Source organism: Empidonax traillii, unplaced genomic scaffold, assembly GCF_003031625.1.
Source record: "Empidonax traillii isolate 1590-97213 ecotype Southwest subspecies unplaced genomic scaffold, ASM303162v1 scaffold142:size1213974, whole genome shotgun sequence".
In the NCBI taxonomy this organism is placed as follows: Eukaryota; Metazoa; Chordata; class Aves; order Passeriformes; family Tyrannidae; genus Empidonax; species Empidonax traillii.
Genome location: NW_020955335.1, coordinates 307,110 through 451,288, shown reverse-complemented (window position 1 = coordinate 451,288; position 144,179 = coordinate 307,110). Strand labels below are relative to the sequence as shown.

Sequence of the window (144,179 nt, the reverse complement as noted above, 5' to 3'; positions counted from 1 at the left end):
TCCCACAGGAGGACAGGCATGGTGGGAACCCACTCGCCATCCTCAGATCCTCTTCTCCAAAACATCATACTCCTAGTGGGTTCAGGAGGGAGATGATTTCTGAGAATGGAGGATGGGAGCAGGTACCTCAAGGCTTTGAAGAGGATGTGAGAACAGGATCTGGAACCTGAGGGTGCAGGGAGCAGTGGAGGAGAGATGATGTGACTTGGTAGCACAGATGGGAATGAAAGGGAAGGGGAAAGTGGCCCATGAGTACAGGGGAAGAAGAGTGGATTGCTGGAGGATGAGGACAGCAATAAGGGGAAGAAGAGGGATTCTGCTCCAACTCATCCCTGGCTGAGGGCTTTCCTCCCGGAAGGTATGGTGGAGAGTCCTGGACGGAAATTCTGGCTCCTGGGATGAGCAGACAGATGCACATCAAAGTTTTTGGCCCCTGCTGCAGGTGAAGGTAAGGCTTGATCATCCAGATACCCATGAGAGTGACAGGGATGCCACCAGCACCGTGGTGACAGCACTGCTGGTCTCTGCAGTGGCTCCCTCCTGGGGGCAGGGGCTGCAGGACCCATCATAATCGACAGACACTTGGCTTGGCCCAGCCAAAGCACAGACATTTTCATCAGAATTCAGCAAAGAACCCACACACACAGTGCTGCCCTGCAGGAGGGACCATCTTTTTGGCCTGCCTGTAGCAAGGCAAGGCTCCAAGGACTTTTAACTAAGCCCAGTTGCTCTGAGTTTATGACACTTGTATCCTTGACAGCTTCCCCAGTGCCACCTTTTCCTCTGTGCTCCGGGCTGTATTTTGTTCAATGATGTGTGAAAATGCAGATCGGGGCCATTCACTGCAACAATTAGTCAGGGTTTTCATTGGCTTCATCGACAGAAGAATTTGGATATTATCTGACTAGTCCATAAAGTAATAAAATGCAAAACTGAGTGAACCAGATGTATTGGCAGTCGATCAATAATCTATCACTTGTTTGATGTGAAGATATTTCACTAATTAAAATGTTTTAATATTTTTTAAAAATCACATATCAGAACGAGAGTTTTGTAATTGGCAGTGAATCCTCAAGTGAATTTTATAGATCAGTTAATGTCTGGATGAGTTAAGGGTGAAAGGTAAATTTGACATTAAATGCTTAGTTAAGAGTGCCAGAGGATTCATTATTGCTGCTAAAGGGATACTGAAATTAATCTACTTTATTCTTTTTACTTTTTGAAAAAATAAAGGTTTATAAGAACATTTACCATCTTTGGAGTCTGTAGAAAATAGTGCAAACTTTATGCAGGTAACACTCAGACCATTAAAATAGGTTAGTCAGAGAGAAAACCTAAAGATTTAGCTCCATATTTGAGCTGATTTACAATTTTAAACCTTGTTGACCGTGTTCCACACCATCTCCCTCCTATGCAAGACTTGGGTTTCTTACACCCTTGATTTAAAACAAAAAAAAAAAAAGAAAATACTATTAAAGTAAGATTATTTTACTCATAGAATGTTCCAGTTTTCCAAAACACACAATTGACATTTTGCCTTCAGCTACTTGGCACCCCCCTCCATCTTAGCAGAAGATGCCAAGTAAGGCAAACTGCACAAAGCAGGAAATCACGAGCCTCATGAACCATATCTTGTACCAAGCAAATTCCCTTGACCCCTGTGCACACCAGCAGCTAACAGGAGCTGGATCCATTTGCACTCAGACATCCTTCCTGCTTTCAATTCCCCAGCAAAGTCACTCCCGGCATTATTCCCCACAGCGCCGCTGCAGTAACAGGAGGCAGCACGCCCGAGTGACAAGCCAGGCTGTCCTTCACACCACAACTGACATTTCGGGGGGTTCTGTTTGCCTCCCTCACTCTCAGACTTTGCAGTTCGCTTTTTCACGTCTGTCCATAGAACTTCCACTGCAGGAATTCATCTCCTAAGCTTTGCCTTCCCGGAAGGAGTGTCACACTGGAAAAGCTGATCCGGGAGACTGCAATTAGTATGCAAGTCCTACCGATGCAACTAAATTAATTTGTTAATGAAGGGAGAGTGACACGATCAATACTGTCATAGACTGGGGAGAAATTCTGAGGCAAAGCAAAAAGGAGATGTTAACTGAAAGCAACAGCAATTTTAATGCTGATAGAAAATACAGAACATGCATAAATGCCTTACTACAGCCAAAGAACCTCACTGTCAGAGCATTAGCTGGAATTCACTTGTCTGTGAAATGTAGGATATGTAACAGCTCAAAAGTTATAAACATTATAAATAATTTTAGGCATCAGGATGCAAACCACACCTGTCCAGTGCATATTTAATTATACCCTGGATGTAAAAGATTGCACCCAAATGAATAAGATATCTAGTATGGCACCAGTATCAGAAATTAATAAAAATGTGACATTCAGAAAATGAAACATAACCCCATTATAATATAGAGCAACATCAATATTTGATTCAAAAGCATATGAGAGATGATCTATAGCCTACAGAACCAAATAGTCACTGTTTGAGCTTCATATTGAGAAACTTGTTATAAAATTTCCATACGTTCATGGAAATTTTAATAAGGCAATTACAGCACATATAAGAGAATCTGAGGAGCAGAAAGCAGCTGGTCAGCTTATGAAATCGAAGAGGTTATAGAGAAAAGGCAAAAAGCTCATTGATGGATTGTTTGTTAAGGGAACACGCAGTGCCAGACAGTGACACACACTCTTGCCATCGGGCTCCCTGCTGAGGGCACTCATTTGCTTTCTCCCCGTAAAAGACCATCTCTGTATTTGGCTCAAAAATGGACCAAATGAGCAAAAACTGGAATTGAGGTTCAGTGGGAGGAGCACTGCATAGGTCTGGGATAAATATTAAATAAGTACAGAAGCTGGGGCTGTTCCCTGCCTTGCTGTTCTGTACTGAGGAGCTCCCTGTGCATCCATCATTCCTGAGCTCCAAACAGTGACTCGTGGTTTGTGGGTGCTTGCCTTGACACAGCAGTGCCACTGCTCTCTGTAACCACCTGTCCAGCTCTCCTGTGGCACAGGAATGAGGATCTGGGTCCAGGAGGAGGTGCTGGGTGGAGAGAAACTCAGTTCCTCCTTTCTAAAATGGAAAGACGAAGCATCATTTTGTTTTCAACTAGTAGCCAGCCAAGATACTGATCAATGACCCCAGATCAGCTCCAGTGGTGCCATCAGTAGATCCTCCTGCCTCCCTCTCCTGTTCTCCAGCCCAAGAGAGCCCTTTATTAGCATTTGACCGTGCCTTTCTTACTCCCACTATTTGCCAGTTCTTGCTTTTGTGGTCATCAGCATCACTTCATCATTCCTTCCAGAGCTCTTTCCCTCCCCTCCTGCAGGCTTAAGCTCCTTCAGAAGACATATTTCTAATTAGCCCCTTACAGGAGGTAAAAGCCATCCTTAGGTAAGCCCTCCCAGGCCACTGCCTCGGGGTGTTCACAGCCTGCTGGTCCAGCTCACAGGCTCAATGGGAGTGAGTCCAAACCCGAGCTGTCCTTGCTTGGCTGCTCTCTTTGCTGCTGGAGTGGGATTGCCTCCACCCATGAACAGAGATGTTTAGGGGATTTTCTTCCTGCACTGGTAGTTAATAGTCTGTGCAGCAGTCCCTGCTTCACTGATCAACACAAACCATCATTTATGAGGCAGTTTCAGAACCCTCTGAAAGAGATGAAACAACTCCACCTGACCTTTCCCTACGGACATCAGAGCAGCATGACCAGTGTTATGCTGGCTCTTCCCTTATCAGCATAATAAACCTGAACTTCATTGTGACTTATATCCAAAACACCTCCCCCTCTGCAGTATTTCCTTGTCCTTCCCCTCAGTGAAAGCCAGAACACTGCGTGCAATCTTTAGTCAGCCATGTGAAGTTATGGCAAAATTAAGTATGCCTATTACAAAAAAAAAAGTGTTAAGAATTAGAATTAATACATGCAATTATTGTTCCCTTAATTTACAGTGAGAGGATTCATGACTTCCAGGACCTGGCAGGTTTTCAAAGCAGACCTGTGAGCCTTGATATGCAAACGGCTCCTGATCCGAGACTTTTTGCCAAAAGGCAAACTCGGAAGAGCAATAAATGGAACAAATCTAGACTGCCTTTGGAGATTAGCCAAGTCTTCATAAAAAATGGCACCTCTTGCAAAGACAGGCAAGTGAAGCATCAATAAACCAGTACACCAATAAACACTGAAATCTCTCTGCTGTGTTCATTATATATTCACAGCTCTTTCTAAACTTAGATAAGAACCAATAATAATCCATTCGATACCCTGAATCTGAGGCCTGGCAAAAAACCCCACCAAACAAACAAACAAATTTGTTTCTGTTCTTGCTGTATAAACTTTTCCCTCTAACATGATTTGAAAATCAAATCATTCCTGCTGTTTATTTCTTTCTGAATGTTTCTTAAACGACACGGCTCCCAGTTTCAAATCTCATCTTTGTCCCTGGGGTGCGCTTGGAGATTCTCGCTCCACAAAGAAAAACGATGTTAAAGCAACCACAGAAACACCCAGTTAGCACTTCCTAAGAATCCAAATGTGAACCCAAATGGGAAAGCTCTATGGAAATAAACCCCACAAGTTTAAGGTGTATCTGCACCGTAGGCAAAGCTGTGACAGCAGCCAGGGCAGGAGGACTCGTCAGCACACGGAGTGTGAGCAGCACCTTGCAGAGACAAGGAGAACGCCCAGGCAGCTCCCAGCATGGCTAAAAGGTTTTGTGAATACAAGAAAATCTAGATCAGACATGTCAAGCCAAGTTAGTCACACAGTCTGTAGCATAAAATAAGTCTTTAATGTGCGTGATTATGTCTGTCCCCAGTGACTGGATTAGATATCTTGCCCCAGAAGCCTGGGGGGTTGGGTCCATTTCCCATATCAGGCACACCCCATTTACAACTCCAGATGTCTCAAGAGACTCTGAAACTCCACTTGTAACTCTTTGCTTGCAGTTGCAGAGAAAAGCTTGGCTTACAGTCTCCTTCCTGGGAGAACTAGGGCTTTTTGTCAGGAGCCATGGGCTTGGCAGCCCAAAGCACAGCACATTCAGTACAGTCTTGTCACCATCACTGAAGGGGCAAAAGGTTTGGGGCTTCCTTTTGAAGGAGCAGAAAGGTTGGGGCTCCCATTTTTTTCCCCTTTTTTTTTTTTTTTAATGAATATCCAATTTCAGTTTGAGCAGATGAATATATAGACATCCATTAATATTTGAGATTAAAAACTTTATCTAAGGTATTTTCATTACCTTTAAATATTTCTCAGTCAGTACCTGATCAAAAAGCTGCCTTTTCTGTACTATTCCCATACCAAAAGGAATGCCTGGTTTTTTAAGCTTCATCATTACACATTTTAAAAATGCAGACATGAGAACATACATTGAGATTTTAAATTTTCCCTTGCACAACACCCAATAAAATCTTAAGCCCTGCAACAAAAAAAAATTTACTAGTTTTGCTCCCACCACAGCAACCTCACAAATCACCCTTTAATTCTGGCAAAATGCGACAAGATCAGCTCAGAGCTGAGTCTCCTGACAGTATTTCATCTAATAATGGCTATCCAAACCCTGATGCATTTCAACTCTGGGAAAACCTCACTTCAGCTATCAAAACTCTTACCAAGAAAGATATTTTTGTTTCCTTTTAGCAGCAGTTTCAGGTGGATTGATCAGCTACACTCCAAAAAATCTCACCTTAGTATCTCTAATGCCTTCTTTGGATAAGTCATCAGAACTTTCTCCAGCTCCTGTGAGCAGACACTGCCATGGCACAAGGCTGATGCCCACAGCAGTTAATAGAATATTTCATCCCCCTTACTGGCTTGGATTGCACTTTATAGGCTCGAGCAGCACTTTGCAAAGCATGTTCTGTCATTTCGGGTTACTCAGAATATTGCTTTTGACTTCTGCAGCGGTGTCTCTCTGAGCCATGCGAATGGCAGAAGTTAAGGTATTTTACATCCTGCCTCTGCTTTCATTTCCAGGGTTTTATGACCCGTTTGGAAGCTGTGCTGGCTACTGCCAGTGCAGATGTCCCGTGGGTGACTTGGTGCCAGGCAACTCTGCCCATTTGAAGCCCATGCTCTGCTCTTGCTGTTGAATTCCCTGTCTTGCAAAGTGCATGGACAAACTGAGTTCTGTGTGAACTTCCTCTTTATTTAAACCTGGCAGTTTTTTCTCATAAAAACCAATATTCTTATGAACAATGTTCACATTAATACAGAGTACTTTAAAGCGTCACCAAAACTGAATGTTTCAAACAGTATTTAATGCAGCCTTTGCTGTCCAGAGGTTGCATTTGTTAGTCCCCAGCCCTGTGAACACCTGAGGTCATTCCAACACATTTCATAAGAGCTCCGATTCTATTTGGTGGAAATGTGTAAAAAATATATAAGCAGAGATTGTATATGAAGAATAGATCTGTATGTACAACCATGCAAGCAAAAATTAATGCTGGGGGCATAATACCATGCTTGAAGAATTGAGTTCAGCATTACCTACAGCTTCTAGATCTACACTGCTGTTGCATGTTTTAAATTTTAATTCAGAAAACACGGGGAGAGATTCAATTTTCTTCCCTGGTATAGTCATATTGATATAAAAGCTTTGCTTCTGCATTATGATCACTATTAAGGGTCTACAAATTGTACTGCAGATTTACAACACCACAGACTGTTTGAGAAACCCTCCAGGTTTAAGGTGAGAAGTGAAAGTTATTTTTCAGTACAAGTTCTCCTGAAAGCACACAGGGGAAAAAGCCCAGCCCATTAATCCAGCGGCTCCAGCGACTCCTCAGTCTGCAGCACTTGGCGATCTGAATTCAACACGATGCACCTATTCCACCAGGCTCCACTGTGTGCCCACCCACTGCCCAAAAATGCCTAAACACAATCATCTGACAAATCAAGGGATGCTACAATGACAATGAATAGGAAGGCTTAGAAGTTTCTTTATTAAGAAACAAAAAACAAAACACTTCTCTCAATTTCAGTGTATTTGGAGGAAGACAAAGACAGCTGCTCAAGCAGTAAGGAAAAACAGACAACTGTCTTAAGGAAAGACTGTTCATTTCATGCTTTATTAGCACGATCCTATTAGATATATTTTCCCCCTTGGTTTTAATTAACAGAACTGCAGCATAATGGAGCCATCTCAAAGGTCTCATAGTTAAAAGCTGCAACTTCCATTACAAACTCTATTTTTAGTGGTATACAATTTTGGCTAGGGAATTAAACAACAGCTTAGACTGAAAACTGTCAGGTTTATCTTGAAAACGAACAGAGAAGAGATTGAGGTCTACAACTGGAAGACAATCTGGCAGTGCTGAGTTACAGGTCACTAACATTGCCTTAATCTGAAATATTTAACCCCCTCCCACAAAACTCGTATCTGAACCCTCCAGTACTGTGTTCCTTCACGTGCAGGGTGTGCACAGCTTGTGCACTGGCTGAAAGACACACATTTTGCATCTTGATGTATTTATAATTAGTATTTGTGTGCCTGTGCCCCACCAGCAGTGGCTTCTGCAAGGGGCAGTAATGGGGGACAACTCGGGGTAACTCACTGTGTGCCAGCCCGAGGAGAGGCCTCTCTGCAACCAAAGGGAAGAGGTCACCCAGCCCAGGACATGAGGAAGAGAAACTGCTGTCCTTGGCCATCAGCAGCCCTCAGCTTGGGTCTAGAGCATCCAAACATCCAAGAGACAGCCCCTCCAAAGCAGCTCTTATGTATCTCAGCTGTGCCTCCTCTCACTCCCGTCAGCTGTTCATCCTGCCCTGGGGTCAATCCTCGGCACATTTTCAACTCCCCACATCCTTAGGGACTCAAATACACACACAAATCCCATTTCCCAGCCAGTGAAGCCCTCGTTTGAGTTGAAATCAAAGAACCAGTGTTTTGTTCAGGAGCACCAGGGCTCTTGCCCCAGCCTAACAAAAAGGTGCTGCTCAAACACGTGTATGACCCTGCTGGCCCCACAGCCGAGCCAGGAGGTGACCAGAGTGTCACAACAGCACTGCAGGGTGAACAGCCCCCACACCTGGGCAGAGTGCAGCTGCTATTTCCAGCTCTGACCTTGGAAATAAAGCTCTTAGGATCATCACCTTGTCTGATGCTCAAGACAAGATTGTACTCCACGCTCCCCGGGTACCCACAAACCATTAAAGAAGTCCATAATGCCTCCTGGTCACTGCACCAATCTACCTCAGAGCTCCATCCATATTAAAGCACTGTGATTTCCATCCAAACTCTTTGGGACTAATGAGAAATTAAAACAAGAAACATTTATTTAACAGCAAATGCCTTAACTCCAGTCACATTACTCTTCATAAAAAAACCCAAATCCATAAGATGGTACAGAAGTTTCCAAAAGGTTATGAGCCTCATACACTGACTTTCTCTGAATGAAAATAAGAGTCTGCATTGGAAGGGCAGACTTTAATGCTCAGCAAAGCAAAACCTATTCTGCATGAACCCAGTATTTACTTTTTATGAAGGCAGTTAGCATGGATTGGATGGAGAAACGATCAGTGTTGCCTCAGGAAAGTGTGGCAAGATTCTGAATTGGATACGAGGAGATTATTAGATGAGCAGCTCCTGCTCTCTGCCTCATCACAGGCTCTTATATGGATGAAGCTGCATTTTCTAGAGTGTATAATGGAAAACAAAATTAAATAGATTTTCCCCTTTTCTGCAGGGGTATGTTTCATAAAGGCAAAGACAACCCTGGATTCTCTAGAGAGCAGAGGAGAGGTGAGATGTTACCTCTAGCCCATAAACCGTTATGCTGATTTGGGAGCCAGAAAAGATGGGAAGAGAGGTCTAAAAGAGCTTGTTTCATTTTCCAAAACAACCAACAGACAAGATGATATTAACAGCTTTTTTAAGCATTCAGCCTTCACTTATCAAAAGAGTATGGAATATTTTTTTAGTGCCATTGATTTCACTAGTGGAGGATTCATGTCTTCTGAAATGTAGTACTTTGGCCCCAACTTTTGTGGGAGTGAGATGAGTTGAAGGGCAGTTTGCCCTCCCCTTTGCCATTGATTTCACAATCCTAAACACTTTCATTTCTTGTAACTGTAACAGTCCCCTCATATGTTTCTATCTACATCCCACACTTATCCAACATCACCGTTTCACTTTACATTAGAAGGCTGCTCCTCACCACGCCATGTGTGTCTGACCACAAAGTGTCAACTCCTTGAACGTTCCTACTGTGAGCATGGGGGGATTTACTGGAGGAAATCACTCTGAGAAACACACCCCACAAGCCCAGCAAGACAAGCAAGTGGTGTGGTTCCTGTGTGACAGCAGAGCAGGGCTGTCCCTGTCCGGCTGTGTGTGCCAGCGCAGGGGATGGGATGTGAGGGGGACAGGCCAAGGCAAAGCAGTGCCTGGGCTGGTGGAATCATCTGTAGAGTCTGACTGGTTTGCTGAGGGCGCTGACAAGGCAGCCATTCCCCAGGTAACAGGCTGGGAACAGGGCAGTGACACAGTGACGCTGCAGCAGACGCCGAAGCAGGTCCATCAACATCGCATTCCTCACACACAATCCATTTTCCACTCGCAGGGGTTTGTTATCTCCCCATCAATGAATCAATGGCATTACAAGCTTATTATGCACAGTCAGGCTTGGATTATAGCACATATTAAGACAACATATGAGGTTTTTTTAATACTGAAACAATGTTTTGCTTGTTTAATTTTTAAACACCGACTACTACCAGAGCATAAATCCTATTATCGGCTTTTGAAGTTGTTACCTCAAGGTCATCTTCAACAGCATTTACCATTACGCTACCAATTTCAAGAAACTGTCTTTAGAAGGATTTTCTATATTTACCAATTGAGAGTTTGGACCTTAAATCAGTCAAGCTACCTGATTTTGATGCAAGATGGGGGGAAAACGTATGAATTAATTTCAGTAGAGATGAAAATGACTCACCAGTATCTCTATTCAGAGAAGCACTGCAATCCATTGTGGTGGTATTGGCAGCAGGACAAGACACATTACACTTGCAATGCATCAGAGGAGGGAAAGGAAGGAGGCTTGTCCATGAGGGATGGCAAAGCTGAGTCAAGTTGTCAGAGTTGTCCTCCATCCTGCAGGAGGCCGAGGGCGACACCGATACTTCTGTTTATTGTTCAGTCAGCTCCCCTTGGTGCCCGGTCCTGTCCTGGGGAGGAAGGACAAAGAGAGTGCTCAGTGAAAAGGAAAATGAAAGTGGCCACAGCAGATCTGATCCAGAGCTTCATGAAATGCAGAGGAAACGCTTCAGAAGTTGAGCATCTTCCATGGTGGCTTCAGACTGGTGTGTCCTGGTGCCTCCTAATCAATATTCAACAAGCCAGAGGTGACCTTCCTCTGAGGGACTAATGAGTGGTTATGACCCCAATCTGGTGTGCACCAGATTGTTAATAGTGGCACAGGAAAAGCCCTAGTGAGAACAGGAGGGGGAAAGAGTAATTTGGTTTAAGCTGGTCACAAGCTGCACCTCTCTCACAAAAGTTATGATAGCCATTTGTCATGCAGCTCTGCCTTACACAAGCAGAACAAAAATTAAAGGATTGTGATATCTTTAATATTACATTTATGAAGATGATTACCCAGCTGCTGTTTAATTTCCATCTGTGTTCTGCTGCATTTATACCATTAGTGCCACACTGTGGTTAGACAGACAGCCTCGTATTTTGGAGAAAAAAGTGTGGCTGACAATTACCATTTAACTGTGTGGAGTGGCAACAAATGGGCTTTTCTATGTACTGTTACCTCTAAATTATAACGACTCCTTTCTTTTTGATAACTTCTCAAAATCAGGCAAGAAAGACAAAGACTCCTGCAAGGCCCAGCAGTTCTCCGCAGCCTCCACGGCAAATTTGCAAAGCTTTAGTTTAAATAGATTAATAAAGTCCCTCCCAGCAGGCAGTACATAATAATTTTTATATTAAAAAAACAATTGCAATACATCTAATATCTACTCGCTTCCTTTTTTTTCCCTTAAACTTTATTTTTACATAATTCTATATTCACGCACCACGGAACTGTTCCTCATCTATCCGTTACCCTCTCCCAGTAATATACTAATGCTTCCTACACGGTAAATTAAATTCTGTTTTCCAGCCAGCCCTAAAACAGGGGTTTGCAGGCTGCTCTCCACGTGCTGTGGAAAGGATGAGGAACCTCGTGCAGCCTCCAACAGCTGCCTCACACTCTGAGTCCTGAACAGGGCAGCAATTCCGCCTTTTCAGAGAACACCAGTGCCATGAGCTCCCCCAGGGGTGTGCCCTGCGGGGCAGAGCCCACACAACAAGTCCTTGCACCCCCTCAAACCTTCTCCACGTGTCCCCGGGAGGCTCCTCATCCCACCTTCCCCCACCCCAAGCACAGCACAGCACCCACAGCTCCCGTTCCTGTTCATCACCCACTCTGACAGCTCCCACTATTTCCTCAGGCCAACACTCTGAAAGTTTTATATCCCTCATGATCCTGGGTATCGATTTGGAGGGACTGCAGGCGATTCAGGCTGTTTTGGCCCAGGCAGGAGGTACTTCCCTATTGATGCCCCTTTTTCCCGTTGCCTTCTCCTTGTGAAAACCTTTCTGCAGCTGCCTTTGATGTCACAGCGTTCCTGCTGCAGGGCAGTGCAGTGCAGGCAACCCCCAAGCACAGAACATTGCAGGGGGTTTGGGGTTTGGTTTTGTTATTTTTAATGCTACATATTATTACCTATTTTTGACAACAGGCCAGTCAGACTCCACCAAAGCTCTTTCTTGGAGAGGCACAGGAATCAACACAGTTGTTACTCCTTTCCTTTGCAAAGAAGTGCACCACACTAATTTTTTAGAATGAGTCTCAGCTGCTTTCAAACTCTCACTTAACCTCTACCTCTTCAGCCTGAAAACAAGCAGCTCTTTTTCTCCCACATATGACACCTTTGATTGGGAGTTTTCCTCTTCATAGCTGGTTCTTCACACTTAGAAGAGCTATAAATGTTAGAAGAGGTGCACAACCTTTATTTTCTGAAAAGTAGAGGAGAATTGAGGGCTTGTGGTGGTTTTTTCCCCTCTTTTTTCTGTGTTTTATTTCTTGATCTCAGTTTCTTGATTTCTCCTTTCATAAAAGGAAAACCACTTGCTTCTCTTCCTGGGCATTAGCTTGCAGAGATGCTGACCATTCGGATTTGTTATTGATTGCAGCATTAGTTTGGGGCATTCCTTAGCTATAAAAATCAGGCCTATTACCTGCATGCATAGGCTCTAAAAATACATTGTTCCAAGCACAAGCTTTGTGCTGTCTCAGGCAACTCCCCATAAATCTTTTAAAGCACTAAAACTCAAGGACTTGAGCTCATCAAGAAACAGTTATCTTAACCCATACATCAAGGCACTTTCCACATGTGACAAATATGCAATTATTTATACATCTAATAGAGACCTGCATTCTGTCCCAGCTCACTGTGGCAAACTCCTCATGATTTGAGGAGCTGCTGCAGAGGAACTGCCGCTTTCAAAGTGTGTGGTCAGACACCAAAGGGAACAGGATTGCTGGCTTGTTCCTATTCTGTTTGGGTGCTCTGGAATCCTCCTCCTATAGACAATTAGAGCACTAGAGATGAAAGAGTATTTATCTATTGTGGCACTGGTCAAAAAGTTGCAAAATCATACAAGTGAGAGGAGAGAAACCACAGGGATTACCAGAAACCTCACCTGCACTTTTACCTTTGCAAGTCCCCTCTTCAGTTAATTAAAGGCTGTAATTACCCTAAACTGAAAAATCAACTATTCTCGTGGGTTTCAAATGAACAGTATCTTCTTCCTTCCCGAGAAACAAAATCTTTCCTGAGATAACTTCCTTCTTCCCAAAGCCAGGAGGGGAAAAAAGTAACAGCAAATCTGTCCTAGAAGTAATAACTCACCCATTATGTTGGAATAGTATTTAAGTGACAACCAGGCAATCAACAAAAGAGCAACATTATTTGTTCAGTCAATCTCTTTTAGAGTGATGAAACAACTCAAAGCCCAGGCCATTAAAAGAAGGCTGATAAAAGAAGGGAGGAAGAAACCTGGGGGAAAAGAAGCCTGGCAATATGAAATATTCAGAGTACTTAACACATGATGTAGTTTCAGAGACAGTGGCCACTAAATAGGAAAACAATTGCAGTGTTTGAAAACTAGAGCTGGGCAAATCAATGACTGCCAGTCATCAGCCATGTCTCACACACATCATTTATTCAATCAGAATCCTTACCTCATCCTCCTTGACAGAAACAATAAAAAACTACTCTAGGCAGTTAAGCCTCAATCTGTGTATCTGAGGAAGACAGAAATCAGATAAATTCATTTTAAGGGAGAAATTCTTCTTCTAATTTTCCTCACAGGCAGTAGTTTTCCAGCTCTCTACAGCGTCCTGCCACATGATTCTGAATCAGTTATTGCAGAAGCACTCACATGGAAATAGTGGTGGTAATAGCCAGGGTCAGCAAACCCTTCTGCCAAATGAAGCCAAAAAGCTTTGAGTATTGATGATCTGGAGTCATCAACTGACTGGTACCACAACTATCTAGAAACTCATGACTAAAATACAAGAAAAAGCTGCTCTTTGATACACTTTTTTCATATATTTTTATCATTCATAGCACGATGTGTCAAAGCCCTTGTCCTGGGAGGTAATCACATTCTGCTAAAAACTTTATAAACAAGAGGAAAAAGGTGGATTAAGGCCCCAAATCGGAGGAGACAACACGGAGGAAGCCAGGGAAGGAATACAAGGGTGACAGGCCATGGTCTCCACACACCAGGAGCTGTACCAGCATGAGCCCTCAGGAGCACAGTGGGGCAACACAGGCCCTCCCAAGACGTGTCCTCGGGCTGTGAAGGCAGTTTGGGAGAAGACACTGTGTTGGTAAACACAGCAAACCAGGCTGGTGCTGTGGAATGATCTGTCCCTTCTCGGCGAGATGACCCACTGGAGGAGGCTGTGACCAAGGGGATGGGGGAAAAGTTCACACTTGGCACAGCTGCAGTTGTCAAGGTCAGACAAAAGGATGCTGTGGTAACTAAGGAACAAGTAATTAAAGTCTAGGCAAGATTATTAAGGACTTCTTGTTAGGTTTCTAATCAAAGACAGCTCTTTTGCTCTGGGGTGTGTCTGTCCCACAGTCACTGGTGGCAGTGCCCTTTCTCTCTTCTCCATCCAGCCCTCCCTTTTTCCTCCCTTGTGCCAACTCTTCCACTTCTTGGCCTCTCTTCCTTTGTTCTCAATTAAACCCAGGCTAAAAACAACAGACAAGGCAGCTTCCGTCACCACTGACATCACACAGTAAGGATCATGTTAGCTAATGCATTAAATAGACACTGAAAACCAGGGAAAGGGATAAATTATACCCTTGTCTGTTTGTTCAGCTGCTGTGCCCTGTCAGCTGCGAGTTGTGGTGTTTGTTTGTTAAACTGTCCTTGCAAAGAACAATATTCCGAGAGCTCCGGTGCTGACAGTGCCAAGGAAAACGACTCCCTGTCCCCTGACAGTGGCACGTTCTCCCCTTCCCATCCAAAGGGGCCATAACCTCCACCTTGTAGGACCCTCTTCTGATTTTTGTACTTCAGGGGTAAATTTTTGCAATCATGGAATTGGTGTGTTTATCAGGAGCAAGCACGGAATGAAGATGGTTGAACACCGGAGACATATGGAGGATGTCATGGAATTTGGAAATACATTAAAGAATCAGGCAATGCATCAAGAATTCTATCCCAAAGCTCTAGGAAAAGGAAAATGATGCTTCAGTTTTAGCTATTACCAGCCACAAAGTCATCTTTTGCCATTTTTTTGCATCCTCAGGATAGATTTTGGGAACGATGTAGGCTCTGAACTGGTATTGCAAGGGAAGATCCAGCCCTTGTGCAGCTTCTCATTCCAAGGGGTTGATGTGCTCGTGCAGGTGCTGCTGTTCACAGGGCACGGAGGAGAAGCACCAACCCACACTCTCACATCAAACCACCTGTAAAGCATTCTAGTTCATCCACTGTAAAGTCCTGAAGAGATCCCTGGACGTTGTGCCCCACTGTCCCATTTGTACCAGCTGACTTCTTGAATTCTGACAAGCCCAATAAGACAGATGTGCAAAAAGGGGGCAGAAAACAGAGGAGAAAAAAAGAGTTAAAAACCAAGCTGTGAATGTTCAGAAATGTCATTAGAGATTCTTAGGGAATTAAAATGTTTATTTTTCAAATACTAGATGCAGAGGCAATCCCAGCCATGCAAGGCTAGGGCCACACGAGCAAGAATAAATTCCAAAATGGATATTGGCCGTTCTGCTTAACTCCTGGAATTTATTCTTTTTGCTGGATGTAGCTGCAAAGTACACTTACTCAAGGAAACCTGCCAGGATACACTGAGTTTGAGGATTATACTGAGGATTAAGCTCATAAGCATTACACAGCACTCTTTATAACAGGACTTGGATATTCAAATTTTTCACAAATCACTTGCAAAAGGCAACCTGAGGTGAAGGATTCTCGTAGTAGGAGCTTTGCAAATACGAATCCAGAACCTCATCCAAACTTGCTTTCGCTCCCAAAATAGCAGAGATTTCCTGGGGTATAAAGCATCTGAAGGCATTTGGCCCAAGCTATTGGATGAAGGCACGAATAATGGGACTTAGGGGAATGAAGGGCAGCCATCGACCCTGCCTTCTGAGAGCTCCTGTTGTTGCAATGTAGCTCCTCTCTTTCTAAAGGCAAACAGCACAGCCTCCATAAATCACCATCTCTTCCAGGCTTCAAAGCCACCGGGATATCCCCATCAGTGCATCACTCATATCAGAGATCAGCTTTAACATGCTACATGATCAGTAAATAGCCAGGGTTAGCAGTCAGAGAGCAAGGGACTGTTGATAGTTCCAGCCCATTATTATTTTCCGATAAAACATCACCTGCAGGACATCTCTGCCTCGTGTTTCTGAAGATAATAATACAGAGCTGGGCTTCAAACCATGACCCTCAGATGCCATAAATTTCAAGGGTCTGCACCAGAAGGCTCACTCACTTCAGACACTTAAAACCTTCAAAAGGAGCTTCAAAGGAGGCAGAACAAACATTAAAGATGTCCAAAATAACATCTGCATCTGTCCCAGCCACACGTGGAGGCAAACAGCTTGAGCTGCTCTCTCCTGCTGGGCCAGTGACCTGAGCTCAAATTTTCCTGAGTTGCAACTAATGACCCAGAACATCCATTGCAACTATCAAAGCAAATAAACAAACACCCTGACATCTTCTGACAGCATCTGAATCTTCTCTTTCTCTCTGCCTGGTGTCTTCACAGATCATCTTGACACTACTCATGAAAAATGGTCTCCAGAATCTGTGAGAGGGCTCTTGAAATACAGAGCCATGAGCCATGGTTTGCCAGAGGGCCACCTGAGCTCCAGGGGGACGGTGATAGCTGGGCAGGAGGTCCACAACTAGAAAGAGTTACAGACATAGAGCCAGTCCAGCCAAACTGGGCAGGCTTTGCCCTTGGATGAAGGAAATGCAGCACGTTTCGGAAGATTTAAGCCTGTGAAGTGTGCAGGAAAAGGGAAAACAAAAGGCAGCTCTTCCCCTGACAGCACAGGTGAGGAGGCTCCAAACTCACCCCAAATGCTGGTACCCACAGGCTGCAGCTCCCAGACAGGGTCATGCTGCATCCCTGCTCCTGAAACTGGATCACTGTTCCACAAACACCCAGAGCCAGGCAGGGAACCTGCTTAGCATCCCAAAAGCAAGTGGATTCAAGCAGGAGAGCAACGTCCTGGGGTCTGATCCACACTTCCTGCTTCCATACAGAGGCCCATGCCTTCCCCTTAAGGGTGGATCATCACAATACACTCTACCCCTGGCAGCAGAAAATCATTGGGTAAAGTGAATAAAGAACACTAAGGGTCATCCCAGCCAGCACAGCAAGGACAGGACTCTGCCTGTGTCCTCACCACTTGTCCCACCCACTCAAGCTGCCCACGCCAGCTTTGTGTGCAGTTTGAATGTCTCTTCAGTGAAGCTCCGTTTCTGCCAAGTTCCTGCAAAACCTGTGTTTGGTTCTGAGGGAGATATTATAACCAAATTTACCAATGACTGGGCTGTGTGCAGGTGGTTTAGTTCATGTAAACACACATAGCCTTCAGCCAGAGTGTGAAATGCTGGTCTTTGCTGCTGCATCTCCAAATACTTATGTACTATAGCACAAGGACAATATAATCCAGCTTGTTTGAGGCAGGCTTCTCCTATGGAAGAGCATTCTTTAGAGCCACTGGAAGTGATCTCAGTTACATCTCAGTTGCAGCTGTATTTCAGAATCTTCCTGATTAAGCACACCTATAAACTGGGAAGATATTCCTCTTTCCAACCAAATCTCAGTCTTGCAAAGTCAGACCAGGAAAAGGAAGCCTGCTTTGGGTTGATTGCCGGTCCCCCTCCTGTCTCCCAGCCTCTTCTTTTCTGTGGTGGCTATGGTGACAAAACAGTCCCAAAATGTCTGCTTTCATTTACAAAGAAGTCTCTGGCCCCTTTGACCACAAAGAAAACCTTTGAAATGTGAAATGAGATTAGGCCAAGGCAGCAATGTGTGCTCAAGTCTTTAGGCACCTGTAACACCAGCGGAGTTGGATGTGGGAACTGCCCTGTGCACGTCAGCAGAGTGCAGATCCTAAAGCCAAGTTAAACAGAGGACACATGGTCCAGTGATGAGATCATTATTCTGGCATTTGGGATGCCCAGGTTTAGTTCCTCTGCTGAACCACAGAGCTATGGGAATTTGGACAAGTCATTTGGCAGGAGGTATAAACCACGTCTGCTTCCCATCAGGGACCTGGAGGTTGGCTGGTGCCAGGGTGGAAGGGCTCTGCCTCCTGCTCTCCCTTGTCCCGCTTGCCATCCACGCTACATGTGCATGGAAACACAGGATTTGGCCCCGAGACTGGAAAACCACCAAAAATATCTGCAAATTACCAGATTGTGCTGTTTGAACAGACCAGGGGCGCAGAGTTCATAAACTCCACGAATTGAGACAGAGGCAACATTGCCCTTCTAGTGAAAACACAAGACAAATCAAAAGCAGGGCAGCACCACTGCTGAGCACTGAGAGGAAAAGAGGCTCCTCCTGTAACTCCAGCCCTGTGACGTGGGCTCTGTCCTGATGACACCTTAAAAATTCAGGATGTCTAAACATTTCATTCTCTAACAGCAGATGAAGCAGCAAGATAATGGAGTAACTGCTGCCAAAAATTAGTGGGGAAAGGCCTGGCTCTGCCAAAAACCACAGCACAGGAGAGAGAAGGGTGTGTATGTGTGTGTATAAAATGCTATATTTGTGTGTATCATTTCCCAGTTAAATGTGGGTACATTCAGATCAGCAACCCTACAGAAACAAGCACAGCACAATTCAGGATTTTCTGTCACCACTGTTATGACAGATTCACAGCACCAATGATGCTCTGGTAGATTGCTCGCTGAAACAGCTCTGGCTGCAATTCATACTTTTTATTTTATCAAAGCCCCTGCCATGTTAAAGCCCAGAAAACCCACAGCTTTATGACCAGAGTATTGACTTCAAGAGGACTGGAAGGAGGAAAAGTCTGCACCCAGGCAGGCTGTTGAGAAATTCTGCCCGACACAATATTCTTTCTGGCCAAATAGAGTCATATCTATCTCTATGGAGCATCCATAATATAAAAATGTATAAAATGGTACCTCTAAGAGCCATCACAGTGATCAAATCTGGAGCAGAAAAAAAATGGTGTACAAGAATCAAATCTTCCCTCCCATTCTTCAGTCCACTGATGCAAGAAAGAAGGGGATTTTTCCCTTCAAGCCAGCCTTTCATGGACAGTGAGGCCATCCTATTTTCTGCCAAGCTCCAGGTAGCTTTACAAGGATAAGGTCATATCTTTTAAGATGTACCATTAGCTTCCTTACTGCTGGGGAAAATTAAAAAGGAAAATTGCCTGTCACACCCAGAGAGCTAAGCTGATGATGAAGGCTGAAGTCTGCTCAGGTTTTCATTCCTGGGCTTAGACTTTAAGGTTACCTTATTTATTTATTTTCATGCACCTCGAGTGCTGTTTAAAATACAAAACCTGCCAAGTATTTGCTTTCTTGAGAAGATGATAAATTGGGCTAGATTTCCAATGTGCTGCATATACACAACCCCAACTTTTAGGTGATCTGGAAGGGTCTCAGGTAATTTTATCTTTTTGATGGCATGTAATCTTCAGTGCTAGAATGAGACACATTTTGTCTCTGGTTTTCCCTCGCCATCTAACTCGTGGCTGGGCTGATGATGCCAGGATTGATGGGCCTGGGAAGAGATACTTGCTATTTTTATTGCTTATATGTTATCCTTTAGTTTTACTATTATTTTTCCCGCGCCCTGTTCGGGGAGCAGCAGATCTATCCCACTGCATCTCTCTCCAAGCGTCAGATCGCTCATCCAAGCAATGACCTTACTTTTTTGGAAGCCTAAAGATGTGTTTGTTAAAGCAGGCAATTGGACACTCTGAGACAGCCTGCCAGGCACGGGAACTTTGTCCATATGAAAGATGATGGCTGCAGAATCTGATGGATTCTGAACATCCCTTTGCTGGGACGGCTGATCCCTGACTCCTTCAGCACAGCTCCCGATTTACTGATGTGTCTCAGGGAAATGTTTTAAGCCTTCAAGATACAGAGAAAAAGGATACATTAAAGTGCCCATAAAAGTCTGGTTTAAACCAACAGAAGCAAACAAGCTGGTTTGTGTGCAGCACCTGCTCCTGCCTGGGCACAACAGGCCTTGAGGGCTGCAAGAGGGATGCTCAAGCTGTGGTTCTGTTAATAATATGGATGATGGTAATAATAATGATGATGATCACAATAATGATGATGAGAAGGAGAAGGAGATAAAAGACTGTAACTGCATGCTCAGGTTATCATCTGGCTTCATTCTGTGAGCCATACAAGAGCATTAAGTCCCCAGAGATGCTCTGCCTGCCAGATTACTCAGTGCCATAGCCCACACAGGGCAGAGCCCCACTGGAAAACAGCAGGAATGCCCCAGCAGAAGCCTGTGAGGGATGGAGCTGTCTCAGGAGGCACTCAGGGGTTGGGAGATCCTCAATGACAATGCTAGAACTGGAATTCTCCTAGGAAAAAAAAAAAAAAACACAAAGCCAGTACTGGCAAATTCCCTTCACAGCTTCAAGTGGTTTTATTACACCAGTTAGTGGTCCTGGAAAAACCAGACAAGTTGTGAAACAAAGGGGCCATACTCAGATGATATTTAAATATCACATGTGGTCAAATATAAACATCCTACTCCTCCCTGCCCCCTCCCACCTTTGACCTTGATAGGTGGGGGCCAGCACATAAGAGCAGTGTCTTCCTTCTGCAAGAGCTCACACAAAGCCCTTGGACTGCAATGGGATTCTGTCTCTAGGCACTGGCTGACCCTTTCTTCCCCCTCTCTGTGGGGAGGAAGAACATCCAGCACACCACAACGCTTAAAGTAGTGATGGCCCCACCCAGTGCCTGAGAGAGACAGAATTCATCAGATCGTGTGGTCCAAATTAGTCCAAACACACTACAGAGTAATTGCTGGGAGGAAAAAAAAAGATAATTTTCTTGCCCTTGGGCACCTGTTATTGCTGCCTTTCCTTTGAGCTCTGTGGACTCTCTCAGCACTCCACTCTGACCAGCCCTGCAGTCCCACTCAGGACACTGTCACTCCCCACTGGAGCACACCAGGCTGCTCCCTCCAAACCTGCTGCTCTCCAGCACTGCAGAAAGGAGCCACATCACAAACTGGGGCTGCCTCGCTGCACCAGCAACCAGCCACAGCTTTTAGGCCCGAATTTCAGTCAGTGCCTGAGCAAAGGCAGGCAGGGAAGGGCAATCTCCAGAGAACCAAGCAAGAACAGAACCATCACGGAGCCTGTTCCCTGATACCAAGGGAAGTGCCATTACCTTACACATACAAAGGTTCTGCGTGGCCAAATCATCTTCCAGGAGAGGACAGAGCAATGAACCCCATCCTGTGGCCAGTCTGTCACATAAACACACACTCTGCAAGACTGTAATGAAGTGACAGCTCAATGCAAAGCCACAAGCTCCAAAAAGAAAAGTAGAACTCCAGGTACACGCAGCAAACTGTGCACTTGAAACCAAGAAGATGCCAGGAAGTGAATGCTGTACATTTTTAGGCTATTTCCTCTCCTTCTTCTAGCATTCAATGCACCTTTTTTACACATTATGGACCAAAAAAATGCATTTTTCTCTAGATGTACAGTTTTTAATTTACAGACCAAAACAATCAACAATAAGGGAACGGTATTTACCAACAAATGCAGGTTTTATTCATATATGCAGAATACTGCTATGCATAAAACATGATGTCCAACATAGCTTTATGTATTTTTACTTGGCAAACTTAAACTTTGATTTACACCCGTTTCACTAAAACTTTATTGCTTCCTCGTCAGATAGGACAGATTCCTTTCTGTATCTTAGATGGTAAATATAGTTAATGTGCTGAGGCTGCAATGGATCAGCAGTGAAGCTGTTTAATAGTGACATAAATTATTTCAGTGACTTTTCCTGCAAGTGAGAGATGACTCCATGTGCTATAAACTAATACCAAAGGAATGATGCTCTTTCATGCCAGCAAAGTGCCTCAGCTATATTGTTTTTGTATCCTGTTGGGGATGCTACAAATGCAGCATGTATTACAACTATATGCACTTAGGCCATTTTTCTTGGCTGTTCTTAATGCTCTCCTGCACTGAAAATTGAGCTTCAGTGTCTGAACGAAGGCAAAGCCAATTACTTTCTTTGAAACCTCTCTTTAAAGCCTGCAAATCCCGGCAGATTTTTAAAAACCTTTCCATTAGCTTAAAAATATATTCTAAAATAACGACGTGGCTGTGGAAGCTGAGGAGTGTGAGGCGTGAATGAGGCTGGATGGCTGGAGGAGCCACGGGCACGTGCCCACACTGCAGAGGCTGCTCAGCAACTTTCCATCTCCATTAGCCCGGCCCTGCCTCCAGAGACCCAGGTATCCTTTCCAGAGCCTTCTGCTCAAATTGCAGTTCAGCTGCACTTCTGTCAGGAAACCAGCTTCTATTTGTCCCCTAATTGGTCACTTCTGAAAGACCTTCTGTGTGCGCTGTGGTCCCTCAACAGAAATCCTGGGAATAGGAACTTTGAACAGAAGTTTGTTACTGGGCAGTTTTCACTTATTGAGTGCAGCTGTATTGTCTGTTCACTTCTGTCCTTGCCTCCACAGGAATCCTCTTTCCTCCCCTGTTCACATTCCCTCAGACTTCATTGCAGTTTCCCTCTTTCTGTGCCTCCCATCACGGCCACTTTGGCAGTACCCCAGAGCACCCCCTGGCTGTTTGGTCCCTGCACTACCATGAGGGATCTCATACAGGAAATCAGGACCTCCCTTCCCACTTTTCCTCTCTTCCCAAAGCTCTACTTCCAGCTGTGTTTCTCCCTCCTCTCCATCTTTGCATGAACTTAAACTGGGCTCCTTCCTTACACCCTCCTTTATCTATTTCTCTGCAAACCAACGCTGACCTCCGTCACCTCTGTTTTCCCTGTACCTGTAAATGCCTCCAAATGCCCCCCCATATGATCTGTAACTGCCCCTTCAGTTTCTCTCTCCATCACCAGCCTTTCCATCCAGCTCCATCAGTCCTTGTCCCACAGTGCAGAAGCTCCACAGCCAAGTGGTTCTCTCCTAGAATCCCCCCTTTCCTCCCCACAAGCACTTGGCCCCTCACATTTCCTCATAAACTTCCTGTTAAACTTTTTAATTCTCACCTCTGCCATTTCCCAGTGCAGCTGCAGTTTGACCACCTCTTGAATGCTTTACACCCAGAGCTCTCAGTATTTTTCCACTCTGGAAAACTTTTCGATCATGAAAAGATTTTTTAAAATATTTCTTAAGTGTATAAGAAAAGTCTTCTTAAACCTGCTTACTTGTTTCCACACAGACTGTAAAGCAGGACCAAACTGAGCCTTTCCATTTTTTCCTGCTCTGCAGCCTCTGTCTCTCCCTTCATTCCCTCAGCCTTGCTTTCAAATTTTAGACAAAAAGTGCAGTCAGTTTGCATCACTTCTCCCCCAACCCCCGTGGAATGTTCCTTTTGAGGGAGGAATGGGACTGAGGGAGTGAGTCCCTTATGGCCAACTCCTCCCTGAATGCAGAGCCACTGAAAGCTCCAGTGTAACAGTTATTTCCCCCTTGCTCACCCTGCTTTCCAATCACAGAACACACCAGTGGGCAAGCACTGAACAAAACTGGCAGTATCACCACTGAAACGCAACCACAAAGAACCCAAATTGCATAAAATTTAGATCTGGTGATAAATAGGTTGCGCTTTGAAGTATTTCTTCCCAAGTTTTCCCAGGAAAGTCTTCAGTTATGTCTTAGAATGTAAACTGGCTCTCTTGGGAAGAGATTCTATGAGTTATCAGTCTTTTCTGGAGTGGCTGAAGAATACCTTAAGACACAACAGAGAGCACTTAATCTGAGGGATCTCCATCACTTTTAACATTATTTTATTTAAACCCATGATGAAAACTCAACTCATCTACACTGAAATCTCCAGGATGGCCTCAGGACAGCCCTTCATATTGTGGCTGGAGCAGGAACAGCTCCTGAGGGAACGTTCAAAATGCACCACCACAGAACCACATCAGAAAGTTCCTGTTTTACCCGTAGTTCTGAGGGATCTACCATACTGATTTCCACTGTTGATCATGGGCTTAAAGTTTTCCAGTTCCTTCAATGCAAGATTGAGATGCTCTTTGTCACATGCTTTAAGTCTTCCCTAGATTTTGAACCAACCCCTGGAGCAAATCCTGCTTTTCCAAACCAAAAACTGCAATTCTTTCTTGTCCCGCTGCCCAAGTCACATCCAGAAGAGCCTGCTGAGGTCCCAGTTTCAGGTGAGCTGCACTTTATTGCCAGAGCTTGGAGTATCATCACAACTCCAAGGCCGTGCTTGCAATTTTGGACAATTAATTCCTGTCCTCCTTTCCACAGCACGTGGATGGTCTTGGACCTACAGGAACCCCAGCCAGTGAAACACACCCAGGAAACACCTCAGTGCAGAGCATTTTCATTGCCAAGATTATTGCCATGGTTTCCTTTTCTCTTGAGCCACTCAAAGACTTGCACAGAAATCAGTGGGATTGCATCTCCTAGAGTGAAATTCCTACAGCTGAGACTGAAATTATCCCTGTGTTTCCAGGATTTGCAGGGAGAGAACACTCAGTTTAGGGGCTGATGTGAGTGAATGCAGGGCTTTGTATCCCCAGGCCAAAACAACAGCTAAAGAAAGTTTTCCCTCCCCTACCTTCTCCTCCCTTTCACTTTTTCTTGCTCCAGATGTGTTTCCAGTCCTACTGCTTCCCAAGTAAAAGCAATGTTAAGGTAGAGGAGGCAGCTGGAAACTCCACTTTAAACACTAATATGATTTTTCTGATTACTTCATGACATACTTTCCTGGTGTTCGTTTCTCCTGGAATGGCCTGGAAACCCAGAAGAAACCCAGAACCCACTAACCCAGTACAACTGGGGACTTCAGCAGGAGAATTCATTTGGGATGTTTGGATGCTCCTTTCATATTTTCTATATAAATTTGGGAGGAAAAAAAAAAAAAAAAACAACAAGGAATTTCTGAACTTCTGAATTAAGTTTTGTCATAAAAGTGCCAGTTCACATGAGGGAGGCTGAAGCTGACAGCCTCAATGACTGACAAAATCCAAGTGATTACCGAGGTCTAGACTCACAAAAATTTTGGTTTTCAACCCTTGCCCCTGATTGCTCGCTCTTCCCTTTTTGCCTGAGCACACATTCAGGGAATCCACACTTGTAAAAGCAGAGGAGAAGGACAGGAACAGATCCCTGGGATTTTTTTTCCTGTACAAACAAGCTGTAAGTAAGGGTAAAACTGAGAGGCTAGCCAGTCAGAGGTCTGGAGTTCATCTTGTCTCTTGTTTCCCCTGTGATTTCTTTCTCTTTTGATTACCAAGGAAATCAATAAGGTTATGTCCAGCGATGTCTGGTGCTTGTCTATCAACTCTGTATGCATGAAAAGTGATCGATTTCCATGATACTACAGAAAAAATCAGACTGCCACCATTTCACAGCCCAGGCTCTGTGTCTGAGCTGGATGGAGGTAATCAGCTGTAATTAAATCATGGCTATCTCTTCCAGGCTTTAAAACCAGCAGCCCCCATCCCAGTGATGTCACGTGTGCACCCCTGGAATGGAAGCACACAGACTTTCTCATTTTTTCACCTCCCAGTTGGTTTATCGGTTTTGAAGCAGCCATTGGATTAATTTCTGACTGAGCTCCATCTGAAGTGGGAATTCATTGCTTCCCCCACTCCCCTGACGTAAGGTGCCCTCAGACCACGACCAGACAGAAGAGAGGGGCTTTACAGCTCTTCAGTCTTGGCTTACCTCTGTTTCACTTAAGAAACGCATCTGTCAAGTTTTCAGAGGGAGCAGGAAAGAATTGATAAGACAACTTCATTTTCTTACAACTAGGCATTCATCCATATTTTTTTCACTATCCAAATTGCAGCTACCACTAGTACTGGAAGAGAACCTGAAAGGTGACTTAACTTGCACCACAGTTTTCTTTATCTCCCCAATATCAAGAGTTTGGTAGGAAAAAGCTACAATTCAACATTTATCATGAAAACACTTGTGTTATTTAATCTTCGCATTCCAGCATTATGATGTGGTAAGAAATTTGGTCCTCATTCCAAAGGCTATTCATACATGTCATGAGCTCTCCATGACCAAGTCGAGGGCAGAATACTCTGATTCCAACAACAAAAGCCCACACCTTTCTGCTAAATTCATCTGAAACATTTTACAGATTCATCTAGACTAATGTGGATTAAAGAAAAAAATTAAGCACTCTCTGTTGTGTCTTAAGGTGGTCTTCAGCCACTCCAGAAAAGACTGACAACTTACAGAGCAAGAAAAGAAAGTATTTCCTTAGACACGGAGCACGGGAGAAGATGGAATGCAGATCCAGACAAAGCTGTGCAGGGATTGCTCTAAATTGTGCCTGGACCATAACTCAGGGTTAACACAGCCAATCTCTCCAGTAAGAACACTTTCAAGAACAAACATGCTGAGATATTCCTTTACTGTTTCCACTAGAAATCAGCTTTGATTGGATTTTAGGAAATGGCTTATTTTTCCAATACTTTTATCTTTTTCTATCGGACATCGTATCTTCTGCCACCCCATACATCCTCCAGGTGCAGGTGGTGCAAAAGCCATCCATTTCATATGTTCAGAGAGTTAATGTAGAAAGGAAAGCGTGACATGTGTGCCAGAAATCCTGTGTACCTGCAGGAAATACAGCCCTGTATTCCTGCACAACCCATTTACATGAAGTTATTGGCACCCAGAATTTCCACGGTTCTGTACCCACCCAGCAAGCTGCTATAAGCTTCCTGTGGTCAGTCATTCCCTGCTTTGCACCTTATTTATGCATTGCACAGCTGATGTCAAATCAGCCCTGGCACTTTGTTTATGCTGCACTTATTTGGCACAGATATGAGTGACTGGCAGGACTGCAGTGCAGAAAGGAACTGTTTCCAGGACGTGTGTGCTCTTCTGAAAGTTTTAAGCTGTGTAAAAATAAAAATGCAAGTCTAAAGGCACATTAATTACTAGGAAAACAATTGCAGTAAAAAAAAAAAATAAAATAGTGATGCCACTTGAAGCTGTCTGTGCACAACCTAGAGAGTTTTGCTGATGAAGTGTTCCTGGGGTAGATGGTTTTTGAATGGGTGGGCAATATAACAGAAACATGAGACTACTCTGAGCTGGATGTAGGTGAAGTTCTTTCTCTGAAAGGATGGGGCAACAGTGAACAAAAGGGAAAAATTATTCAACTGAGAACATGATAGCCAAAAAGCCAGGCCTGCTTTGTCACTCCCCTCCTCTGCACCACTAACAGAAATAACAGCAAAAGCTGAATTGCACCTTTTCACACACAGAGAAGGTAAGAGGGTGAGCAAGGAAGTGCCAATGGAAACTTCAGCATTAAAGGGTACATAAAACTTCCCTGACTATAACTTTCATTAGAATATTAGTGCTGGACAAGCTAACAGGGCTCAGAGAAATAAAAGATTAGGTGAGTGGGAATTTTGCTGGGTCCAGAAAGGAAACCATGAGTGAACATTTTCCCCTCTTAAATAATCAATTCTCTGCATATGCACAGACAGTAATTTAGAGTATTGAACACTGTTTTCACTAAGAAGCATTGTAGGGTCTACTAAGGAAGCAGATTTTGTTTGATTCACCTGTGTAATGGACTTGCTCAGAAATTAGCATCCTGAATCCTACCTGGACTTGCATCTTAACAGTTCACTGAGCAAATGCATAAATAAGAAGTTTTCATCCATCATTTCTCTGACACGGAAGCTGAAGTCACTTTTAATCTCTGTATAATAGATGGGATTAAGCTTTCCCTGCATATGGCTTTATCATGCCAGTTTACAAGAGCCCAGTAGACAAAGTCTCCTCACTGAATCTCCCTTTTTCCACTCTTTTTGCTCGAGTCCTGGGTTTATCACCCCGGGATAAACCTTTCACTCCCCCCAGGAGGCAGCTGCTTGACAAACAGTCCACACTGCAAAGGTTCTCCCTGGTGGGTCCATGGGCTGCCAGGACTAGCAAAGCTTTTGATTTCTGGAAAATAGCAGAAGGGCAAACGATACAGAAAAGGGAAAGCAGGTTAAACATTCAGCTACAAAGAACTGAAAAGCACAAGTAAAAGGAGGGAGGAGAGTGTTTTTAGAGAGCACTGAATAAAAGTTCTTTTTCCCTGAACCTTGTTCAACTCCTGGTTCATCTGCAGGCTCTCTTTAATATCTCCATTTCCACTCAGTTCCTCATCTGTATAACACGGGGAATATTTCCTTACTGTGTGTGACACACTGTGACCGTGACAGGTGTGCAATCACTACCAACACATACTGGGAACAGCAAGTGCTAAAAACTTGGTTTGAAGGTTTCGTTTAGAGCCTCTCAACACGATGATTTCTTTTGTCTTCTCTCCTTCTGCTTCCTGGTTTTTGCCCACTAAATCTGTACTGTCAAAACTCCATGAGGTGAACATCCCAGTTTTGCACCAGAATTGAAGGAAGGGAAGAGCCCTCACCGTAGAAGGCCAGGAAACAATTTGGGACAGGTCAGGATCAAGACCAAACTAAGGAAATACAATCTCATGTTTAATACCAACACCCCTATTTCACTCAGAGAAACACTGAGTAAGGGTCCAAAGGATATTAGTATTTATTCTCCTATGTGTGGGGGGTGTTGGGGGTTTTTTTTGCCTTATTCTTAAAAGAAGATTAAATTGAGCCTGAATCATACACAATGAGATTTTCAGAATCTCCCAGATAATTCGGCAAAAGCAATCTCCTTCCCAACAGCCCACGTGCTTTTGCCCATGTAAAGTAGTCCCTATAATGTCTCAGGTAAACCTCAGTTAACAGTAACATTTTATTAATAGATTGGAGGGGAAAAAAAGAAACTTCCAAAGTTGTAACTGTGAATTCAAATTTATGTCAGATCATTGAAGACAGAGAAAAGATGTGAATTCATTTCCATGTTTCTTCTTCATTGGTAAAAGTAATTGAAGCCACGTGCACAACAGCATTGACATTTCCATACTTTAAAACTGTTCTCCACCAGTTCAGTATTGTTGTTTGAGGTCTGAAATAAGGCCACATTCAATAACATCATATAATTTACTTTTTTCTTTCCTTTCCCCCCTGCGATTTACTGCTCAAATTCCCAAACAAACATAAAATCTGAAAAGAGGGAGAAAGAGGCACATCTGGCACATTGTCCTCACCTGTGTAGCCACCTACAACACTCAGGACAGAGCTGGCCTTTTGGAAGTGATTAAAGCCTCCCTGCAGGCAACATGAGCCTCAAAGCTCAGCCCCTGAAAGCCTGTCCTAAAGCACAGAAGGGCTGGACACTGATCTCCTGCTGCACATGTGATCAGAAGGAACAGACTTTGCAAAAGTTCATCCCTTTCTCTCTCTTTTCTTTTTATTTTTTTTTTCTTTTAAATAGGAAGGGTGATGATTCTTACTTAACTCAGTAAAACATTTTGAGATCAATAGATGAAAAGGTTGATCCATGCATTTAGAAATATTACTGAGTGCTTTGCAGCAGATAGCAGTGTGCCTGAAAGCATGCCAAATGCCCCATTTCTTATTCCACAATTTGGAATGAGCCAGTGAATGCTGCAGGATCATGATTAAACTTTTAAATGTCACATCTCCTAAACAGCAATATCAGTCAGTCACTGAGACAGTGCTGGATGAACTTAGCTCACATCAGTGAGTGAATTATACAACTCTTTCCCCATAATTTGTTTCAATAGGATATGTACACCTCATAGCTACAGTCAATCACTGTGTTGCTCATTTAAGGAGTGTGAAAAATAAACAGTCTTTATTCAGCCCCACTTCAGGAAAAAAAAAAAGCAGACATATATTTTATCCACTGAACAGCACAGGGTATTATCTCTGCACTCATCAGCTCCTTGGAATGTCAGGCCTATACAAATCAATAACGAGGATGCCAGACTGAGTCTTGACCTATTTGCACGTGTATTGGGTTTGCATGGCAAGGGTTTGGGGGGGAGAGAGGGGGATACAGGGTTGGCTGCTGTGAGAAACTGCTGGAAGCTTCCCCATGTCCAACAGAGCCGGCTCCAGGATGGACCCGCTGCCAAGGCTGAGCCCACCAGTGACAGGGGTAGAAACTCTGGGATAATGTATTTAAAAAGGGGGGGCAAAAAGAGCAACTGCAGCTGCACAGAGGAGTGAGGATTTGTGAGAGCAACAACTCTGCCAACACCAAGGTTGGTGCAGAAGGAGGAGCAGGAGGTGCTCCAGGTGCTGGAGCTGAGGCCCTGCAGCCCATGGGGCAGCCACGGTGATGCAGCTGTGGCCCTGCAGCCCGTGGAGGACCATCGGGGTGCAGAGACCCCCCTGCAGCCCGTGGAGGATCATCAAGGGGCACAGACACACCTGCAGCCCATGGAGGAGCCCACACCACAGCAGGTGGATTCCCAAAAGATGGCTGTGATTCCATGGAGGACCCACACTGGAGCAGGGGAAGGGTGTGAGAAATCCTCCCCTGGAGGAGCAGCAGAGACAATCTGTGATGAACTGACTGCAGCTCCCATTCCCCATCCCCCTGAGCTGCTGAGGGGAGAGAAGGTGGAGAAAATCACAAGGGAAGAAGGGAGGAGTGAGGGGAAGGTGTTTTAAAGATTTGGTTTGGTTTCTCATTATCCTACTCTGATTTGATTGGTGATAAATTAAACTAATTTCCCCGAGTCTGTTTTGCCCGTGAAGGTAAGGGAGTGATCTCTCCCTGTGAGCCTTTCCTTGCATTGTCTCCTCCCCGGCCAGCTGAGGAGGGCAGTGGTGGAGCAGCTTGGGTGGGCTCCTGGCACCCAGCCAGGGCCAGCCCACCACAGCACCACAGGAACTGTCTCCTGCAGACTCTGCACAAGGTCAAGAAACCATGAGCTGCTAATTATGACACTGAGACAAGTGGTACAAGACAATCTTATTAGATCCTAACTTTGTATTACGGTGGGGTTTTTTACTTTGTTACAAATCTGTTTATCTAAGTTAAAGCCTTTCTTATTATACAGTCCTCGTGTTCAGAGTTGTAAAAACAAGCCCATAGGATACAGCTCATAACACACATCTGCAGCATTTGTAAATATCAAAAATCAATCAAAAGAGAGGCTGGCTGGCTTGATGTGCTCAGTCACAGATCAGAGCCTTTGTCTGATCTGTGGGAACAACCACAAAAAAATCTGTCTCAAAACACAGGACAAAGACGTTGTTTAACACTTACCCACGCTCACTGCCATGGCAGAGATGGACGTGTTTCTACACTTGTGCTCACGGCCAGTCAGGAGTAGTTGAGGCTAAATGGTCAGAAGGAAATCAGATTCAAACTACCCTAAATGGATTCACCTGTGTGGTAACCCAGCTCTGCCTCTCTCCACAGCTGGCCAGCAACAAGCCTTTCACCAGGACAACTGGTCTTTGCTCACACCACTACAGCCCCTCCAATGACAAATGAAGGAACATCCCACAGATAAATCACACACAACAAGGGTTTGTTCTCCTTACAGAAAGGTTGTACTCTAAATACCTGCTGACACTTTAAAGAAATGAAATTCCCTTTCAAATGGGAAAAAAAAAAAAAAAAAAAAAAAAAAAAAAAAAAAAAAAAAAAAAAAAAAAAAAAAAAAAAAAAAAAAAAAAAAAAAAAAAAAAAAAAAAAAAAAAAAAAAAAAAAAAAAAAAAAAAAAAAAAAAAAGGCAGAGGTACCTCGATGCTTTAAGCAACTTTTCCAAAGACTTAAATGTTGAATCAGAAAGTGATGAAACACATCAGGAAAGTTCCAGTCAGTTGGAACAGTACATGCCCCCTTCTGAACAGCCTTCAAGGAACAAAAATAAAATGTGTTAGTTTTGCCTGAAAACACAGCAAGTTGTTTTCTTTCTTTTAAACGCATTTGATGACAATAACAAAACTCCACAGGAGTCTTCTGAGATCTTCCTTGGGCAAAATCCACAAGCCAGTGTATTCAGAGCTCCTGCACAACAGAACAGCAACAAAAAGGCTCTCTCCTGATGTCTCCCAGAAGTCGAATTCAGACTTTGATTTGGGGCAGGTGCATTTACATGCCAGGAAGTTTCTATTTCTATACATAAGATTAGCAGCAAAGAAAACCTTAGAAGTCCAGACACAAAAACCTGCCCGAACTTGAGACGCAAAGGTCATTCAGACTCTGCAGGACTGCACAGCTTTCATCTTACGACAGGGAGAGCCACAAATGGAAGGCAATGCCAAAATCTGCTCCCAGCCATTGTAAGATTGGAGCAATTCCTTCTGCCTTTCAGTGTGAAAACAAGAGCTGGAGCAGTGACCTTCAGCCTTCTTCCCAGGCACACATCCCACCCCCTACCTGAGGGTGCCTCTGTGGAGCACTGTCAGCACTGCAGGAAGCAGAGGCTCCCTGGCTTTCACCATCTTCCCTCCCCTCCCGCTGCTCCCTAATTGTGCTTTTAAAGCAAGGACACGAGCGGGTAGGATGTCTCTCATTAAAGGCATAAACGCCTTCAAACTGCTGCTGGCTTTGTGTCTCCCTGCATTTTTAAAGCATGGCATGCAGGGTTAAAATGCTCCGACCTAACTAATAATTGGAGCTATGTGACTGAACTTCTGGGCTCGTTCTTAAGCAGTAATTTTTGTCTGACTGACAAGGTCCTTCTCTCTCTGAGTAGCAGGGTCACAGAAGCCATCAGTCAATTACCCTTTCCCAGCCCAGTGACTGCCTTTTCACCTCTCTGGCCAGGAGGACTTCCTGGTGTTATTCACACTTCCACGAGTGTACAGCTCTTCACGATCTTTATGGAGAAGAGATATTCTCCAGATAAAAGCTGAAATCCTCGGGATGTACTGCTCTTTTCTCAGCACACTTGCACTGCTCTGCCACAGCACAAGTGGAGTTACAAAGTCACCAGATGTCCATTTACCATTGTTTCTTCCTCAGCCACTTTTATTTCCCTTTTCTGCAGTGGCACCATAGACTTTAATAACAGGAAGTAGGAAAAAAAAAAACACTTAGCAGTACATGCATGCCTGGCTCCATTCTCCTTATTGGAATGACAGTAGGGATGAATTTAGCCACCAACTCTTTTCTTTAGTTGTACAGCAAGCAGAGATGCTCAGCAACACTAGTCCAGAGATCCTCAATTTACAAGCCCCAGCTCACCCCAGTAGCACTGCACTTGGCCGTGTTACATCTATAAAGAGTGGAAATGAGACAGCTGCATAAAGCCAGAGCCCTTAACCAAAGGGAGATGGTGCTCAGAGCTGAGTTACAAGTTACGGGTAATGAATTGCAGTCCTTATTCTAATGCTGTGCACTTTAGTAAGTGGGCACTTAGTAAGGTAAGTGCACAGCACTTACTGAACTAAATTCAGTATAACTTTTCCAAAGTTGTATCTTCAAAGCTTAACCACCAGGTCAGCTAATAAAATCCTCCCTCCCAGTCAGCTCCCTGTATAGTGGAAGACAATGGAGAGAATGGAGATAATTAGTTAATTACAGACCATTTTGGCTGGTGGAAAGGTTTGGATGTAGCAGATCCAAACTGCTCGCAAAGCTTGACATTTCTGCTAAGTGTCACAAAAGGAAAATATTCATGACTCGTTCATTTGAGAAGGTAACTCTTGCTTTGCATAATCACCTTCCTCTTTGTTGCCTGCACATTGTTCTGGCATGGCTGGTCCAGAGGTATCTAACATTTTAAGTTGCTCTGTGCACATGGTTTCAGTGGTGTGGAATGGCCATTCCATTTACACAAAGGTCAAAGGCAGAGCTGTGGGAAGTGCTGTAAGCACAGAGCCCACTGGGTGCTCTGCTTCTGTTTTCTTTGAAAGGCAAGACCCTCTCTGGGCAGAAGCAAGATTGAGCTCTTAACTGCCCCACGTGGAATCAACAATTTCTGCAGCAATAATGGACTAAGACTAAACACAGCTGCAGGTCTATCCTGTCATCATCAGAATATTTTGATGTTGTGGAGAGGTTTAGTGTTGTGACCATGACTAACTCTCATGCTGAAGCCAGCAGAGGCTGCAGAGAAGCTGAGCAGACTGGAGAGGTTTGCACTGTAGATTCTTGACATCTTTGAGGCTGCTCTGAAACCAAACCAACGTGCTGAGTGACCATCAGGAGCTGTGAAGAGAAGGGCATTGCCACCTCATGGGCATCTCTGTCAGAAAGGCAGTAACTACAGACTGGTAACATTTACTGCCTCGAAGGAAATGAATGTTCACTTCAAGTCATTTCCTAACTGTGTTGCACTGACCTCATTTTCAAAGCTTTTATTTTAACAGGTCATCATAATCCAGGTGCTTTTCTTCCCTCCATAAAGGAGTGTGTGCGTATGTAAAGATACTACCAGGTCTTGGGTCACTCCCAAACTGTGCTAGACATCCCCTGCCAACATGTCACACTGCCCCTTGAAACAGAGACACAGAACAAGGCAGGGAAGGACTAAAATGCGTGGCATTTACTCTCAGTTTTCTCCCCAGCATCACCACAAGAGCAGAATGAGAGAGGACAGGGCGTTCCTTGCTCCAGCTGAGGAGGACAGTGAGACTACCACTAAACAAAGCCACAGAGATGCTTCTAATTCCTGCCCAGTATTAGTCAGCCTGCAGATAATCCCATCAGCGAGCTGTGACTTCCTCCACATCAGTAGGAAAGTCATCCTTAAGCAGGAGAAGTAGATTAGCAGGGGAACTTTGCTCCTCCTCTTCTAAGCCTTGAGAGTTTATGCACATTGCAGGTGACCTATTCCTCATCACAGACATGCAAATGCCAGACATCAAAGAACACTTCTAACTGAATTCTCGGGGTAATTAATTTTCACCAGAAACTGGTTTAACCTTTTAATCCATCTGAGCTAATAGATAGTAATGGCCTTCATTATTGCAACATCAGCCCAGCTCCATGTCCTTTTACATACCGAGTCCTGTCACCACGTTTTTGTGAGGTGAGGAAGCACTGACCACCCTCCTGCACTGAGGTAAAGCACCAGGCAAATGCCAACTAAATAAACTTTTCAATCCTATGTATGAAACTGTGCTTGATAAGGCCACCATCTCTGTTCTCAAAACATTTTTTCCACAGGAATAGATTCTGGAAGTCTAAAACTGCCATTTCACACAAAACATTGCCTATCTTTTCACCACCATGCAGGACAGATGTTCACTTTGGCTCCAGGAAGCTGTCACAGCAGTTTGGCTGCATCCTCACAGCTCAAAACGGGCTTGAACCAAAACTCCGGGTCTAAAAAACCTGAATTCCCTACGGCCCGATGAGTCAGGGTCTGCAATTTGAAAATCGAGTCCCTAAGTTCAATAGGTGATACTAAACTGAAGCAAAGCAGCCTCTGACCCGAACTGCCTGCGATCCACAGCCCAGAGCTCCCCCCTGAGCTGGGCAGCTCAGCTACAGCACAGATGCTGCAGGCAGGCATCGATCCCCTTGGCCAGGAGGAGGCAAAAAACCTTTCCATAACACAAGGCAGCTCCCAGCAATAACCTGTCCCCTGCACATTTTACTTTGGGCAGGTGAAAAATTCACTGGAGTGCTTCAGAGTTAGAAGAAGTTGGAAAGGGTCAAATGCAAAAGCCCGCCCAGCATCACACCTCTAATTTCTTTAGTGAATCACAATGCATAAGGGGATTTCTGTTGTCTTCCAAGTCTGACAGCAGAGATTGGATTTATGCAAATTGTAAGGTTAAAATAATTAGAGATAGGTCAAAGGTATAAATCAAACAAGCGGAGCTGACATGTCTAAAATCCTGCATGCTAAACAATCAAGGTGTTTAAAGACAAAACATTTACCGCCTGCTTATTTCTACAGAACAAAATTTAAGGAAGGGTTTACTCGGCTACTGGGTTGCTGAAAACTTACAAACATTTTTTTTTTTCTGTACATTTTACAGGTCTCACAAGGGAAGACAAAGTCTCATCTCTGTTTCTGCAGCAGAATTAACATTTACGGCGTTGCAGGTGAAAATTTAAACAAAAATTAATTAAAAGATTACAACCCCGTTTTTCCAAAATTACAAGTGGTGTTTGTTTTCTGGGGAAAGGCCACTGCTGCCTGAAAGGAAGAAGGAAAAATACAAACAAATAAACCAACAAACAACAAAAAAACCCCACCTCCCTCAACATTTAGTCTTGAAAACTAAAATACTTTTATCCAAAGTGCCCCATCCAGGACTCTTCAGAACAGCTGGATCGGTCCTGCCTCAAACCAAGGATTTCAATGCACATTTTTCAGGTTTGGACTCAGACATTTCACGAAAGAAAAAGATCTATTTTGTAGGCAGCTGTAGCAAAAAATCATTTGCTGTGCAGTAAAGTTGGCGATGCCTTATTCATACCTGAGCCCCTTGTATTTTTTTCATAATCACTTTAGCAATGTCCTATGAATGGATAGAGTGGAAAGAAGAAGAGACTCACATTTCAGCTGTGCCTTTGTCATCTGAAATTATACACATTATGGCCAACAGGAGATAATTGATATCCCTCTTGGTTAGTTCATGAGCAGAGCAGAGCAGAGGTTCATATAACATTAAATATTCCATGAGAGAAAACAGATCCCTGCACGTTTCACGGTGAAATAAATTACCAAATATAACTGTACATCGACTTTTAACAGGTAACATAGGAAATAAGTACATGATAAATGCATCTTTTAGGAGTGAAGTTTTTGTCCCTGCACTTATCCAGTGAAGAGGGAAGGGGAAAACACAACCTGAGTTTACAGTTATTTTTTCCCCCAAGTTATGCTTGAAACACCAGTGGCTGATAAGGGCCTACACTGCCTGGCAGAGGAGGAGCGCCTTTCTCAAAGCTCTGATGGCACTGGCCCTCCTGAGGTTTGCTCTCTTCCTTCTCACAGCATGGCAGAATAATTTTGCTCATTCCTGATCCATTTTGTTTCCTCAGTTCCATCTCCCTTTTTACCCCCCATCCATCTCTGTCCTCTCCTTCTACTTAAAAACCCATTTATTGTTCTCTGCAGTTCATTAAAACGTTCCAAACATACTATCCATATTTACTGCTCCTGAAATGACTTTTAGTCACTGTTTGTCTTACAGTTTCCAAGAGCCCTCGTTTCACTCAGGTGATTGTCCCTGTGACCAAAGCCCATTTAGCACAATGTAGCAATTTAGGGAAAGTCCAGGCAAATTCTGGGAAAGGTGAAAGCAATCTGGGTGTGCCCCAAACATCCATGTCTGTCCACTCTCGGCACTGCAAGAATTTGGTTAGAACTGAGCTGGGCAAAGGGTTCACAACGAGTTATTTACTTCATTAATGCAATCCTTTTCGGTTTGAATTATTTGTGAACCATTTGCAATCTCCTCATTCATTATTTGAAATAATTTGATAAATAATTTCGTGGTCCACCCACGTGCACAAGCCAAGCTTTGTAATTACAAGCTTTCTGTTTGAAATAAACAACTCCAAGCACATTTGTGTCTTTTGGGGCCTTTATGTTGTAATTATAACCATTATTCTAAGGCAATAAAGGTCCACTTAAAAAAAAATTCGAAAATATTCAAATTAACACAGTTCAGATGGTTTATATTTAATTTATATTTAGTATAAAAATTAATTATTTATTTTAGATATATAAAATTCATATAATTAAATTTAATTATCTCCTGAAAAAGTTGTATACATAATTGATGAGGTAGAGGCACATGTGTCTTTAAGAACCACTTTGCCTTTTTTCAGCTAAAGAAAGGCAGTTGAGAAGAAATATCATGTAAGATACTTCAGGAATGCCATTCTAAAAATATTAATGGTACTTTATTTACTACAGCAACATCCTTAGCAGCAACTACAATAAAAACTCTCTGTGTGTTTCCATTCTTTACCCTGACTTCAAAATGTTTATGTATGGCACTCATAAAAAGGTGCTGTGCTTTAAAATTTAGCTCGGAAATGAAAAGTAAGAGAGACAGAAGATGCTCCAATTTTATTTTTTTGAAAATATTTTTTTTTTTACTATTTAAGTACTAAAAGTCAGTTATTCAGAAAATATTTACAGATGAAAAGAGACTGCTTGCACCTGGAGAGAAAGGAGAGAGAAAGGCCATCTCTGTTTTCTTGTTTCCTTCAATCAACAGTTGCTCACTGACTTCTAAAGCCTAAACTTTTAAGCATCTGACTCCAAAATATGTTTACTTTCTTTATTTTTACAGATTGTTGAGTCCTTGAAGATTTTCAGAACCTGACAGGACAAACTGCTGAGCACTCTTTGATCTGATGTTAGTCCTGTGTGGAGGAGGATGCTGGACCTCAGGGGTCCTTTCCAAACTGTTTTTCTCAGATGCTCCATGGGAAGGAGTTGCATTTGGAAAGGGCTGGAGCTTTCACTCCAGACTTAATCCACTATTATTTGTTTTTAATGGAGTTAGCCAGTATCTCTTCATTGAGAGTACCTACCTGCCACTTTTCTTCAAAAAGTGCAATTTTGCTGGCAAGGTTTAGGTGCTCTCATAATAAACTTCTAATAAAGACTCAGTGTGTTGGTTTGTTTGGTATGTTGGGGTGGGGGTTTTTTAACTTAAATAGGCTGTAGACTCCTAGTTTACACGAGAATAAAAGCTTTGAGTAGTTTGACTGAAAGAATTAATAACTGTTATTTCCTAAATGGAGATATTTGATTTTGAATGCTTGTGAAATACTTTGCTTTTCTGCAGCACCCAAAATCCAAGATTCTAAAGGCCTTTGCTGACATTTACTTCTCTCTTCAAATACCTCTGTGGGAAGGGTGAGAAGCGAGGTTAAGAGAGACTCAGAATACACCAGCGAGAGACTCCATGACATTTCCAAGCTCCCATTCTTCTGTTCCCGCCACTAGAATTATCCCCACACTCCAGTTCAACACCTGCACTGGTATGATAAACCTTTGGAGCTGCTGCAGTCAATCAAGTTAACGACATGCACTTCAGACAGCCCTTTAACTACGCCACCAATGCTATCAGGGAGCAGTTAGTCCACAGTTAGTCCACAGATGCAACAACTCAGGCAGTTTTATAAGGTCCCTAAATGTATATTTGCATGATAAATGATAATAGACTCATCACACCCCCATCCTGTGCACGCAGGGAGCAGCAGCCACGAGCCATCCCCGAGGCTGAGTGCGGCCCCCAACAACAGCACCGGTTGCAGATGGGCCGGTTTTGCCATTAAGCCAACCTTGGTGCCAGGTCTGTGCCACTAAATCAGATCACCCTGGATGTTGTTCTGCATTAGCATTGTACCTGAGCTGACTCTGCTTCCCAGGCAGATCAGATCACATCAGATCAGACCAGATCACTCCGGATGTCACTCTGCACTGTCACTGCTCCCCCAGCTCTGCAGTCAAGGTGCAGATAAAACCCAAGGCAAACATGTTAATAGACAAGATCGGGTGAAACAGCAGCCCAGGCACCCCCACAGTGCTGTTGTTCCAAAAGCCTCTTCTCCTGCAGGGCAGTTCTGCTTTGCTTGACTGTTTGTTTAATCTCCTGGCAGTTTTTAGTGAGACGTGAGCGTGAGTTCCTCAACTGCAGAGCACACAGAGCTGACACTAAAGGTCCTTTGCCAGGCCGTTTCCTGAGGACTTCCATGTGCCTGTACAATCTTCTGGAGGGAATTAACCAAGTCCACAGCCAACATGATAGATGAGAGCATTTTTTCACTTTCCTTTCAATAAGATCTTTAATTGGAAGAGCTGCCAGAATAGACTTGAGCCTCAAAGCGTTTTCATGCTGGAAGACAAATTGCAAACCACCAAACCAACCTGGAATTACCAACACACTGAATTTCAGCTCAAGCTTCCCTATTTTCTTTCTTCCTTGATTTACTACAGTGTGTTTGTCTTCCTAATGGCCTCAGATATTTCACACATTGAGGATCTTGGACATCCCAATTCCATTTGCAGTTCTCTCTTGCACAAGGGTTCACTTTTTATACATTTATTTCTTCTTTCTTCTGTATTTGGAAGCCACCTCAACCCTGTTTGCTCTGATGCCATCTCAGAGCTCTCTAGGGTGCTCAGGGCTAGTCAGGACCTCTGAGAAACAGATGTAGAGATTCTGGAGGTGACACAGAGCCATGTCAGTGTGTACAGTTGTTAGTACCAGCACTAGTTCATTCGAGGCCCCCATAAAAGTCCCTTACACCACCAAGGCACGTCCACGACTGACATTTTAAAAAGAGCATAGGGGGCAAAAATAGTATTTTTCATCTGCATAAATGATCATCTGAAGCAGAATGCATACACTGCACCTGAAATCTTCAAGGCAAAGATTGAAGCTAAATGTGATTTCCGGAACACCAACCTCTTATCTCACCTCAAAACTGGCAAGTATGGAAATAAAACAAAAGCAGGGATTCCCCCCTTGATATCAGCAGTGAAAGAGTGACTATTGAGCCACAACAGTCTTGAAGCAAAAAGAAACTGTGAAAGGCAGAAGGACTTTGGTTTCCTTCGAGGATGGTGCCCAGAAGAGTAAAAGGATCTCCACACAGCAGCTACAATTCTGCTGGACGAGCTACACCCAACCTAATGACTCAAAGACTAATTAGAACATTTACTTTACAGCCCATTTGCTGCAGTAACAATGAAGCATTATCTAGATACACTTCTTCCTGCAGGGGCCAGCAAGGACATACTGTTGACAGAATTTTAAATGAAAGGAAAAATGAAATTTCCATTAGAGCCTCTCCTAAGCAGATCGGCTGGCACGCACCCCTGTAAGGGCTCAGTACTCCAGCCCTGATCAGCAAAATACTGAGCACATCCTAGAGATTAAGTGTAAGCGGCTTCAGCATTTTCAGCTTTTACACTGTTCATGTCTGTAAGTTAAGCACATAGTTACATGATTTCAGAACACAGTCCTGTACCACTGCCTTTGATTCCAGCAGCTTGAGTGCTATCCATTAGCAGGGTATTCACAGAAGAGAGGAAAAAGAAGCTAATTGCACTGCAATTTATGTTCCTCCTTTCCTCTTGCATTGTAGACAGAATTTCTTATCATTTCTTATTACCTGTGAAAAAGGGAAAACTTGAAAGTTTAATCTGTCTGACGTAAACCTGTCAGTTCCTGCCGTAGCTGAATTTTGTAAATGCTACATTTATGCAAACAGGCTCACTCAAAATTCAGGAGATGCTGGAATATGTACAATTTAATACTGCTTTTTAAACTAGACAATCAGCTTTAATAGTCCTTTCTTGTTTAGACCACTGTATCACTAAAAGATTTACTGCACTAGAGGAGGGATCTGGCACTGGAAACCAGACCCTGCTTTGGTATCTGCCATGGCCCGACTGCCATCTGCCATGACTGCTTTTATTATCTCGGGATGAGGAGCACTCACTGAACTCCCTGGATCTCCTCTCCTGCATTGCCATTGTGGAAGGAGCTCAGGGTACTGGATGTGGGTTTTCCCCACATTTGGTTTGCCAAATGGCCCCACCAGCTCTTGTGCTGGCACAGCTGAGGAAGTCCCGTGGAAGGGGAATGAGGGGCTGGAGGGTGGAAGTCAGCATGTCCTTAAATCAGAGCTGCTGCTGCAGAAGGCAGGAAAGGAAATCTTAGTGCCAACCTTCAGAGAACAGGCAGGCTGCAAACAAGAGTAATTTTTATGGGCCAGACCCTGCTGGTTCTCCTCATGTTGGAAGTAGTCGTGTCATTAAATGTAACTGTATGTGTGAATTAGGAAAGCAGTGTTTGTATTTTTATTTATGTGGTCTCCTGTGCAATAGCCCTGAATGGAAACGCATTTGTTTAGTTTTAAATGCACTCCAAGTTTTATCACTACAAGAGAGGCACTGCCTTCACATGGCCTTTCTGCAAAATAAATATACTGTCTGCCATAAACACACTGTCTTTTCATTTTGGCTCCTCATTACTACATCTTCAGATTTTTTTAATCTGCAATGCAAATAGGCAGGTTGGTGGTCATTACACACTACGCTTCTCTATCTTCTTGAGCTTAATTTAAAACAGATACAATGCTGTCTTGTGATTACATTGGGGTTTGTTGTTGTAAATAGATTTTTAGTGTGGATGCTTATTCTGACTCCATTATTTTCCCTTTCACCCTAAATAAAGTTTTCCCAGATCAGTGTTGCTACTGCAGAGAAATAGATTTTCTATTTTGCCTTGAAAGAATTGTGAAAAAGGAAAATGCTGATGGCACAAGAAGCAATTTGAATCCCATGATAGAAAACATAGCCTTAGCAGAGAACGCACAGTAATAAATAATAGTATAGGAACGCCGGGGTGTTTTTGTTATCAGAAGAGAAATGCAAGGCAGACATTTTTAAACAAATAAATGTTTCCTTTTGCCCTTCTTTTGGTAGTAAGAGGAAGGTGGTCGGAGGCAAGAGAATAGATCTGAAAAATACCTGCCCTGTCCATCACTCAGGAGCGACAGAATGGGGTTTGTTTTTCAATAATGTGCATTGGTTCCACCGTTGTTCACAACACACAGAAAGGACGGGCGGCAGATAGAGGTCAGGCACGATTACAACAAGTCATTTTCCTCAAGGTGCCTCGGCACCCTTCGCTGTTATTTTCATTGTCATTACCCTGTGTGTGGAATGGCAGAGGAAAAGCCGTACATCTTGCTCCTGTGAATGTGTTGGGCTGTTTGTTTTAGGCTTTGCTACAAGTAAATCAGATTTAGTGGGAGTGATTCACCAGGTACATATTCTTCCTTAAGTATAATAGCACCATCCAAGACTGTGGACTTTCAGGGCTGACAAAGCATACATTAAGTGTTATCCAAGAGCACAGTTCGTGTCCTGGGTGACTAGCAGAGCTTATTACATTGCTCTTGATGTAACAGGATGAATTTAAAACTTTCTGAAGGGCTGCCTTGTGACTGGCAAACTACTTCTGACACGCAGCTGAAAGCTGCTGCTGCTTAATGGCTCTTTGGTGACCTTTCAGAAGAGAAAGGATGGCCCCGGTCCAAGTTCTAGCACACAGACATCCACATCGCTACCAGGAGCAGCTCCTGCTCTGAGGGAGAATGAGCTCAATCATTCTCATGGGCAGGGATTTCCCAACCAGACCCCGTCTCTCAGAACTGCTCAACTATATTTGCTCATTCCTTTTCTTGGTGTTACAACTCAGGCTCTAAGCTCACCCCTAGCGATGATGAGATGCACAGATGGTGATGATGATGATGAAGATGATGATGATGATGATGATGATGATGATGCACAGATCACTGGGCAATACCATTTTTCTCATCTAACTTCTTATGCAGATGATCACAGAGAAAAATCAGCTATTACTGCTTATGAGTATTATTGCCACCAAAGTACAACAGAAAGTGGACACGAACAAACGAGCAGACCCATCTGAAACACTCACAGTTTGCCATCATCAGGCCTTCTGGAAGGCTCCACATTACTGACGCAACACCATTAGGAGCTGATTTTTAAGTCACACCATTTCTGTGCTGCAGACAGGCCAGTGAAATGTCAACAGAGAGGAATATTAAAAGAAGTTTGCACTTGTGTCATAAAGAGCAGACAACTTCTTTGGCTGTCAGGGATTGCCATATGTGAAATTACCTCTGTGGGCCAGAATGCAGCCACTGAATCTGTACCCACGGAACCCTCAGACACAAAAGAACGTCCCCACACACCCCACACCCCCAACACAGCCAATGAACAGAAATATTTGCTCCATGTTTGGCTGTAAGGAAATTTCCCATTTCTTTTTCATTCCTCTGGGGGTTTTTCCAGACATTTGGCCAGCCTTGGCTGGCACACTCTGTGCTACTGGACTCTCACCTGCCCCAGGCTGGGGCTGCATTTCCACACTGCATTAGGTAGGGACTGTAAAACAGTCTGTCCTGTAGAATAGAAGTTGTTATTCCTATTATTATTTTTAATGGACAGTTAACTGTAGAACACTGGAACATGCTGACAGCTCATGTCTAATCACCATTGGGCAGCAAAATATGCTGGTTTTACAGTGAGTACACACACCAGCTCTTCTGTTTCTGGTCATCACCAACCATTTGCTGCATCAGAAAGAGAGGGAAATAGCAACCCAAACCAAAAAATATCATAACCATTGGAAATCAGCCCTCTTATTTCTTTGAGCATGAACAGGAAGGAATATACGGGAGTGACACACCAGGGAAGAGCTTACACAGTGTCTTTTTAATGGAGTCAGTCTCCAGTGTATATAGACTGGAAAATATGCAAAGGCACACAATGCAGGGAACTGTGAACAGCCTGCTTGGAAATCATAGCCCAGCAGTGACCATTAGGTCATGTTATTAAAGATGAAAAATGGCTTGGCTTTGAAATAAAAGCCAGTTGCGTCCTATTTAATGTCTTGGTGTGGTTGCAGGAACTTAGAGGCAAAATACAGAAGCTAAACCACAAATATAAACATACAAGGAAACAGCAACATGAGAAATACTTCCTAAGCATGTTAGTAATAAGTAGAAGGAGATAGTCTGGGGAAACAAATCCAGTAACAGGAAAGTACTGTGCTGTTTTGGTTCAAACCTAGGTGCATTAGTACTTTATCTTTGAAATCAGAGTGGCAGGTAAGTGTCTAACAACAGAAAAAGTCAAATAGTGCCAACTTCTAAAGGGCATTATGAGGAAAACCCAGGCTGTGTGGAGTTGGGCTGACTCCCTGCAATTATGAAAACAAGCAAAAAAAAAAAATAAAACCTCACCTATAAAACAGCAGTCTCCCAAAGAGTCACCCTGACTTGTTTCTAGGACAGGTTAATAGGCTTCTGAGCTCAGGATCACTTTTTAGATTAACTTCAGAAAAGCCTTTTACACAATCTCTTGTGACACTGTCAAAAACGAGCTAAGCTGGCACAATGTCGATGAAGTTACTGCACCAGAGCTGAAGCAGTGGCGGCAGCAGCGCTGGAGAGCCGAGAGGAGCCGGGCGGGGAGCAGAGCCCTGAGAGAGCCCCCCCCGGCTGAGCTCAGCGCTGCTGGGAACCACCGGAACCTCGGAACGAAACACAGCAAGGGAATGGGCACGTAATTCCAAACTGGAAGGAGGCACAGGGATTGTGGAGGACAGGATTACACTTCCAAACTTACCTAAACAAACTGCAGATACAAATAAGATACAGTTCAGGGGAAGCAAGTGCAATACACTGCACTTGGGTAGAAATAATCAGTCGTGCTTGCACAGCACGGGGGACACCTAATTACACAATTAATTGTGAGAGATGAAGATGTCACACACAGGATGTATGAAGCAACCTCCCTGAGCCTGGAGCTCTGTGGGGAGTTTAATTCACCAAACACAGGGAAAGAAGCAAGTCAGGCTGAGAGCAGCAAGGAGGGCCAAAGGTTTGGAAACACCCGAGGGGGAAGATGGAGGGAACTGGGTTTGTTTAATTCAGACAAGACTCAAGGAGTCATAACAGTCTTCAAATAACACAGGAGTTCTGCAAGGAGTTACTCTTACTGCCCACTCTGATGATATGTTTAAATTGCAGACAGGAGTATTTAAGGACAAATTAGACAAACATTAGTTAGGAATGACTTGAGTGGGCTGAGGGATCCCTCGGAGTACCTTCCAATCCTATCTGCTGCCCTTGTCTTCTCCACGTTGTTTTTCAACCCTCCAGTAAAGGCATGCTCATTCTGCCCACGAAAATGTAAGAAAGATAACAAAAATATTACTATGATTATTTTAAAATTTATATTAAGGTGTAAAATTTCCAGAGTTATTTGAGGTGAATTTCAGAAACCAGCAAGTCTCCCTTAAGTTACCAAAAATCAGCTGTTATTTGTAGGCTAAACAAAGGTACCCAGACCTAAAAAGGGAAATTATTGCAATTACTGCAGTTGTGCAATTGGAGCAATGACATGTTTGAGGGAGAGAATGTGAGATTCAAGATATTCTGATCATTTTATTGCCATCTATCTGCCCATTTTTAAAGTTTACACAAAACATCAAAGGTACATTACGGAGGGAACTTAGACCAGAGCTTGTCCAGATCAAGTATTCACTAAACAGATGGCAGTGATAATGAAGCTCTGCATGATGAAAGGTAATTAACCTGCCCAAGAGCTCCTGACAGGATCTGTGATACAACACACAAGGACCTGAGGGCAGAGAGGCAGAAATGAGCAGGAGTTTGAATTCCTGGGTGTAGGATGCCAGAAAGCTGGACAGCACCACGAGCTGTTGGGTCTGCACAGAGAGCGTTGCGTTCACAAGGACACCCAGGGCTCGCTCAGCCGCTCAGAAGATGGACAAGGTACAGTTTTAAGCCTGGTCCTGAAAAACAGGATCAGAAAGCATTGCTGGAGTGGCTCTTTGGTGCCCAGCTGCACCTTGGGGTGCCAAGAGCCCTGGGAAGCCCAGTTCGGCCATGCAGCAGCAGGAGCAGCAGTCAGCTCTGAGCATCTTATCTCAGGACCTTTCTCCCAGCAGGGTGTGAAGAATGAAAACACTCTGTTAGTTCAGTAGAGTGTCCAGTTTGCCCCACTCATTATTCTGAGTCTGCTGCCTTTTACCTGCACTCAACTGAAGCATCCTTTTCACGTCATTTTATGTAGATAAAGCAGGACTCACCTCACCATCATGCATTTATTATGTTTACCCACATTAACTTCCCCTTATGTTTACTTCTCCAGGAATTGTTTTTACATTTCTTCATCAGTTTAGTTGCTCTCTTTAGGACCTTTTCTATTATTCCATGTGCCTTCTGAGACAGAATGCTGAGACTGAACACTTCAATACAGGAAAAGCTGTACTACAAATTCCTGTAATGATACTTGTTTTGTCTTAATACAATCTAACATCTCAATTTCTTTCTAGACTGCACTGAAGCCCAGCCTTCCCAATGCTGTTCCCTGCAGTGACCAAGTATTTTTCTCGGAGTTGTTCCAGCTAATTTAGAATCTATCAGGCAGTATGATTAGTTCCAATTGTCCCTTCAGCATCAGTTACCATCAGCTGTCCTCCCTGAAGCTCACCTGTCATTTATTCCTGAGTGCTCAGTCACTGTTTGATCCCCCCTCATTCTTTGTATCTCCCATAGCTAACCAGCCCTCTGTAATTTCACCTTGCCAACAACAGGGAAAAAAAAAAAAAAAACCCAACAACCTATTTATTCCCTTTCCAGAGAGTTTTCACAAGTTCCAGTTTGGGTCCTTGCAATGCTCAACTATTAATCTTTTTCTCAAGTTCTTATTTCTCCCCTTCTTAGAGCTCCCTAATCCACAAGAGAACTTCCTTCTTATACTGAGATAATTTTTTTAGGGGGTGACTTTATCCACATAAACTGTATTTACTATTGTAGCTACAAGATTTCCCGTCTTAAAGTAATGAAAGAATTCTAATAGACTGCAAAGATAATGTTTTCCTTAACAGGAACCATTTTGATTCATTCCTCGATAACAGTTTTATCAAAATGATTCATAAAACCCCCTACCAGCAGGATCTCTGCATTTCTTGGCTTTAGCAGCCACAAGGCTCAGACTCACTCACTCGAACCATTTGTACTCCCTGCATTTTCTGCTCTTCCCTTTATCTATTTGCTTTATCTTTATGTTTGCCTTTCACTTAGATTTCCAACTATTTGAGGATGGCTTTTACTCTGTTTTATATTTGGACAATGTACAGCACAGTGAGACTGGAGCCCACACACACAAGAAGCACCTTACAAAGACAATAGTGACTTATTGCATGGAAAATGTTTCAAATAAAGTGATTTACTGCTTATCAAGTGCAAACAGACATTTCTATTTCTTCTGCTCATGTACTTCTCTGCTCAGTCCTGCTACTAATAAAAATAATTCTTTCCTCTCCCAGTGGTTTTCTAACATCAACACCTCACTGATCCAAGAGAATGCCATTCCTAAATTAACTCTACTGGATGTGCAAGAAATGAATCTGGAGACCTCTGCCTATGCAGTTACCATCCTTAGACTTAAGATGGTATCAATTCAGACAATGATTTTTCTTATCTCCACTTCAGAGTAAGTTTTCTCCTTTTCCCAAGAAGCAATTCAGTATAAAAACTTAGGAAATTCCCTCATCTTGGTACCTGCTTCTCCACTGACAATGAGGTAAACTGCTTGTCCGCAGAAGTAAAGGATGCTTTAATTATTTTTACTGAACAAAATGTTATTTACACAGTACTTAGTGCTAAACAACCATCTATGGCAGGTGAGACAATTCCCTGTGTGACTGTGTTGTGGTAGGAGGAAGAGTAGAGATGAGTTTGCAGCAGAGCAGATGTCCAGGGTGCACTTGGAACGTGACAGGCAGATGAGTCACAACCAAGGAGCCCATGCCCACTTCCACAACTTGATTTGTCAAGGCAGGAATACGAGATCAAAGACCTGCAAATGAAGAGGGATATCTCATAGGAAGAGAGGATGGAGGTCAGCTCATGGACAGAGGAGAGATTCCAGGGGAGTTTCAGGGAATGGCATGGCTACAGGACACCCCTAAGGCAAGTTACAGATGGCACTGCTTGTGGCCAAGAGGCTTTCACTGAAGTGAACATGATGCTTTAGAGAAACTGTACAGTCACTGCCCTTGGAGAAAGCAGAAGTACAAGATCTGGGATTAAGGCAGATTCACCTCTCTACACACCAGAAGAGAAAGAGAGAACTGTATGATCCCTCCTGGAGACAAATGGCAGGGAGAGGCTGCCTTGGAGAATGGCAGATTAGAGACAGGTTCTAGAACCTGGTGACTGTCACAGGTGAGCAGAGTCAGAGCAGAGTCACTGCACCAGGATCTGCCTTGCCAGGGAAGTGCAGGTCTGAGCCCTCTCACCAAAAACACATCTGCCCACCAATGACACAGCCTGTCAGTGACTTCACTGTCAAACTCAGCAACTCTTCAACAGAAGGAAACCCAAACACCTTCCCTGCCTTCCCAAGAGGCCTGAGCTCATCTGGTGTGAGCCACACAGGTCAGCCCTGGAAAGGGATGAACTCTGTGCAGAACCAAGCCAGCAGCTATCCCAGCTTTCCTCTTCTTAAACACTCTCTGGGTTAAGAATGTCCAGAAACATTCTTATCTCTGTGTAAAGACTACCCTGGAAATTGAAACAACAAATATGAAGCATAAAACAACTCAGTTTAAAATCCTTGGTTTGCTAGTAGAGACACAGCTTTAGATTCTGTTCTGTGGCTCTATCCAGAGCCAGAGCTTCCCTCGTGGGGCACTGGGGGCTGGCAGTGCAGCTCACTGACACCATGGCAGGAGCAGACAAGGAACTCTGCTCAGCACTGACAGGGATGAAATCTCTGGTTCAGTCCCCAGCCAGGATGAATTACCCTCCTTTTCGTCTGAGTGTCTGCAGACCTTTGAAGTTTTACACACCAGCTTATTGTGGAAGAAAAAACAGAATAGCACTGAAGAAGAAATTAAACAAGGCCTGATGAAATGGGACCATCTCAGGATAGTGAGAGGTTCCAGTAAGCACAACATTCAGCATAACCTTAAACTCTAAACCACTCTTGCCAACAGGCTTGTTACAAAATGTGGGAATAAGTGGGTTCACATAAAGGAAGACAGTGGGGTCACAGGTGATCAGTTCTATCAAAGACCCCTAAAAACTCTGAACTTTGGTTTCTTGTAAGAATGTCAGTATTAAATGAATTTAAGAAAATCAACCCAAATAAGCAAAAACAAAGATAAAACCACACACCATTACATCAATTGACATGACTGACTGACAGATTGTTTATGATCATACTGTAAACATTAGAATCCGGGTCTGGAAATGACCAGGAGAGATTGTCTAAGCACACCCTATTCCTACACAATACCAATGTGTAACACTTTGCATCAAGGGGTTCAGAAAAACTTGGCCATTGTTTATGAAAACACAGGTTTTCACACAAGTATTTCATATACTTTTCAGAATGTCTTGTACTTCAATATCTGATGAAATATCATATTATTCTCCTACACATAAAACTGGGAAATTGGCAATAACTGTTTCACAAGGTAAACGTTTAAAAAGTCTCCACTAGGTAAAGCTTACAACTCATAATTCACGTAAAACCAAATAGCTGTCTGAAATAATTTCAGCACAGTCTTCATTTTAAATGAAGGGTAAGTGTATGGCAGCTCTGCTCTTACATCTATTGTTTGTTTCACAAAAGAGTAAGTTAAAAGAGGTCTGGAAATGCTCATCACATACAGTCAAAACTGACTTGGCATTTTCTTTCTAAACCGTTGTTTTCAGAAACAGCAGCTTTGAACTTCACCTTCTGGGGAGAGTTGCTCATGCTTATTCTCAACATAAAAGCAAACGATTCTTGAGGGAAAATTTCAAGCCAAGCAGTGTTTTAGTGAGCACGTGCAGGAAGTGCATCAGGCACTCAACAGTGTGCTGCCGTCACCCGTCAGGTCAGGGATCCAGGCTCAGGCACCTGCCCTTGCTCTCCCACCTGTCCCTGTGCCCAGGGCAGGAAAGGAGCCGCAAACACAGCTTGCAATCCCTCCTCAGGACGTGCTCCTGGGTTTTCAAGCCAGTGATATGACCTTGAAATCATGTACCCAGTGTATTATAAATAAATCCGAGCCAGAGCTCAGGCTGCAGGCTGCAGGCTGCACTCGAGACACAGCAGGCACACACTTTGTCTCAGCTGGACACAGGAAGATCAAAGGGGATCTTACATTAAAGACACATCCACAGCTCACCTTATTCCTGGTGCCTCTTGATTTAAATAGCAATAATATTCACCTGTTATGCAGAGCTTCTCCAGGAGCTCTCAGGACATTCCATAAAGGCAGTCAACAATACTGTCACCATTTTACAGCTGGGAGATCTGAAGTGGAGGGAGGTATAGTGCTTGGTCAAGAGTCTCCCAAAAAACAACAGACTGAAGGAAAGTTGCATGAAATCTGGCACAAGGAGACTGTGTGAAGAGGAGGACAGAACAGTACTCATGCATTTTGTGAAAAAGACTTACTAAAGGAACACAAGACCCTGAAAAAACAAAGGAAAAGGAAATGTAGAGACAAGGAGCACACATAAGTAGAAGCCTAACAGGGAGATCTGGAAGAGAGCAGCAGATAAGAGAGGAGATGCAAAAGGAATTATCAGAGCCAGTGAAAAGGGGGGGAAAGAGGGGAGTGAGAAAGGAAAATGTCAAAAGGGACTCTTTGGTGTGGACCATAACAGGTCCTGAAAGGCCAGAAAAGAAGAGCCTGTAGCAGACAAAACCAATGACATGTGTTGGCAAAAGAGACTGAGGCTGTGCTCAGGTTTTTTCTGACCTGAGTGACTTAAGGTTGTGGGATTTTTTAACTTCAAGCTGACACTGATGCTGCAATCCCCACCGAGGGTTTGCTGAGTGTGAAACAAAGGACTCGATTTGCTTTTCATGTTTCTCCTCTGCTCTACTTGGATTTTTTTTCCAGGGTGGTTTTCTCTTTTCTGCTGATTTATTCTCTCCCATCACGTTTTTTCCCCTATGCTGATCTTCAGGATCAGTTCTCAGATTTTGTAAGTCCCTCTCTCCCTGGACAGTACAAGGGTTTTTTTCATTTAAATTGATTTAAGCTTTAGTTTTGCTGTAAGAAATTTTTCTTCCCTTCTGCATCACCGTGACCAACACCTCTGCCCTTTCCCTCAATCAACATGATAATGGCATTTGTGCTGCTGTGCACAAACCATCCGGCCTTTCTGTCAGAATGTTCTGTGGAGGAAAGCAGAGTGATGGACAATTCATCCATTTTAGATGCAAAAATATCGCGAAGTTTTCCCTGAGTGTCTCATAAACATGCCTGTGCATTTCATATCCCAATCCACACCAGTGTGGAAAAGAGCACAGAATTAGAGTAATGCCCTTGCATAGAAGCAGATTTATTCATATTTGGACATTTCCTCCCTGCTGGGCACCAACATGTGGGTGTAAGATCCTGTCACTGCAGCTGCAGTGGTGGAGTGCGGTGATTTACCTGTAGAAGCTTGTGTGCTTGCATGTATTGGTACACCCCTTTAATCACTACAAACCCACGTGAATTTTAGACCTGAACACTGTGGATAAACACAAGTCCAAATCTGTCTGCTCGGGACATTTCATGCACTGGGCCAGTTCATGTGTTGATTGTCCCAGGGCTGTGCTGAGTCTGGGGTTCTCTGTGTGTGACAATGTGTCTCAGTTTCAGCTGCTTTTAGAAACAGCTTTTCCAAGCTGCAGATCTCTGGGGTTTCTTCCTGCCTTTAGGAACCAGAAGCCCAAACTAGTAAAATGCTATATTTGTTTCAGAGCATTTAATATTTCTGAGCTATCCCACCTTTTGAAGCCTGACTGGAATTTAAGAATGCAATCATAAAAGTTAAGTATTACCAGTGTGTGTAAAACACTGTGTGTTCTTGAGAATATGATGCTTTTTCTGGCGTTTGTTAAGCACTGTTCATATTTTTCTGATTAATATCTCCTGAGATCTTCATGATTTCCCTAAAACTGCCTTCCATCCTGCACAAGTAGGAGCATCAGGCAACTCATCTCACTACTCACCTTTGGGAGCCATGGAGTATTTTTTCTAATGACCATCAACATATCCTACATTTAATAATTCGTTTTGGTCACACATGAATTAAAGCTGTAGTAAATTGATACTGATAGCCCTCTGCAAGGCAACTTTACAAGCAGCCTCTCTTCAGGCAAAGAGAAAAATAAAAGGAACATCTTTACACTCTACTGCAAGTTCAAAAGTCACTGAGAACTTATTTGAACATATCTGTCACCAGGCACAGGGGGAGTTGAGAAAAACAGTTTTCCACATAATTCCTTAAGTGCTTGAAGAACTGTGGCTCCCCACTTAAAACAACCAGCAGTCCTTCTAAAATGTAAAGTAGGAAATCAAATCAGAGGAATTACATTCTCAAACATGTAATATTGTAAAAATTATATCAACCTGGCTGACTAGTAAAAGAGGAATATAAACTAGTAAATTCCTATATATAAGTATTTTGATTTTCAAATAATCACAGCGTCAAAATGAGATCTTTTTTAACTTGACTGTTGAAATGGTTCATTGTGGGTTTTTATTCTTCTTGAAAGTCCTTGAGCTCCTTTCATTGTGGATCAAATAAAAAGATTAAGACTTAGACAAATGTTTTTACAATGCCTGGATCTTCTGAGCTCCCCAGATATAAAAAGAGATTAAGCAAGATACAGCACAATTTTGAACGTCAATAATTAAATAAAATCTTTGACTCATAATGTGAGGAAATTCCTCATTCTGGCAGGTTCATGTGACAAAATCAAGAGCCTTCTTTAAATTCATGTGAAGAAAATAATATCAAGGCATTGGCAGAAAACGTCACTTGCAATTTCTTATATCAAGTCCTCAAGAATGGGCGCCCAGGCAATGTGTGTACCTGAAGGTAATGAGCGGGAACGAATAACACAACTTCCAAAACACACTTTTGCCTTTACAGCTGTTGATGTGTTCTCTCCTCACCAGCACCACACGTTTCTGACACCCACATAAATAACCATTAAAGGAGCTTAATGAATAGTGCAGCGTGGACTGCTTTCCTCTGTGCAGATTTCACAACCGACCCACCAGAGGCACATCGGAAATTAAGCTTCACTTATATAATGATTTATTTTAAGAGCGACTTATGAAAGGTTGCCAGCTACATCTGCTCATTAACAGGCTGAAACACCCTCTGTTGGCTACCAGTGCCTTTTCTTTCAAGAAATCCCAGGAGGCAACTCTTAGTGTGTTTGTTTTCTGCTTTGTTTGTACGTCTCCCTCCACTGTAAAACCACTGGGCGGTAGGCAGGGATGTTTGCCACGTATTATTACCAGTATTTCCAGACTGAGGTAATCAGGGAATCTCAAAAGAATGCCCACAAGAACGTACCTCCTCAGTTGTACAGTTCTAAAAAGCAGGAAGACCCCGGACTTAACAGAGCTTGTCAATGAAGGCTTGCCTGCTTAAGGCGGTGAGGGTCAGGAAAAAAGCATTGTTTTAAGATCCAAACCAATATTTTTAATGGAAGACATTATATGCAGGTCTAAAAACGAAGCTATATGGAGGATTTACAGTAAGGATCAGTCTCACTGCATAACAAAGCATGAGGAGAATGACGTAGATTGTAATGCTGTGCACACCCAAGATATCCCAAATCACTCCCTTATTGAATCAGTTCAGCTGATACTCACAGCTGAAACAACTCATATCCTAAAATAACTCCCATTTTTTAAAAAGGGATTTTTTTTCATTCAAACTCTATCTTTAGACATTACAATTCCTCTTTAGACACTAAGATCACGTATTTACTGTCAAATAAATACATACACGACATCTCAAGAGAAAGAGAAAAGGTCTTTGGAATTATGCCTATGTTTCTCATTCAGGAAATCAAAGATAAAGGCTGAAGACACAACATTACTGTGAAATTTCTCTTTCATATATAAATCACCAAAAATAAAAGCAAGACATTCATTCAGCTGTATTATTAATACTTACCTCTAAGCCTAAAAGAACTCACATTAGATCTGTCAAAATTCTGAAAATTATTTTTTTTCAACACTTCAAATATTGTGCAATGGATTTAAAGCCATTAAAGGAAGATTTCGCTTCAGATCCATAGCATTATATTCACGTCATCTGGGGATATCTGAAAATTTAAGTCTGTAGTACTTTCACAACTGATTACTCTAATGGCATTTAAGATAATATACACCAACTGTTTGGAATTACCTGTCTGCATCAGTGTCACATCAAACCAATCTTTCTGCCTACATCAAGATTTTGTGGCTCTGTAAGGGAATCTCTCCTGTCATTCACACTTTTAGTGCTGTGCTGTTATTCATCGTTCAGGCTAATGAATAAATAATAGCTATTTTCCCTACTTTTGTCAAATTAAACTTTAGTTCAGCTGGTCCTTGGCTGTTTTTTGTCAGTTCCACCAGGAGGAAAGGCAAGGGATTCACAAGTAGGTGTGTTTTCTGAATTTAAGCACAGCAATAAATCTCTCTTCCTAAGCAATGAGTGCATTTTGCCAACCCCAGCACCACTTGCAAGCAAAAGCAGAGGCTGCTTGATCTCTCTATCCATCCCAGCCCCAGACTATTTGATGGCTTTGTGGTGTTCCTACATTTTCCTATACTGCACACAGAGGAGCTCCCTGTCCAGGGTATGTTTTTTCCAAAGGTTTCTCAGGATGACTCCTTCACACATCTAAGCTGGAGCTGCCAGTGTCTTCCATCTAAACTCAGCAATCAAATGTCTGGTAAATCTCTATCCTTCCTACAGAAAATAGAAACTGGGGAAAAAAATCTTCAAACTGGATGGGCAAAAGCAACCAGAATTAGCCAAAACCACCGACAGAGAGGGAACAGATGCCTGGAAGAAATCTGCACCCTGCAGCCTGTCAGAGGGAACCTCCTGTTCTGTTAATCATAGACCTGCTAGTGCTGCCATTTGTAGAGCTGTGCCTTTATCCAAGATAATTAATGCCATTTTGTGTTACATCCAGGTCCTAACATTAAAGTGAGTATTTTCAGGTGCTGCCTGGACTTATTCTTCCACGAGTTCCACTCCAAGCCTTGGTGCAGCTGGGAACTCCTGGTACAAGTGATCCCTTCGGAGAATCCCAGCGTAGCCTTTGGTGCTGTGCAGCCGTGTCCAGTCTTTCAGTTTGACAAAACACTGTGACAAGACAGTTTGTCATGCAGGATGCACAGACCTCCTCCTGCCTTTCCATCTGGCTTTTGGGTTGTCTTGTAGAATACCAGAAGTATCAGAAGTACAATCCCTTTGCCAAGTCCCTGTAGCCATGAACACGGGAAATTGCTGTTCATCTTCTCACCACCCCGTACTGGTGGTGACACTGAGCTATTCTGAGATGGAATTTTTTTAATTCATCTTGTTTACTGAACATCCTGTGGCTAAGTCTTATTATTTAAACTCTGTAGAGCACCTGCAAGTCACAGGAGAACTTGCAACACAAGTACCAACCACAAACTTCACTCACATACTCTAACAAAGCAATCTATAGAGACTAAAAACAGACAACAGGAAAAAATCTTTTATCTGTTCTTGGAAAAGAAAATAATTTAAACTACTGGGAAATTTAGCTTTTTAGGTGTCCTAGGAAATGTATGAGGTGTTATAATCCAAAAGACTACTAATAAATAACACGGGCACTTAGGAAACCCTAACAAATGTTAAGGGATTTTGCATCCAAATTGATAGTTGGAATTTAAGTGCTAGGTTGGATCCCAAATGGGGAGGATATTTTCCAGTATAAACAGAAGTATGTCCTTGGGAGGCCCTAGACTCCCAAAACTTGTAGCATTTATGACCAAAGTCTTGTGAGAACACCATGTTAGAACTACACTTCATTCATGTTAACCCACAGCCTTTATGTTCTTTCTCAAATCTTACTGCTCTGCTAACCCAGGTCTAAATTTTCACAGAAGATATTAAGGGATAGGCTGTTCTGCCCCTGTTGAATATCTTTGAATGCTTTATAGGATTTTATTTTAGCCTTCCAATTACAGACCCAGTGAAAGCATACACATTTGATAGCTACTTTTTAAAGCTGAATTCTCTGCAAAGTGTTACTCAATACAGCAAAGATCAGACAAAACACACCTAAGGGGTATTATAAAGCATTTCCATAGAAGGTCATCTTTGACACCCTCCTGAATTGCAATGACACCAGCTTCCCTTTGCTGTTCTCACTGAAGTTGCCACATAACTAGTTTTCTCCTAAAGCAACTCCCAGGTGGATTATTTGATCAGCTGCTGTTTCCATGCACTACAAAATGATTTTCCTCCTCTGTCTGTTCTGTGGCACAGCACAAGATGCACAAGTGGCACCTGTGCCACCTCTGACCTGCACCAGCATCTGCACCTGGACCAGAGGAATCCTGCAACCAATCCACAGATGTAGGTGGCATCACTTGCTGCCTGCAGAGCCTGGGACAACATCCTTCAGAAAGCTGCCTTTCTGCTCTGGCACTGGGCAGAGCAGGAAATGCTTCAAACAACAACATCTAAATAAGTGGTTTCCCTATTACAGGGTAGTAATTTTTTCTTAGAATAGATTTTTGCTCCTCTGAAAGGTTTATTTGCCTTCCTCTGCTTATTTTGTGAATTTCTTTCTTACATCTATAAATTACAGTTATACAGGGTAACAGCTGAAAGGCAATAGAGTGTCAGCGAATACACATTCGTGAATTTAGATGCTTTCATGGGGTTTTTGCTTTGACAGTTCCGTGTAATCTAGGGTTAATACATCTGCCATTACACCCAAATGTGTAACGCCAAACACTGGGGAGGGGTGAGTTTCTCTGTCACCCTTTTCCTTTCTGCTTTGTCATTAGAGCTGATTGTCTGTCCCAGCCTTTGAGTGGCAGCGCTCTGTCCTCACCTGGGGGAGCAGCCGCGTGTCCGCAGGGGCTGTTCCTGCAGGCAGCGCCCTAACAGAGCCCCGCCGCGATTCCCTGACACTCTAAGGGGAAAGGTAGGATTAAAGACACGCATTTTCGCTGAAGTGATCCCCACGAGCAGCTCGCCGGCAGGAATGACACCTGTAAATGCTCCGGTGCCACGGTGTGTGCGCCTGCCGCGGGTTCGTCTGCAAAACCACGGGCAGATTTAAAGGTTTGGAACAAGTATTTCCATGGAAGCATTTTCCGTGGAGCCCCTCGTCTCAGTAGGCTGGCCTGTCTCCTAACTCCAGGAGCAGGGGGGTTTGGATACACCAGGCTGCCCTCCGGCGGCCGGAGCGCCGCGCCCGCTCCCGGCTGTGCCCGAGCCCTTTCCCGGCCGCTCCTCCCGCTCCTCCAACACGCAAACCCTCCGCGCGGGGCTGTTCGGGAGCACAGCCAGCTGAGCGAGCCCCGGAGCCATCAGGAATGTTGCCTGTGAGCGGGACAGGCTCCCAAAGCCCTGTGCCTGAGCTCCCTCCCCGCGCTCGGGGGAGGGGGGAACCAGAGACATCTCTGATCCTCAGTTTACACCAGGTTGGAAATAAAAATCCAAACGGCAGAGAGATGCTCCCAGCGCCTGGGTCATTCCTGCCAGTGGCTGGTGCTCCATGTCCCCTGGGCCGCGGCCGTGGGAGGGACATCCTGCCGGTGCTCCGTGTCCCTGTGATCCCTGTCTGTGGGGACAGTGTCCTGCCGGTGCTCCGTGTCCCTGTGATCCCTGTCTGTGAGGACAGTGTCCTGCCGGTGCTCCGTGTCCCTGTGATCCCTGTCTGTGAGGACAGTGTCCTGCCGGTGTCCGTGTCCCCGTGAGCCATGTGTGTGGGAATGGTGTCTTCAGCCAACATCTTCAACCTGCCTGTGATTCTTCAGGGACAAATTCCAGGCTGCCGGGTCAGTATTAGGAAGGAAGCAATAACTGCATTTGGTTTCTACACACTATGAAAAAATGGCTTCCTTTAGTGATTACAGCAAGATGAATGGGAAATGCTGCACGTTTGCTTTCAGAGGAGGTGGTTACATCACCCTCAAGTCGGCTGTTGTTATCAGTATTCAGGGAAGAAATGGAAGTGCAGCTCTCAGGGGTTACTGGAGTGGTCTCACCTGCTCCTGTTTGGTTTTGAATGTCCCTCAGAAAGAGGGAGAACTGTCAGTGATTTGTCACTGCATATTCAGGAAGCTAAATCAGCTGCAGTGCAGAAAGGCCACACCTGGGAAAGTGGCTGGGGCCAGTGGGATGGAACAGGTTTGATCCTGTGTGTGCTCAACCTGCTGGGATCCCAGGCGTGGGGGTTGAGTCACCTGGAACCAAGGATCACTCCCTTGCAGCAATGATCTGAATTCCTGCATGAGCTGGTGCCTGTGTGTGTTCAAACACAGGGCAGTGTCACAGCCCTGGCTGCTGGCAGGGTACAGCTGTAGCCAAAGCCAGCAGGGAAAGTCACAAGAATTGGCATGAGGCCAACATGTCTTGTTTTCTATATTTGGTAAAGCTCTTATTGTCCTTCACACTAGATTCCTAGGACTGCTCTCCAACACAATTACGTGGAGGAACTCCTGAGCATCTCTAAGGGGATGTGGCTACAGGAGCTCCAAAGTGTTACATCATTATTTTGCAAGGCTGGTGTCCTGCAGGAGGTGACCCAATGCCACGTGGATTCCACAGATCCTGGTGCAGAAATGTTTCATAAGAATGCACTGGACATTGCTTCAACTCCTAGGAGATCAAAACATCACTGATATTTCCACCTTGGCTTAAACAGCTCCTCACAAACCCAATCTGAACAGGAACGTGGCTCTCACGCAGAGACTCCTGCACAGGTCACACCCAGCACCACAAACCTGGATGCGAAAGCAACTAAGCACAGGGATTTGACAGAATCATCAGCTGTTTAACAATTAGCTTATTAGATCAGATTTAATCTAACCAGGAATCTGGTTAGGGGTTAAAGCTCTACAATTAAAACCTTCTCTTGCTGGAGATTTTTTTTTAATAAAGAGCTTGTAGCTGAATGGTAAATAAGATTTAGACCTGTTAGAAGATTAAGTGTTCTGCTCTGTTCCTAAGCTTAATCTTGAGGCAATTAATAGTTCTCAAGGTCTGAACAGTAGGGATATGCATGAATTTTCTTAATTCCACCAGCTGAAAGAGATCTGAATGACTTTTGCCTTACATTGTCGCACAAACACTGCTGTGGCTTGCAGTGATCTAAGTCAGCAGTACTGCAAGATTATGCACCAGTGATCCATTAGAAGACTAATACATCATATTATATTACAGCAGATTAAAAATGTGTAAAAGAAAATCCTTTTTAAAAATCATAGTAAGAGAGGGAGCTGTTTGGATTTTCTTTTATGGTAATTTACCCTCTTATTTAACTTTCCAGTTAAGATGGATGAAGTTAATGAAGCAGTTTATATAAAATAAAATAGTCGTAAAACAGCATTTTGCTCCACATCTGCATTACATTTGTTTCTTTTCAGAAGCATGAGGCTTATTGTGCATGGTGTGAGCCATATTTCCATCCTGGAAGCACATGCAGGAGCACAGATACAACCTTGGTTTTCCCAGATCAGAATCCTGAGACGGGTTTTCCTGACTCCCTCTTCCCACTCTTTCCAAACGCGCACTGTGATCCTGTATTTTCCTTTTTAAAATGTTATATACTCGTTTTGTTTCCCTGCTGTCCCATCCTGAACAGGAAGCACCGTGTTTCTGGGGGATCAGAGGGTTACTTTGGTGCTCCTGGTCCCTGACTGCCCCCCTGCATGGCCCAGCAATGGGTCACAGAGCAGAGCAGAGCCAGCTTGGCAGCTTCTGCATCACATGGTGGTCAAATGACCATTTTTGCCTCCCAGATACGAACCATAAAGCAACAGCAACTACAGAAAGAGACGATTACGCAATGGCCCAACTGGGTTTGCCATCTACTCACTCACAGTGCTATGAATCACTTTATCATTGGGCATTATATCTTTATATGAAGTTCCCACTCTGTGCTGTAATTACAGTCTAAAAGCCCTGCACAGTCTATTCCCCTCAAGAAAGGTGAATTACACTGTTGGCTGTGCAGAACTGGAATCCTGAAGTTCTACCACACAGAGAACACACACGCTCTGGTGAGACACTGTCCCCAACCCAGACCCTCAAAGACCACAGGCAACAAACTACCTGCAGCCAGATTAATTGTTTTTCTTAATAATGGTTCACCTTCTTGGTTTTTTATAATAAGTCATGATTTAACTTCCTAATCACTTGAAATAGTCAAATTAATACCACTGGTGTCTGCAGATACAGAAATTCCTCCTGACAGGGTGCCATTCACTCTTCACTGAAAGGTCTACAAGTCATTCTGCCCTTATCTCTGAGTGACTAAACAAGGGGAATTGGGTTTTGGTTAAGTCATACTTAAATGTAAAACCCTGAAAATTTCTTGATAACTCTGTTCTGCAAGCACCTCGAATGAGCATGCAAGTCACTTCACTGGGAAGACATTTGCATTGCTCTTCAGAACACTTCTGCCTTCAGGAGCACGGATTTACCTGCTTAAATGCTCACAAATAAAAGCAAAACAAAAAAAAAGGATCTCTGCAAACTATCCAGCAGATTTTCTTCTCAATTACATGTTAGTGAACACCTCTCATTTGTAGCTTCAGAGCGTGCCCTGTATTGTCAGGGGATTCTGATTAAGTTCTCATTAATTTTTGCATCACAGAAAAGGAGTTTGAACATTTCAAGTGGGTGTCAAGTTGCATTAGGACGGGTGAATTCATTCTGCCCCAACTACTCCTCCCTGCACAGAGTGCTGGAGCTTCTCAAAAAAAGCTGCAGCCCCCGTGGTAGAACTTCCTGTGTGTACGTTTTGTTTTCTCCATGGTGTGAGTTCCATAAGGAAAACCATGGAATGTCATGCCAAGGCAGGTTTCTCGGTTTGTCAAAGGACTGATCCACAAATCCAGTCTGTCTGTCAGAAAGAGCTTGTGTGCTTTAAGACTCACTCTAAACATATTCTTCTCCTGGGCAAAGTTCTGTTCTGTGCCTGGAAGGAGGTTTTGCTATTAAGGATGTTTTCACTAGTCCAGGAACACAGACAATATGTGTGTATGTAGATTTCTTACTATTTTTTTTAATTGTGTAATTGCTAAACATTTTTTGGCTTGGTGTTCTATTTTGCTGTTTAGCTTAGGGTTTTGTTTGCTTCTGTCTTGTGCAAATTGTGTGTGTATTCCATAGGAAGTTGGAAAGGGGACTTCAGGATGTGGTTCCTGATGAGTTACTTGTTTCCTGTAACTCCTGTTGGAAAGGGTAGGAGGTAACAGCCCTCCTTTCCAAATGTCCAGTGCTGTCACCTCATGTTTTAGGGTACGTGAGCCATAACCAAAGAATCAAGAGGACAGACCCATAGTGTTATAAAATCTGCACTCACTGAACACAAGAGAATTAACCATTTAAGCAGTTTCACTGCCAGTTTCAGAATAAGACTGGAATGGGAGCACTTTTTCTCCTCAGTTTCCTGATGGTTGATAAGAACAAGCTTGTGAAGAACAGTGACAGTATAAATACAGACACTACTTTGCAAATACAACTATTCTTTTCCTAAATCACAGTAAAAACTGTGATTGCCAATTCACTTTCTGCACCTGAAAGTGCTGCACAGCTGTGGCAGAAATGTATCTGTCCCTGCAGTACTTGAATTTTGTGCTGGAGTTTGTTTCTCTAGGACAGCTTGGTAAGTTGATTGTGTCATGAAATACTTTGAACTTGTAACAAAACAACCTCTCTGCAACACAAAAATATGTAACCAAACCATTTCGAGGTTTAAATACTTCTACATGGCAGAAAAATCTGATTAACTTGTATTGTTCATATTATTTCCACATCTTAAAACTGACCCATACACACACTTCTCTTCTTTCATTGAACATGCCAAAAGAAAAGGCTGTGTATGAATTTTTCAAATCAATATTAACCTTATTTTCTTAAGCTATAAAAAATGTAACCTATTTCTGTTTCAGAATTATTACCAGGCAAGCTGATGTTCTGCTGGATGCTCTTAGAGTTTTTCTGTGCAGTAAATATTGTTGATATAATTTCACTGACAAGTGGATCAGAATAATATAGATAGTTCATAGCCAATTGCTTGAAATACGTTTGTGTAGGAGTGGGAAATAAAACACGAGCTTACAATAAAACTTGCTGCCAGCATCTAGATCAGTGGAAAAAAAAAAAAAGGAGGTGATTGAAAATATCCCAGTTTTGTAGCAGAGAAAGGATTTCTATCTTATACAAGGTCAAATAATAATAAGAAAAATTATCATCCCTTATTTGAATAAAGTATAAATATTGATTAGGTTTAACTCAGGAGCCTGGAAATACAATAATTTCTAAAATTATGTGATTATCTATGAAATATTCACCCAAGGATCAGAATAATAAGGTGACCAGGAGCCGGTGTAGTGGATAAACTGGAACAAACCGAGAATTACAAGCAGGCTCCTCGCAGTGCAATCGATCAAAGCCAGTTGCACTTAGAGCTGGGGGTGTGAATGGGAGCTGACAGGGCCCTTCACTGGCACCACCACAAAAATGAAATGGCCATTTCCCAGCAAACTGCCATCTTTGCTGCTGAGGGTGCCTTCTGGGAGGTGAGCTGGCTCATTCACTCTCACTGTAACCCTCCCAAACTTCAGGAAGGATGCTCTGAATGTGCACATTGCTGCTGTCACGGCCCACGAGTTATTTTTGCCCTCTGAACCATCACAGCGGGTAACTGCCCGTGTGTGACACGCTCTGCTCTCCTGGGAATGACAGAGACAACTCATCACCAGCAAAAACAAGAATCAAAAGCAAAGCTGTTTTTTTTTTTTCCCTTTCTTGAGGAAGTGAAAACAAGAATAACTTATTACCAGCCCTGATTAAACTTGTCAGTATATTTTTAAATTAAAGCATCTCCCAAACTGCACGGTGTGTCCCTGTGTGGGTCAGAAAAGCACAGGAGATATCCTCATTTGGAGGTGGAAAGTATGAGAAGAAATACCTATGTTACTCACAAATGCATCAATGACAGTTGAGACAATTTTCCCTGATTTCCAGCACCCTTTCTAGTTCAGCCACACCAACTCATCTACTTTCACTTGCACAAGAGAATCTCATTTCTGCCCTCATATTGTAGTTGGTGTCTCAGAACTCTCACAGAATGCAGACATAGCTACTCTACCTCCAAAATGTTTCTCTGACCTAAAGAGTGTTCTGAAAGAATCATCTGACATTCTGATGTATAGTGGAGAGAGCCATTGTCCACAGCTGCTGGCAATGCAGGAGGACATCCTCATGTGGAAAGGAAACCTGGAACGCAGGAGTTCCAAAGTTAACCCGCAGTTTCAGGCTGGCTGTCACGATAAGGGGTGGAGGTAACACCTTATCTACCCCTGGTTTGCTAACACCACTGTTTCAGTGGTGTCACGGTGTCCATACTGGCCACCTAAATATATGACAGACCAACAAGGCAGAAATGGAGTCCTGGACTTTCTAGTGACAAGTGGGAATCTGGAAGCCCATTCTTTAAACTGCTGCGCTGCTGCTGAAGTGGAAAGGGAGGGAAAAGGATTTTCACTGTAGCCCCACTGCACCTCTCACACACAGATTACAGCTGGGAAGAACAGACAGGCCATTTTTTCCCAAGCTTTACTAAACGTGTCCTTAGGCAGTAGTTTCAAACCCACTTACTTAGAATTCCAAGTCTCATGGAAGTGTTTCATTTTCTGCATGAATATTTGATCCTTACCTGGAGAAAGCAAGAAAATTGGGAGAGTTTTTCAGTTTTTCTTTCTTTCTCACTCACCTAACGAGGAATTTGGTAAGGATGATGTTACCAGACACGGAATCAACCAATTAGCAAGACTATTTATCTTGTGCTTCTACTGAGGAAGGAACACAGGAGACTTGAGGATATGGAAAGAGCAGCAGTGTATGCAAACCATCGGAGTGTTTTGTAGACTGCAGCCGCTTTTCACACAGAGAACAAGGATTAAAAAAAAAATCTCATTTAATTATTTCATCTCCCACTGTTGCTGTCACCTTCCATAAACGAGTAGAGAAAGATGAACTAGGAGAAGTAAACTAAAGCTTAATTAAGAAGGTATTTTCCTTTCTTTCCTACTCAGGCCCATGCATGTATCATATCCCTGGGAAACAGCAGACTGTGCCATTTCCTTACTCTGCTAATGAGAGACACCACATTCCCTGCACAGAGCGTTGGGGGGATATTCTCAACCATTTGTTTTTAAACAGAGTGAGAGTCAGGTCTCTAACTTAGAAGCAACAAGTATTTATGTAAACACAGCCTGTTTGCTCAAAGCTGCTTTAATCAGATTGGCATTTCACACCTTTTCAAAACTAGAACTGTTCTTAAAGGGGTCAACACTGAAAGCCTTGAATGTGACACCAAAAAAGTTGTAGCAGGTGGAGCGGACACAGGAGCACTTTTTAGGCTCCCACTGAAAGCCTGTGGAGCCCTGAAAGACATGAGCTCTAATGATTATACCTGATTATAACTGAAATGGTGCAGTGAGTGATTAGCAGGCAGAAAATCATCCACCAAGCAGAATATCTGTAAACTATCAAAGGACTAAGGGAAATCCACCCAACATATCTATGACATGTACTGATGAGGAAAGACCTAACCTGAGTATTTAAAGATGCCTATCAGCAACTGAATAAATAGTGCTGCCAATAAGAGTAATTTCCTGCGTGTTTATGGATGGATAAATAACCAATTTAAAGTTGCATTATAGAAGATAATAACCAGGAGGGGAATGCATAATATGATGTACTGGCATACAAAGGGGATGCAGAGCTTTCCTCCCTTGGATTCAGGCTGTTAAAGCTCAGTGTGCATCATTTAATCAGCACAAGTGTCTTATGTTTATCCCTCATCCTGCTCTCCCAAGGAAGCCACCAGGACAAATGTATTGTGAGGAATTGTCACGGCTTTCTGAGGTTGAGTCAGACTTGGAGGAGGCAGCAGGTGCCAGAAGGTGAGAACCTGCCTGTTGGAATAGCATGAGTGGGCTGACTCCAGGACTTGGAGAACCCCCAGCTCCACAGGGACAAATGTGCCTGAGATCCTGATCAAATCCACATTATTCCCAGCATCACAGAAAAAGGTAATTTAACATTTCAAGTGGGTGTTGAGTTGCTTCCACCTGATGGCCCCAGTGCCTCTGGTATCCTCCCATGCCCACACTTGCAAGGGCTTTGCTGCCATCCCCTGCCTGTTCTTTCCTGCAATGTGTTTTATTGTAGGGTGGTGGATGATTCCCTCTAAGGCCGACCAGCTGTTAGTACCTATTAGCTACAGAGACACATATCAGCATTGGCACCCCACTGCACAAAGATCTCTGAACAGCATTTTAATGCTTTTGCCCCTTTAAACTTTCCCAGCAGAGCCAACCTCTCCATCCTGAAAGGGAAGGACAAACTCAATGTCTCTCAAAAATCAGTAATAGCATTGCTGGACATTCTAAACAGAGAGTGGCTGTAAACACACTGAATAGCAGAGCTGAGGATCACCCCTCACACAGCAAAGCTGCTCAGGGAGGGCACTGCCATCTCAGAATAAGTGCCCGGTATCTTGCAAAGTATAATTTGCATAACCAAGAGATGGCAGCACTCCATCAACCGTTTGCTTGAGCAGTTGTTTGGAAATGACTGAACAGCACCGGGAGACTAAAAACAGTGGAATAACGGCGGAGCGAGACCAGTGATTATTATTCCATTGCTTTACAAAGGTCAGTAAAGATGGAATTCATTCACCAGTGGCTGGAATAATTTTTTACCCACCTTTTACTAAGAATAGGACATAGCAAGTATTTGTTTTAATTTGGTTGTCTCATGGATGTGTATTCTCAGAGCATATTTCATAAGATTAAAAAAATGACCTTTCACAAAAACTTAAAAAGCATATATATATTTATCTCAAATATAGACTTTCCTTTAAAGCACTTTCCCAGCTTTTTCTCAACAGCTGGAAAAGTTCCTTGGAAATAATCTTAGGGATGAAGGCATGAATAAAAAATTTAAAATTTATCGAGATATATATATGTCCATATAGTGGTGACTGTCTCCTGCAGACTGATGCTGACAGAAATTGGAGGAGTTTGGGATGTCCCAAAGGCCCAAAGGCCTCCAGTGTCCCATATCTTCAGGCTCACGTGTCCCCAGGAGCTTTGGCAGCAGTGATAATTAAACTCTTTTCCCACATTCAGTCCGATCTCTGAGGTGGGTGTGGATTCAGTACCAGCCGTCAGACTGCGCTGCAGGGGAATGAGCAGCACAGCTCCGTGGGCACCACGGCTGATGAGGAAACTGGGTAAAAGGCTGATGGCAATGAACTTGAACTGAAAAGGAAATTGTTGAACTGAGCTGTTGCTGTTGGATGAGTTTTGAGAGCAGCATTATTTAAATTAATGAGATATACAGCTGACTAATGTTAACACTGCTTTCCACCTCTGTTCCTGACTGCTGAAACTCATTTTTTCTAAGGAAAAGGGCCAGGTTCAAACAGCATCGACTGTATTCCAGAAGAACACATCACAAATAAGTTGCATAATATCACAAAGGATTTTAACACTTTTTTTTTTTTTGTATTTAAATATTATTCCTGCTTTAAAATATCTGGATTGATTTTCTCCTGTTGCTACCCATTTTACTTCAGTCTTTCTCTTAACTCCACAGATGCTACACTTCATTTAATCCAGCACACAAGGAGAATCAGATTGTTCTCACAGAAAATACCACATATAAGTTTTTGTGGCTTTTGTTCTTTTCTTGTTTGTTTGTTTGGTTTGGTTTGTTTTTAATGTGACCTTGTTCTTCCAAGATAACTCTGCCTCTACAGGAAAACCTCTACCACTATTGGATTCACCCCTGATATTTCTAATTATACAAAATATTATCTTTCTTAGAAGACAAGCAGGTGGATTCAGTTCTGTTTAACAGCCAAATAGGAGTGGGAGCAGCATAGCAGCAGGAGTATCACTTAAAAACAATTCAGTTTTTCATCAAAAGATCCCAAGTGTAGGCAGTGAGTAGAAACTGGAATAGCAAATGTGTTTTTATTTTGTCTTTTATTCTGACACAGTGTGTACATCCTGAATTACGTCAATCAGACCAGAAGAGACTAAAGTTATCATGAGAACAAGCCCCTAACTGATCATCTCTTCTTGTTTTTATCTAAAGCATAAGGCTGCAGCATCAGCTTTCTCCTCTTTCTCACACAAATTACCCACGCTGGCTGCGATGGGCTCCAGTGCCACTGGAAGGACATCCATGACACTGGACAGACCAGCTGGATCAAATCACTCCATGAACACGGACTGGAAGCTAAGTTGTTCTGACTATTTCCATTTATGGGCCTGGAGTCCCCATTCATTATTGGTTCAGTGAATTTTCAGAGGGTGAAAAATGAAATCTTGAGAACATGTATCGCAAAGAATTTGTAACAGCATATTTCTTGGATTATGATGAACTCAACAGAAATCCTGTCTCATATAAATAAGGTTTAAAAGCCCAAGCAAAAATAAATATAATTCCTAGGGGGCAAAATAGTGTGGGTTTTTTTCCTCTCTGAGATGATCCATTCTTCTGGAGCTCCGCTTCCCCCCACTCTATGACATGTTTGTATCAGAATCAATAATCTGTTTATAGATAAAAGGAAAAATTTTTTACTCAGCATTTAGCAGATTGATACTGCTTTCTGTTGTATTTAGTATTCCTTTTAAGTTGTTTTGTTGGGTTTTTTTCTCCAGACAGAAAATTTGAGATAACTGCTTTGAAGATAAGTCCCGTATCAAGAGGAAACCAAAAAAAAAGATAACTAAAGTTCAAAACTCCTGGAGTTCTGACTTAGGGAAGATAGGAGAGCTCACTTCTTCCATCTGTTCCCAACACAGGGGTCTGGAGTTCTGCTGAGACACTGCTGTTTGGCTCGTTTTCTTCCTCTAGTTCCATACTTCTCACCCTGGAACTTTGCTTGGGATTCTGCTCTGCTGCTCAGCCAAGAGCAGGTTGTGATTTTATTTTTTTTTCATTTCTGTGGCAAAGGCTTTATTTTAAGGTACCCACTGTGTGTTCCTATGTGTTTTAAATGCTCTTTTTCCTAGATGACTTAAGGATTGCTTTCCTAAATTTTTTAAAGATTTTTAATAAAGAAAATACATAAAAACATGCCACAGTGAAATTTAACCTTTTACAAATGGATGGATGGCACCTTGTAAGTTGTTTATTCAGATGAGCCAAATCTCTCAATCCAGAAATGCTTGGAGGGCGATGGCCAGGACCACCACAAAGTTTAAATACAGAAGTTCCAGCGCTGGATGTAAATTTTGGGCTGAACCCTCCAAGGTGCTTTTGTCACAAGGTCATTATTTGCCATCAATTGGGCCCTTAAAATGCACATCACGCTTTGATTTCTCTGGAATTATGGCTGCTTCCTGACAATTTAAAGACCACCATTAGTTTCAGAGCATTATTTGATGAAATTGAAGACCAGTTTGAACTCAAATCAGAAGGAACACACACGTTCTTACTGCTGGGCACGTTTGTCAGCTGAAGGACTCAGGGAAAGTTCTTGTGAAGGACCTAGGAAAGATGTTGGGATTGGGTTTCATGTAGAAAAACGTTTGCATGATTCTTATCCATCCTAAGGGAACAGTTTGCTGAAAGAGATTCAAGTATAAATTCCACATTTTTAACTAAATCACCAAAAGGCAAAAGTAGAGAATATGTCTAGAGTAAAATTGGACACCTTAAGTGAATGCAAGATGATAAATAGCATAATATTGGAATTCTAAGATCAGTGGTTTTGGTGACAGTTCGAGGGGGCACAACTCGGCTGTGGTAGCCTGACCCACATCAGAACTAAGCTGAGGGAAACTTAGGCAAGCTCAAATAACTTTTGTCAAAGTGTCTTGAACAAGAAGTCCTGCTTTTACAGTAATAAAAGCTGGTGCTGAGCCAGGGGAAGAGCCACGGCTCATTCAGTTCCCAAAGTAAGGCAGATTAGAAAGGCGTCTGACTATCCAACCCTGGGAAGTTCCTCTGATCACCTGCAAAGTGAGCCCTCAGTTCCGTGAAGATAACTACGTTTGGAATGAAATGCTTCGGCATTAACACCCCGGTCTCGGCTCCTCTTTCTTACTTGGAATACAATTGACCAGGAATTGTACGTTTGCACTGCTATCGACCACTTCAACTCTGCATTTGTTACCCGGCAGGGCCAAGTTCACGCTGCCTTTCTCAGGCAGGAGGGTCCCTGCTGGCGAGTCCCGTGCCAGAGGCGCTGATTAAAGCGGTGTGCGCTCTCGTTCCTACCCCACCCCAGCCCAGCCCGAGGGCAGCACTTTCGGTGTCCCTGCACAGGAAGCCGCTGCCCACAAGCCCTCACAGCGCATCTTCTGTGTCCGACCCCGCGCCTGTTCCAGGGCGCTGGGACCTGCCGTGTCCGTGGGAAAGCGCCCGCTGGGATCCATCTCCGCCGGCAGCCCCGCAGTGTTGGTGCTGATGGCGATAAACACACCCCTCCTGCTCCACAAAGCACCCCCGGGTACCCGCGCTCCCCGATTTAACACCTCACTGATAGCCCCACCAGCCCGCTCTGCCCCCAGGAATGACTCACATCTTCCTAAACACGCCGCTGAAGTTTGTTTACAGCGCTCTCGTTGCTACATCAGGGAGAGGAGGGCTCTGGGTTTCCTTTCTTAATGGTTTGGGGTTTTTTTTAAGCAAACACAACTGACAAAACTGTCAACTCTTTTTATTGTTTTCAAGTTGTATAAACAGAATTAAGCTGCAGGGAGTCTATTAATAAAGTCCCACGCAACAAAACCATTCACAATCTTCAAGGAAGGTTTTAATCTCCCAGGAAAAAATCAATTTTATTTAGAATAAGCTAGTAAAGAATGGAGATTACTCCAGGGAATTAGCCTTTAAAGTATGATGGAGAAATATAGATTTTCTTCTCTACAGGAGTATGATGTTGCATTGCATATAAAATGTGCCATAACAATTACACAAAGACTTCTTTTAAATTTCCAAGCTCATTAACCCTATAGCTTTCTAGAAATAAGTACTTCTGATAAAAACAAGAAGAAGCATAATTAGAGAGACAAATACCTGGCAGAAACAGCTTAGAGCCTTGAATAAGTTCCACTGCACTAATGAACCACTCCACCAAATCCCAGGAGGTCAAAAAACATGATGTGTGTGGACTCCAGTGCAGAAGAAGTAACCTTGTGCCCTTGCTTTCCATATCTATGGCATCTCCAAACTGTCACAAAGGGAAGATCGTGGAGGGTGAAGTTATAGGAACACAAGTTAAAGGAGCCAAGAGCTTCCCTCACAGATGGTGACACTTTGCCTTGGAGGCTGAATCCGGACAAACAACCCAAGCAACACAAACCCAGCTTTTGGTTGTACCTGCTCTGCTCTGCAGCCGAGCGTGTCTTCATCAGCTCCGGCACAGGGGATGAAGCTGCTTTCCCTGAGCACAGAATTCCAGGCATTTTCACTCCAGGATAGGCACTACTGGGTTTTTAACATTTATAGCTCGGAGAAATCAGAATGGCTTCAAGTCCTGACACTCTACATTTACTTGTTAACGGGGTCAGCATTTCACTTTTACTCTGGTTTACGTTTCTCTGAGCCAGATAAGTGAGAACTGAACTCTGTGCTTATTATTCCCACTGCAAAAATCTAAAGAACCTTTCGAGTCAACGAGAAACAAACAGCACAAGGCCAAAACACTTCCCAGCTCTTCACACTCTTTGACTGTTGATGCTCCAAGACCTTCAGCAGGAATCCACTAAAGCCTTCTTCTAGTACTTAATTAGGGGAAATTATGGTTTGTGTTCTGCAGAGACTACAGAGCCACAAGTGCAGCGACAGCTGTGTGGTTAGAAAGAAGGTTTGTTTAGTGGCTGTTGGAGTTCACTTACACTTTCTAAAGACATTTAGCTTGCTTTTTTCAGACAAAAAAGCAAGCTAAAAACCGAAGCCTGAATACTTCATGACTCTCAGAAATTGCTTTTTAGCAGTCACAGCCACTTTAGACAGAAGGCAATCTTGTATCTGAGCAAGGAGAAAAGCTCTGATCCAGAGCTGAGCTGAATTTTGTAACTTTCTTGTCTTTATTAAATTCAGATATATTCATGAATATTTAACAGTTAAAATGTTATTACTGCACAGTCTTCCTGCCTACAAATTGTTATATCTGCCTCTGTTTATACTTTAATTTCATTTTGCTCCAAAGCAGGTACTTTCTATTTTTGCAGAGAATTCAGTTTTCTAGTGGGACCAACCTCTCCTCCACCCGTCAAAACCACTTGCTGGCCTTAGTGATGAGGGAGCTTTTGCATCAGCGTTACACTGGTGCTAATTCAGCTCATCTTGGTGTAAATGGCCTGCACTAAAATAAAATGAAGCTAACACAGATGTGGCTGGCATGGTTGGAAACCCATCTGACGCAGGTGTCACCAGGGGGTTCGATCTGGGGCGGGGGGGAGGTGGCACATATCTCATCAGAGGATGGTGCAGCGTTGTGCCTGTGGGTTTGGGTGCAAGCACAGTCGGGTGGCAGCAGCTGTCACTCCTCCCACACACCTCCAGTCCTGAATGAAGTCGATAGCTATGCAACAGCTCTGCTCCCACCTCACATCAGGGGCTCTGCTTACACTGTCGCCTGTAGCGCTTCAACACCGGCTGCCTTCCGTCCTCCTCCTCCATCCCAGCTCCCCTATTCTTTGTCGTAGGAAATAACAACCCAGACAACGGCAATGTCTCTTTTCCTTATTGGTAAACATTCTCTGGGCACATCTGCTGTGATGATGATAAGGCACAGGTCTGCTCTCCAATGGGAAAAACAGAATGTCAGTTTACATAATGGCCAGAAAACAAGCAAAAGAGTCTACGCTGGAGCAGCAGAGCCTGTTTCTGTCCTGCCTCATTGTCTTAACAGGATTCTTATTGTGTTTATATTTAGAGACATGGGAAACTGTGCTGGCCGTGCTCCCCATTGTTACTTAACCTCAAACAACCTATATAATACGCTGTCCATTAAGGAACCTGAATATAGACTCTAATCAAGGTGGCTAAACAAGATATAGGAAAATAAAGCTCAGTGCTTCCTCCTTGTTTGGGAAAAAACAAACAGGAAGGCTCCCTCTTACCCTCACCTCAGCAGAAAGGAGGGAGGGGGGTTGTTTTTACAGGCTCACAGAAGGGTTTAGCTCTCCTTTGTGCACCTGTTTGGCTTTTTCATCATTCACGCTGACAATAAACGGATAGAAGCACTTCAGCAACTTATTTCCCAACTAGGAAACTTTTTTCTTTACTTTACTTTTTAGGAACAGTGTTTATTAGAAATCCACGTTTAAAATTGACGGTGGAAACCTGACGTAACTAAGATAGCCCTGACTCTGACTGGGTGATCATCAGCAAGTTGCTTTTGATAACGTGTTATTGGGTATGTTTGCCTGAATGCTGCAGAACAAATGAAACATTACAAAAAAACTTGTATCTACATAACCAATATTAAATTGAATATTACAGTGTATAGCCAACAGAGCCTTGATTGCTAAGAGTTCACAGTTCCAACTCACACACACCGGTGTTGAAGAGGACTAAAAGTGGTAACTGAGCCTGAAATTATGAATGCAAAACCATTTCACATGTAGAAAATATTTACAATGACTCCTGGTTAAAAATTTTAATTATTTAAATAGCACGTTTCAGTCTAAATTTGTCTTCAGGAGGCTTTCAAATCAGCCAAGGATGACAGTGTTAAAAAATCAACCAAGGAAGACAAATCATTTAAAACTGTAAATTGATGAACTTATATAGACAGCTTTCACCTATTTCTGTGATGTTCTGTCTTGTCATAATCATAGCATTCAAAACTCCTCCATAAGTACTGGGGTTTCTTATTGAAATATTCCAACTTGGACACTAATTTGACATCAAGTCATAACAGTCCTTGGCATCCAGCAGAGAGAGGCTGCCATCAGCCATCAGAAAGAAGTACAAATAATTTCTTTTGAATGGCCTGGCCTGGAGTGTGTCAGGCTGTGGGGATGCACTATCAGGTGTGTCACACCAGAGCAGTTCCTCTCTCAGCAGATAGGGTTGCTCAGTGCTATCCTTAGCAAACACATTTCCTTGGTGAGCACACTTTGTGCTATCTTGGCTTGTCACCCAGCCATCAAACACGAGATTGATGTAAGATACGGAGAGTGAAAAGGCTGCGGTTCTTTCTTACTTCTCCTTTCACCTCCCAGTACCTCTGGAATCCTCCTGTGCAAAGATCAGCGGAAAATTGGAAAGGAATATCAGTCTCCGAGAGGAGCTCAGGCACGAGAGATCCTCCATGGCCCCTTCCTGCTCCCCATGCAAGGAGAAAGCCTTTCCTGTCACAGTTTTCTGTCTCTCCTGCTCAGTCACACCCGTATCACACCCAGCACAGTCTGGGCTTAGTGCTGGAGATGAAAACAAACTGATTTCCAGGCTCGAGGCCTCACTGGGAATGGCTGCAGAGGGATTTCAGGGAGATTTCAAAATCAGGCCTTTCCCGCGGTTTCATTTCTATTAATTGTCCTCTCTGCCTTGTCCCCCACCCTCAGAGTCTCCCTTTCTTTCAGGTGGTGGCACTGCTGCACCGTTTGTGGTGCTCAGACAGCCTCCTCTGCCAGGTTTGAGAGTGTATCTTAACAAGTAATTAGAGCAATTTTCACTGGCTCATGCTGTCGGCTCTCCAGCTCCTGCATGATCCAAATGGCTCTCAGGGGATGTTACATTATGGTTGGTTTGTTATTGTTTGTTCCAGGCCAGTGCCACTAGACAAAAGCCTTATAAAGCTGGTGAGTGGTATTAATCACAATTTCTTAGATGTCTATGTCTGCCATGTCCCTGTTCTCACTTTCCCATTTTTTTTTTGCTGAGCTTTCATTTCGTTCTGGGAGAACAATAAAGATGTGATGTACAGTGTCCTTTGCCATATAAAAGCTCAACAATAGGCTGAGATATTTGTAAGGTTAAAAAAAAAAAAAAAAAAAAAAAAAAAAAAAAAAAAAAAAAAGGCAGGAGAGAAAAATAAGCATTTCAGCGACTCCATGTCTTTGTTAGGAATGACTGGATTAGTGTCCAAGAGCTTCCTTGTAAACAGCCAAAATCCCAGCAGCTTTGAGTGTTTCAAGCCCCTAAATTCAACTGGAGCTTAACGACTTACCCATTGTGTGTCTCCATATCTAACTTGACTCCAGCATACAATGCAGAACGTCCCCTGCTGTGCATCCCCAAAACAAGCCCCTTTGAAAACAGTGGGTACTTCAATTCATTAATCCTTATCATTTCAAAACTCCCGGAGTTTTGAAAAGCACAGAGATGTGCCCCTGTCCCTGTGTTAAGGGAGAGATATTCAGCCATATAGGGGGAGGAAAATAAACACAGTAAATGGAACTAATTTATTCCATTTCTGATTTTATTGATTCCGGGTCTGGGGGGCTTTAAAACCCGTTAATTGAGGCAATAAGAAGTAATCATAGGTAATAATAATTTTTGCCTCTCTCTCTCCTGGGTCTTTTCACTACAGTGAGGGAGCTATTCAGTCTTATAAAAAAGAAACCTTCCAAGTTGTGTTGGAAAACCCACCAACACAACTGAAAGTCCTCTAAAAATATGGAAAAGAAAGAAGAGGCAACTGGACAGTTGTTAAATATGTTTTACAAAGAGGACTATGAGCCTGGTAGATTACTGACTGATGAAGCAATAACAACAAGCCTGCACTTACATGGTGCTTTACATCTTCAAAGTGCTTTGTAAACATTAACTAATTGATGTAGTCAGAAAAACAACTGCTTCCAGTGTAATACCAAGTATGTAGCCACAAGAGAACAAGTTATTAACTAAAGGAAGCAATTTATTTGAAAATCTATTATCATAAATTACACTCGTCTTCTTTTCCTCCTTTTTTAAGTTATTCCCTCTGCAGTCTGATTAATGCCTGGATTAATTTGCTTAGAATTTCTGCAAATTTAGTAAGTGCAAACTTAATAGGAGGCTGATAGAAACGTCAGAGGTAATTGATGCTTTAATGGGCATGAAATCTGGAAAAGCACCCCATCAGAATAGATTCACAAAGGCCTTTGTTAAAGCACTTGGGTAAAGGTTCACCACAACAGGCTCACATTTCTTCAGATGAGTTTAGTTATTTGTGTGCTGTGAATGTTCTCTGCTTCCCAAACTTGGAGGTGCAAAAGATGTATCAGATCAATACAGCCCTTCTCCCGTTAACTGCAGGCACTGGATTATTTCCTACCTTTTTTTTATCAACATTGTTAAATGATGGCATTTTCAACCGAACGGTTGCACAGAAGATTCTATTTTTTATAATGATAATAAGTAGTGTGTTTTGTGCCACACCAGCCCAAAGGTACGATAGAAGTTACAGCCATTCTATTTATTTATTTTTCCTTACTTGTATTGACACAAAAAGTTTCTGTTCCCATTCTTGGTTTGTCTGTTCCTTTAAACAAGGCCTGATCCCATCTCTGAATCAGGTAAATCCTATTAGTCCATTTCAGCCATGAATACAAAGGAAACATTCCATAATCTGTCCACAAGAATCTAATCCACGTCTGTTTCTGAATGGAATACACACAAAACGATAACACACATATTGTGTGTTATCGAGAGGCAGGAATATCTTCATCTGTGCACGCTGCTGGGTGCAAACGCTGCTGGGTGCAAACGCTGTGTTTATCACTCCAGCCCTTTCTTTAGAGGAGAAATAAGTTGAAAAAACACCAGTGAGCCTCAGTGTCCCATGACAGACTGCAGCACTCCTGCCTGCAGAGCCTCTGCCATGTATTTAAAGTCAGCTCCCGAGCTCCTTTCCCTCTGATCGTACCACGGAGTTCTGGCTGCACTCGCACTCCCCAGCCCCACATGAGCTCTTGCAGTAGCCAATAAGTAAAAACCATTGTAAGGCTGTCTGGCTTGTAAATGAGAAGAACAATAAGGAAAGTCTGAGCCTGACAGCTAGCAGTCCATGGTGATTACAGAGAAAAGGGACCGCATTTTTTACTCTCTTTTTGTTATTGTTATTAAGGTCAGTGTCATCCATCAAGATGTGGAGTTATTTCTGACACAGTTTCAAAGGTCAATTGGTCATGTGCAACGACAAAAGAGACTCATGGAATAATGTACCCAAAAACTCAGGAATGTGCCTTTTCACTTTCTATTGTCATACCCCTACTCATATTTCAATGCCAAAAATCGACAAAGAGAGACATTTGAAAATACCAGTTAAGCAAACAACGAGAAGAAACCGCAAGTAACTCGTTGATGTATGGTTTGAAAGCCATGGAATGTCTCCTTCTAAGCTACCGTTCTCTGCATTCCAAATATCCAGTCAGTTTTTAGTCAGGAGAAATATTTCATTGGCCTCCCTGTGGTACAAAGCAACAGATTTGTTAAAAAGGCTCCTGGTCGTACTCCAGTGAGGGTTTAACAGCACAACTCTGAGTATAACCTGTCACGCTACGACTCCCTCAGCTGGCACACAACCATCTTTGTCCTGCCTTCTAGGAGGAACCTCATCCTGAGTTTTAATTCAGGGGAAATCTTGTATAAAGTTTGCCAAGGTTTCATCACCATAACCTGCCACATTTCCACACGAAGAACTGCTGAAATCGGTAATAAATGTGTGAACACTGAATCCAACAACCTGCAGGACACTGAGGGAGAAATTCCACTTTTACCCTCTACTGGCTGCACAAACACAAAGCTGTAATACCTTCTGCACTCTCATCCATCTCTCCTTGATGGGAGAGCAGGAATATCAGTGCTTCTCATGTTCTAGAGCCAGGCAGAGGAGGATTCTCTACCAGGCACATGAAGCCTGGACAAGAGGCCCCTGACTCCCACACCCCACTCTGTTGTGACAAATACACTGACTGGTTATTTGTTTTTCAGTGAACAACTCTGGAAACAAGGACTGCTTCTCCTAATGAGTTACAAAGCCGAATTCCCTGGGAATATAAACAGCAGGATCCAGAGCTCCAGGCTGTTCTGCTCTAAACTGATCTCTCTGTGACACACGTTATATGGGCCTCTCACTACAGACATAGCACTCCTGGTGAGTGAGGCAGCAGCATTATCTTCGTGCATTTACAGACAGGACTCAGCACACAGCCAGGCACAAGGTCTGCCTCATCCACCTGTGGCACAGGTACCTCCAGCATCTCCTGTGCACTTCAGCTCATTGCATTTGGTAGGAGCTTATTTGCAGGCCACTGATGTAATGTGAGTGGTCCTGGCACTCATAATCACTGCTAACCACTACAGCTGCCATGTAGGACCATAGAATGCCATGGCAATTATATGGTAAATAATTACCAAGTAAACAGTTGCATTTGTTTCATTTCTTTTCACAGCGTTGCAAAATTCGTTCGTCATTGCTCACAAATCAGGATTAAAGAGGTCCCATGAGTGGTAACAAAGTGTTTAGTGTAAAAAAACTGCAGTGAGTTTCTTCTCACTTGTAAAAACATAAAGCATGTGGTGGAGGATGCATTACATTGTTAAATTTAGAGAACAACGACCAAGAGCAGAAATAAGTTTATATGGAAGGGTATGGCTGGAAGTCAATCTGTGAGGCACAAGACAGTTGTAATTTCCCCATTGGTGCTAAAGCTCTTAGATCATACCCAGCCCTGGTTTACAAAACTATAAAAAATACAGAAGTAATATTTTGCATTGATAACATTCACTTTTACAGGAATCAGGATTTACGCATTAGGTCAATTGTTAGCAGCCTGTTTAGACCCACTTTAGACACACTGACAGGCATATGTATTGACAAAACAGCCTCCAAAAGTAAAAAACATTCATTATTTAACTGTAGAATCAAATCAGTCCTTAAAAAAATGAGATTGTGAAAAGCTGGAGACTTTCCTCGTCTATCTTTGTCAAAGGCTCACTCCAGGGTGGGCAGACCTTGCTTTTTCAAACATTGCACACCTCAGCCTGTCTCCCCCAGCAACTCACTGACCTCTCTTTTGAGGAAGAATCCCATTTAAACACCAGTCACAAGGGCGTTATTCTTCTGTACTCTCAGGGTTTGCCCTTCCTAGATAAAACCAGTACTGTAAACTCAGCAGGAGATTAAGACAAAGTTCTCAAAACCAATGGCTCAACCATTGTCCCTCAATAGCTCTCAAGTGTGGGATCGAGATAAGGCACCTCTCAGAAATAATTTCTTTTTTCCTGCTTCTTCCTCCCCACTGCCTTTTAGACAAACACTGGGTTCATGCATTCAATGGCCCGCTAAAAGTCAAAAATTACTGTAGAGTAGCTTCAGATTCTGTCATCTATTTTCAAAGCTTTGCTATTGATCACATACTGAAGGCACAATATTTTAAAACAGTTATAGGCTCCCCAGTTCTTCTCTCAATTCCTTGTCTCAAAACTGTGATTCCTTGAAACACTTTAAAATTATGAAAAACATTTAAAATCTCAGTTAAATGATCATTTTGCCTCTGCAAAGACAGAGAACATGCTGCTAAGACACGTGGAGAAGCTGAGTTTCCCAATTTCTGATCTCTGTGTGTTGTGTATTGTCCCCGGCAGACAAAGCTGGCAGTGAAAGGATCTCTGTTCTGCAGTGTCGGGATCTGGGAGCACTGATCGCTCCTAATGGCCCTGTCCCTCACCTGGCCCCACTCCCTCGCCCCTGGGCTCAGGGGCTCCATTCCATTCCAGGCTTTCAGCCCTTGCCTGAGCTGTTTTGTCCCAATGTTTGCCTCCAGGATTGCCTCCTGGACGCCTCCTGCACCCACATGCTTGGCTGCAGACATGCTCAGATGTGTGTTCCGATTGTCTCCAAATCCTGGCTTGGGTCTCATCCTCTGGCTGGAATTTGGACCCCCTCTGGAGCTTTGTCTCCCATCCTGGCCCTGGCCTGTCTCCTTTTATCCATGGCTGGGCTCCCTGGAAGGACCCTGGACCTGGATCATCGTTTGCCTTGTCTGGGGCAGTGGATGGACCCTGTGACACCATGGTCAGCCCCCAAAGGATGTGCCAGGGCACTGCCACCACAGGGATCACCCTTCCCTGAAGGGGTAGCAGGCCCTGCTGTTCCCTCACATAAAGCAATAACCTGTAAATGTGCTCTAATAGCAACAATAGTGATTTAGTTTCCAATCTTGGAGAAAAAAAACAAACCAGAAACCTGTGGAAGTTCCTTGGTTTTCCCCTTTAAACAACTGAAGGTGACACCAGTTGTTTTGAAGCCCTGCTCAATCCTCCCAACAAAGCGCCTTCTGTTACAAGTGATTAAGACAGATGAGGTCCCATAAATATAATTTCATATGATGTGCTGTAATTACCATAAGCCATAAGTTAAACTAATTTATTTTCAAAGAAAGGACACTAGCCAGTTAACAGCCTTGAAGGTTCCATCTACTAATTGTTAAAATTCCTTCAGGTGAAAACAAAGCCCTGGAAATCTTCAAGCCCTTCAAATGTAGAAACTCACAGAAAAAATCTGTGTAAACCAACCAGGAATTCAGGATGAAATGTTTTATGTCTCCTGTTACTTTCTTCTCTGGTCTCACAAGTTGAGGATGGCTGGCAGCCATACCCAAGGGATCTTAGAAAATAAAACTCATTTAACTCGGGTACAAACATGACCACCTAAGGAGCTGACTCTACTGATGCATACAGAAAAGCACAGAAGTTATTAAGGGCAGAAGCAAATTTCATGATTGAAAAAGGAGCTAATATTACCTGCTTAAAATATGCCAACCATTACATGTCAGCACAGTGCTTACAGAAGATGGAAATTTATCCCAAGATTTGTGCTGCACAGAGCACCCTGGTGGGTGTATGAGGGTTTGCACTGGCATATATAACTTGAGGGGAGTGTCCCTGGTGGTGCAGTGGCTAAACCACAGCGTTGTCAACGCTGAGATCTGGGTTCGAATCCCAGTTAGGACACTCCCCGGGCAGATGGAGCTCGCTAGCCCTGTAAGGCAATCCATCTACGTCCTGAGGACCTCGCTGCCACCGTCCAAGCTCGCTTGGCCCTGGCAGATGAACCTCAGGATTAAAGGGTGGGCTTAGTTCCGCGCACACTGTGTCTCACCTAAAAAATCCAATGCGCAGGCTGGAAGGTGGAAAGACCTTCCCCGGTTCTTCGTTCGCGAAGAGACTGGCCATCATAACTTGAGGAGACAAAAGAAAGTCAGGGGTTGAATTTTCGGTAAGCAGCGCTGTATAGAACATAATTTTAATAATTTATTAGAAGAATGAATACTCCTGAACTAACATATAACCAATATATGTGTGTTGACCTATGGATATGCTGGTTAGACATTTTTGTGAGCAAATATGTAGGCCCGACCCACGAGTGACAGTCTGAACTCCACTCATGTCACTTGTCTGCATGTTCAGCTCCAGAGGGAAGAGGCTCTTCTCATAAAAGTCACATCCTGCCCCAGCGCATGCTGTTGTAAACTTACTCACCCCTCTGATATTAATGGTGTTATTTGTTCCCTCCATGACCCCCCAGGAGCAGAATGGGCTGTTGTGTGACCTCGGTGTGTCCCTCCTATCGACAGAGCTACATGGACTGTTTGCCAAACACAAAATCAGATTTTAATGTTGTTTTAAAGACCTACGAGGTTGTGCATAATTTCATACATTGTCTGTTAAATTGAATTGCTGACTCTCAGCTACTGATATCATTCAATTCTGATCTATTGATCACACAAAAAATGCAGGCTGAAAGTGTGTGCAACACTTGCTATAAATTTCGATATAGCAGACACAAAATGCACTGCTGGCCAAGGTATGAAAGCCAAATGAACACAATCCTTTCAGCCTAAAGATCTCTATTCCCGATAACTTCAGCCTCCAGGCAAAACACAATGTGGTACCACAGAAACAAAATTTTATTTTATTTTTATTTTATTCTATTAGAAAATACTTTGGAATGTATTTGTATATGGGATCTCTTGTACCTCTGAAGGCTGAATTATGATGAATTGTGTCACACTGATAAACTGCTTCCTTTGCAAGATGTAGCACAGCTTTTACAGACTAATACCAATTTAAATAAAAAAGCACTTAGCTTTCAACTTAAAAGAGAAAATAGAGATATCCTGAGAGATAATCAGATAACCCCTGTAGTATTTTGCTGTCATTTTGTTAATGACATATGGATGATAGAGATGACCATACACTCACATTCATAAATACTACCCTTTTACAGTGACTGCCGTTGCATTGTGACCCGAAAATCACCAATAGTATTAAAGGGTTCCCTGCAAGTAAAGAAATCACTGGGAATGCAGGGAAGATTAACAGAATAAACACTTCCAGACATTCCAGGCTCTTTTACTGAGTTTGCTTAAATAAGAACGAAGGACAGAGATGCTGAAAACAACTGGAGAAGTCACAAGCCTTGACTGGACCCTCCCTTCCTCGATGTCATTCCAATTGGCCTAAGCATCAGTGGGCTGTTGTTTGGTCGATCTTTTGGACTCCAGGTTCTCAGTTTACCATCCCTTATCAGCAAGAGGCCCAGGAATCACAAGCCTGTTTGTTACAAGTCAGTCTGTTCTTCCCCAGAGCAACTGATGTTTGCAGTTCTAGGCCAAGGAACACATTAGCACTCGTTCTGTTTTCACCTCTCTTGAATTTTCCTTAGTGTTCACTCTGAATCTTCAAGGGACCCTGATCTCTTCCCTGTAAAACACCTGCCCTCTTGTCTATCTTACCTACTTGCTGGGTATGGTCCTTGGAGCACTTAAATCATGGTCAGGAGCATAATTATATCAACAAAACCATAAAAATAATAAAAGAGATATCTTAATTGCTTATGATAAAGTATCATTCCAGCAGACTGAATGAAATGTTACCACCCTATGGTTGTGTTTCACTCCTAAAGAAGAGCAGAGCGTGGATAATGTGGATAGATGCAGGGACAGTTTGTAATTAGGAGAAGAGCTGTCAATAACACTCCAGCACTGTCACTTTTATTACCTGCCCCCCTCTCCCCTAACACCACCTCATTTGCAGCCGTGGTAAGATGCCAAATTGCTTTATTTCCAGAGTGTCTGACTATTTAAAGAAAGCCTTTGTGTGCAATATATTCCCCAGTGCTCAGTCTCATTAGTATTGCCTCAACATGCATGGATTCACGACCAGCATCCTTATTTCATATGGAGACATCCTTTAAAGAAATTGGATGCTGGAGGGCCTATACATCAATGTTATGATGCTGTATTTTTCATGGAATCTGTAAATAAGGTCAGCTTGATAGGGATATTCCAGATGACAGAATCTCTAATAGTTTTTGAGGAGCAGGCTGTCTCCCTCTAAAATGTCAATTTGCTTTCGACCCGTGCCTATTAAAAAGTCTACTTTGTCTAGCTGGGGCAAAGCACAATTCCAGCAGTTTTCATGGCTCTGGGTAAATATTGCTGGGCTGATGTATGCAAGACTAGCTGCCCAGAGCTGATGAAGATGGTAATGAGGACTCTGGACCATTTCAAGTGGCTGTGTTTGACTCTATTTTAGGGTCTCCAACATGATGAATTCTCAACTGAGTGTGGCAAGAAAGAATGAACAGCAGGATTGGCCTTGGGAAGGCTGTGCTTTAGAGAGCCAGGAATGCCATTTTTGTTGCTACACATGAAAATTTAAAGAGCTTAAGCTTCTTTCGAGACTTTGGACTCAATCCTGATTCCCTGGAAATCACTGAGTTCAGCAAAAGGAAGGTCAGGCTCTGTTTCCCAATGGAAGGATTTGTAGTTTCAGCAGCTCATCTGAGCCCACTACAGAAGAGGGATGAGCTCAGGGCAGAGGGACTGATGGGATCCAGGTCACCAGGTCACCCCCCAAACAAGGGGACAAACAAAAAACTAACTGGAAAAGAATGCAAGGTGGGAAATGGAGAAGCAGATATAGAGGGAATCAAATGAGGCAGGGAAAACCAGAGAATAAAGCCCAATGCAATATATTCAGTGTATTATATAGCCCTGTTCATCCATTATAATTCATGGCACAGTGGAGTTCTCGTTCATCTCTAATTCCAACATCCAGAGGCAAGCAGCCCAGATATTCAGGCTGATATCATTCTTTGTCTTAGCCAGAATACAGAAAATGAAAAGAGGAAAACTAAATTAACATGAACGAAAGTGAACGGAATTGAAGTGACCAGAAAAAGACAAAATGAATGAGATTATTTATAACAAGAGGGATGTAGGTCCTCAGTGCATCCCACACCTGCTTTCTGTGCCATTCTTATGATGGACTTAGATCCTGTAACTGTTCCCAGAGCACAGGACATTGGAAGAACAGGATAACAAAAACGGGTTAGCAATAATAATAATAGGAAAGGCTTGTGTTTCTGTTAATGAATTCTCATTGTACTGATCAGTTAGTCCACAGCAACTTGGGAAGTGTTTTCTTTCAAGAGACAAACAACCAACCAGCAGACACTGAATCTTTAAATTATCCTAATCTACTTTTACTTACAGTTCCTTCTGACAATTCTCAGCTTTCCATTTTTTCATCCTAGTCCAAAACATCTTCCTCCTTTAAACTGAAAGTGAATTCAAGTCTTGTCTCTTTCTTTAAAGATTTTATCTCATGGCTCAGGCTCTGCCTGTGAGATCATCCAAACTGTTTATGTTCCTTTTGTTCTGAGGTGCAGCCACATGTTCCAGGGACCATTCAGGTGGGGAACCCACCTGCTGGGTCCCGGAGCCATCGTGACTGGCATTTCCCTTCCACACCAAAGAAGCCACACAATCACTTTGTCACTTCCATGGCACCTATTTTACTGCAAAGGACTTTCCCTTTCAGAGAACCCCCCTAATTCCTTAATTGCTGTCTGCTAAAGACCACTTGTTTTTGCAGTTCTGATCGGCTTTGGAGTTTATATAACCCTTGGGCAGAGGAAGGGTTTCGTATGAAATGAGCAGAATTTGTTTCACAGGATAAATCTCTGCCCTATATCTTTGGCAGCAATATCCAACCCTGTCAGTGCAGTCAGCTGGGTCCATTGCCACCGGCACCACAAAGGAATTTGGGAACTGAGTTCCGTGGTCAGTGCAGAGAGGAGGAGAAAGGCACTGAGAGAATCCTTGGCCTGCAGAGAAACCATTAGTGGCATTAGCAGAAATTAGCCACATTAGTGGCACCATGAAATCCCTCCGTGTTCAGTGGATTTCAGGATCCCTGCTGTGACTATTCACTCATCCCCTGCTCCTAAGGAAGTGTCTCAGGTTTCCATCCATACCTACATAATTTTACAGAGTCAGCAACTCCAGGCAGGCTCTGAAGATACCATTCTGTCATTCTGGTATGATCATTGCTTCTGGTTCACCAAAATCAAGTAAACTTCCTGCATAACTCTTTTCCTATCTTATCTTTCCATTTTGTGGGATATAACGAAGCTTCAAATGCAAGAAGGCCATAAAAGTGCCCATTCCATGAGTGAGACTTGAGCTGACCTGCCTGGACACTGTAGTGCATTTTGGCACTGCATGCACTATCTCATTCACCACACTGCAGTTTGCCTTTTTTAGAGGCATACAGGAATTTTTCCTACATAGGATACCACTTCCTGCACAGTCAGACAAGTGCCAGGCTGTTATCTGTCAGTCCTTCCACCTTTCATCATCTCCTGGGGGAGATTAACTGCAGAGACAGTGAGGAAGGGCAGTCTGTAACTTGCTAATGCTTTTATTCATTTGTATCAATAGCAAAGGAATGTTGAAAAATACAAGTTTACTCTTGCACAGGTTTTTGCTGAAGTTGATATTGCCATGGAGGGCAGGGATAATGGAGCAATGTCTTCCAAAGTTAGGGTGCTGAGCAGAGTCAGGAGTCCTGAATTCTACTATCAGTTCATCTCACATGTTTTGGGTAATTGTCTCAAATTGTGTTGAACAATCCCTCACCACCTTTTAAAGTTCATGGGCATCTGCAGTCAACAAGCACTAAGCACTTCTGTTATAAACTGATTGGAATGAACATGTCTTGATGTCAAACTCCCAGGCTTTATTTTAAACAAAGCTTTGGGGAAAAAGCTGTCACACAATTATTAAAGGCAAATGGAATTCTCTCAGAAGGTTTCATGTCTGATTGAGACGACTGGGTGTTCAGCATTTCATCTGTAATCCTGTGAAATAAAATTACTTTGCATACCCTTTTTATGTTTTAACAGAAACATATTTTAAAATCTTATCCTGATACTTGTTCAGACTTTGTTGGCATTTGGCATTAGATTTCCTAATGTATCTCTTGGAGCCCTTCCAAAGAAGAAAAGAAGGGGAGAGAGAAGAAATAAAGCGAGAAATTTTGATTTATGTTATTTTTTTGTTTTAATCACTTCTCTCTAAAATAACATGCAACGAACTGCAGGGTTTCAGTGGTCAATGTTGAAATATTATAAGCAGTTCAAATGGCTGTGGATTCTTCCCATCTGTCATGGGCTGCAACTGAGCACTAGAACAGAAAAGTGATATTACTTTCAAACCAAAAGTAAATCATCAAGCCAAGTCTGTGTGTCTAATCCTACCTACACTGCCCTACCAGTGACCTTCTCATGGCCAGGACAAATCATATTCTGTGGGGAATTCATAAATTCATTCTTCATGCTGGCTCTTTTTGGCTCTCTTTGTGGGGAAAAAGAAAGTCTCAGCTCCCTTGTACTGACCCCACCACGTGAGGGTCTCACTCTGGCACTGTGGAGCTTCTCTCCAGCGCACTCTGCCCAGGCTGCTTTCATCTCTGAGAGCTCTGAACTCCTCCACCAGGAGATGGTAAGGGCTGAGACATGAGGAGCTGCCGCCTGTCCCTGCAGGACTCATGTAAACAGAGGGGAAAATAATGGCCTCTCACTGCAGACAGGGCTAACAAAGGGAGCTGTCCTTTCTCAGGTAAGGGATCCAGTGCAGAGATAACCTGGGCTATGTTCAGTATCCTCTTCCAAGGCCTAAGGAGGTGCATTTACAGGAACAGCAAAATCCACTGAATTCTGTCACACAGCCCAAGATCAAACCTGCCTCTCCACACAGTTGATTCAGGCCAAACCAGATTAATTGTTGGAGTCAGACCCATCCTGCCACAGCCCTTCTGTCAAATGACATCCATTATGTATAATCTTCATTCATACATGAAAATGGTCTGATTGCTTCGTGTGTTGCTTGTTTGAGAAAGCGGCACCAGACAAACCCAGCGATTGGAACTGATGGGTAGAAGAAAACAACAACATCCTTCTTATTTTAGGAAAATCTCATCAATAGCCCAGAAAAGGGAAGTGAAAAGATGTTCTGCACAGTGGGCTACTACTTGAAAACAAAGTGTTTCTGCTGTATTGCCTTGCTTTAAGACATATATTTTAGAGTGGGAAACAAGCAAAGTTTCTCAAAGATAACAACTAAAATCATGGATGTACAGAATATCTGAATAAAATACCAGAATATCTGAAATAAAACAGGCTTAAGGTACCTTTTGTGCCTGAAAACACAAGTGCCCAAGAGTACAGGCCTTTAAAAAAAATTCTTTATGTGGCAAGGTCCAAGGCCAGACAAGATGTTTGTGTTTGAATCTGGGAAAGGACTCAGGCTTCCCAGATCCACATCTGAAACAAATGATTCGCCTTTGTTTGCTCCTGAAAATGCTAATTTGCACATACAAATTACTGGTGTGCACCTATGTCCCTGCGTGTTTGTGGGAGCCAATTCAGAGACTGCTTTCCCAAAGCTAACTCAGGGATCCAAACTTGTAAGAAAGTCTCCACACAAAAGATGAGTTTCTGCATCTAAAGAATCCCAATTCCTAATCAGGTTCATTGATGTTCAGTGTTTCTGGTTCCCATGGCAACCGGCACACACAATAAATGGTGTTTTGTTTAATCAGTCACGAGAAAGGAGTCTGGGCATGGTGAATCAGACTGAATCAGAAACAGTTTCCTTTACTGCCCTCATCAACATAACTGCAGTGGAACTATAGGGCAGTTCCAATCAGCAGGGCAGGATCAGGCCGTGAAATTCAGGGCTCAGGCCTGTTTTCAGACATCCCCTCAGAAGCTCAGATGAAAGTTTGACTTCCATTTCAAAGGCAGGAGCCTCTGTAGGCCGGGATTAGTTCAAGGCTCAGATTCTGTCTCGCTGTGCTGTAGGTGGTTTGTGTCAAGTCCACCAGAGGCAAGAGATGTTCAAGCCAGAAAACTCAGAATAGTTCCAGGTTCACATACAAACTGGAAAAAACATGTGAGAAAATGATTCTTAAATAGGGAAAATGTCCCAGACCTAAGAACAATGGAAATAAGATTTCCTTCTTCCCAGTTAATGCCTTCAGGCATCAAAGGCTAGAGTTTGCTTTGCACCAGAGGAAAAGAGATATAATTATATATAGTTACACATTTTTAAATAGAAAAATAAAAAAATCGTGTAAGCTAAAAAGCATTGAGGAAAAGGGGGTTTTCTGACATTCTCAGAAAACAAGTATAAAAGTGGCACTCACATGGCTGGCCCTAAACCGGTTGTAGAGTGGAAAAGAATTACCTTTGATGTATAAAGATCAAAAAAGCCAATTTCTTTCAGGTAATAAGATCTCTCTCAGATGGATTTCAGTAATATGAACATGTTTTCCACAGCATGGTAATAAAAATAAAACAATGCAATAAAACTACATCTAGGACTAAGTCAGTCACTCTTGAATTCTTAGTGGAAGGTCAAAGCAACTTACAGTTGGTGCTCACAGTTTCTAATGTAACATTGATGTGTAAAGAAAAATTATAAAAGCAATGGGAGAAACAAGATTTTAAATAATTTTTCAGCTTTGTTGACATCATAACCATCTTGAGCAAGTGCCCTGTGATGTAACATCAACTGGAACAATTTTTTCCACGATGTCACTTTTTAAAGGGGCTTTGGGAACGTGGGTGGAGAAGGAATATAATGTGAAACTTTTCTTTTTATCTGTTTCCAGTTCCTGCTCAAGCTATCCCATGTCCTTTATTCCCTTGCCTTGCTGACTGTTCCATGCCTTTCTCTGACCTTCCGTCCTGAAGCACCAAAACCCAACCTCAGCGCTATCACAGCCGTTGCTTTCATCACACTTTCACAAGTAACTGATTTTGTTTTTTCAAAACAAACAAACAAACCAACCTTTTTTTACTTGGGTATTTGATCCTAGAATTTCTGAGTACTGCTAATTTCAACATATTAGAGAAGATCTCAGTGCAAACACTTCATGGACAGGTAAGATAAAAACAGAGGCCCCCTATGAGGGGGTGGTGGAGGCAGGACCAAGACCCTGTGATTCTGGCAGTGAGAACCCTTTCTACCCATACAGTAGAATCTTTCACAGTGATTTGGAACTGCTGGGGCCCTTCTGTTCCAGGCAGGACAAGTGGAAGTGAGTGCTGTTGAATGCTGTGCCAAAGCCAAGGAGAAATACAGGAGCAGAAAAAGTTATTATGGCTATCAAATTCCCATTCCCTGGGGATGGCACCTTGGCAATAACAGCATGCTGGACTGCCTTATTTTAACATATTTGTAATGGCTCGTTTCCAGCGAGATGCCACAAACTGTGAAAGCCTCTGCTCAGTCAGGGAAAATGCCAAACAGTTGCTATTTTGTGTCTTTTGTTTCAATCCCACTGTGGGCTCTGGTTGGTATCGGGCGTGCAAACGCAGGGAAACACCTGTAGGTTTACTCATTTCATCTATTCAGTTCAGTTACAGGACTAAGTTTCCACTGCAGGCTTTGCTTTTTACCTAATTTTCCATCTGAGCTGGCAGAAGATCAAGGAGGTCAAATGATTTGCTCGGGGTCACATAATGAGTCAGGATCTTGAGCCCAGATTAAGTGTGGGATAGTCTCTGGCTCCAGCACACGGGACTCGTCTACTCAGTAAACCACACGAGTCCCAGCTGTTTTCCCTGCCCACAGGAGCTGAAAATGAGGAAGTTTGTAGAGACTGTGTCTGAGGCAGAAATTCAGCCAGCAGCAGGCTCTCTGTAGTAAATGCTGATTTAAAGTGGGGTTAAATCAATGTCCAGAACTGTGTGCTACCTGGGACTGTTCTCATTTCTTTTCCCCTTCGAATATCTGTCCATTTTCTTTCTTGTGGTTATCCAAGAAACAAGGAAAAGGGTTTTTTAAAATCTTTGTTATCACATGTAATCTCTGAAGGCAGAAACAAACAAACAAACCCAAACCATTTAACCACAGAACATTTCCTGCAGCCACTGGAGCTCATGCTCTTACTCCTTTGGTACACAGAGAAGTTGCAACACTATCAGGTAAAATCACAGCATAGGAGAAGCCTAACCTAGAGGAATTAGAAGCAAAACTCGGTGTTTCAAATGTTCACCACAGACACAAATGAAACTTTGTGGCAGAGCTAGAGAGCTCTTACAGTCACTGAGGATTCCTGAAGGGAAAGGTAGGAGCACATGTAATTTCTGCTGGAGTGGGGTCAGAGCATTAGGAATAATCACTGCAGCTGGAAGGTCTTGACTTTTTGAACATCTTGTCTGAGATAATAAATTTGAGCTTTAACTAAGTAAGAGCTGAAACTTAACTTTCATGGGAGACCACTGTAACACCAAAATAAAAGGAAGATTGGGGGGTCCAGTGCTACTTTACCATCTACACGAGTTCTGCAGCAGCCCAGAGAACTAAGGTATGCCTTCTGTAATCAATCAATCACAGGGATAACTGAAATCAGACACTATTGCTAGTACAAATGCTGGTGAATACCTTTGAAGACATGTGTTACAATAGAATAGATGACTAGACTAGACTCTTGATTTCTTCATCAGTGGTGATGATTTGGTAATCATCCAGCCCAGGTAAGCATGTGGATGCTGCACTGGTGCTGTCTGACGTGGCAGTAGTGCCAGGTGACCACAGAGAGGGTACAGACTTCCCACCCAGAACAATTTCTGTTACTGGGATGCAACAGTCACGTGTTACAGATTGGACTTGATGGTCTCAGAGATGTTTTCCAACTTAATTGATTCTGGGATTCTGTTTTCCATAACAGTCTCACCAAGTCCTGTTCACTAAAAACAGACGTTTCAAGCAGTCCAGCTCTTACCACCTTGGCTCTGTCAGACCCTCACCTTTGACAAGCCTTTAGTAAATTCTCCTTAAAAAGCTACCCAAAGGTAAAGTCCCAGGAACACTTTGACATGTCCATGTAAGCTGGACTGTAGTTGTCCCTGAATGCCTCAGTCCTGTCACCAATGTAATGCTCCCATTACTAACAAAATCCCACATGCAGAAAGCAAACTGGTGGGAGATCACCTCCAAGAAGATCCACATTCCTCTTGAGGAGGCACCTTCCATGCCCATCCCAAGCCTTGCTCTCTGCACAGTGCTCGGTTGTGCAACTCAACCTTGGTTTCCACCAGTGGCAAAACTGCTTCCTGCACACCGGTGGAGCAGAGGCTGCACCTCTGAAGAGCAGAGACAGAAAACCCACAGCTGAAGAGAAAGCCTCCAGTGCCCTAAATATAGACACAGCCCATGTGATCCTGCCCTAGGATGCTCACAGCCCAGAGGCTCCTCTTTGTCACCTGCCACCTCAATCACAACAATGCAGCACGTGAGTGTGCAGGTGCTGACCTCAGGAAACGCCAGCAATTCAATTTACAGCAACACAGGGTCTCTGAAACACAGACTGTCATGGATGGATCACACGTCCTGCCCTGACATCCTCCAGAACGATGAATAAAGTACAAGTTCATTTCTTTTAATCATATGGGGCTCCCCAGTTTGCCCGCAAGGTGTACAAATTATTTTATACACCTTTAGGGCGAAGGCTGTGGTTGACAGCTTCACGGCTTAGGAACCTCAGAACTGGATCATCACAGTGACACCTCTTCATCTGTCCCAGGCAGGAATACTCTGCATTGCTGACACTGTGAGTGAATTCCCTGGAGAAGGAGAATGTGCTGTCTTCTCCCTGCTTGTGTGGCACTTGTCTGACCTTATTTTCCCTAAGACAAAGGCAGATCCCCGTGCACACCTCTCTTTGTGTTTCTGTGTGTGTGGATACATGTATCTATTTGCATATTAAAAGCCTGGCAGATTAACTCTCTGTGTACCCCCTTTCTCCCAAGGAGCACGCCCAGCATCTGGCTGAGTGTGCGGTGGGAAGGATCCCCAGGGATGAGCACAATACCTGGCTCTGTCTACGACAAACCACCAGCTCTGCCACGCCTGGAGGACACCGGCAGGGCCACAGCCTGAATCTGCCTCCAACACACCCTCCTTTCAAAGTCACGAGGTAAAGTTCAGCTTTATCATTTCTTCTGAGTTCACACAAGCAAAATAAACTCACAGGGGAACTGCTGGAGTTTAGAAGTTGCAAATATAAAAATATGGAACTCAGATGTCAGGCTGACAATAGCCAGCTCAAATATGCACGAGGCTCTCAATCATATATTATGAATGTGAAGCAAAAGAAAATGTTAATTTTCTGATTCCCCTCACGGTCCTCTGTGACCCAGTTATTTCCATTAGTGCCACTCACACTCCCAGTGCAACATTTGCTTTGACAATCTGAATTTGTCTGAGTTGCAACTCACATCATGTTATTACCTTATTACCTACCCGATAAATTCATTTTTAAAACACACACGAGAGACCAGCACACCGACTGGAAGATACTTTCTGCTGGCAACGAATATGTCAGATGTGAAGGAGGTACACACATCTAGCTCAGGTGAAACAGCTGTCCTGCTGGCCAAGCACAGACAGCTCCTTAGCTGTGATCACAAACCCTAAATGGGCAGGAAAATCACTGGAAATTATTCTTATTACCTTGTTGTAGCTTAAATGCAATTTCAATGCACTTAAGGGCCATTTTACCCTGTTAGAGCTCTGCAGATTCCTTAACTGTAAATAAAAGCAACACCTCCATGTTCCAATTGCTTTTTCTTTTTAAATTAGCAATCACCTCTTTTGGGGACCTCATTAATCAAGCAACACAAACCAGATGAAAATGTACTTTCTTTTGCTCCAGAATAAACGCTCTTCAGATTTAATATAAGCTGTTCTGAGTTTGTGCTGAACCAGAAAAGGAAGAGCAAGGCAGTGGTGATTGCACTCCATGAGAGTGTCCCTGTCTCTCAGGATCTTCTTGCACGTAACATCTTCGTGTTTTGGTTCGGGCCCGGGCTGATGTAACTCTGGGCCAGCATGTGACCTTTTTGGAGGAACACTTGTCAGTGTGACTTGGGTGGATCCTGAAGACACAAAACCAAGAAGTCAAATAAAGAGAACTTGGCACGTATGGCAGCTTCAAAATTCTCATGACTTCAGCACATCTCATGATGCTTTGAAGGCTGACTGGTGGGAGAGGGAGGAGAAGCTCAAACTTGTGGCTGGCAGTGCTGCTGATATTTTAGAAACAACAGCATCAGAAAGCCACTTTGAGAAAATCTAGCACTGCCAGCTGAGAGAGAGGGAGAGTGCCTTGCCTTCCAGAACCCCCAGAACAGCCCCAAGGGAACAAATCTCCAGATGACCCCTGTGGGGACCCTTTCTCTAAAGGGCCATCTGACCTGGCCCTTCCACTCTCCTAGGGATGGGCCTGGGGAGCTCACACTGACCCACCAGACTCATCCTCACACAAACTGGGGAGTTTCTTTTTACAGTCAGGACACAGCATTTCCTATTTCCTAATAAAATCTCTCTTGGAAGCCCTGGATTCAGGAACATGCAGACCCAGGGGTGTCCCTCCACTCTCCCTTCCTCTCCTGGATGGAGGGGATAATACCCATACACAGATGGACATCCCTACTTGCAGATACAGAGTGTGCACTTCAACTCAAATGACTGCTATTTCATCCAAGATTTTACACACAGAAAATTCTTAACTTTCATTATTAACCACTTTTTTGTATCAGGCTGACAAAATTCAGTGAGAATTTTGTCTGAAGGAAGTTTTCAGTTGTCCTCTAAGTGAAATAACGTACTTTTGAGTGGCTGAGTTGCGCATCAAGAAACAAGAATTGTAAATAAGGAAGTACTTTGACTAGTGCAGAAGATTGATACAGCACCTGACAGCTTTCATTACGTAAATCTAATTTATTTCAGCAAACAAGTGACTGGAATCATGCATCATTTCTGAACGAGCTGACCCTCAGGTTTACATGGTTGGCTGATATGGGTTTGAAAACAGGAAGCTCCAGCTGTAACATGAGTGACCCAGACAGCAAAAAGCTAGACACCAAACCAAATTGGAAGGCAGGAAGTCAAAGTTCGTGCTCATACCACAAACAATACAAAAATAATAAAGTTCCTCTGAGATACGTTTGGCAAAGCCAAATGTCATTGTGAGGAATCAAATATAAAAGAACGCATAATATAAATGTTTATAGAGAAACAGAGCAAAGAATTGTTGATAAATTCCCAACAGTGTTCCAAGGAGCCAATCCATCTGCATACATTTCCATAAACACTATATGTCCACTACAAACTGAACACTGACTCTGACAGGATGTCTGACTCCCCGAGGTTCTCTTAACTAGGCCATTCCAAAGGTTTTGATATCTTTATTCTTCAGTTTCCTGAGCCTTGATTTCAGTTCCCTCTCAGCTCCCAGAGTGCTGCTGGAGTCCCTGCACTTTCTTCTGCTCCTCTGACACTCCATTGTAAAGCACTTTTTACCTCTCTGGGGGCCTGCCTCTTGGCACTTTTGAGCTCTAGAGCCTTCCACAGGCTCAGACAAAACCTTCACAGCCACATCCAGAAACCTCTCACATCCTGTTTGCATCAGAGTCCCCAACGATTTCCCCAGCAACTGCACCGGGCTGTTGCTGTCACCTCCTGGGGACCACACGGTGCACAAACACTGCAGAGACAGCTCTGTGCCCACCCAGAGCAGCGCTTCACTCAGGGACAGAGCCAGCCAGTGCAGGAGGTGCCTGGCACGGGGGCAGCTCTGTAAGTCAGGATAACCTCCTGAAGCAAAGGCAGAGATTTACATCCCAGCAGCTGCTGGTTGCCAGAGCCCTGATCTGGATCTGCACAGAACCCTGGGAGCACCTTGGTTCTGCACCAGAGACACTCAAATCATCCTAATTCCACTCTGCAGGAAACGATGGAAGTTTTAAATTCAATTTCATGTACACTTCATTTATCTGGGACTATAATTCATCCCTCTATTCCTGACAATTTGATAAGTCTAACCACCATCTATGTGTTTCAGCTTCATTTTAGGACTCCTCTGCATCCTTGTGTTCCAAAACCAACCTCCCTTTGCTGTGAACTGTTCCATAGCCTTGTGCTCAAGAACCTGAAAGGTCATTTCAGCCTCTGTCTCTCCAAGAATAACTCTCATTCCCATTATGCCTGTAGAGAAAGAAGGGTTGATACCAACTGCAGCCTACATAAAATATTTCTACTGTTTTATCCTCCATAAAACACTTCCTCTGTGCAGGGCTCTGGGCTCTGGAGCTGCAGACACAGAAGGTGAACCCTGCACTGTCAAACATCCGCAATAGCTCACAGCTGATCTGACACTTCACCACACAAACAACACGGGTGTTTTCCACAGATCTCGCTCACAGGACTTTTTCTCTGAAGTTCCTTTTTAATTTTGTTTGCTTTTTTTTTTTTTTTTTCCTGCTTTCCAACTTCTGCTGTTTATTCCCTTGCCTTCTTTATTACAGTGAATCCCCAAAAATATTATAGCATGTTAAAAGAATGGCAATCAACCAAGTCAGTGTTCACCTTAGGTGTGCCCTGATGGCCTCCTGGAGCCAGGGGAGCTTCAGCACATCCACACACTGGATGGATGGTTGGTTGGACTCATTTCTATTGAAACATGTGGACGAATTCTTTTCAATTGCAACATATGGGAAAAGGAAGACTGAAACAGGAAAGGCAGAAATTAAAGACAAGAAATTTAAAAAACTTATTGAATACCTCTTGTCATCCTGGGTTTGGCAATTTCTGTATAAAACTGGTTTTAACACTTGAAAGCCTAGAAAAATGCTGTTAATTCGCCTGCCAGCCATCAATACTGCAAACCACATGAATTCAGCAGCTTTCCAAAAGCTTTATTTCTGTGAAGAGTTACTGGTTCCACAGAGTTCATTATCCCATGCCACCATCATTACTAACAATTTTATTCACAGCAGATGTCAAAGCTCCTCAAGGAAACACAGAAAGTGCAACAGAAATGAGTGGAGTTCCATTTGCCATCAATATTTGGGAACTGCAGAGGCCCACAGGCTTGGTCTGCACTTTGAGGATAGTGCAGCATTTTGCACTCTGAGAATTTGTGTGCTAATCTTAGGATGATGGACCCTTTCTTCAAAAGCCACTTTACTGCCACTATTTGCTAATAATTTTGTTATGACAACACTGAACTGCACTGTTTGGTGATGCAATGGCACGGAGAGAAACACAAGGCAGGGGTGGGAGAGTTTAAAGTGTGGGATAAACTGGTACCTGCACATGCCTTGACCAGTAGTGAAAATACAGATGTGCAAATCTTGAAAACCAAACACTGCATTCTTAAGTTGGATATTCAAGGATTAGCAATCATTTTAAAGCTGCAAAGGCTCAGACTCAGCTCAAAATGTGAAACAAAGTAAAGATCATATTAAGGCAAATGAATATGCTGGAAAATCTCTCAGCAAATGTGCAGTGAAATTCAGTTTATCCCAGTGAAATGCTAGCTTTGTCTTTTTCAATAAATGCAATTAGCAGAGTTTCTGTGGTTTCTGTAAAACTTTTCTGATATATTTACAGTGCTTTAAGCCCTTCTTCTGCACAATTCCCCTTAAGATTAAAAAAGACTACGATCTCAGGGGAAAAAAAATGAACAGCATTGTCACGGTGGATAAATGGATTTAATGACAGGTTTAGTTTTACTTATGCTCGGTGTTTTTACATTTTGCAACCTAAATTGTGACACAGCTTCAATTTGTTTCCTCACTCAAGTAATTGAAGTTGCAATACTGCTTCCTGAATTTGCAATTTCAATTTGTTCATTCTTCTCCTGAGACTCATCTTTCCTCTTCCTAGGGAAGGTTAAGAGAACCAGTCAAATGAGCCTTATCTGTGTCCCAGATTAGCTCAGGGAGAATTAACAGGGAATGTTCTGTATCTCACCTGGTCTGGCATAAAGGGGTTGGAAGTGCTTAGGAAGGGAAAATAATAATAATTATCCTCTGTGTTTAATTGTGACTGTAAGTTACTAACAATCGCTTTAGGGAACAAGAAAAGCTTTTTGCTGGGTAAATCAGGCATTCTGATTCTATTCTAGAATTTGCAGCATTTTCTACTCATGGTTTTTTAATTCTAAAGATCTGGATGCATCAGGTGCACAGAACACGGAACTCAGAGGTGAATGTTGAATCAGCTTTCCACTGCAGGGAGTGTTGGTGCAGCACTGGTGGGGCACAGAGAGCTGATTCCAGACCTGTCTGTTAGTGAAGGGATCTCAGGTCAGTGCATGGAGTGTTCTGTGTGAGCTCAAATGTTTGATTTCTAAGCAGGGTGGCTTAGACATAATTCATTGTTATTGCATAGCTAAGGGCAGGCTTTTGCACACACTGAGACAAAGTTCCATCATACACTGGGATTCATCATCCACCCTCAAGCACAAACAGTTTGGTTTGCTCTTTACCCCTCCCCATGCACATGTATTCACATACACTGACCTCAGACCACTGGGGGCTGCCAGGCCTGGTGGGATTCTTAAGGAAAATCATGGTTTTTCCCACAAGCCACCTTGATTTGAACCCAGCATCTTCAAACTATGAAAACGTGCCTGTCCATCACCTGAACAATGGAGTTACTTACTGACCAATAGCTGGCAGATGTGCAAACAAGCTCTCAGTGCATTTACTGTGTCCCCCAGTCTCTCCAAACGCTGCTTTCCATGGACTGCTACCTGGAGAACAATGCCAGGCAAACTGCACATCTTTAGAGCAGAAAAAGTAATCTGCAAGAGGCCAGCTACAGACTTGCCAGCTCAAGACAAGGGGAACAGGTAATTTTCCATGCAGTGAACAACAGCAGTGCAAGTTGTAGGTGTGCATCTATATCAGTCCTACTGAAGGTAAACTCTGATGGCATTTTCCACGAGTTGAGCAGCTTTGTGCAACTTTCTCCCTTAGAGAAAATGAATAAATATCCAATATATGCACTGCTGGATTTTTTGAGGGTTTTGATCTCAAACGCTCCTCCTTATTTTATTTCTCTCTCTATCTTTCCAGATAATGAAGTTGGGTATAAATTAAAAATTGGTAGCTGTTAACTACAGAAAACAGGTCTTGCTTGTGCTGTGGTACCTGAAATGGAACAGACAGCACAAAGCCCAATCCTCAGCTTTTCAAATCCCAGCAAAGACCACTCAGAAAACAAAGAGTGAGTGGAAATGTGAAGTAATAAGTATTTAACAGTGTTTAGACACCAGCAGCATTTTGCTCTGATTTGAGACTGGAATGCTTTCAGCAGGCAGAGTTTGGAGCTGTTCTTTTTCAAGGGCAGGGAGAAGAGTTTTTCTAAGCTATTAAATCAGAAAACTGAGCTCCCCAGGCACAGAGAACGAGATCAGATGTGTCCAACAACCCTTCCTCACATGTGCTGTCCCCATCAAAGGAAGAGGAGGCCCAACCTGCCAAGCAAATGTTTTATATTGAGCTGGAGGGTTCCAAATGTCTCACAACAGTGTCAGATAAACAAAAGGAGACACGAGAAGGTGACAGGGAAGCTCTCACTCAAGTGTTGCCCCTGTTTCGAAGATGAGTGACAGACAAAGAATCTTCCCCCACTTAACAACAACAAGAAAGCTCAGACTGCTCCAGGCAGAGAGTTGTGTGAAATATCAATGTTGTGTAAAATCTTTTCGAGGATAAAGTACAGATTTGTGTCTGAAGAAAAAACCCAATCAAAACAGCACAAATTATGCTTCCAATTGTAACTTTTGATAAGAAAATCAATCCCACAGTAATAACATTTCAATAATTTAATTAAATATTAGGCTTCACTGACCACAGAGATTGCCCACTGATCAGTTTAATTTCTTTTCTGCTAGAAACAGTTGTATCAGATAACTATTGATTGGCCAGTTGTAATTCCTGTAATGAATGTGACAAATATGCATTTCCCTTAATGCAAAGTGACTATAAAACAAATCTCCCCAGGAGAACCATGAGATGGCAGAACCAGAAGAAAGAGGGAAAACCACCAGAATACCCTTTTTTTTTCTGTTTTGGAGATTGATTTGTGATACAGCTGAACAGTTGAAATGGGGTTCTGTGCCATGGGTGGGCTGGTGGAGGTCCCTTGGAGGCTGGGAAGGACCACCAGGGGCTGTTGTTGCCCCTCTGCCCTGACAGCAGGTCAGTAAGACCCATCCACTGAAATCAGAAATACAGTGGTGTTCACTCCAACAAGTTTCCAAGGCCAAGAGGCATCAGCAGAGCACAGACATGAGCACTAAGAGAATATCTATTTTGATGGATCTACAGCCTGACATTGGGAAAGTTGCTGCACACATTTCCATGGGGGTCTTTTTTTGATTTTTTTAAGTAATCGGGTTATGGAGAAGTCAGCCAGGGCAGATCCCACAGCCCCATCAGAACCTGGGCCTAAACAGGAAGCCTGTAAAGGTGGACTTGAATCAAACCCCTTTTTTATGTATCACTGAACAAATGGACTTGTTTCTTTGGATGGCTGTAACAATTTTCCTAACTTTAAAAGTATTCCTAGCACTTCCCTATTATTTTAAGCCCACTCACTTCAATAAGGTTCCTGCTAAACCCACTGAAGACAGAATTCAGACATCAGTGCCACTGTCCTTGCTCTGTAAATCAGCAAATTTCCCTCTCTACTAAAAGTGAGATTTCACAGTCAATTTAAGCTGATCTAAGACTGCTCTGCTCCTGAACAGGGCAATCCAACTTCCTTTTATCTCCAGCTGCGTGTTCCCACCACTTCCCTTGTGTGGGCTCTAGAGATCATCCAGCCACAGGATAAACAAGATCAGCTCACTGATCCTGCTGAAAACTAACACTGAAAATACCTCGTTTGCAGCCAGTTTCTGAAGAGTTGCAAACACCCCTCTCTCTGACAATCTGCAGTTGACCCTCACATAATTTGTTTGTGAAACCTCAGCATTAGAGAGAAGGGGGGGAAAAATAATAAAAAACTGGCAGTGTGTTACAGGCAACTGCAATGTTTTAAAAGACCAATTTTTATTCCACTTTAGAAAACACCCCAGTCCACACATATCTTCATGTACAAGAAGGAACAGCTAAAATAAAACAAATTTCAGCAAAACACCCATTTTGCAAAATGTATTTCAAACCTACAAATATTTAGTTCATGTGAGAAAAATGATCTAAAGAAAAACTCATCGTAAAAATATTGTCATTCTCCTTTCAATTTTTCTTCAGCATTTTTCTTACCTGATTGTTTTAAGTGTTTGTACATTTTTAACTTGGCATTGGAGCTCCTAATTAGTACATTTTTTTATCAGGTATTCTTTGCTAACTCTGCTTTTAAAGCAATTAGGAAGAGCCTCATTCCCCTGTTCCATATTTTGGTGTTAGATTTTATCTGTGCAGTATTGTGATGATAAGAATAATGTTCCTTTCTGAGGTTTATTTCTTGCTGCTTCTGTTTTTATCTGTGTTCTAACGTATGTTGTAAGATGAGAAAGTGTATCTTTCATGGCAGCCAAAGATACAGCAATAAAATAATGGGGGATGAATACGTTTCTCTAATTAACTTACTTATTATCAAGTGCTTTAATGTTTACGTTACACAGGTGATGTGGATAAGTAACACCATCCTAGATGAAAACATATTCATCAATAATACCAAAAGAGTTAAGCTCTGAATTCTCAGAACCACCAAGCTCAGAAGTGGTTCTGGCCTTGTTCTGATGCTTGAAGTTTATAAACATACATTTTTTTTTCACCTAAATATAGTGCTTGTAGGAATGATAATCCACCTGATGAAGTTCTATATGCAGGTGGAATTTCCCAAAAAGACTTATTACGAGTTCCCCAGTGTCCACAGGCAGTCAAAAGTAAATTAAGGGCATCTATGAAGTCTGCTAAAACAAGATTTTTACTGCAGTCCTAATTTTCATGCTGTAGGCAGACAAACAAAGCCAGGTAAATGCCTTTATTAGAGGTCTTGTGATAAACAATCAAACAGGAACATTTGGTAGATACAGACCTGAATCTGATTTGAATTGAGGACCTAAAATCCTTCTTGGACAATCTGTCCCATTACCAATCTCTGAAGCATTTGACTCCTTAATGTGTTATTCCTTTGCAGTTTTACTGTGAACTGGATTATCACCAATCACTGGTATGTGCAGCCTCACCCTGTGCACTGACCTGTATTTTCAATACATCATCACACATCCACACAATAAATATCCCCCAGTATGTGCAGACTGTAGAAGTTCTGTAGGGGGTGACTCACCTTCAGCAGCAGCTCCGTGTTTAAACCCTGTTTAAACATTAGGGTTTGCATGGTGCCCTCCCAAACCAACAGCTGGGGCAAAAAAGATGGTTTTCTTAAGAATGAGCAACAGTTATCTGTACACAGACAGTTAAATTATTAAACATGGGATGAGCCTTCTTTTAGGTGGCCTATGGCCAGCCAGGGATTCTCAGAGATCACTCAGTGACTCAGTAAAGCCACTAAAAGTGACAAGATGCTAAAACACTAATGGTTTATATTCTGACCTTTTCTACTCTTTATCTTTTTGTCTGTTTTTTTAATCATGTAACCTCTTAGGGAAGGAAATATTGCTTTCTTTTATGTTGGGAAATTGCCCAGAACGTTGCAGACACTACCCAAACAAGGAGTAACTATAATAATAACAAAAAGAGGAGGAGGAGGAGGTTTATTTGACCCCACACCAGTCCCCTAAAGGTTCCTGTCAAACTCGATGGAATTGTAACCTGGCTTGTTGCTTCAGCAAAATTGCCTGTAGCTAATTGCAGCAATATAATTATTGCTATCAGAATTTCCAGCAGAAAGGAGCATTGCTGTGCAATCAAGAGATAACTGAACTGGGTTTTGGAGAGTGTCAGATATGATAGTGAATGCAGCCACTTAAAAATATGTAAATGCATACCTGTTGTGTGGTCCTGAGATGGAGTTAAAGAGATCTCGAGTCTCCTGTCAGCTCTGCTCCTGACTTCATAATCTCCACTGTGGCCCTGGCAGATCAATCTCACCCTCTGTAAGGCAGAGATAATGGTTTTGCTGTTGGAGCATTTGGGTACAAACAAATCAAATGCTACACAAGAGTTCAGTGCCATTAACACACTTTTTCTGCACTGAGCAAGGTCTCAGAGCAAAACCTCTCCCTGGGGTAGTTTTCCCTGCAGTGTGCCCTCTGCCAGTCCCCACCAACACATCCTAAGCACGGTGTGATAAAAAGGCCAATGTAATGAAATCAACTCTGCAAACACCTCATTTCCCTCAGATTTAATTATGATGAATCTTCTCTACTGTGATAACATTTTTTAACCTTTATAATTTCACAAAGTGCTCGTACCAGATTCTGTTGGTCCCTCATATTTCATGACATGGAGTCCCATTTATCTCCCATCTCTGAAATACGGCCTGAGCATGACATTTCAATTTTAGAAACTTGCAGTACCACACCAGGAACGTTGCCTTCCTGTGTCATTAATACCAACATTATGATTCAGACCCACGGCTCCTAAATATTTCTTTTAGGTTAATTTATTGCAGCAATAAACCAATTTCTCTGCTCCTCTCTGCTGTTTTGTACAGAAGTGCAAAGATTTGAAAAGCATATCAAAACTTCTGCTATCCTTAAAATTCCTGGAATATTTCCACGATCTCACACAAGTGATTTTGACCTCGGCCTTGTGACTACTGGTGGGGCAACCCACTGGGGTTTGTTTGGTCTTTGGTGGGTATTTGGTGTATCAGATGGTAAAATGATCATTTCTACAGTTGCTAGAATCTCTCTTCCTTAATTAATTCCTTAATTCTATGTTACATAGAAAATGTGTACTATAAAAGAACATGGTGTCTGCCAAAAAAAGTAGCTGTAGATAGACAGATAGATAGATAGATAGATAGATAGATAGATAGATAGATAGATAAAGAAATAATGTGTATTAAATAAGCAACTCCTGTTTACAAAAATCGCCATAAAAGAACAAATGGATGCAAAGGTGTCCTTGCCCAAGGCTGTATTTGCAGCTCTGTCTGTGGATCTGTGGATCTTTGTCCCCTCCTGCTCCCCACAGAACTTTTCCTGGGCAAACTGTCTGCAGTTCCCTGCTCTGGTGTGGTTTCAGTTCAGGCCCTGGGAAAAGGAGCTCTGACTCCACAGGACTGTCACTCCCACCACCCAGCTTTCGGTTTCATTTCTGAGTCTGGACGGTGATGACAACAAACATTTTAAAATTCACAGAAACTGAGGGAAACTTCATTTGTTGTATTTGATAGTTTTCTCAGTGAAAAATGCTCAAATTTCAAGAACGTCTCAGACACTGCATTATTAATGTCAACAATTCCAAACGCCCATATGCAGAAAATTTGAGAACAAGTTTCTTATATCAGATCAAAATCACTCAAAACTTCTCCAGTTGGTGCTGATTCAGACCATATCCATATGCATGGACTTGAGCTTTTGAAATACCGCTTTTTATTACAGATTGTGAACTTATAAGACAATCAAGATTAGTACAATAATAATAATAATAATAATAATAATAATAATAATAATAATAATAATTTTTTTAAATTCTGAAACCTTTAGTTAAGAAAATGTAGTTGAATCCAGAATTAATCCCTTTGTATTGAGCATGTCAGTGGGAATTTACTCTTAGTAAAGTTGTTATCAAAAGGAGCTGGAAAAACTGGTTTTAAAACTGGGGGAAACCAGTGGGTTTTTATTTCCCTAAAGACTCTCTAAATAGAAGGTTTGATGAAGCGGAGGTTAGTTAATGACTGCAAAAAACATCTTTCAAGAAAATACTGAGTCTATGATGAAATTCCAGGGAATTTTGCTGCTTTTCTTGGGAGCCTGTTTGGTTATTCCACACATACAAGTAGAAAAAGCTGCATTTCCAGGGATTTCAGAGCCTGTCCCCTCGGCACACTCTCTTTAAGCACAGTTAATGCATGAAAGAACATAGCTCTTTGCATTGCCTTCATATTTAAGGCTGTTGCAAACAACCAAATTAAATACATTTGCAACAAAAATACGTTAAGAATTATTTTAAGTCTGTAAATACAAGCACTCAAAAAGTACAGAATGCCAGAAAATGGGAGAAATCTAGAAAACAAAGATTGCTCTTCATGCTGGATTTGTTTCTAATCCCATCTATTGTATCCACTCCTACCCATAAAAAAAAAAAAATGTATAATTTATGGGAACATCTCTAACCTTAAGGTCATCCTACAGGAATGCCATTATGTGGAACCCTGTACCAGTGTTGCCAGCAGTGCCTCTCTGTGCTCTCAGCCTGCCTCCTGCAACCAAGAGTCCCAGGAACAAGATTTGGAAGCTGAAATCTCTTTACAGGAGAAAAGCTGCTTTTCCAGCCCTTTCTCCGAACGTTCAATGTAACTGGCAGAGCATCAGCAATAAGAAGACAACTGCTTGACGCAAACCCCCAGAGGAACAGAGCGGCTTTTGTTCCCAGAGCTCATCAAAATCTTGGAAATCTGGCAATGGGAAAGGTTGCTGGAATGCAGGTTCTCATTCAGAGCCCTGCCATGTCAGGCCTGTGAGATCTGCAGTCTCTTACCTGCTGCAGGAATTATTGCACAGCACCCCGTGTGCTGCCTGCAGCTGAAACAGGGCTACAGACAACTACTGGAAATTTCCTTGATACAGAAACAATATATTTGATCCTCTATTAATGCATCATTTTCAAAAAAAAAAAAAAAAAGAAAGATTTGACTGTGAAGTTTGCTTTAGTTGCATGCTTATCCTCTCCCAGATCTGTTTCTGAGGGTGCATTGTCAGGTAACTCGAGCTCTCCAGACCTGAGTTACTCCCTCCTGATCAGAGTGGTGGCTCAGAGCAGACACCCCTCCATAAACCCCCTGAGCTGCTGTGCTCCTGCTCACCCTGCAGCCACTCACACGTCATGCCAAGACTTCTGGGGATGGATCTCACAGACAGATGTGTTCCCCAAGGAAGCAGGTTGGTTTTTACCAGATGCCTCTTATGCCTTTGAAAAACAGAGGTAAAAAAAAATCACACAGCTTTTTGGAGAGAGAAAACATTATTTTAACAAAGATTTCTCTGACAGAGAATTGATTGTGTTATATTTGGTTCTACTTTTGTTCAAGAGGAAAAAAAAATCTCTAATATAGATTACACCAAGAAATACTCAGCTCAAGGGATAAGTCCACATCAGTTTTCATTTAAAGTTGAAAGGAAACACAGAAAAGCCTTGAGGTAAGAACCAGAAAAGCACCAGAGCGCAGGAAGTTTCGGATCAACTGGTGGGACCAACTGCTTTTTGATTGTGTCAGTGAACAGAAGACACTCACCAGGAACCACAGAAACTGGGGTGCCATCTGTGGCAGGGTGATGGCATTTTCTCCTCTCCTCTGACACCACATTAAGGCTTTATTTTCAGAGATGAGCCAGGCCTGTGGGTCTGTAATTGTCAAGTGAAGGGAAGTAGAACCTGTTCACAGCAGCTTTCTTTCCCTTTCAAACCTCTGCTGTCAGAATGCACCTCCTTTTAGGAAGACAGTAGGTTTAAGTTTTGCTAAAAATGACAATTATTAGTTTGTATGTTTATAAAATCCAGTGTATCACCTATGTCCTTGCAAGATGTTGCTCATCTCTTTTCCATTTAACTTTGCTCTCTCATTTTTAATGAGAGTTACAACCCCTTAAGTTAGAAATGTCAGACCTGAGCCCTCCCTCCTGAGGGGTGGTTTGCTGTGTTCTCGTTCCAGAGTGTTCCTAAAACAGTCACTGGCCACATGTGGGGTGGGCTTCCCAAAAAGGTAACACGAGCTGTTTATGAACATCACACTCCAGCGTGTTCTTATGGACCTCTCAGGGACACCAACAGGGGGACACCACAAACAAAAGGAAACGTTGGTGGGTCTCAGTTCTACCCAGAAATTCCTCTGACAACAGAGATGTATTTAGGAATTACTGGACGCCCAGAAAACATGTTGGTCTAACGTGCAGCTCCTTCTGCTTTCAGAATGAAATGGTAATTTGGAGGGGACTTTTCAGGATGGAGGGGGAGGAGCAGGGGGTGGTTATTGTGGAGCTGCAGTTGAGTAGTCATTGGCAGTGGTTATTGCTGCTTTACAAAGAAATCACGGCAACTGCAGCGAGAGGAGAAGGAAAACTACTCAAAAACTCGATTTCACTTTCTGTTCACCACACTCGTACCTACAACACTGATTCACCGATTTCAGCTTCATTGTTGTTTCAGAAGCACTCCAGTGATGCCAACTGGTGTAAGCACGAGCTTTCAGTCAAACCCGGAGAGAGGAACATTGTATAACCAAAAGTCAGTTAAACAGTCCCCAAATTAACCGGTGCTGTGCAGCCCGAGGCTATAAAAAGTCTCGACTGGGCCAGCAAACTTCCCAACATCCTGCCCATCTCCCTGCGGCAGGGAGCCCTTGTGTGAGGCTCATTGTTACACAAAGCAGCTACTTCAGCAAAGGGATCACTGCGGGAATTTAAGCTTTATTTGAGAGGATTATCAGAAGTCGTTTTTTTGATGTTTCTTAATTTTCAGGGTTTAAGAGAAGAGATACTCCCCCACGGTCCAGTTCATGGAGCTATATTCTGAATTCATTGCTTGGCATGTCAGCCCTGCTCTGTTTGTTGCTCCTCATTATTTTTTAATTCATTTCTGGTTTTGAGGGAATGTCCATGTTTCTGTTTAATGAGAAACCTCAGCATTTTCCCCTAACCCACTGATGGGTGATTCCCTTTGCAAGCAACAACAGATGGGCACTGTTAACTCCAAACTCCCTCAGTTTGGACATATACAGTAAAAAAAAAGGGGGGGGGGGGTTCTACCCAAGTTACAAATTTATTCCCTCTTAGCTCGAGGACTTATTCCAAGTAAATATTTCTTCTGACCTCAGACACAGGTATTTCTATTTGGATTGCAGACATTCTATACTAAAACCATAATCAAAGCTCAAGTGAAAGGTATGTATGTCCTGTCAATGAATTCATGGTTATAAAACCTTTTCTACCTCGATCAGTAAAGAACCATTCCCCACCAATTCACTGGAACTTTACTATAGAAATTCATAGGCTAATGATCTGAGGAGTCCAGTTTTTTTGTGTCTACATGAATAATCATTGTTCAGAAGCATATTTCATTAAAGCTTCAAACCAGTGCAAACCACTGGAAGTCCCTTATCCCCTGCTTGTTCAGTCCTCTCCATTCCTCTCCTCAGGGCATTCACTTTGGTTAAATTATTTGTTCTCCGTGTCCAAAACTCTCCTTCAGTGCCGTTTAAACGAGGGACCATTTCATGCTGTATGATCTCAGCTTCCTTCGATGACAGCTCTATCCTACTGGAACTATGAAACTGTCAACATCCAGAGCAAAATTGAGGTGTGCAGAAGACAAAAAGGGCTCAGCATCCATCCCACAAACTCCTTCAAGAGAGGTCAGCAACCTCGGCATCGATGGGCTACGCTGCAGAGCTCAATATTTCCAACAAACAGCCCAAAATACGGCTGAAAGTTCCTTGCTGTCTGGAAGTAAAAGAAAACCATTTTGTACACTCTGCAGCTTCAGAAAATGAGAAGACAGCACCAGGGCAGACGTGGGATGAGCCAACAGCTCACCCTGATTTAGTGGGGCTGGAAGGTGTGCTGGGTCAGCCTTCGGGCAGTTGTGCCTGGCAGCAAACCCAGGTGACAGGAGGGGACTCTGCAGCTGGGACAGAAGGTCAGCCAGGCCACACCAGAGGCTTCTCTTCTTGGGCACTGCATTGTCACAGTCTAGGTAAGGTAATCTGAGGTCACCTTTATCAACAGATCAAACCCAAAGTTGGTTGTTGTTTTGTTGTTGTTGTTGGTTTTGGTTTTGTTTCTTTGAAAACCACCAACCTGACTTAAGAAACTTTAACTTATCATGCATATCTGCTAACCCAGCCCAAACGACATGAGACCCTGTAGTATTTAAGGTTTTCCTGGAGTCAGGCACACCCTGTGTTCCCCCCTTTTCAAGGAGCATTAAGCTGCTGCAGTGCTGGGGAAATGCTTTGCCTGGAGTCACCCAGCAGATGAAAAGTGGAGCCATTATCAAAACCCTGGGGTCTCAGCTGACAGGTTCTGTGTAGCAAGGATTGCAGTGGAGTTTCTCTCTAGGTAAATTAAAATGTTGTGGTTTATGGCAATAGAAATATGGGAATTTCTACACCACATTAGGCCCTAGTATATATTACTTTCATTTGTCAGTGGCCAGCAGGAGGAAACACAACCACCCCATGCTCCCAGCTGATAAATGTTGTGCTTTTTCCCCTCATGCCAGCCATTCTATTTGCCATGGATCTCTCAAAATGCATTTTCACATTACCGGTAAGAAGATCTAATGGCTTGTCCCTCTAATGTCAGTCTTGATCCTAACAATATAATCCCACCACTGCATGGGCTCCAAATTCCACAATGAAGTAACTTTGGGAACTGCAATGTCAGAGATTAACCCTACCAGGACAAAAAAGTGAATACTCATCTATCCCTTCTGTGCCTGAAACTTATGACTGTGAGCAGGGCTTACTGACTGCAGCAGCTCTGGATATACACATTATTCAAATAAGCATCTCCTCCTTGCTGTCCATTTGAAGGTCCAGGGATCTGAAGGCCAGAGCAGCACACACAGCACAGGGCAGTGACCTCCCCCTGCACCATCCTCAGCCACACCAGCTGTGTGACTTCCTCAGCCAAAGGAGCAGGAGGTCACTGCTATATTGAGTTCACTGAGTCCCCCTGTTTTAGTCTGGTAAAATTAGAGGACAATAAGCTCCTCCTCTGTTTTCTCTAGGCCATTCATTATTTTATAATTTAGCCCTGTGTTGTTCATGTTTGTTCAGAGCCCAGTGTCAGCCTTTTTGGCCAGGCCCTTGCCCTGAACAGTCTCATTACTCACTCCTGGGCATCTCTCCTGACAGGGACAACCAAAGAAGTGTTTTACTGATCTCTAAATGCACTGCATTCACTCGTAGCATTTTCACTCATTTTCAGAAATGCAAATCTGCCCTCCAAGAGTTTGATTCTGTATTACATTCCTGTTCATGAGTTAATTTAATTTCATGTAAAATTGATACAAAACATAACTATTCTTGGGAAATAATATTTCACATCCATTCTTTACTGATATAAATGACAGTGTCAAGTAAACTGGAAAAGAAAAGCCAACCTAGGAAAATACAAGCAAATTAATTAAAACCTACTGTCTGTCCCTTACTAAATTATACATTTCTAAATCTTTCAGAGGCATGCCTTTTCAAATAACTCAAGGGATTTGCAGTTGCCTACCCAGCTTTTCATTTCTAGGTCGCTTGTTAAATCTACCCCAGGTCAGCGGTGACTGAAAATTATTGCTGTCTGGCAGCTGGTTTGTAGTCCCCAGAAAATGAATTAGTGGTGTCATTCCACTTCCTAATGGACAAATGGCCCCATCTTACACTTCGACCTGAGTGACACCGCACTGACCACGGCAGGGACAGAGCTAAAGGAACCCTTTTCATTCTGGAGGTGGCTCCTCGTGGCTGGGAACGAGCCTGGTGGGACTCTCAGGGCCGTTACAGCCCTGCCCTACAAAAATAGAGCCCTCCATGTCTGGAATTCCTGCGCTCAGAGCAACTCAAACCCCACTCTGGGGAGCTGCTGTGGGGGTGTTTCGGTCCTCGAGGATCTTTGTCATGTGGGTCAGGAGGGAACACGTCACAGGTTGTGCACTGGTACACTGGAGAGCAGTCCCTCCACACCATCTCCCAGCTCCAAGGGCAGACACTCTGTGTGTCTGTGTTTGTTTGAGATGGAAATGATAAAATCATCCATATTTGACTTCTACTCAGTGTGCTCTACCAGCACTAGGAATGAAACAGGTTTTCTTGTCCTACACTTTCACAAGCATTGCACTCCTTTCTTTTCAGAGTAGACACAAGCAGAAAGGCATCAACATGTATTAATAAAGAACTTTGCATCTGCCTATTTGTAGGTAAAATATTTCTTACAGAAATAAAGTGTAAGTCACTCCATTATTCTCTCTAGTTTCTTTTGTATTTTTTTCCCTGGATGATAAATAAGTGTCTGAATCTGGTACTATCCCTGTCTGAACTGAGCTAGGACAAATTTCCCCTAAGGCCCCCATTTTCCTCTCCATTTTCATTTGTCATTCTGCTCAGCCTGCAGCAATTCAAACAGACCTGCTCCTTGACTGAGAAATCTTCACCTCTTCCTGTGCACCAGGAGAAGGTTGCTTTTCTATGGTTATGTGACAACTGAAAATAAAAGAGAGGGACTATCAACTCCATCTGTCACCATCCTTTCATGCTCTCGTCCCTCAATGACCCCGCTGTCTGTGTTCCTATTTATTTGCTTCTTCTGAACTTACTGTTCATTTTCCCTCTTTGCTGCTCCTCCCTCTCTCCACTGTTTAACCTGACTCTTCCCCAAGCAGCCCCCATTCCACAATAAATAGCTGTTCACTTCAAGGTGATTCCTCCACCTTGGGAACAACAGCAGGATCCAAGTTGTGCTTGACTCCATATTCCTTTCCTAACTTCTCTGAAAAGCCAGATGCATAGGTTAGTCTGGCTCTTAGGGAGTTTAAATCTCTGTTTCTAGCACTTTCAAGTAAATAACTGAGCTGATATTGCTCCTCCTGTTATTTCATGTGTGACACTTTCTGTTGGACAAGCTGTTCTGGGACAGTTGTACCCGTACAAGAATTGTACATACAGTTGTATTTTTGCATGTTTCCCTTTTATCCTTTACCGTGAAGTTTACTGCCTTTTAAGTTCTATATTCTGTGGTCACAAGTTGTCTCTCTGAGATGGAATTTACCTTCATGGGAAGTGGTTTCTGTATCACGAATATTACAAAGAATCACAGGCAGATTTACCAGTGTTTTGTTACCCAGAACTAGGAGCCTTTCCAGGGACTTCACAACAAAGGCTGGGCACGAGGCCAGTCAAACAGTCACTGCCACTTCTTGTCCTTCTCTCCCTGACTGGGGTTTAAGAAGCTGCACAAGTTGTGCTCTGCAATCAACCAGACTTTATGTAGAAGTAGAAACAACCTATTGGTTTTTATCACATTACTTCTATTTCATTGTGTACATCCCATTTATAAAGACAAACATGAACACACATTCAATTTCCACAGCATTTAATATTAAAAGATATTCTGTCAGCATCCAAACTACCACACTTGACAAGACCAACTTTCCACTGGACTTGTGATTGTGTGTGTGTTCCCCAGTATCTAACAGAACATATTAAAACTGCAGCCCTTCCCTCCATGGGTACTAATCTAAAAATCAAAGTTTAGGAACACAATTAGACTGTGCCTTTACCGTGTCAGGCACTGACCTCCTCCTGACCCCCAGATTCTGGCTCTGTATGTTTACAGTTTGCTTTTACTTGCCCCTTCTTGCCTTTGATTGCTGCTTTTGCTAGAGGAAAGCCCCTTCCACTGGCAATAAGACAGATGATGAAAAGGCCCTTCTGTCTCTTTGTTCATGAGGTTTGAATTGTTTGTGTTTGACTTCTGCTCAAAGACTGACACTGGTTATGACGGGCCATTCCTGAATCTTCTTTACAGTGGTTGTTCTTACACAACCAATCAGAAACCACTGAATTAATGATTTTGATCGAGTTTTTGTGATAAGCAGCAGTACAGTTTAGGACTGATTTTATATGCTCCAAGATCCATATTTTCAAGGTAGAAATACTTACACTTGCCACGAGCAGTACAGTTGGTGAACAGAGATTTGCTCACCAGCTCTGGCATAGGTTGGACACTAAAATCTGACATTTGTGGCTGAAAATTTCTTCTCTTAGAACCAGATCAGGATTTTATGAACTATTCAATACTACTTCATCTTTAGTAACCAGAAAAGCACTCTCTCAGCAGTTATTTCCATCTCACATAAAACTGCTCTTGCTACTCAAATTGCTCCTGAAACCCTAAAGAAAGAGACATAAACTCTTTCAAATTTAACAAAAAATGCACAGCATGAAAGTTACACAAATGCTTAGATTCTGTGATCATCAGATATGTGATATTTCAACTTCCACAGGCATTGCAGCTATCAAAGGAACAGAATTTCAGATCAGAACCTAAGATAATGGGACTGAATGGGGTCAACAATCCCAACAAATCTGTCAAAGCAGACAGTTGTTAAAATTCTCTTTTATTGGGAAACTGTTCCTAAAGCTTGTTCCTCTGACAGTTCCCAATTTTGTCATATTTTTACAGTGTGTATTCTCCATATCACATCCAGCCCTTTGAGTGCCACTACTGGCCCCAGCATTTCTTTTCTTTCCCAGATGTCTCCTGTCCTGCTCCATTGTCCCTTTCAGCATTCCTTTTGTTAACTGAGGAAAGGAAGCTCGCTCAGTCTCTTCACACAGGAGCAGCTCTCCATTCTGCACTTCACCCCAATCATCCTCCTGCTCACCGATCCCATTTGAATTCAGTTTTTCACGTTAAGAGTTGCAAAGAACATTTCAGAAGACACATTTCCAGGGCTGTGTTTGGCAGCAACAGTGCTTTGTCCCCTCGGTACTTTTTTCTCCCCATAGTAAATACTCAATGCATTGGACAAGCAAAGACATCACGCTCTCAGCTGTGCACAAGAAAGTCAGACTCATCCTACAACTGGCTCATGTGTTTGTGTCTTCTCACTTCTGGCTGAGGATATCCTAATTTCAACAGTGACACCTCATTTTCTACCAGCAGTGCTGTCAGTAGTTAACTGCTTTTTGCCCCACAGCTAAAGCAAAATAGTGAGTGGAACTGGTTGCACTGATGAAGAGCTCACTGATTGCCTTCCTGCCACCCACTGGTTCCCTCGGTGTCAGCACTGTTATTTTCCTTTATAACCCCCCTTGTTCACATTAAATACATGCTATTAATTCTCTAGGTTAATGAACTAAGCTAATCAGCACTTAAAGAGCATCATATGAAATGTTTCACTAAAGTCCAGACAAGTGGAAGCTAATGTATTTCATTTGCCTAGAAAATTAATTATCAGCGAAAGCTAATATGTAGTCCTCCAACAATATCTACCTTCATAAATTCAACTTCCTTTTTGCTCTGTTTTTCCATTTACTCCCATGCTTTTAAATATTCTTCACCCAGAGGTTGTTCTGAAGTTTTGCATGCTAATAAGGCAAGGAAAGCAATATGAGCCCAAGTTATTGTTTTTAGATGTAGGCCATGCATTTGCCATTCAATAAGCACCTTAGTTTGTCCTGGTTTTTTACAGATTTTTAAAACACTGAGTGTTTCAAGGCTTAACAGTCCTTTCAGTATTTGATGGAGCTGATATGGTTCTTCTGATCTTCTCAAGCTTTGCTTCCACACCCAGCAGAGCAGTTTCCATTTCCACATCTCATTCATACTCATTCATGTGGGGCATCTCCCTTCGGCTGTGTCTGCTTGTTCAACACCTCCAACCTTTTTGAAAGGTGAGAAAAATCTATAATTAGTTTCCCCCCCTCAGCTGAGTTACACCATTCCTTCAGCCAGACTTCAATCCTTTGTAGATCTATATCAAAGCAGCAGAGGAGGCTTCACAGGCTACTTCATGGAAAATAAATATCCCACTTTTTACTAAAATGCATTTAGAAACCCTTTTGCGACTGACTTGTAAGATACACGCTGAAAACAGATCAAGTCTTAATCCCTAGGTGCATTTTGACAAGTCCAAGAAGTGGAACAGTCTCTTTCCAAATGCAGTAAAATGTCAGATATTTTGCATTGAATGTGACGCCAGACTGAAGTGGTTTCTGGGTTTGGTTTCAGTTTGAAACCACACAACAATCCTTCCCGAAAGGCTTCATTTTGGTGGAATAAATGTTATCAAGCGACTTTGCTTTAACATCTCCTTTGCTTAGAAGAGAAGAGGGAATCTAAAACACAGCTTTCAAACCACAGAGCAACCGTTGAAAAACTTCAAACCACAGTACCCAAGAAAAGACTGAGCCTATGATTACCTAACACGAAGTGTGGTTGAAGCTGGGCATCACACCAAGTTTTTCACAGAAACCCACAGGGAAAATGGAGTATGAGTATCCATGGTTACAGTGACCCCTGCCTGGCACATGAAGAGATCTTTCTAGAAAAAGCCAGGTAGAAACATTTATCAGGGTCGTCAGAAGCAGCAAAGCTTCTTCCTGTTTTTATACGTTAAAAAGAAGAAGAAAAAAAAAAGATAGAATATAATTTGGTACAGACTGTCCTGAACCCAGACTGTAACCCAGGAGTATTTTTAGAACTCCCCTCTTGTATGTTTTTCACAATATTCACTCCTTACTGAAAAATAACCTCAAAAATATTGAACCACCTACCTAAAATAATGGCAAATTTCCAGAACAGCAAATTCATTTATCAAGTGAGTATTTAAAGGCTAGATTCTTCCCTCCCATGTGCAGTTGCACTGAGCTTATGAATGGAGGAATGGGATTGTAGACCACAGTGTTAATGGAAAAAGTTTGAAGTGTAAATTAAGCTAAACTGGAAGCATCACTGGTAAATATTTACATTTGGGGAAGGTTTTTTTAAACACTTGCTAGTGCATGACAGCTATAGTGAAGCGTGAACAGCCAGGCAGACGTGACCAGGTACACTCACAACAACTCATTTTCCAGATTCTGTGCTGGGTGCACTAATCTAGAGGGAGAGTGAAAAAAGAGAGCTGAACTGAGTTCAGGTGGTGACTTCTCTCCCTGGCTGGGAGGAACTAAGCTATTTCACCTTCAGGTCCATGAACAAGCAAGATGCAAGTTCCCTTCCTCGTGCAGAAGGAAAAGGCAGGAAGAGATTTTTAATGCCCTTTATTTTCTAGGATGCTCCTCTTCTATTCTTTATGCTCCTCCAGGACTCTGCCTCACCTTCTCCTGAAGAGGTGAGGGCTCCACAGTTGCTCAGATCAGATTGTTGCTGAATTGATCGGACCTGGATCAGGCACCACGAGCTGTCGCTTTTCTGTCAACCCAGCCAGAGCACACAGCACGATGTTTGGGAAGTCTTTGATCCAGCCATCGTGGAAATTGTGTGGATGATGCCTGGGTCAGCACAAAGCTTGCCCAAAGTTGCCTGTTCAACTTCCAAAAAATTAATTTGAACCGGTAAGATGAAAGTTTAGCAAGTTTAGTTGTAAGAAATCAGCCCTTTGTACCATATGGCTCTTAATGTGGTAAGAGGTACCCTGAAAATTGGATTCACCTTCCCATTAAATCAGAAAAAGAGGTTCAACATACCAATAATTTCTTCAAGCAGTGCTCTTGCTTTCATAGAGGTTGGTCACCTAATGACTGAGAAGAAATCCTACTGTGTGATCTCAGGGATTATTTGCAAAGATTAGGCCCCAAATCCTGCCTACCAAGTTTTCCAAACAGCAAGAGCAAATATCACTATTCACAACAAATCAGCTCAAAATAATAAGCAGTGATATCATGATTATTTCACTGGTAATTAATGAATAGAGAAAGGAATGGACCTGCCATAAATATTCCTACAGATCTCCCTTTGCATCCTTGTGTTTGGCTATAAATAAATGGATATGGCAGGCTGTGTATGTGTATTTACTCAGGGTATTTCAGCAAGTCCTGTACAGAGAGGGCAAAATTTGGCAACATCTGATGGAGATGTATTTTGGTTGCTTTAGAAATGTTTGGTCATGATTTCAACAGACATCAAAGGGGTGGACAGTTACCAAGTAAATGCTACCAAATACATTACCTGAATAGGAAGCACTGACTCAAAAATGTAAAGCCAGTCTTACTCCTGCACATATCTCAGTGGCACATGGCAAACCCAGCTTCCAGCAGCAAAAAAAATGTTTGAAATCCTGAAGGGAAGGAGAGATCCAAAGGAAAGAAAAACTAGGAATGCTCATCACTGAATCTGGGTGACCTCCCCACTGGCTGAAGGGCAGACCCCATCCCCAGTTTTGAGAGGAAGCAGAGACAGGAGCAATCCCTGGCATGCAGGTTCTGAACTATCCCAGCTGACATTCAGCACCCACATGCACAGACTTCACTTCAAAGCTGATGCAATAAAACTCAAACATTGGAGCTTCGGGCTGCTAAACTGAGCTAAACAGGAAGAGTGGTTGCTCCTGCTCTGCTCTCAGTGCCACTTCTCAGACAAGTGGGCAAATGAGGCAAGTGACGTATTTCAACAAGCTCAGAAGCTCACAACGTGTGAAAAATCAATAACTACTACGGCTTCCAGAGAAAGGAAGTAGAAGAAATGTGTGAAAATGAGAAAGAAACAATGGCACATTCTAGAACACTTTGCTACATCCAAGCACACAGTTCTGCAGATGTAGTTTCAACAAAAGATGGATCAAAAACTGTCAGGGCGGAAACATGACATCAAAATGCCATTTCCACTGTGCAGAGCAAGTGGGTTTAATGTACACAAAGGTATGGGATGTGTCCTGATCCAGATAGCCCTGGGCACTGCTGGTAGCAGTGATAGGAGGACACAGACTGATGGGCCCATTTTGAGTCATGGAATAATTCAGGCTGGAAGGAACCTCTGGATTCAAAGCCAGGCCAGGTCACTCAGGGCCCGTTCAGCCTGTCAGTCTCCAGGTACCCGTGTCCTGTTTACACTGGCAGGAGCAGTAACCCAGATGGAGCTGGGTGCAATCCCAGGTGTAACTGTATTTCTAAATCTGTCTACTCAGAAATCATGAGATTGTGCCACTATTCATGTGTTCATGAATACCTGAACTAGGTTTTCTAGTTTATCCCTGTGCTCTTAAGACAGGAGCATAGCACGCCCTTAGCATGGGTCCCAGAAGCAAATCCCTTCCTTTTCAATCCAAACTGAACTAGAGCAAGTTACTGATGGAATTGTACAGCATAAAACGACATAATAAGAAACACATCTCACAGTTAAACAGAAATCTATCTGAATGCTACCTGGTTATAGGAAACTTATATTTGTGATATAATTATGTAGGTGTTACGTCTTTTTAATAATTCTGATCTGACTGCAATTCTGGAAAAAAAAAAAAAAAAACACATTTCAACGGTGTCTCCAGAACTATAGAATCATCAAAGATAAAACCTTCAGCTCCAGTGATATGCAAACGAAGACATGTTTGTTAAAAGGATTAACCAAGTTGTTCAAAGCATCTTTTTAGTCTACTCTACTTCCAAACAAACAATAAACTGTCCTCATGCAGTGAGATTCACTAACCCATAAACACAGCCAAATGGAGGAAGAAGAGCAGAACCTTAATGAGTTTGGTCCCCTTTGACTTTTAGCTGATCAGTGTCACCAATAATTTCAACAGGCTCTAAAATAAGCACTTTCTGTCTTCAAAGTGCCTTGCAAACATCAACCAATTAATCCCTGCAACTCTCCTCTGAGGTAGGTAAGTAGGTATTGTTATCCCCATTTTACAGTTGGGTGCACACAGTCAGAGGGTTAAGTGATTTGCTGCAGGCCACAGATGGAGGTGGGATTAAAACACAAGAGTCACAAGGATTCTTTTTAGAGGACAGCACTCCTTTTTTTGTGTGTGCTGACTTCTCTGTGCTGACTTTAGACATATTGGCCTCATGGCAATACTTAAAGGAGAGAAAATAAATTCTCCTTGTTAAAAGCAAGGAACCATCAAGAAATCTGGGTGTTTTTATGCCAGTGATGAAAACACTCTCATCTTCTACTGATGAAAGGTTTCTCCTTTAATTTTGTTCTGATATTCAAGTACCCCTTTCATAAGGAATTACATCATCTGTGGTGATGTAACATGCTACCAATTCAAAGATATGTCCTGCTCCTTTACAGGTTTTGTTCTGTCTTTCTGCTTTCCAATCTGTAAGTTTAGGTGGCTCCCTGCCCCTAAACTGGGCAGACACTTTCCTTCCAGGACCAGGGGAAGAGCTGGTTGGCTTGTTCCACTGCAGCACATGCAGCAAGAAATGGAGAAAGGCAGCCCTGAGAACCAAGAGCAAAGAAAGCCATTAAGTGAAACCCAAAGCCAGCAAAGCGCCTGTAACGCTTCCAACAGGAGGGAGATTGATACCTCTCCCACCTCAACAGGAACATCAGATGGAAAAGGGAGAGTGTATCCCTTTCCTCTCTGTGTATACAACTTCAGGCCACTGGGACTCCCATTTGTCATTAAGTCAATCCAGTGTATTGTAATAAAAGTTGGAGTTTTATCGGGAAACCCCCTTTTCATCCAGGGGCAAGTCCGCAGCATCTGTTCCTGGAACACTTCTCAGGATAGAAAGATCCACTGCTCGGAGCTGATGCCTTAACCCCTGAGCACATTTTCTGTCGTGTTTGTCAGAAAATGCTCTCCCTCCTTTCAGAAGCTTTTCAGTACAGGAACTGACATGCACAGAGAAAGTCAGTGAATGGTTGAAACTTATTCGCTCCCTACTGTATAGAACAGTATTTTCAGCCCTACTGCTGTATTTCTGTGATGTGTCCTGAAAGTAGAGCTCCACTAATGCTAAAAAGTCAGGAACAATTTATTAATACATCAATGCAATTAATACATGTTGGTATTCATCTATTTCATACACCAGGGATCGTATCCCCTTTGTGTCAGCTACTGCCCACGGGTAATAGTCTCATCAGACTTTTATTAGCTGGAAGTTTACTTTGTTAAAGACACTTGTGAAGCCTTCAGATTAGGTAAATCACTTAACATAGTTAGATCAAATGCAATTTGTTTTTCCTGCTTCTGGGGATGCTGAATCAAAAGGGTATTTTTCCCTTTAGAAGGGTTTGTTAGAAACTACTTTGCTCTTGCATGACAGGCACTTATGTCTCTTTTTAGAAGACAAAAAAAGAAAGTTAATAATTCACAGCTGAGGAATTGTACTGTCAGCACAGCAGTGTAAGAACACGTAGGATTTTGACTCTCCAAGGGCACGTTTTCAGTAACAAAAATATGTATTACATGGGTTAGGAAAGGTCTGATTTTCACACTAATTCTGTGACCAGAAAAACATGTAATGCAAAACATAAGCTTGGAAATTGCTATTTGCTAGCTCTGTCTTAGGAAGATTTGTGGCTGACTCTGAATTACACGCTTTGCAGAAACACCTCCCTTCCTTTATCACTTTGGAAATCATTAACTTGCCCTGGATGGTCCTCCGTGCAACAAAGGAAGTTTTCACATGGATTTTCTGATAGGGGAAACAAAAGAGATCATAGATAGCAAAGTAGCAGTGTGAATGACAGTGTTAGAGGACCTTCCTCCAAACACATTTCAGTGACATCTCATCAGCTGGGTATCAATCCCCACATTTCCCAGCACTCAGCACTGCGGTGCCCCAGGGCTAATGCAGGGAAGCAGATCACTCCACAGTTCCAAATTTCTGAGGTTATCTATGAACACAAATAACTGAGTGACCGTTCCATATCCCATTAATTAACATCATCAATTTTACATAGTAATCTCTGCCGTTAGGGGTCCACCTGCACGGCACAATGGAGGTGTGGGAACACTTGCCTACTTGGGCACAGCCGCACTGGCAGTTCAGTGCATCCCTGCCCCACATGCCAGTGCACTGCCTGCTGTCCACCCAACAAACAGCCAGCTCCCAAACCTGTCCAACAGCTCCAGAGTTCACGTGCAGAGATCTTTGGCTCATTTTGTTCCCAGGTTTGCAGGCCCAGCAGCATCTCCCTGCTGAGAACTGCCCAGCATGTGCTGATGCCGTGAGCACAGAGTTACTCACCGAGGTGGGAGTTGTGGAAGTGAGGGGACACACACGCTCCACACACTGTTCAAACAGTTTCACTGTTGGGGGTCCCCTCCTACAAGGAGCAGCTGAGGGAGCTGGTGGGGGCTCAGCCTGGAGAGGAGAAGGCTCAGGGGAGACCTCACCACTCTCTACAGCTACAGGAGGGTGTAGCCAGGTGAGGGTTGGGTTCCTCTCGCAGGCAACCAGCGACAAGACAAGAGAACAGTTTTCAGTTGTGCCAGGGGAGGTTTCAGTTGGACATCAAGAAGAGTTTCTCCACAGAAAGGGTGATTAGAAACTGGAATGGGCTGCCCAGGGAAGTGAAGTCACTGCCCCTGGAGGTTTTTAAGGGAAGACTGGACGTGGCACCTGGTGCTGGGGTGTGTTTGACATGGTTGAGTCAGGTCTTAGGTTAGATTCGACTGATCCCAGAGCTCTTTTCCTACCTAATTGGTTCTGTGATTCTGTAACCAAAATCTTTTCTGCAATTTAATTTACCTGCATGAATAACAACAGTACTGAGACTCCAGAAAAAGGAAAAGCAATTATTCTGGTTTGGTTTTCTTTATATTTTATAGTCTTCCCTTGCAAACCTATGTTATATGATTGCTATTTTAATTCGATATGATTGTTAATTTAATTTCAGGTGTTTATCTTGTTGTTGTTGTTTTTGTCCAACTACTGGAAACAGATCATCATCAGACTTCTCACCCAAAACCACAGGTGCCAGAGGAGTTCAGTGGGCAACAAGCAGCCCACTCACCTTGCAGAACCCCTCTGTAGAATTCTGATCCTTCAGATGCCTCAGTAGGGACCATCCCTTTCTTCCTGCCTCTCTCAGTACACTCTCTCTTCAGCGCCGGGGAGCGACAGCTCTGAGGACAGAGTTGCCTGTATTTACACTCCTCTTCCTCCTCCACCACGATTCCTGGACCAGAGGCTTCCCCGGGAGCCCGCCTGGAGTACCCATGGCAACACGGGGCCCGACAACACACTTCAAAGAATGCTCTTGAGGGGAAATTCAAAAGCCCGCTTGTATGAACACATCAATCAGAGGGTGGCAAATGTCCCCGCGAGGTGCGTGGCCCCCGCGGGCGCGCCGGGCAAGTGCCGTTCCCATGCCCGGGGCGCAGACAAAGAGCGGCCCGAGGCGCCCGCCCGAAGTCCGGGCGGCACCCGCCGGGGAGGAGCCAGACGGGGCTGCCCCGGGGGCGGGGGGGCAGCCCCGCAACTTATAAGAGCCGCGTCCCGCCAGAAGAGCCGGGGCGTGTTTGGAGCAGCGGCGAGCGGTGTCACTGCGAGAGGCGCGGCGGCGACAGCCCGAGAGCCCGGAGCCGCCCGATGGCTCAGAGCATGGACAGCAGCCTCGACAGCCTGGATGTAAGTGCCCATGTGCGCGCTGTTTGCAAACAAAGCTGCCCTCGGCGGAGGCTGCGGGCGAAGGGGTCGGGACAACGGAGGGGTCTGCGGGGCGCAGGGGAGCGGGACTCGACCCTGAGCCCCGGCCGCTGCTGCCTCTGCCCGCAGCGCTTCGGACCCTGGCACCGCTGCGGCCACGGCCGGACCTTCTCCCTCCCCGCGGGCTCTGCTGCCCGGCCGGCGGGTCAAGTGACATGTGGCGCTTCTGCGGGCTGGAAAACGCCGGCAGAGCATTTAGCCACGGGAACGATGAGGGGGAGAACAGGCGAGGAAGTTTGGAGCGATGTGACTCCAGGGAAGGGCATCCCTTTGCCCCGGTGATCCTGACGGCGGGCTGGGAGCGCGGCAGCGCCCGGCCCGGCCCCCACCGCCCGAACGCGGCCGTGTCCCCGTGTTTCGGAGGCAGCCCCTCTGACACGAGGTTTTGAGAGCAGTTAGGAGCGAAGCGGAGATCTCTGGCAAGCTCCAACTTTAGGTCCTCGGTCAGTGCCCGCGTGGGGCCGGTGCCTCCGCGTGTGAAGCGCTGCGGGACCGCGGGCGCGCCCTGCGCGGGGGTCCGCGGGACACGGGGCAGGGCAAGGAGAATCTGAGGAGCTGAGGAATCGCGCAGAGCCAGATGGCACTCGCCCGCCAGCATTGCTTTTCGGCGCGGTGGCCAAAACCGTTGGTGGTTTCCTGATGCGCTTTCATGCCCTCCCCAGAATTTCGCTTCCTTTTTCCACCGCTGTGCTCAGTGGATCCGTCTGGTGAGCCCGCCGCGCTCACCTCCTGCCCCGCCACCGCAGAGGGTGGGGAACAAAGGGAGGGAACGTGGTGACCCTCCATGGGGTTTGAGTTCTCCTGATTAAGGTCACCTCTCTCTTTCTTTTCTTTATGGGTTTCGTTTTTTTTTTTTTTTTTCTTGCCTGTGTGTGTGGAGCTGTCATTTGCTTCTCAGCAGGGAATTCTTGCTATTATTTATCCTTTATTACATCAGCCGAGGGTACCTTCTCTATTTCTCCTTGACCCCATCCCCTTAATGAGAAGGCACTATGGAGGAGCAGCATTTCCAAGGGATTTTTTTTTTTATAGCTCTCTATTGTAAGAGTTAAATGTGATGGGTCATGTTCAGTGTGGACAAACCTCTTGCATTCAGCCCTTCTGGGCTCTCCCATTTGTGGTGTGTATCTGATCAGAGCACTGAGGTGTCCAGAACCAGCGAGATTCCTGGGAGTAGCCATTCCCTTGCCCCTTAGCAAGACCTTACTCCTAAGAGAAAGACAAAGGAAGTTTTTTAACTTGTTCTTATTTGCTGTGTATTTTATATATATACTTGAACATTGTATTTTCTCATCTGGTTTTCAAAAAGTTTGCCCATTTGTGATGATGGGGACTGTTCTTCACACACACACTGCCACACAGAGTAAGTTTTTGCAGTGAAGCTAACATCTAATTCATTTGTTTTTATTTTTTTTAGCTGTCTTCTGGGTTATTCATCGAATTTTCTGATAATGGCACGGATGAGGTTGGTTCGGGTGACTATGGAGACTACGGAGAGCCGTGCTTCCAGCATGAGAACGCCGATTTCAACAGGATCTTCTTGCCAACCATCTACTCCATCATCTTCCTAACGGGAATAATCGGCAATGGATTGGTTATTATTGTTATGGGCTACCAGAAGAAACAAAGAAGCATGACTGATAAGTACAGGCTGCACCTCTCGGTGGCCGACCTCCTTTTCGTCATCACGCTGCCGTTCTGGTCCGTGGACGCGGCCATCAGCTGGTACTTTGGGAACGTGCTGTGCAAGGCGGTTCACGTCATCTACACGGTCAACCTGTACAGCAGCGTCCTGATCTTGGCCTTCATAAGTCTCGACCGCTACCTGGCCATCGTCCACGCCACCAACAGCCAGCGGCCGCGGAAGCTGCTGGCCGAGAAGGTGGTGTACGCAGGTGTGTGGCTGCCGGCCGTGCTGCTCACGGTGCCCGACATCATCTTCGCTAGCACCACCGAGGTGGAGGGGAAGTACCTGTGCGACCGCATGTACCCTCACGAGAACTGGCTGATCTCCTTCAGGTTTCAGCACATCCTGGTAGGGCTGGTCTTGCCCGGTCTCATCATTCTGACTTGCTACTGTATCATCATATCCAAGCTGTCGCACTCCAAGGGCCACCAGAAGCGCAAAGCCTTGAAGACCACGGTGATCCTCATCCTGGCCTTCTTCGCCTGCTGGCTGCCATATTACATCGGCATCAGCATCGACACCTTCATCCTGCTGGGAGTCATCCGACACCGCTGCAGCTTGGAGACCATCGTGCACAAATGGATCTCCATTACGGAAGCCCTGGCGTTCTTCCACTGCTGCCTGAATCCAATCCTGTACGCCTTCCTGGGTGCCAAATTCAAAACATCAGCTCAGAATGCCTTGACATCAGTTAGCAGAGGGTCCAGCCTCAAGATCCTCTCAAAAAGCAAACGTGGGGGACATTCTTCTGTTTCTACGGAGTCTGAGTCCTCAAGTTTCCATTCCAGCTAACGCTGCTCTTGCCATCCTTTTATACACAGACACTTTAAAGTTGTGCAAGAGTCCAGCGAAATAAGACTGACCATAATGTACAGATTTATTTACAGTTGGGATTTTATATTGTTTCTTTTAGTCTCTGTGAAGTTTAATTGACTTATTTATATAAAGAAACCCTTTTGCATTGACGACAAACTGTCTAGGCAGGTCCTGTGGACAAGTGGTTAGTTCACAAGAGTTTTAGTGACTGTCTGTATGCATAGATCTGTGAACTAAACCCTTTGGATTGTAGCAAAGTGACTGTTAAAAGTTTAGAAAATATTTCTCTGTTGTTTATATGTAAATGTTTTCGGTGTTGCTGTTATTATTCTTAAAAACTTGGCTGGTTATTTTTTACCTTACTACAAGATGTTTGGTTTACAATAGCTTAACTCTGCTGTAGAAATGGCACTTATAACCAAAGCCTCCTGTGTTACATGCTAGGGTTTGCCCCCCGTTCTCAGTAATTGATGGTTTGCAAGATTTTCTGCTCAAGGTAAAATAAAAAGTATTTTGAAAAAAAAAAAAAAAGCTATTTTGAGTGGTATTATCATTTCTGGTGAAATGTTTTTTTCAATGCTTTTCTTTACAATTCTCAATACACAATCATTTCTTTGGAAATTGCATGTCTCATATAAGCAGGGAAATGAGTTTCAGTACAGCCCGATTATTCAGTTGACACCTGTGAGTTCTAAGTCCCATGTTTTTTTCACCAGAATACACTTGCTCCAAATAACATTATGCTTAGGATTACTTAAACTGTCACTTAAAGAACTTCTTGAGGGCAAAATATCTACAAATGAAAAACAATCTATTTAAGCAGTTGCTAAATTTACAGCCTCGAGTCAAACTCAGACTGCTGCAAGTGCCTCACCTTTATGCCATGTACATAAAGTCAATCCTACATTTCTGCCTTTTGCTGTGCTTCTAAAATGAGTTTCACATGTTAATAGTAACAGAAGCAGTTGGATCAAAGCCATTTTGCTGTTTGGACTAGAAACACAGTTATTGGTGTTTCTGCTCTGTGGAAGGTAAGTTGTTTTCCTCTGTGGATCTTTCCCTCTCCTGGCTACATCCAGGTTTACTTAAGCCAACACTGCAATCTTAACATTCTTTTTAATAATGCAGAATGTGTACCAGTTCTTAAAAGTACTTCTAGGAGGGATCAGCCAGACTATAGACTTTCCAATCATTAGTGTTGAAAACTTAATTGTCTTGTCATGTCTTCATGTTGGTAGAATGTATTCAAAAGTAATGGATTCCCAAGAGGACAGAGCCATTTGTATGTTTCTACATTAAAAGGACAAACGTAATTGTTACTTATATAAAAAAAAAATAAAAATATATATATATATAACAGTTTGGAAGTCAAAAAAAGCAGAAAAATGATGTCTACCAGTCACACAGAACTGAAATGGGTTACACAGATATTGCAGTGGTATTATCCAAATTTTTCACAGGCACAGCTCCCTGGTGACTTTGTGGAGTGAGTACCACTATGCTAAACTCTACATTAAATTCCATGCTTTAGTTTAGATATTTTCATAAATACAAGACTTTTCTGTTTTCAGCTTCCCTCCTGTCCAGGCAGGAGGTGCAGCCTTGGCTGCATCCTGCTCCCTGTGCCTACAGTGACAGCAGGAGTCACCTGATTCTATGCTGAGCTGTCCCAGTTTGCTGAACCAGCACAAAACTAACCTGACAGAAAAATAAATAGTTTTTCAGCAATTTAGAGAACTGAACGAGCTCAATGAGGAGTCCAACAAGCACTACAAAAGTGCAAGATCCTGTAACCCTGAGCCGGGCACAGGGAGAGAAAAGTGAGATAAAAGGAAGCAGATTTCCTCCCACTTTTAGCAACTAAACTTTTAGATCAGTCAACTAATGTGTATTTTCACTCAGCGTAAATTAACAACAGGAAAGATGTATTTTCAAGAAACAAAAGGTCTCACTTAGGTCAAGTTGTTTCTACTAAACAGAGCTGAGAAATGAGGAAAACGCGGTATAAGAGCAGAACTCCTTAAATTGTTTATTTTTGTTGTTCCTTTGTGTGTTTTCTTAATTTAGTGAGGGTTTGCCCCGTGAAGAATTTGTTGTTCTAAACGATTCTGATTTTCACCCCAGCCCAATCAATCACTGTGATTTAATTGCACTTATAAAATACTTACAGGCTCTCAACACACTGCTGCTTATTTGCTGAGGAAATGTTTAGAGCCCCCAGCATTAACTCAGATTATTCCCATTATGCCTCAGCCACAACTGTTACCTCGAGCAGAGTTAACAGGAAAGAGGGTGCAAGACAGAATAAACTCAGCAGTCATGTTCCTGCCAAAGACCACTGAAAGGACACTAAACAAACAACAGAAGAATTTGGGCAGAAATAAATGAGCAAAATTAAAAAAACTCAACCCATGCCCCAGAGGGATGATTTTGATAAAACTGCCGTTGTTCTCAGGAGAATTAGTGAAACTACGGAGAGAAAACTGTCCTGAAAAGGAGTTGTAAGTTCTTTGAGGTTTTGCTCCAGCGAGAAAAATGAGTCAAAAGCCATGTGTATTTAATTCTAAATAACTTTATATATCTATAAATATAACATATATTTGTACTGTTGACAGAGCAAATATCTGCAAATTGAATGGAGTTGTCACGAGGAAACACAGTAAGAAATTATAAATCCAGTTCTGTCCTTTTACCTCTGAGTCAGAGAAAATCAGGGAAATTTCTCTCAAAGCCACTGAGCTATTCCAAATACACCATCTCGGTAAAAAACATGAATTTGCTCCCTTTCAAAACAAAATCACTGTTAAGCTGATTTTTGTTGAGGCTATGACGTTTTTACATCTTTCTGAAGCAAAAGGGGTCCCAGTAAATGCATTTCTCAAAATGAAAATCCAGGGTCAGAGGTGAATGGACCTAATCTTGTAATTTATATATTGGACAAGTCCACACACCCCAAGAACTTGCCAAAGTTTTCGAAGGGACTTTCCAAGTTTTTTTCCAAATTGTTCCTCACTTGCATACGGAATAATCATGACATTCTTCAGGATATACACAATGCATGGGGTCAGCATTTTCTTGAGGTCATAAAATAATAGCTGTGTCCAAGTAATTTAAATATGCAACTCAAGAGACAGAGCAGAAAACAAATGTGAGCACCACTGAGTATTGGTTAAAAAAACAGTTTCAGATTTGATGTGGTAATTTCAAAGATTTACAGTGGATTTACAGAGACTCTTTCCAGGCAATTCAGGCACTCAGTATTTCACAGTGTGCCAACAGCAGTGCTGGACTGAAACATGGATATTCATCCCGTCCTCTAGTGCACACGTTTGGAGTGCTTCAGATTAGTTAGAAATCCTTTGGATCATGCAGAGCTAAGCCAGGAGCAGAACATGTATGTGATGTGAACTCGCTTTTGCTTCCTCTGAAAAGCTGTTTGGAAGTAGAGTCAGAACTCTTAAAGCAGGGGGGTAAAATTCCCCTGGAACCCCCTGTGTGACGGTGCATTCTCACTCTGTCTGGCCAGGCTGTACCAGGAGCACGTGGAAAGCTGAGTGGAGCAGTGAAGGTGACAGAGCTCCTGTGTGTGCTGAGGGCACAGAGCAAGCGGGAGTCACTTGGGTTTTTTTTTTTTTCCTGGCCAGTTTTATGACACAATCATTATAGAGGGGCTTGAACTTCTCTGCATATCCATAAATCAGAACAAAATCACCAGGCAAATAAAAAGGAAGTGGCAGCAATAACACGGAGCCATTCATACCAGGGAATGGTTTATCTTACCATGGCTGGGCTCTACTTGGACAATGTACAAAGTGACCACCTCGAGATGTTTGGTTGAAAAGGCCATTTTTCACATTGTTTGGGAAAGGAAACAGCATGACGAGGAAGTACTTCCTTGATCCAGGCATGCCTCCAAAATCCCCTAACAATGGAGTATTCTCATATTCTCAGAGTGCTGAGACTTAGGAAACACTTAAGCAGATAGAGCCCCAGAGGTTTTGGCTCAAAGGATGCCACTCCCTCACTTTATGTTTAAAAAGAGCTATACAGACTCTTTTTCGCAGCCATAAATCACGTGTCAATTGAAATTACATGAGCACTGGGATTATTGCTTATAAAGAAGGCACAGATTTCTTAAAATCCTTTCTCTTTAGGCAACAACTTTTCTGTCGTTCTTTTAATTTTCTCTGAAAATGTTTAATCTTTACCAGGATGAAGTTTAAAGAGAATTTGCTTTCACATCAGTTGCGCCACTATCTTCCCATCATTCTAACAATTAACCAGTGATGTGTTATTGGGTTTAAAAACATATTTTAATAGAAGTTTATTATAAGCATACTTTGTGCTTGCTTTTTTATATATATTTTAACATAAATACATCTGCATATCTATAACGATGTAGATTATAAGCAGCAATTTTAGGTGTTGATACAAGTGCTCCAGGCTCCAGCACAGCTACTGCTGACTTCAGAGGAGTCAGGATTCATTGCAGATGTGGCAGGTATTGATTAAAATGACTATTTTCTTGAAAGGACAGATGGCTTCAGTGATAAACTCCCACTGAAGGCAGAGACAGCAGGGTACCTAAAGAATTAGGCTTGCTAAAGTGTACAACCTTACAGCCCCAATCAATTACAAATGAAGATTACAAGCTGCTCTGATTTCAGTTGCACTCAGAGGGGCACAAAACCCTAAATCTTTCAGTCTGGAGCAGGTGGAATTGTTCTGCTGAACGCAAGAGAAATAAATTTTCAGCAAAATGGTTTTCTCTTTCTCAAGGCTTGCAAGCTTTGCATACCCAGCCACCGACTGTCCTGCAGTGATTTGTCTTCAGTGGCACAGTGTTTGAAAGAAATAGGTCAACATCTAAAAATCCTTGTCTTCTGGAATTCACACCAGGAATAGATCCTCCCCACACAGACATGTCAGAGTAAGCAGGAATTATGAGGGATATTGGAAGGTTTATGCTGTAAAGAGTTCTTTGGCTTCCGGTTTGGTTTGGTTTTCACTTGGATTTCTTTGCTGTTGATGTTGCCTTTTGTTCCTACTGCCCTCTTCTCACAGTTTATATTTTACTTGACTTTTCCTTTAAAACTATATCTTTATATATATATATATATATATATATATATATATATCTTTATATAGAATTTTTAATGGCTCTGTTCTGTTAAGATTACACACAATATCCCGGACAAGTAAGAAAAAGTAGAGAGAAACTCTTCAAAGAAAAAACAGAGCCTTCACAAGTGCTTCTATGTCTTCTCTTGTGCATTTCCCTCCCAACATCTGCTTTTCTTTAGCTGGGAGATAAATTACTTCTATAGTGTATGAAAAGTTTAAACTCAAAGGTTGGTTTTACTCTCAGGTTTCTCAAAGTGCAGTCACAACACACATTTGTTGACTGTCTTGGTTCTTTCCTACTCAGCACTGGGAAAGGGGGCAGATCTCCCAGAGAGGGGCTGGATAAGGAGGCTGAGGAGGCCCCTCACCCCTCACCACTGATGCCACCACAGCTCCAGGGACATGAGCTGCCCATGGCTTTGCTCTCAGTACTGAGGCACTTTGGAAGGCTAAAACAAGACCAGGCAGCAGTAATTATCTCTGAGGATGATCCTAATCCGTGCCTTGCCAGAGGTGAGCATCGCACTCCTCAACAGGCATCACACAAAATAGACCCAAAAAGTTCAAGTAGAACATCTTTCCTTAACTTTCCTTTCACAACTCCTTGTCACCCTTCTTTGAGTTACTCCTTCAAGTGTATATTTAAAATACCTTTAAAAACACTGATTCTGCCCAGCCTGTCTGCATGAGTTCAGCAAAGAGAGAAATGCTGATATGCTTGACACCAGAAGATGAAACTGGGACCTCAGTTTCCACAGATCAACTCCATCTCTAAAATCTGTGGGAAGCAAGAGAATAATTCTGGTGTTTTTACAGAGGTGTTTCAATGTGACAGCAATGCCTTGTCAATTTTAGGCTGATTGCAAGCCTGAGAGCTATTTATTCCTGCTCTTTGGAGGAGGAACTAAGTCTCATGGAAATGTTAAGTTCACTGTTGGAACTCAGTACAGGAATATATTGATAAGGAGTCCAAGAAGAATGAAAGGGAAGAAGCGATTATCGTACAAGTGCATGGCTCACCTTAGATTTCATTCGGCAGCCAAGTAGATTTAATGAGTTCCTGTCCTCCCTTACCCCTCGCTATTTACTACCTTCCTTTCCATGGCCCTGCAGGTCATGCCCCCACCCCACTCTGTTTGCTCTCTTCTCCCCACTCCATTGTGGTGACCCCTGAGCAGAGCAATCCTGCTCTAACAATGCACCCACACAGGACACTGAGCTGATCCACCCACCCACAGGACAAACGTGGAGAGCCTCACACCTCACAGTCCCCTCCTTCTCTCCTTTACCCTTCCCCGTGCACGCCCCTCAGCCTCTGCTGCTCATGTGATTCCTCCTGAAGATTGGAGTTTCACAGGAATTTGAAGCAATCTGACTTCCTCTGTCGGGAAGATGCTCAGTCTCCTTCCTTTCCTCCCTCCCTGTTCTAATCCTTTCATTTGGTATCTTCAATACCCTCTGATTCCCAGTCCTCTGGACCTGTCCCCTGCTGTGCATTATCTATGGAATCAGTCACACTTTCTTTAGAACGGACTTAATTGACTAAATAGACAGAGAGTATCTTTTTTTCTTACTGCATTTTATACCATTTTAATGAAGTTAGCTGAGAAAAAGGGCTGACTACATCCCAGATAAAATAAAAGCAGTCAGACACACAGCAAAGCAAAGAAAGAAAAGTAGGTTGTTTTTTTCCCCCACTCTTTCAGCAGCAATGAGCTCTTAGTTTGACTCCTCTGATTGTGAATCCCATAGAAAATGAACCAACAAAAGGACGAGAATGGATCTCAGCCAGCACAGTGAACTGAACTGGCTCACCAAGACGTCAAAAACCAGAGCAATTTCGAGAGTGGAGGCGGGTTCGCGCACTTGGGAGCTGTGGGGGGAGCAAAGAAATGGGACCCCGGCTTTGGGAGCAGCAAGCTGTCAGACCGGTTTAGCTGTCTTGTCAAAACTTCCCTAAGTAAACAGCCAAAGTGTTACACAAACAAACGAGTTCTCAGGTAGGGGGCAAGAGGTTGAAAAGGTGAGAGAATGGAGAGAACAGATGCTCCTCTTTAAGGGAAGTGAGCCCTGACTGCTCCTTAAATCCATCATTACCTGTTAACTATGTGATCATGGTCCTGCTGAGGACTTATCCCTGAAACAAAGCTCCAGAAAGAGGTGTGGAATAACACTTTTAAACTGAGAGATCTGCCATAGCTGATTAGTCACGTTCCTGAGTATAACCTATCTTGCTCATCAGATTTAAAGTAGCAATTTGTCAAGGCACACTGCGATTCCACATTCATAGATCGAGTCCACAGGACTTCTGGAATGTGGTGGACGTTTGTGCGATTTTTAAAAGCGGGATACTTGAAAAGTACAGAGCAGGTCTTCTATTTACCAATCACTAAAAAAAAAAGCAAACCATTTAGTATAAGTATTATGCCGTGATTCTCTTCCTACACTCAACCTATCAACACAGGAAAGAAGAAATTGCCTCACCATATGAAATGTGCTTAGAAAATGCAAACTTAGTTTCACTGAAGATGTGTAGTCAGCCCAGTTATGTTGAAGCCAAACTAAATGTGCTCTGAGTGCACAGTCTGAATGGACGGAGCTGTAGGAACCACACGGCTCTCCCAATATTCTGTAAGGAAGGGGAGAGCCTGGCAACGGCATGAATATTCAGTGTAGTGTATTCATCAGTCCACCAGTCTAACCACACCTCAGGCCAGAGAATAAACAGTCAACAGAGCCACAACTCCTTGAATCCACTCACTCTCGCCTCTTCCTACAGGCTAACATGGTGGGAACGTGAAGAAACTTTGCCCCCGCATCAAGCACTTTGTGGGGACTCTGTAATAAAAGCTGTGACAGATGAACGATACAAGATCCTTTGTCTGGGATATTCAAGAACCACTCGGCTGCCCAGGTGTTTGAAAGAGATCCTGTTCATTCATTCACCAGTTCCAGTAACAATTAAAAATCAGAACAAAGATTTTTGTATCTTGTTAGGATACTTTCAGTGTCTAAAAGTAACGCATTTTAAAATCCCCTGTTCTCAGCACCCCGCAGTTTACATGTCCTCTTTCAGCTGCCAGCCGAAGTGGGGCCCACGATGCCCTCTCCAAGACATGTCCTGGGAGGAAAAAGACCCTGAACTGGAAGAGGGTGTTGAAGTGCTGAGGTGACGATGCCTGAGCCCACTGCTGTGCTGTTCGGTGACATTAACCGAGGTAACGTCATCGATGCAGCCAGAGAGACAGCTGTGATTACCTGGCCCTTCATCCATCCCGACTGCCCTGACCACTGGGCTGAACAATTAGTCTCTCCTCGACGTGGTGAATATTTATTTATGCAAAGTTAGACATTTTCAAAAGGACTCCCAGGACAAAAGCACCCCATCAAATACAACAGCACGGCGATTAAGCGCGTCCCGAGAGAGAGCGAGCTCTCAGACTGCGAGGCAACCCGAGCTTTTGCACCGATGTCCCCTGACAAGGGACATTGTTTTTGCGAGAGGCTCCTGCTCGTCAGTGTTTAGTGTAGGATTAAGTGTGCGTTTAAAAAGCACCTACAGGAGTAAGCCTGTCCTTGGAGAAAGCCGAGAAGTGCTTTGTTTTGACTTCAGCTGCGGGTCCGGCACATCTACCTTGGTAACTGGCACCATCAGGTCTGAAACGGCTCTGTAGGAGCTCAGCAACAGATCCCGGGGATCAGATCTGCTGTGAACTCACAAAAGCTTTTTAAGGCTGATGTTTAAAGTGTCTGTCTCATTTGCAGAAACATAAACGTCCTGTCCATCCAGCTGGCAGAGTCCAGGGCAGGACAGACCCCGTCCCACGGTAAAAGCAGAGTTGCAGACGATCCTGCTACCCCAGTAATTCCAGCCCTACACCTGCAGGAACAGCTACAAAATCCAGGTCTGTTCCCGAACTCCGTAGCGAGTGGACAGCTGATCAGAACGAGCCCTTCGGGCAGAGCTGCACTTAAGCCTGAATCAGCAAAACCTCATAATAACTCTCAGCTGCTTGAAATGGAATTATTTTCTGATGACTGGACTTAATCCAACCAAAGGCCAGTACAAATAAAAAAATGCTGTCAGCTCAGGGCTTAATGATACATTCTTACCTCTGTAGGCCCATAATTTCTTTAGATACCTAAGAGGTCATGTCAGTCCTAATGTCTGCCAGTTTTATGAATGCTACCATAAGCCCCTTTTAAATCAGATTACAAATGATTATTATAACTCTAAATCAAGGGAAAGGTTCACCATTTTCTCTAATTGGAAACACTAATTTAATTATAATTATTTTCTTTCCAGATGCTTTGTATTTGTTCCATTACATTACAATGGACAGTCAGGTTTTATGGAAAAGAAACGGTGGATTGTTTATGACTTGGAAAGGATGAGAAAGTAGTTCCCATATGTTGTTGCAGCCACACTCCTGTTGTTTTTAAAGTGCAGGTATCTTCATATACAGGACAGGGTGGCTTCACTGCCAGTTTAAAGGAGCTGAGAAGATGGTGTAACTGCAAAGCTGATGCTGTTCTAGCGTTTTCTAAAGATCTTCTTCCATCTAAAAGAGCCAGTTGATAAAACCACCACAGGTAAAAAGCTAATAATTCAAGATTTACGAGTCAGTGGGCACGAAGTGGAAAATGGTAATGTATTCAATATCCCAGCCTGATCTGGCACTGAATTAACATAAATAGACACATCCTCCAAAGCACATCTTGTGAACAACCTCGCTTTGCCGTATTAAAATCATTGTGGTATCTAAATTATTTTTTGTCGAAAATAAGTAGCTTTCCAGATATGAAATAGGCCAAATCTATATTCTGTGTAGCTTTGCTGAGCCCAATGTTTAATTATTTATTAGATATCAAATGTATAACATCTGTGTAAGAAGGCTGACATATGTTAGGACCTTTGACTTTGATATACAAAAACTGTCTGCTGAGTTAGGAATCTCTCTATAAATTAATTAGATAAACATGAATATAGCATTTGTATTCTTCTAAGTCTTTGCTTCCCCAGAGATGAGGATGATGCTCACACAAAGAACACAAGAGTGAGTGTATGAATGGATCCCTTTTGTCTTTGAAAGCACAAGGTTCCACTTTATGCTCCCTTAACTTTTTAGCGGATGTCTTTCACAGTTTAAGGATTTCACAGTCTAAAGGTTAATTATTCTCTCTTCTCTTAAGCCACTTCTGAGGTTCTGCCAATATTACAGAAAACTACACCAGTACAACTACCTAGATTCTTTTTCCTTTGGTGAAAATTTTGTAGGCAAGGCCTCAGGTAAGAACATATTTCTGGAAAGATGTTTGTCTTCTCCATTCACACCTGCAAGCACACAGGCACACACATGGGTTGGATTATACTTTGGGTCACAATCTCATATTTTGATAGGAAAACTTCAATTTCATTTATCTCCATGACTGTACTTAAGAGTTGGTGCCCTGCTAGAACTTGCTTCTCCAGCTGCTTGTTATTCCACTGTATAACCACAAATCCTTTTGCCCAACATTCTTTGGAAAGCACAGCCTACTGCTCACACAATGTTATTTCCTTTTTCTCAGCTAGATATGAAATGTAGTATTTTTATCAAGATGAGGGAAGGGTCACAGTTGATCTTCGAGTGAAAGTGCAGAGCCTTCTCTCCACCTTTTTTTCTTCTAGAGATCCTTCAGTAGAGAACCACTTTTTATGATTTTTGTTACAGCTTTGCAATAGAACAGGAGTAGTTTACAGGTGAGTACCAAGGCTGAAAGTTGTGCCCGTTCTCACCACTCAGAAGTTAATAATCTTCTTCCCAGTAAAGCTGCCTATAGCAGGATATCCAGGGAAACTGGAGGAGCAGACACAGGCCAAGAGCATCAAACAGCTCTTTGCCTGAGTCGGGCCCATAGTGACATGCATGCAAAAGAACTCTTGCTTTTTCAAAAAGCAATCCTGAATAAAAACTCTTCTCATTGAAGATAGAGGCCTTAAGGAACATCCTGCATGTTAACAAACATCTTCAGATAATGCCGAGTTTGATGCTCGTTTCCTAGTTATTCACAGCCCCTCTTAAATGGAGCTCTTTCAGCTCTGTGCCTTAGCCTAAGGAAATCCTGTAGAACAATGTGGGACTCAAACACACACAGGTTTCCCAAATAGTGGCAAGACCCACTGATGCTGCTTGAGATAGCAGGGAGACAGCGAGTTAGAACGCCCGCTGAACAAGAAAGGGGCTTGTTTGGACAGAACTGCTTTGGGTTCAAGCTTTCTTCCTCTCAGTTTGCAGGGTGTTTTGTGAAGTGTCCTGCAGTGAAGAAGTTATTCAGCTGCCAGACAGCCTCACCTTTCCTCAGCAGAGGGAATTTCAAAGCCACCAACTGCTCACTCCCCAAATAAGGATTCCCATTTACTGCTCTGAGTAAAGCAGTCCGGGATCAACTTGCAGGTACTGAAGGTCTGGTAACAGAAAGAGAAATCTTACTCTAAAATGAGATATCATGGCCATGACACAGTTTTATTAATCAAGGTTGATTTATGCTGTAGAAGATGCCTGCTTTGATGATCCTGGAATCGGTAAATCCTGTAAATATTTACTGAAAAAGCCCATGTATCACTGAGGATGCTACAACTTCTTTGGGACAGCCTCTGTAAACAAGGGAAAACCCTCAGGATCCCTGAATTATTCAACTTCCCTGGTGAAGTCATCAATAGGGTATAACTGATTCCAGTACATGGACATCTTTCCATCGTACAAAAGATTTACACCATTAATTTATGGCCTAGATAAACCCAAAATCTAAATCTTCCTCCTGGTTCTTCTTTATTCCTACAGCATGAGCCAGTGCCTTCTGCAGTCCCAGCCCAGTTCAAGCTGTTGCTGGTACCTTGTCTAGTCAGAGCATCCCCGATGATATTTTAATGTTTCCTCAGCAAAGAGGGCACATTTTCCTATTCACAGCAGGTCTTGCACATCACACAGCAGCACACATGTGCCAGTGGATACAGTTATGGATGCAGTTATGAATTCAGACACCATGTATCATGTAGAAGTAAAAGCATGGTATAGTGAAGATTATATGCATAAAATGGATCCTAATACAACTTTTCCCACTAAAATTATTAATAATCAAGCTTTTGAGACAGAACAGAGTGGTCCAGTGAAAGTGCTGCTTTCCTGCAGTCTTAAAAAAGAAAAGCCAGAACTAAGGTACAATTCTTTCTAGCAAGTCTTACAATCCCCACCCAGCCCAGTCACCTCACCCTCATTCACCCTTCCACAGGAATTAAGGACATTGGATTACAGCTTCATTCAGACACCTGCTGGAATCTGTGGAGGCTGTCGCTGGATGGATCAGCTTTGTGTCAGGACACCAGTGTCTCCTGCACACTGACCTTCCTCACTCTTCCCAGTGCCACCCCAGCCACCTCAGCAGTTCTGACTGGTGTTGCCTCCAGAGCTGGGGCTGTTCAGCAGAGAGCTCACAGCAGGGCCCTGTGTGGGTAGTCATGTGCTCAGCAAGATGATAAACTGCAAAGTGAGGTCTCAGGCAGGAAAGCTGAAACAATGAGTTACTCACAAAGCAGCTGGAATACACCACGTTTGGTCTTTGCCTTTCTGTACATAAAAATTCTTTGGAGCTTATTTGTTCAAACACTAAAACCTATCCAACTCTGAACTCCAAATCTCACATCTCTAGCTATAAGCCAGTGCTATTCACTTTAAAAAGCAAGGCTTCTTTACCCATCAGGCACTTCTAAGCACATCTTTGGATGTTGGAGCTGTTGTGTTTTTATATAGTTGAGCTATTTGTCTTAAGTAAAAAAAGTGGCATCTGTATGTAATTTCCACTTGGCACCACTGTCTCCTTTTGATGACAGTCTGTACTGTTTCCCTTTCTTCTTCCAGTCACTCCAGCTGCAGGACCCAGATGTCAAACTCAGGAATGTATTTTTTTCCCAGCAGTGATATCTGATTCTGTTGTTGGCACCTCTGCTGGTGGCTGCTCTGAAGCCGCCTGTGTGCAGCTTCCTAAGTTTAAAATGCAGGCAGTGTTTTTTATTTATATGCTAAAACCTTTTCAGTTGCCTTAATTATGGGAACTGCATATTATAAATTCATCAGCTACACAAACATACAGATTCCATTATTTACAATATTGTTTTCATGACAACTGTTACACTTCTGTAACCAGAAACTGGGAGGCAAGAATAAAGCTTCCAAAAGCGTTAATGAGACATCAAAAGTAGTTGCTTACTTTCAATAACTGATCCAAACAAAGAAAAGGTAAATATAAAGCAATCAAAGGGTGATTGATGAGAATAAAGAGTAAGGTAGAAAGGAAAAGGCGAAAAAAGAAATGCATTAAAAAGGAATGAACAGCGAAGAGATGAGGGGAGAATAAAATATGTTAGAACTGTCTAAAAACATTTTGCCACATGTCTCTAAAAAGTGAAGTTCTTCAGAAAAGAACCACGGGAAAAACCTCTTCCAACCCACACCTTTCTGCAATTATCTCTTTTTTATTTTCTCCTAGCCCCATGTTTTCCTCTGGGGGACTTTTTTTCTGCAGTATTTGGTTCTCCAGCACAAAGACAAGGGATTTGTCTCCTCGGGGCTGCTGCAGTCACTCACAGTGACCGCTCTGGAATGCTGGATGTGTCAGGAGTTCCATCCTCCTGCAGGCCCCCCCAGCACCCGTGTGCTCGCCCTGCTGCAGCCTGTCCTGTCCACACACCCCTTAAAGAAGCACCTTCCTCCTCCCCTGCATTCATTCTCCTCTGTATTCAACGGGAGTTTGAGGCAGCTTCCATCTTACACAGATAAATAGTAACAGTTCCTTTACATTGATGCATAACAAGGAGTCACAGCAAGTTTAGGAAGACAAAAGAGTGGTAAATTAACAAAGGAAAAGAGAAAGGATGGTCAGGGCTGAATCCATTAACGGGATAAAGGTGAGCAAGTGCTGAGCAACCCAGTCAGGTAGACAGACAGACAGGAAAGTTCAGAGACTGGAAAATATTAGGACATTTTTATAAAGATATACAACTATAGAAATTTAACGCACATTTATATTATCTTGACAACTCACTTGATTCCTATCTCAATATATCTGTTAGATGTTGAACTCTGCATGTGATTCATGTTGTAGAAACTACAGAACTATGACCAGAAGTTTAAGCATTCAAATACAAAGAGAGAACTAGCCTGAAATCCAGGAATACAGAATGCTTACTGGGATTCATTCATTTAATCAATGAATAGATTATATTTATTTTGCTGTTCAGTCTGGCAAGATGCCAACACCATGATTCCTATTCATCGCTTCCATATGTTTATGTGCACCACAGGTATGGAATGGATTCTATACGAGGAACAGAACCACACACAGGAGTCTCCTGGATAGACAGAACCATCAGTTACTGCAGTACAGAGAAGATAAACAGGTGAGAGAGTGTTCAGTCAGGCTGAAACAAAAACCAGAGAGCAGCAGGGTCAAGACCAACACAAGCAGGCATTGCCTCATAACATACAGCTCTAGAATTAAAGGATGCTGCCAGTTCATAGGGATACAAAAAGTGGTATAATGAAATTAGTGGAAGAAAATCCAGCCTGGACAATGAAATGCCACAGGTTGTATTGGGCTTAAGAAGTTCCTGCTCTGAAAATCACTGGAGGCTGGGAGAGCATTTTGGGGAAATGGCACTATACAGTGACTGTCTTATCTGCTGTCCTGGGCTCTGGTGCTGCTCAGTGCCAAGACAAGACACCGATCCAGACAAACCTCTGGTCTGAACAGGAGAAGTTGTTCTCATGTTCAGCTTTTGGAATTTGAAAGTCCTGCTGAAAGCAGCTGGATGTCTAAATTCCTGTACACTGCAAGTCTGAACACCCAGCTCTGTGCACGAACAATCAAGAAAAAAAGAAACTTAGGAGAAGACAGAGACTGCCTTTTTTTGAACAGTTAAAAACATTAGCAATGGAGGGGCTGGGCTTGTGAGCTCTGTGAGAAAGGATGAGGCAGTTCCATGAGAAAGCAGGAAGACAATTCTGCAGATTTGGCACTGGATGGGAAGCTAATGAGGCTGATGGCAGAACTGTATTCCTGGAACGAGACTGTGGCAGGATTGTTGTCCTCCTACACTGGATAATAGGAGTCAGGGATTTTTAGTTGGATTCATTTGGACTGGCCAGATCCAGTAACCATGTCCCACTTTCAGCACCAATGATTTCAGCCCCCCTTAAAGAAACGTCCACATTTACACCTTCAGTCACCAGCCTTTTCTAAAAACGTATTTTCAGGGATTTAGGAACGTGCAGAAGCCTCAATTCCAGTTGAATGAACTCAAGAGCTATCCCAGCTGAGACTAAAAGAGCTGCAGACAGCGGGATCACAGTGCTCACAGCTCACAGCACTGGGCTGGTGACAGGCAGACAACTCAACAAGAAGGGGAAAAGTGGTGTGAGAAGATAAATTCTGATATTTTGGTCCTGAAGGTGAGAACAAAGAACAATATTAAGAGTACTGCCAAGGACAGAATAAACAGCCAGCAGACATTTTACCCCCAGAGAAAACAGACTGCAGACTTCAGTCACGACAAGTGCATTGTACTTACTTCAAAACTACTCTACTTCAGCAGCATGAAAATTTCTAATTATTCTTATAGTTCTTCCTACAAACAGACTCATGGAGATGAGGTGCTCCTTGGAGTTTGTGATCAAAGTGTCAGGAACAGCCATTACACTTGTAAGTGTGAAAACTGAAGATGCTGGCACACAGATGGAAAAAGGGAAGCACAGATTTTATTATCTATTTTGCACACAAGAGACAAAACTGTGACACTTAATCAGAGGTAAGATTAGAGGCAGCTCACACATAAAGACAATGCATTCAGAAGTTCTAAGGACATTGTTACAGTCTTCTGTTTACTATAATTTTTCAACACAGCAAGACTCTAAAGAAGAGGGAGAAAGTAAAGGGAAAACAAGCTTTCCTATATGCAAGTAAAGAAGCCAACTTGTCTACAAACTTGGCCTCCAGCATCTCTGCCCCAGGAAGTGGAATCGGTTTCCTGCTACATCTGCTGCTCAACCACTTCTTCAAACCCAATGAAGGATGTAAATCAATTTTATTTTCACACTGGGACACTCTGGGACTGTACTTGTCCATCAGATGTCCTTTGTAAGAGCTGAAAGGAATCTTGGTCCTGCCAAGGAAGAACCAGCAGGCACCAAACCTTACACTGATTGACAAACAACCTTCATGTGCAGGTGCAGATGATGTGAAAGCAAATGTGGAAACTAAGACAAGCTTTCACAGGTCTCTTATAAGAGCTGGAACGAAATCAGGGAGAGAACAGCTTTGGCCAACCCAAGCTTATTGTAATTACCTCGTTTGTGTTGTGCTTTATCTTCCAGATGTCCATCAGGCAGAGCTGAAGAGATGAGAAACTTTCCCCACAGCAGCTGGAATACACATAACAAGCAACCAGAAAACAGACTGCCAGAGAAAGAGTGGCTTTCCTTTTAGATCCTGAAGGGAAGGAGATGGATTTCAAGGGACCCACAAAGCCTGGAAGAGGGCTCTGAGAATTGCTGCCCAGTTGTCATTGGTGATTCATCAGGCCTGAGCAGTAAAGCTGTGCAGTTTGTGTCTGGCAGTCTGAAGGGCGAGGGAAGAGTCAAGGCAGTCTGATGCTGTGCAGGCCGGTCTCAGGGCAAGAACATTCACAGGCAGAGAGGAGGGGACCACGTGCTGGTTTTGTTGTGTATGTTCATGTAAAATGTGTCACTATTACAGCCCCTGGGAAAAAGAGGGAATGTCTTACAGATTCCATTGACACTGTCCTGGGGACAGCCCTTGTGTCCCAGCCTGCCCAAGGGCCAGAGCCAGGAGATGTCACAAAACTGATGGCCTGGACAGAGACTGGAGACAGAATATTCCCTTGCTAACACTGTGTGGCTTTTCCATGACCTAATGAAAAATTTGACTCCCAGAGACTTTGTGTTCATCACGGTCACTGGAGGTGCGCAGCTCAATATCATATTTATATCCTTGGGATTAAAACTTTCCAGGGAAAGGAATGATTACCCAAGCTAAGTAGGTCTTCTGTGACATGAAATAACAAGGCTCCACCTTTTGAAGGACAGATCCTACATTTGGAACTGATTTCAGGCCCACCAGATCTGTTAGAAATAAAATCAAGATGGGTTGTTACATGTTCATCATGGCCTGCACTTCAGAGGAGGCTGTGACATATTGGCTGTGATTTTTGAAGAGTTAAGAAGAGCAAAACAGACTGTGGAGTTTGCAAAACATTTCACCTGCCTGCTGCCAAGATGAGGGTAGAAAATAAGTCAGGATGAGCAGGAAGCTTTGCTGCTGACCCTCAACGTAAAGAGAATGAACTGCACAGTCCTGTACAACCAGTGACACTGGGCAACAAAGTGATGGAGTTTCCTATGAAATGGATTATAATGGGCAAATAAACTAAGATTAGGAGAGCAAAGTAAGTTAACCCTTTGAAATGATGGTATCATTACCATCATAATCATCCTGAGGTTGAATTTGACAATGCAAACACTGAACAAAATGAAAGTCTGAGGTGGCTCCCAACCTCCTTTCCTCATTTGATAGTGGAAAATAAATACTGTGAAACAACTTTTCTCTCATATACAAGAGAATACAATCTGTGGCTCCTAGATGATATAAGCAGCTATTCTATTTGGAAGGTCTATTGTGAAGGCAGCAGCTGATACACAGATTCAAGTAAATCCAGTGGAAAAAGTGGGCTGTATTATAAGAATCTTACATGAGACAATAGAAGAAGCTACAACATTTCAGGATCAGGCTATAAATGTATCCTTTCAAAATTCCCTAAAGGTATTTTTTAGAACTGGAACTTGTCAAGTGATTGTCCCAATAAAAGCAGATTGTCATGGGAAACTCTGAGTGGGTTCAGCAAAATGGAGAAGGGAGAGAATGAAGCATTTTAGCACAAGGCTTAAAAAATGGAAACATCCGGAAGTGCCTAAAAGGGAAACATCACTGTCCTGCAGACAGATCAGGCACCAAAAAAACCCCAGGATTGCTGTTTTTTCCTTTGCTTTTTTTATTATGCTCTTGAAAGATTACCCAAGCACTTTTTCTGCTGACAGTCAAGCAGGATATAATTAGACATAGTCAAGTAAATTTGATACATGAAAATACAATGAGATTTTCTTCCTCTTTCAGCAACTTCTTCCAGCCAATTGAATGTTCACACTGAGGAGGGAACACCGCACAGTGTTAACACGCACAGACTTCAGGTCTGAGTGTCCAATTCAGCCACTTATTTAGAACTCTGAAGAGACCTGCATTTCTCTAACTCCACAGCTGAACTTGAAATGCCACATAATTCATAACATGATGTTTGATTTGGGTTTTTTTCAGTAGATAGTAAAAGCAATGATTTTAAATAAAAATAGAACCAAAAAGCTGCTAACCTGTTTTACACAGCCTTTAAATTTATCAGCATAGTAATGTTCTACAGAATAGAAAGACAAAGTTACTGGGTAAGTAACCACCAGCTGGTCATTACCCAGCAAACAAAGGAATATTCTTTATTATCATTATTCAGAATTGAAGCCTTCTCAAAACATCTTTGTGACAATGGCCTTTTGCCAAGGTGAGAGAAACAGTCTTTGCTGCTTCACAGCATCTTTGGGCTGCAGTGATCTGGTGATTATTTGCACGTGGCAAAACACACCACTGATAGGGACTGAAGAGAAATGAGAGCAGTCTCGGTGAACATGACCCAGTTGGTAGTTTTAGGTAAATTAGCAGCTCACATGTAACGAGCTAAAAACATTAGGGAAACCGCAAAGTGATTTCTGCTCGCTGGGATTCTGTCCGTAGTCTGCTCTCTAAGCTGAGATGAACTCAGGTTTTCTAGACTTTTCTGGCACTGAAAACAACGTCTGCAGGGCAGATGTCTGGTGGAAATCGAGACAAAAGCAGTGTGATAGAAGTAATCACACCAGATGTCGAGAGCAAGCAATTATCCAAAATAAAATGAATTGACAGGAGATCCACATCCGAAGGCACTGGTTACCTTTAACCACTTACACTCTGGCAGTGCTGACAGAGGTGAGATGAGCATGAATTTTAAAAGTGAGCCCTACTAGGTAGGTCAGTAGCTTCCCTCTCCTAAAAAGTATCTGACAGCTATCAGTTGAAAGGTTGCAATTATTGAGTGGCAGTTGACCAAAACACATTTCTGCACAGAAATTTTCAGATTTTTCCTCTAAAGGTCAAACTCTCCTACCTAAGTAAAAAGTAATTTTCTGCTCAAACCCTAATATTATATAAGGCAGTAGGAAAAGAATCCCAGAATCATTCCTTACTGAAAATACAGTGTTTAGGGCTGGCAGTTGCTTTGGTGTTTTGTGTAGTTTCTTGATGAGAACAAGTGGAAATACAGGAAATTCCATTTAACGATAAGAAAAAACCCTTTTTCATTGTGAAAACCCTTTTTCATTGGAGCAGGCTGAACAGGGAAGTTGCAGAGGCTCCATCCTTGGAGATATTTAACACCCAGCTGGATATAGCCCTGGGCATTGTGCCATGGATGGCCCTGTTTCGACTCTGGACTAGACAATCTCCAGAGCCCCTTCCAGGCTCAACCATTCTGTGCTTCTGTGAATGTGGAAAATACCAGTGTTTAGGAGTTGTCTTTAATTTCCATTTATTATCAGTTGTTTTTCAACAGCACCAAATGTCTGTCATGTCCATATCAGGTTTGAAATTATGATAGTTTCGATTTCCAAAGTTCTCTGTTCCCTGGGTATAAAGCCATGCTGTCATTTTGATCTTACCATCCTCTAATCTGATTTATTTATACTCTCACTATCCCACCCTCTTTCTTCCTTTCCCTACCTAAGTTTCCAGAGAGCAGAAGTATTTTTTTAATCTGGAATGATCCCCTCCCTTCCAAATTGCTAAGGCATGGGAGGTTTCACCAATCTGTTTGTAATACTTTAGTGCACTCTTTCTCCTAATGCACTTCTAGATGTTCTCCTTTACAAATGGAGCTGCCAGCAGGGGTGTTTCACTGTTCAGAATTACAGTCAGTCACTTTGGTATATTTTATACTTTTATAGAACTGCAATTGTTAAGGAACCGCTACTTCATGCACCACCTGATGCAGAAGAATCCAGTTTATTCAGAGGAAATTATTTTTTAACCATGCACACACAAATCTTCTCTTTCCATCCGTGAATATCTACTGCAAACTCAGTCTGCAATGTTATGAGGCAATTAAATACACAATCCTTTCATTTTCACAGGAACACTTCTCACAGAAATACCTAATCAACTAACACTACACAGCTCTTACTGCCCTCACCTGCTGATATTAGAAGTGCTTTCAAATTACCTGCTTTCATATTTACATATTTACATATTTAATACTTGCGAACTAAAGCTGTTTTGCAGGTACAGAGCTGATCACAGCACACCAGTTTCTGGTGTTCCACATGCAATGTGCAAACCCTGCCATTCCCATAGGATCACCAGCGCCACTCTGAAAAGTTTAGCTATTTGGTCCTTTGTTATGATATATATTGGCAAACCAGACCAGTGTTTGTCACTGTGTCAGATGCATGAGAAAAATGAATTAGCAATGGGAGATATAATTTCTTAAAGGCAGACTTTGGTGGGATTTCTGCAGTAACAAGTGGCCAGTGATAAACATCACTCTTGTCTCTGCCTCACAGTAGAACTGTATTCCAGTTTGGCAGGACACCTCACAGGCAAGAGAAGCTTTGCAAACATCTACATTTATCATTACTAAAAATAAAATATCTACACTAGCAAAGGCATTTAACAATCAGCACTTGCTAAGAATCACATTGTTACAGAAAGCACTTCAGCAGGA

General features: G+C 43.0%; 1 protein-coding gene and 1 long non-coding RNA gene across 2 annotated transcripts; one reads left to right on the top strand and one right to left on the bottom strand.

Moving 5' to 3' along the window:
• Positions 1–44,754: 44,754 nt before the first annotated feature.
• On the bottom strand, positions 44,755–101,457 carry LOC114057692. The gene is made up of 3 exons (XR_003571281.1): positions 101,363–101,457; positions 58,255–58,260; positions 44,755–45,350 (listed from the first exon to the last, which is right to left on the bottom strand). It is a non-coding gene; the product is annotated as an uncharacterized LOC114057692 (long non-coding RNA).
• An 18,976-nt stretch (positions 101,458–120,433) lies between these two features.
• CXCR4 (C-X-C motif chemokine receptor 4) lies at positions 120,434–123,656 on the top strand. The gene is made up of 2 exons (XM_027884325.1): positions 120,434–120,567; positions 122,063–123,656. The coding sequence occupies exons 1-2, from the start codon at positions 120,529–120,531 to the stop codon at positions 123,122–123,124; spliced, it is 1,101 nt and encodes a 366-aa protein (XP_027740126.1). The 5' UTR covers positions 120,434–120,528; the 3' UTR covers positions 123,125–123,656.
• The last annotated feature ends 20,523 nt before the right edge of the window (positions 123,657–144,179 follow it).

Bases quoted from the DNA above. Each gene is read 5' to 3' on its own strand.
- CXCR4 (XM_027884325.1), top strand. From the start codon at position 120,529: ATGGCTCAGAGCATGGACAGCAGCCTCGACAGCCTGGAT. The intron at 120,568-122,062 runs GTAAGTGCCCAT...TATTTTTTTTAG, and splicing joins GCAGCCTCGACAGCCTGGAT to CTGTCTTCTGGGTTATTCAT.